This window comes from Siphateles boraxobius, unplaced genomic scaffold (assembly GCF_051911475.1).
Source record: "Siphateles boraxobius isolate OS27281-9 unplaced genomic scaffold, OSU_SipBor_1 25, whole genome shotgun sequence".
Taxonomy (NCBI): domain Eukaryota; kingdom Metazoa; phylum Chordata; class Actinopteri; order Cypriniformes; family Leuciscidae; genus Siphateles; species Siphateles boraxobius.
Genome location: NW_027508866.1, coordinates 1,947,884 through 2,092,062, shown reverse-complemented (window position 1 = coordinate 2,092,062; position 144,179 = coordinate 1,947,884). Strand labels below are relative to the sequence as shown.

The 144,179-nt window shown below is 40.0% G+C and overlaps 1 protein-coding gene across 5 annotated transcripts; it reads left to right on the top strand.

Moving 5' to 3' along the window:
- Positions 1–30,358: 30,358 nt before the first annotated feature.
- Positions 30,359–136,566, top strand: LOC143749634 (zinc finger protein 521). Of its 5 annotated transcripts, none has more exons than XM_077242052.1 (8): positions 30,449–30,567; positions 30,946–31,075; positions 47,685–47,831; positions 86,941–90,389; positions 90,617–90,698; positions 121,561–121,692; positions 128,848–128,963; positions 135,530–136,566. In XM_077242052.1, exons 2-8 carry the CDS (start codon positions 31,036–31,038, stop codon positions 135,557–135,559), a joined length of 3,996 nt encoding a protein of 1,331 aa, XP_077098167.1. In that variant the 5' UTR covers positions 30,449–30,567; positions 30,946–31,035; the 3' UTR covers positions 135,560–136,566. The 5 variants fall into 5 exon arrangements, with proteins under 5 accessions (XP_077098170.1, XP_077098169.1, XP_077098167.1 ...); XM_077242051.1 differs by having other exon boundaries at positions 90,614–90,698; XM_077242055.1 differs by lacking the exon at positions 30,946–31,075 and having other exon boundaries at positions 30,359–30,567; positions 90,614–90,698.
- Positions 136,567–144,179: the final 7,613 nt, after the last annotated feature.

Below are 144,179 nucleotides of genomic sequence, written 5' to 3'. Positions count from 1 at the left end.
TTCCAACCTCTATCATCTATGAGTTCTGCTCAGGGCTTGCACCGTATAATGTGGCCTTAATCTTCTTTTTGGTAACAAAAAACAAAGCTGGATTTAGTACAGTGTTTTTGATGCCAAAAAGAAGATGAATGCTGGAACTATTATTGGTAGTCACATTTGTACACTCAAGATTGTAAATATGGTTTGTTAGCAGATTAGCACCAAGCACATGTTGATTATCTATTTGTTTGTGTGCAAAGTTTTTCATGTGTGTAAGGAAACATCACAACTATAAGCAGTACCAAGACCAAAAGGATTAATTATCTTCATTCGTCGATCCTTTCATCTATTATTCATCTCCTAAGCTACCATTGTCACCATTACCAATCACCGCATTGTGGATTGTTCATGGACCAATACAGGTTAATTATTACCGTACTAAAGTACTGTTTTGGCTTGCTGGTGGATCGCATTCAAACCTCTATCATCTATGAGTTCTGCTCAGGGCTCGCACCGTATAATGTGGCCTTGTCCAGGAAGCTTATGACAATAAAATCCAGAGGAAAGAGTCGCATCGCACGTGTAACACCTGTTTAGGACTACAGCATGCACATGTGGCCTTACAGGACCCAGTCTTGTGCCCGGACTCCTTTTGCTTTGACCTGCAAATTCCCCAGAAGTGGTGTGAGTTATTTTAGGTGAACTTGGAACTGAGTTGCCCTGGTTCAGACCCACTCTTTAGTCATGTGGGAAAAAGATGAGACTCAAGCAGCTGAATGAAATGCAAAGATGACACTGTCAACACTTGCGCTGCCCTGATCCGAACAGGGTGAGCCTTCTGAGGAAGATCTCAATGAGTCAGAGAAGGGTGGGGAAACCACTCTTCCGAGCACACCGCCAGAAGCCACCCCAGTGGCATTCGGCACAGCAGGAGGTTTGTTTATTGCCGTCTGTCGTCGGGCTACTGCTCGTCTTGGCATTCAATGGCTGGTAGACAGACCGTGTCAAACATCTATCCAACTGGATGGTAATTTTTTTGCCCAAACATCCTCTTTGCCAAAGGTGGTGATTCCAGCATTTCAGGATTGCAACGTGACAAAGACCTGGCATTGGTAAACCTGGCAAGGTTGAACAATCTTTGGCTGCATTCCTGGCTCCAAAGATGAATCTGAGGTTAAACTCTGAAACACAACTGTCGCACAAACAGCCAAGAGTATCACCACAGATCTTGTACATGGCCTATAAACCCCAGGCACAAGGGGCCAGAGCACAGAATTCAGTTTTGCTTCTGTTGGCTTACGTGGCAATGCTGGACTTTGTAATGAGAACTACAAAGAGCACTAACTAAGTTGGGGGCCACAATATGAGGCTGAGGGTAGCAGCGCAAAGACATTGTCTAGAAACATGGGTAAGGATTTCTTTTTTTTCTTGACACACCTATGTCCCCAGACTGACTTTTCGGATCAGCGGTTGAAGCCATACAACCCCCCTTGACTCTAAGAAAAAGGAGGACAAGGCTTTTAATTGACCCCAACCAAGAGGCTGCTAGGCGGATCATCCTCATTACACTACAGGGCAGAACACAGCATGGGCCAGGGCACGTCTCACCATCATCGCTTCCCAGAGCCACAGAGAAGAAGCAAGGGTAGCGATAGGCTCGCCTGACAATGTTTTTAGAGAAGTGGGGCCGGTGATAGCTTGCCCTGCCCCCGCTCCTTCAAAATTCACCTCACATCAAGCAAGGGATTTGTTCCACAAAGGACAAAAAAACTGCCTACAATGTGTTATTACAATCCAGGGCATGTTAGCAAAGTCAATGGCATCTTAAAGGGCATCTATTATGCAAAATTCACTTTTATATGGTGTTTGAACATAAATGTGTGATGACAGTGTGTGTACACAACCACCCTATAATGATAAAACAAAACTCAGTGCTGTTTTTAAAATCCCCATAAATCATAAGCACTGCCTCAGAACAAGCTGTTTTCAGATTCGGGCAATGTGATGTACTTATGCACAAGCCCCGCCTACGGCTGTTGACTGACATTGCAGTTTTAGTGTAGACCTGCCCTGAGTGAGCTATACACAGTCCGCCATTGTTTCGACAATGGAGCAGCTATAGAACAAGAATGTTTCCTAAGCGATTGAGGTGTTTTGTTGTTGGATGTAAGAATGAACATAGCAGATTTCATTTACTCTTGTTGTTACTCAAGGATGGATTTATACTGTTCGTGATCCAGCGTACTGTCTCCGGAGATAGGCCTAACGTTACTGGTCAATGATGAAAATGAAAGGGAGAGTGCGCTCTTTATGACAGCTCATCGAGTCGTTTTGCGGATATAAAGTTGATAGTGAAAGGGAGAGAGAGAGTTTATAGATAAGACTTTAATGCGCACTTTTTATACAATGTTTATTCAGCTCTTACAGTGATTTTCTGGAGTAAAACTAATACTTTTGTGTGATGTACAATAAACTTCATTGAACTCATCAGTGGCCATCATTCGGATGGGGTCCGCAACAACAGGCTTGTACTAATAGTGGATAAAAGCAGATAACAAATACGTTATAACAGTAATTAAACTAAACTATACCTGTTCTATTTCCATACAGCATATATTCTCTTACTCAGTAGGCATTATTGTCTGACTCCAGGTCGAAATGAACACCGCTACTGAGAGTTTCCATTCTGATATTATCATTACGTGAGATAGATTGTCCTGATTGAGCGCAAGCTCGTGAGGCTCCGCCCTCTGGGCCGGCAGCAGCTCATTTGCATTTAAAGATACACACTAAAACGGTGCATTTTTCTGAGCCCAAAAAGTGACAATTTAAACATGCTGTAAAAAATTATCTATTGGGTATTTTGAGCTAAAACTTGGCATACACACTCTGCGGACATCAGACATACTTATTTTACATCTTGTGAAAAGGTGCATAATAGTTGCCCTTTAAATATAAATGCTGTAGAGTGTGTTAGTGTGGGCATGCATCGTCTACACTGGGCGTACTTGGGCCTGGTCGTAGGTTTAGTTGGTGCAATAGATGTAAATATTTATATGAAGGCTTGGATGTAGCTAAGCCCAGCGTAGAGCTGACTCAACTTTTTTACGTCCAGCTGGTGCATCCGGCCCCTGAATGTCTGGTCAAGGGAGTGGCGATGGATAAGATCTCGAGCCTCAAGTTGGTGACCACAGACATGTCTCTATCAGGATGGGGTGGCATACTGTAGGCACGAGCATAATGGGACGACTCTCAAGAGCCACCAGCATATAAATTTACTAGACCTTTTAGTGGTGTTCCAAGCCCTAAAGCAGTTTCCTACATCAATTTAAAATAAGCACATTTTATTGAGATCGGACAACACTGAAGTGGTATCCTATATAAACAGTTAGGTAGAGACTGCGCTCTCTGTGTTTTTGACTAGCCTACATGATCTTAATGTGGGCAGGCACACATTGCATTCACTAAGGGCAACGCATGTCCCAGGATATTTAAAAGAGGGGATAGATCTGCTGTGTCGAACTGCAATCTCCAATCAAGAGTGGAGAGTGCATTCTCAGGTAATTCAGTTGATCTGGGCACGGTTTGGCAGGGCTGTCACAGATCTATTTGCATCGCAAGAAAACATGCACTGCAGGCAGTTTTTCTCGATCCGGAACTGAGATGCGCCCAGTGGCCAAGCAGTCTTCTCAACACCTTCCCTCCTATCCACGGCACCCTGTATGTCCTGCTAAGAGTAAGGGAGGAAGTTTTGACAATGATTTTAGTGGCTAGACCTTTACTCCACAAAAAAAGATATCATGGAGCATCCAGGTCCCAACACCAGAACCGATACTGAACAAGACAGAAGCTTTAGGACAGACCCATGCTCAAAACACAAAAGGGACAGAAGAGCACACAGCCAAGGGAATAACCCTAAAGTGCTCACTCAGGCCTCAGATTGGGTGACAGGATGGCAGTCAAGGTAGCAGGGATCTCACATGCTGTATCAAAGAAGCCATATGCATGCAGAATAAACGAGCATTTCGGTAACAATGATCCACAGGTGATGTGGAGAAGTATTCAATGTGTCACAGACTACAGGCCAGGCAGAAAAAAAACACCTCATCTGTACAAATGACACCTGTGGCGAACAGGACAGCCGAGGGACGTGAGAGAACGGCGCGAGGCCGGTGGTGCGATTGATAATGAGCAACACCTGTGAAGCACACCGGTCTCGCATCTCTCACGGAGGAGCGGAAGCATAAAGGAGGAGCGAAGACGTTGATGATCGAGAGAGGAACAGGCCTGTATTTTAGTTGAGTTTTTTTTTGTTTTTTTGTTTTTTTTTAAATAAAACCAAACAAACTAAAATACCGCCAGCAGCCCCTCGCGGACGACTGCTGGCTTACCCAAAATAAACATAACGGCCAGCAGCCCCTCGCGGACGACTGCTGGCTAAAATAAAACACAAATACAAAAAACAAAACTCAACTAAAATACAGGCCTGTTCCTCTCCGTGAGAGATGCGAGACCGGTGTGCTTCACAGGTGTTGCTCAATAGCAATCGCACCACCGGCCTCGTGCCGTTCTCTCACGTCCCTCGGCTGTCCTGTTCGCCACAACACCCCTCTACCAGACACACTGAATGGCCCTCATTTATCATTCTTGCGTAGAAACGGGTGTATATGTTGGCGTAAGATTATGCTTACACTCCTCTCACCCCCTGATTTATGAAGCTGTGCGTACCTTTGAAATCCAGGTGTACGCAATACCTGCCCTTGATAAATGCCGCGGCTGAAAACGATCGTCATTAGAATAACACGCCCCTATATATTCAAGTATCCGCCTCCCCCACACCCTCATTTTACGCCATGGACACACGGAAGACGGCAAAGAGGAGACACTTCTCTGGAGATCGAGACCATCACCATCATGAAAAATTATTATTAAATCAAACAACAATATTGTTGATGATAAATTCAAAGTTAATTGTATTCTTTTTTCAAAACGCTATAAATCCATCCATTTTTTGTCTAAAAAAACAACAACAAAAACAACAAGAAGAGAACATGCAACATATAATCAGGGACTCATACTATAAATTAATATAAATTAAATAAGTGCAACTGCATGAAATAAATAAAAGCCAAACAAAATAAATAGTAAAATAAATTAAATAGTAAAAATAAAATAAATATTTCCAATGTCACGTTCCAATATTGTCCACCACATAAAACAAATAATTTAAAAATAACACACAAATACAGTCCTTAAATACAACAATGTTAAAAATACATTCAAATCATTTAGTAACACATTTAGGCTAATAGTAATTCGTGCCGAACTTGAAAAAAGTAATGATAACAATATTCAGGCCTTCTATTAGGCGTGTTGTAGCCATTAAGTAAGTGCATTTAGTTTCATATTTGTTAAAAAATAATAATGTTATTTTTTGCCCATCTATGTTGATTATGAAAAGTGAACATAGGCTAAGATAGGATTCGCAATATATCGGGAGACATGCTCAGACATGATTTTGGCCACTTAATTAAGTTTTGTTTTGTAGAAAGCCTTTCTTTAAAGTGAATTTTGTTTTGTATAAATTGTATCTTAATTTTAATATTTTTTTCATCAACCAATTGCCTGGATTTAATAAATAAGAAGCAAATAGCAGACAATATAATCATGAGTCATGACATGGAGGTGCGGGCGCGGTCCCTTGCATTGCACGTGAACTGGGGCGCATCTCATCACAAATTAACCGAAACTCAGTATATGCCTCACAGACATGAGAAATATATTTATAAAGAAAGCTTGAAATGTCTTTAAACGAAACAATTATAAACGAAAAGAAATAAGCTACTCTCTCTATAGGCGCGTTCACTACGGAGATGGTGATCATCAATTTCATCTTTGCAGACACAACACTAGTTTATTAATAGAAATAAAATACAAATTTATTTTTAAAAATGGTGTTTATCGCGTTTTGGAAAAGAGCTCCTCATATCTTTTAGTTTGTCAGTGCGTTTTGTGGTGTTAGGAATTGTTTTTCTGCGCATTTCTGCACTAACTCAAAACGTGCGTACATGTACACCACCTCCTGACCTGGCGTAGGATTTGAGCGTGCCGTACGCCAACGTCCATATTGATAAATATCAAAGTCACCGTGGTTTTGGGTGTACGCCAGGTGTATGCTGGAAATTTGGTGTATGCACTTTTGATAAATGAGGGCCAATGAGTTCTATGCAGAATCTGAAGCAACTAACCTCAGAAAGGTGATCAATGCCTATATGTTAGAATGCCGTTTATTGACTTCAGCTCAGGATTCCACACAATCAGACACAGACGCTAGTAAGATGTAAACTTTCTAAGCAACAGACCACAGGTTGTCAGAATCAACACACTGACCTCTTAACCCATCACACTGAGCAATGGTGCACCACAAGGCTGTATATTGAGTCCACTGTAATACACCCTGCTGACACATGTCTGCATTGCAAAACACCAAAGTAGAAGCATCATATTTTCTTTTTTAGAGTGTTTTTTTTTTTTAGAATGTTCCAGTCTACTTTTAAACACTGCACACCATAACAGACACTGCGAACCATAATATCTATATTTCTCGTTTGTAGTATATGGCAGTTAAACACAGGTCAGGAGACTTAACTTTAATTTATTACTTACTGAATCCTATTTTCTCACACAAGCGATGCCCCAGGTCATCTTCCTCCCTCACAGTTCAAGTTAAGCATGGATGTAGCCCTGGGCTATTGAGACCCCCAAACCACCCTAAAAGTCTATATTTTATCTTTTTCATCTATTTTTTATTCACACATTTTTGTGATTCACACACAACACTATCCAGAGCTTAGTACAATTCAGAGGATCAAAATAATTTAGTTAACAAAATATTATCATACTAACATACTGTACAATTTTTCCACATAACATTTATCTGTTCCTGAGTCTGACTTATTACTACCGGGTGTCCTTTTTTCTTTATGCTCGTTATGCTATAACATAATAATCAGTGTTGGGAAGGATACTTTCAAAACTTATTCCGTTACAGAATACAGAATACATGCCCAAAAATGTAATTTGTAACGTATTCTGTTACGTTACTCAATCTGAGTAACGTATTCTGAATACTTGGATTACTTCCACATTGAATTGCATTTTAAAAGTGTAGGAATGCGGCCATCAAATCCTGCTTACTAAACAGGCCTATTCTGGTGTGTTTTTTCTGTTCCAACTGGCTGAATGTGTTAGGCCCATGTCTTCCTGAAAGTGCAATATATTATAATTTGCTATAGAAGAACAAAGACTATAAGTGTATGTTGCGGTCACCGGTGCGGTGATGAGGTGGTGACGCGTTCATGTAACATGTAAAGGTGGCGCTGCCAATAAAGCACCTAAAAAGTGTCACAAAGAACCGGCAAAAGTAATGACTGAATTATGTTAGTGTCGGTGTTACATGTGTGTCCTTGGTTTCCCCCTGCTTGGTGTTTTGGTTTAGTCCTATTCAGTTTTCCCGCTCCTCGTTTGTCCTCAGTTTAGTCACCTGTGTCTAGTTAATTTGCCCCAGCTGTGTCTTGTTCCCCTATCTGTTCTCTGTGTATGTAAACTCAGTGTTCTCCCTCACTCCTGGTCGGTTATTGCGTTTATATGGTTGTAAGTGTTGCAGTTCCTGAGTTTTTGTATATTAAATTCCTGTTAGCAGTTATTCCTCGTCTCCTAGTGCTTCCGGCCTACACACACCGTGACAGTCGGATGCAAAGATGAAGTTGACGATGCTGACTCGCGATCTTCGCAGCACCCTAGTGAACCCGCCGGAGAGAAATGCACATTTCATACAGGGAACAGTCTGTTTTCTTTCGTTTTGAATTGTTCTGTTTAAAAGTAGACATGTCTGTGAGGCAAGTAGGCTAGCCTACCTTACACGCTAAGTTTTGGTTCATTTATGAGATGAGCCCCAGTTCACGTACCAGCGCCTCCATGCCGTGATATCTATTGTCTGCTATATTTACTACTTATTTATTAATTCCAGGCAATTTGGTTGATGAAACATTGATTAAAATTAAGATACAATTAATACAAATCGAAATTCACTTTAAAGAAAGGCTTTGTGCATCTGTTTGATGTCTCTGTGAAAGTTTTAAAGCAGTCTTTTAGTGCCGCTTTCAGAGTGGTCCCGTCCGTAACATTGTTTTTTCCTCATAAATGCGAACAAGAAAAATAAAAAAAAATGAATATTTTATGTTCTGTGGAGAGCCAACCCTTCTTCATCCGGTGGGTATTACTTTTGGTTTGCGCCGTGTAGCCTAATTCACAGAAGTACTAAAAAATATTTGGCCTAAAAGTTAAATATTTTTTGTGTCAAGCATGTTTATTTCCCTCATATTAAATATAAAACGCATGTGTAGACAGATATTTTTCTAATGTCTGGACTCCTTTATTAAGGGAGTATGGATATACAAACAGACGTTTCGATATATTGGTATTAAATTACATTTGCAGTCAAAACTTGAAATATACATTCTCAGAAAATGCATGTCCATAACGCAATTGCTAAATTTTAAATAATTATTCCGCAACTAGTTTTGTGGTGTATGTCTACGTATTTTATAATCTTAACTTCAAATAATACTAATAGTAATTTAAAGATGTGGTAGCATTGGATCTGGACGGGAAGGATAACTGGGAGTTGGAAGGGGTGTGTCGCGATTTTGCCTTCACGCATGCGATACAGGTTCGTGGATCTGAGTGTTGCGATTTCGGTTTCATATCGCATATTGTTACAGCCCTGTAGCTAGTAGCCTACCTGATGCAACTATTAAATAGCAAGGTGACCAGTAAAACTACAGCAGACGACTACCCCTGGCTAATAAAAAAAGAAAAAAAAAATTTAAGATGCTTCTTCAGGGGACTTCCGGATGGCGCGGACGTGATCAGCAGCATAAGTTAGAGGCTCCCAGACGGTCTTACTCCCCTGAAATAAATACTGGTTATCCAGTTAGGAAAAGTTTTCATTTATAGTATGAGAGGGGGGAACAGGAGAAAGACAAAAGGAAAATCGCAACAAAACCCGAAGATAGATGATAAATCTCCGATTGAAAGTGGAGATACTGACGACGGTGCTAGCAAGCAAGCTAACCACGAGACCATGGAAGCCATCCAAGCTAACATTATTGCCGAGATAAAGGCGGTTCGTTTGGAATTGAAAAAAGAATTTACCGAAACAATGGGTCCACTAAAGAAGGAGCTGGTAGACTTTAGGGAAGACGTTAGCAAGAAGCAAAATGCGATTGTTACCGATTTTAAAGAAATAACCAACAGAGTCGAGGAGACGGAGCAGAGAGTGGCTGACATGGAGGAGCGGGGTGCAGAAAACAGTGAGTTGCTTTCCCACACTTTGGAGCTCCAAGACAAATTACAAGCCCAGCTGACGGACTTGGAGTCGCGCTCACGCAGAAACAACATACGCATCCACGGCATCCCAGAGAAGCCGAGGGAGACAACGTACAGGAGTTCTTAGAGACATTTATTAAAGCGGAGTTGTCCCTCCCTGATGTCAACTTTGCTATACAACGCTGTCACCGGTCCCTTGGAGCCAAACCACCGCAAGGCGCTAACCCGAGGTCTATAGTTGTATATTTCCTGGAGTATAAAACCAAAGAACTGGTGCTCCGCACCGCCTGGAAAAAGAGTAACATCCAGTACGACGGGAGAAAAGTGTTTTTCGAGCAAGACTACCCAACCGAAATAGTTATGAAAAGAAAGGCTTACTCCACCATCAGAAAGGCACTTAAAGAACAGGGGCTCCGTTTTCAGACTCTTCACCCAGCGAGACTTAGAGTCTTTCTCGACACAGGTGCAGTTATATACAACAGCGCATCAGAGGCGATGGATGACCTGAAGAAAAGGGGACTGATGCCAAACGGCGGAATCGGGACCCCGGCGGGAAAACGTGCCACAGAGACAACGAGACGGAGACAACCTGCCTGGGAAACGACAGGTGCTACATCGCGTCGTCACCGAGATGCACGCATGAAACACATCCAGGAGAAACTAAAGGGATTTCGACGCAACGAAGGTGCTATGAGTGACTGAGTAACTTTTGAAAAGGCCGGTAAGAGTATAGCCTCCACATTTCTACGTCGAACGGTATTTCCATAAGACCAGGCGAATTTTTCTATTCATGTAAGCTTGAGAAATTTAAACTGACCACATCTGGGAATGTATGTCTGTTTTTCTATGTGGACTGTTCTGATTTCATGTAGTCAGAGAATTTGGTCCATGCTTAGAGGGGCCCCTTCCAGATGTAGGGTTTCCCCTCTTGTTTTTGAAGTAGAATTCATACTTCAGAGATGGAAGTCACTAATGTTAAATGTTTGTATTCATGTGTTAAGTTTTATTTCAAATCACAGACAGAAGTTCATTTGTTCAGTCCTTTTAGGGATACTTAAACGTCTTGGTAAACATTTTTTTCTTCTCTATTGACTAAAATGCCTCATCAAAAATATAGAATAATCACCCTTAACGTAAACGGATTACATAACCCTATAAAAAGAAGTAAAGTTATTGCCAAAATGAAAAGAGAAAAACAAGACATTATTTTCTGGCAAGAAACACATCTTTCAAATATTGAACATGAAAAGTTGCGGAAAATGGGTTTCACTCCTCCTTCGAAAGAGGAAGTGCGAGGGGTGTAGCTATCCTAATTGCAAATAATGTAAATTTCCAGTTCTCCTCACAAATTACTGACAAAGAAGGGCGGTACTTACTGGTCAAAGGTCTTATAGACCATAAAGAAGTTACATTAATGAATGTATACAGACCACCAGGACATGATAAACAGCTGATCAAGAAAGTTTTTAATATGATCCCTACGGAAACGTCCGGGGTGTTGATATGTGGGGGGGACTTGAACATCCAGCTACAGCCATCCTTGGACTCCTCAAATAGAATAAAAAACATGAGACCTGAAGCGTTATATGCTAAAAAACTGCTTAAAGAAATAGGAATGATAGACATATGGAGGGAACTCCACCCATATGATAAACATTTTACTTTTTTTTCCCACCCTCACTCCGCATACTCAAGAATTGACTATTTTTTTATGACATAGGATTATAAATTGCGATATAGGGGTAAGAGACATTTCTGACCATGCAGGGGTGTACTTGACATTGCATTTAGACAACAAGCCCAAAGAGACTTTGTGGAGATTTAACACTAGCCTTCTGAATGACCCTCAATGTCAAAAGTATATAAAGACAGAATTTAAAGATTATATGACCTATAATGATAATGGAGCAGTGTCCTCTAGTACATTATGGGATGCGGCAAAAGCTGTTATTAGAGGTAAACTTATGATGTGGTCGACTCAGAAGAAAAAGGAAAAAGAGAGACAAATTAAGGACTTGACTGAAAATTTAAAATCACTGGAGAGTAAACATATGGAGTATAGTGACCCTAATATTCTAAATGACATAACGAAGACTAAACAAACCTTAAATGACCTATATGAAAACCAAGTAGAGAAGAGAGCTAAATTAATTAAACAAAATTTCTATGAAAATGGCCCAAAATCTAAGAAACTACTTGCATGGAGAATACGAAAACAACGGGCCGAGAGATCTATACATAAAGTGAAGGACCCCAGAACCAATGAGATGTACCATAAGTTGGAAGACATAAAAAATGCTTTTGAAACGTACTACATAAAATTATATGCTCAACCTCGGACAACAGAGTCAGCTGTCATGTCATCCTTTCTAACATCTTTGGATTTACCATCTTTAGGGACAGAGCAAAATAAAATATTAACCCAGGAGATAACAGACGATGAAATAAACAAGGCAATATCAAGATTGAAAGCGAATAAAATGCCAGGTGCTGATGGGTACCCATCTGAATGGTATAAAATCCTCAGGGAAACAATAACACCAATGCTCAAGGATTGCTTTAACTATGTTCTCGGAGGTGGCGAGACCCCGCTGTCCTGGAGACAAGCCGTAATCTCAGTGATCCCTAAAATGGGTAAAAACAAAACGGATTGCAGCTCTTATAGACCTATATCAGTTTTAAATATAGATTATAGATTATATGCGTCAATACTAGCAAAACGATTGGAAAACATAATCCCGGATCTGATAGACACAGACCAGACAGCCTTTGTAAAAAACAGGCAAACCCAGGACAATGTAAGACGGGCTCTCCACCTCATTGACCATATGAGAAACAGTGACATGGAATCAGTGGTTATAAGTCTTGATGCTGAAAAGGCTTTTGACTCTGTCCGATGGGAATATTTATATTTGGTCCTTAAGCGCTTTGGTTTCGATGACCAGGTAATTAGATGTTTGAACTCCCTATACTCCTCTCCTACGGCTAGAATTAAAATAAATGGGGACTTATCCAAAACAATATTTCTTGAAAGGGGATGTCGACAGGGATGCCCTCTCAGTCCCACTCTATTTGCCCTCTTTATAGAGCCTTTGGCGCAGGCAATCAGAGATGATAAGGATATAACGGGGGTATTGATAGGAGACACACAATATAAGATATGTGCATATGCGGACGACATACTCGTGACACTAACCAATCCTAATGCAAGTTTGCCCAAATTATTATCTCTTCTTAAAGAATTTGGTTCATATTCCGGCTATAAATTAAATCTGCATAAAACTCAAACGCTTACTTTCAACTACGAACCACAAAAAAACATTTATAATATCTGTCAATTTAAATGGAAAGGTAATACTATTAAATATTTAGGGGTACACATACCTAAAGAGGTCTCTGCCATTTATAACCACAATTACATTCCTATAACAGCTGACATTAAAGCAGACTTAAACCGTTGGTCATTACTACCAATGAACATGCATAACCGAATAGATGCTATAAAGATGAATATACTACCCAGGCTGCTTTTTCTTTTTCAATCATTGCCTGTAGAAGTGCCTCTCAAACAATTCAGTGAATGGAATAGAATTATCTCATCTTTTATTTGGGGAAAACAAAAACCAAGGATTAGATTTCAAACATTACAACTCCCCAAGGACAAAGGTGGTATGGCTCTACCGTGCTTGGAAGATTATTATAGAGCAGCACAGTTACGTTCTCTGGTTTGTTGATGTGACCCTGAGTGTGATGCCAAATGGAAGGACTTAGAGCAAAGTCAAATAAGCATACCTCTTCAGTCTATACTGGGTGAAAAAACTCTCCTGAAGAAACATCTGGACAAACTAACTAATTGGATGACAGCCCCTTTTAATGTCTGGCACAAACTACTTAAAAATAAGGAATTTGAAAGAAATACAAGAATATTACGCTGGGTGGAACATGATACAGAATTTGCACCAGCTAGTCTGGACAGTAGATTTAAGCAATGGACTAATTCAGGTATCACTTTATACTGTATGATATCCTCTACTGACGGTTTGGATACCTTGAAAAAACTCATAGATACATACTATTTAGGGAAGGAAGATTTCTTCAGATACCTTCAATTGAGACACCACTTTGATAAACATATTAAAACTACTGGAGAGAAGGGAAGAGACCTGATTAGAATATTCATCGACACATATAAGGGTAATACTAGCAGAAAACTGATTTCCAAGTTATATTCATATTTACAGTTGGACAGGGGACTCTCAACAATGTATGTAAAAATGAGGTGGGAAAAAGAAGCTAGCATAAAGATAAGTGGGTATGACTGGTTGAATATATGCAGAACACAATCTACCACCTCTATTTCAGGTCTGTGGAGGGAATTCACTTGGAAAAACACTTTAAGATTCTTTATAACCCCCAATATAAAAAAGTCACTGAGCAATAATCCTGAACATGGTCAGTGTTGGAGAGTGTGTGGTAATATGTCGGCTGGTCATTATCATATCTTTTGGGAGTGTCCTATTATTTCTTTGTATTGGGTAGAGGTGGTGACGGCAATTAGGTCAATAATCGGCTCAGAGCTTGAGTTTAATTTCAGCGTTATGTATTTAGGAAATCTACCAACAGGACTGAGAAAGGCAGATAGATATTTGTTACAAATACTCTTAGCAGGTAGCAAGAAAACAATAACTAGGAAATGGCTAAGTAAAGAATCCCCGACAATTGCTGAATGGATAGAAATAGTTCGGGAAATTTATGTTATGGAACATTTGACTTTCTCTCTGAGACATGCCAGGAGTAAATGTGAAGCATATTGGGAAAAATGGACCTAACCCTAACCCTAACCCTAACCCAATCTTATCTGAATACAAATTGAGATTTTTTTCTCTCCCTGTTTTACATGATGTTGAGCATTTCTGTTAATCTGACGTATTTGCCTGCTATTCCTTGTTCTGTCTGTCTGTTTTTCTTTCCTTTTTTTTGTCAAAAAAAAAAAAAAGTCAAAAAAAAAAAAAAAAGATGCTTCTTCAGGTTGGAGGTGGAGTCTTTGGACGCTGAAAGGAGGATGGTTGCTTGCAAGCAGAGGTTGCACTGCACAGTTATATTTGTTCTCCCTTCTCTTTCTTTAATGTGAAATGCTGTTTGAATTTCCAAGATAGAAACGCATTCTTGCCCTGGCTCTGTTGTTCCGGCTCCATCTCTGCATCTAGCTCCCGCTGCTCCTCTTCCGACTCCATTGTGACTGATCACGCAAACCGCGCATTTTTTTTTTCATATTGGGGCTTCTAAGAAATGCATGGAGTTGCCTTAATTTATTTAGAGAGTGAATAAACTCACGAAACAGAAAAGTATCTTCATGTAATCCATTGATTTCAACAATGTAACTGTATTCTAAATACCAACTATTTAAATTGTAACTGTAACGGAATACAGTTACTCATAATTTGTATTCTGAATACGTAATGCCGGTACATGTATTCCGTTACTCCCCAACACTGATAATAATGTAGCTGACAATGATCTGTATGTTGGAACAAGTAAACATGGATTCAAATAATCTTCCTTGAAAATCCAACAATTGCACCTTGAGCACTGATACCAAAAAATCATACAAGTTTTTGCATGAAATTGGGACCAGGATTTAGATACATCCAACATCGTAAGTGATTTCTGTTTGCAATGTGTCAAATTATGCTTTGACATTTACATTTACATTTACATTTAGTCATTTAGCAGACGCTTTTATCCAAAGCGACTTACATTTGAGGATTAAACCAAGCGAGTCATCGTGGAGAGGCAAAAACAACGCAAGAAGTGCTCAGAATACAAAGTTCAAACATTGCTCAGAGTAGCATAAACCAGACAAGCGAAGATTTCAAGAAAAAGGTTATTTTTTTTTATTTTATTTTTTTATGTTAAGTGCTCATGGAAGAGATGACTGACAGCAAACAAAAGTTGCATACAATCTAAAATGTTGTATTTTAATATCCATGTGTTTTGTCTTTCTATATGTATCTGCTTTACTTTGCATTTTGTTTTTTCCTTCTTCTCATACTTTTATTTTACAGTCACTCCGTATTAGCCCATTTATTTCTGATGGTGAGTTCTACCCACATCTATTTGGTGTAGAGCAGGGTTCCTCAAATCTTGCCCTGGAGGGCCAATGGCCTGTAGAGTTTAGCTCCAACCCTGATCAAACACACCTGAGCAAGCTAATCAAGGTCTTCAGGTTCACAAGAAAATCACAGGTAGATGAGTTTGATCGGGTTTTGAGCTTAACTCCGCAGGACAGTGGCCCTCCGGGACCGGATTTGAGGAACCCTGGTGTAGAGGGTTTACAGTGTTAGCTAGGCTTTGCTTTGTTGATTTATTTCCACCAGCACAGATTAAAAATACCTCTTGTATATATGTGGCTGTTCCTCTCTGAGAATCTAAGAGACCGAAAGGGAGAGCTAAAGGAAGAAGGACGAGGGCTGTATGAATGTCATTTAGTGAGAGGAGTTCCATTTTGGAAAAGGCAACTATGCGGATGTAACTTTGCTATCCGCTGGAGCCGTTGGTCCCTGGGTCTCTCATGTCAGACATACTGACAGCAGAGATGAGACCAGTGCAGAGATCATCCCTCACCAGTAAGGAATATTCCAGTGAGACTATTTGACAGCACTGCTGAACTAGTTTCTAGAAGCAGGTCAAGGGATCTGGGACCGTCTCCATCTCCAGCTGCTTTAAACATGAGTCCTCAAGATAACCAGCACTCCTTTACAGATGTAGTAACAGGGTCCTAAGTATTATAACTGTCACAAAACTCTAAGTTTTTCTTTTTCACTTTGCTTTTGAGAGCTCAGTCTGTACATTATCATACAGCATAAAGTACAAACCTCACCTTTCCAAGCCATCATTATATTCTCTATGGCCTCCTTCAAGGACAGCAAGCCAAGTTAGTTTACTATTAACCTTTAAGGCTGAATGGGCAGGCGAACGACCCACAAACTACCCACAGCACTACACATTATGTCTTCCTTTTTAAAAACACCAGATTGTTATCATCAGCTCTTTACCGGAGAGCTCCATGAACTGAACCGAGTGCGTCATAAAAGAATGACATTATCCATTTATCAATTAGTTTGTACTTGTGTTATTTTGGACTTGTGAAATGCCATCAGTTACTGCACAAGTACGGTTCCAATTCAAAGTTTACGTCTAGCCAAATACAGTTCAAATCCCTGGATGTGTTCTTGCCCTGCCCCTTGTATCGAGGATGCATCAGGAAGTGACTAATGACTAAAGTGACAAATTAGGTCAGCCAGAACCGGGAACACTTCCTATAACACCTGATATCTACGCTAATTTTAGTCTTTCTGTTTATTCCGAGGTTTACTGTAATCATCTGGATCCAGGCCATATCCAGGTCAGATAGTGGACCTGCGCCTAGACACGACCACAACGCATGATGTAATCAGCCGGATCCGGACCGTATCCAGATTAGATGGTGGACCTGCGCCTAGACACGGCCATAACGCATCCCTGAAGTGTCAGCAGAGCTTGTGTCAACTAGACTCTCGCCTGTGAAGGCCTCATTGACACGACAGCCATCGGCACTGATCCTCAACAAACTCGTCCCCATAAGCACATGATGACTCCGATCTTCAACCAGATCAACTGCATAATATAATATAATATAATATAACCTGTAATGCTGCCTGAATCATAATCATACACTGTTCGTTCCTTGGCAAGAGGAGAACTGTCTCCCTGACTGAGCCTGGTTTCTCCCAAGGTTTTTTTCTCCATTCTGTCACCTGATGGAATTTTGGTTCCTTGCTACTGTCGCCTTTTTCACCTTTCTTCGCCTTTGTCGCCATTGGCTTTTGGCTTGCTTAGTTGGGGACATTTAATTTACTTTTTAACAATATTATTACAACATTATTTTCCTGTTATCTCTGTAAAGCTGCTTTGAAACAATCTGCATTGTAAAAAGTGCTATATAAGTAAAGGTGACTTGACTTGACTAATGCCTGCAACAGAAGATTTCGGCAACCCTATAAGAACATGGATCTAATAAACTTGGGTATGACATGTATGTAGACTGTATGATGATGACACCTATTGAATCGTAGGCTACAACACAAGTTCGTATAGAAGGATAAAACATCATCAGCATGTGCTAGTGGTTAACAAATAGAGCAAGATGAAACGCACTTTGGAAACTGTGTTTTTTATAAGCGCTGAAAAAAAGAAGAGGAAGCAAAAGAGGAGAATATGGACGCGGTCATGGTTAGGGAAAAGAGGACAACTTGGCATGCCAATCTTGCAAAAGGAGCTTGAGGTAAGTTGTTTTAAATTTTAGTGCCATGTTTCATCAATCAATACTCCATTTCATGTTACATTTTTATTGGCTAGTCAGTAGATGTAGGTCGTAGCAGCAAACACACTGTGAGATAATCATGCTAAATTTATGACACTGTCAGTGGCAAGACCTGTGACAATACCCGTCTTTGAACCTCTCTCACTGTACGATGTAGGACCACCGTTTAGGAGCCCTGACCACAGAAATCACCACGATTGGCCATCTTTCGTCGGGGACGGATCAAAATTTTACAATATTTATCAGGCATTGAGTATCCCAAAATGCGTTTCAAGAGGAAATAACATACATAATTTTCAAAACACTTAAATGCAGCTTTAGGTCATAATGTTGTTTAAACTTCAACTGTGCAGTCGATTTATAAAGATTATGCCTATTTTAAAATTTGCTTCGTTTTTGGAGACGTAAGGTCCAGGTGATTACCAAGCTTTATCTCACAGGTCCTTCTGACGTTTGCTGCTGGTTCTGATATCACAAGATCACATGAGATATAATTTTCAGTAAACGGAAAATCTTTGACCTTGTTAATCTATTATTTTATATCTATTATTCTATATCATATTTAATATTATTATAAATGTACATATGGTGAAGATGAAATATGCACATGTTGCCTGAACCACATATTAATGTTAAATATATTTTTTTTACATTTTATTTCTTGTTGACTATGAATCCTGCACGATTTCAACTGACTGGGAGCTTGCATTTTCTTAAATAACGGGAATGTTCAACCACCCACAGCGAGCCAACCCCCCACTGGAGTGTGATTTCAATAAAGGAGGGCCCACAGAAACAACCTGCACTGGGGCCCCGGATACCCTAGCTATTGGCCTGACTGTACTACTTATTTAGCATTCTTCAGGGGTGTCCAATCCTGCTCCTGGAGGGCCACTGTCCTGCAGAGTTCAGCTCCAACCCCAATTAAACACACGTGAACCAGCTAATCAACGTCTTACTACTGTAGGTATACTGGAAACTTCCAGACAGGTGTGTTGAGGCAAGCTGGAGCTAAACTCTGCAGGACCCCAGTAATAGTGATCCTATTAAAATAGTCTCAAATGAGCTGACAATAGATAATTTAATAATCACACCATTTAAAAATTAACAAACTAACAGCAATCACAAAAACATGACTATGTCCTTTTACTCACTGGAAATCCAAAACTTCCACAGAAACATTGCTGAGGTGGATGGCTGAACATGTGCTGTGATGAAACAGGATATGAATGAGATGCTGCCAGACGCTGCAGTTATGCTCTGCCAAAAACCCTGATCAAGGGCACAATGTCCCACCACCACCCTCCATCCACAGACCCGATCTGATCTGTGCTGATGAGCCGGTGTCGGCCTCGCTCCGCGGGACGCCCCAGCCTGCACTAATCCAAATTGGAAGGTTACAAATATTAGCGGTCAGTCTTAACCAACACACTGGCAAAATGGTGAAGGTGACAAATCATGTGTATTTCAAAAGAATGCATTCCAATGAATAAATTAATGGCCTGTTTTTGTGAAGCACCAAAGCATGCTAAACAGTGCTGTAGTATGAGAGTAATAGCATGAGGAGTTTGGCAGTGTTGAGCTGTTTCATGGCACAAACCCAATTCGGCGCTGCTGTGGGTGATGGCATCACATGTATAATAAATATATAAAATATGTGCAACCCCTTTATGCCCTTTTACGAAGTCTTTATTTTGTTGGATGTGCTAGAATTTGCTTTCATGCTAGATTGTTAAAAAAAAACACATTATTTTCATTATTTACATTATTACAGCTCCTCTCTCCCCAGTCTGGTTTAACACGTCGTTAGTTCCCCTCCTCCGAAATAGGAAATGTGCTGTGATTGGTTAGCTGGCCCACTGTGTTGTGATTGGCACGCGTGTTTGGGAAATTTCAAGTCTCTTACCAAAACCACAAGTTTCATCTGCTCAGGTGTAAATATTAAGGATGGCGTCAATTACAAACCAATTCAAGCCTGATTCAGACTTAAGAATGTAAACAAACAAGAGGATCGTGCAGAACGGATTTCATATACGGACTTTGCAAGCACGGATTTCACAGGACGTTTCAGAGTGGTATGTTTTTTTTTTTTTTTTTTTTTTTAAGATATATTTGTTCTGAAGGAAGTGAGCCAGTAGAGGGTGATACTAGCTGTTCCTTTTTGAGCACATGGACATGGTGGAAGTGATGGCCTTGACTGGGTTTTGATACGTGGACTGCGTGCGTGCATCAAGTGTAAGTTTGTATTTTCATATATATTGTTGTTTGTGTAGAATGATTATCTGAACAGATTGTTTGGTGGGTACCTTTTATCTTTATACCATGGATAATATTGATTGTTGTATGTATATGAATATTGATGTCATATATTGCTTGCAATTGGTCACTTGAGAATTTAGATCTGTTTAACTCTTTTAAACCTGGTGAAACCTGCTTGTTATATGCATCAATGTGTTAATGTTTGTCATACTTGTAACTGATGGCAGTGTCATCTGGGGGGGGGGGGGGGGGGGGGGGGGGCAAATGAATCAATAATCAGGTAACAAGATGGGAAGGACAATAGGAGAGCACATGGCACAAGGAAACATAGGCTGCGTTTACACTTGGGATTAACATGCGACGGATGTTGTCCACATACACATTGAAAAGACAAGTGTAAACGCGTGGGAATGTTATCCGATCCGCGTGTCCTGGTCCAGAGGTAGTCGAGGACGCATTGTGATCGGATCTCAGTGTAATGTAAACGCAATCCAGCCATCGTATCTACATTCAGAGGGTGACGTCATATAAATCCCTGTCCAGTCTCCCAGCGTGACTGTCAGAAAATAATGTCCAGACGCAGTTTAGACTAGAAATTAAACTTATTTGAACCTTACAATAAACGTCAATCTTTAAAACAGTTTATTTAGACTCACATGATACTGTGTGTGTCAGTTTTCATTTTAATTGTGCAACATTATCTGAACGAGGCGATCGCCTGTCATGAGATCTTAATGAAGATCTGCACGCTTGTCAGAGAAATAATTAGAATACACTTTTTATTTTTTAAATGTTGAATGTTTTTATTGTTACAGCATGTTTATTAATCTCACATTTCTGTCAATGTAGTCATTGCACGCTATAACCTTAAATCCCGATGATCGATGATGTGACTTGTTTAACATGATCAACCCAGTTATTTTTGTATGATGAACTCTGGAAGTGGGCCTATTCTTTCGTACAAAAAACTAAATTTGATCTAAGACTGGAGATTGCATAGTAAAGTAAAGTGAGTGAGTGAGTGAAAGCAATTGGTACATTGTTTAATTTGTATCATCTTTACTCTTAATCTGGTGTCGTGCCACAGACCTAATTTAAATATTATGCAGGAAACAGTTATCCGATCGGTTATTCTTATCCAGAGACAGAGGCTTCTTAATGTGAAACAAATGTAAACGCGCCATGGTCTGATTGGCTAATGATCGGATCACGGGGATCGCATGTTAATGCCAAGTGTAACCGCAGCCATACATGACAAGCCATGTGCTCACACCAAACGAGACATGAACACCCAGCTAATGAGAACTCATAAGCCACGTGTTCACACAAAACATGACAACATGAAAGCACACAGCCTGTGTAAAACTCAAGCTGTGCGCTACACAGACCACAACAATGGTCTCGGACAGAAGAGCGTACGCCCCGAGCGAACTCGAAACCACACGCTCACACGACAAAACACGCAGAGCGTCAAAACATGTCAGAATCCCGACACTGTACGGAAGTGCCGGGATCCAAACACCACGCACCGCACATGTAACAAGGTACACAGACAAGAGAGCGCATGACTCGAGCACACTCGAAACCACACGCTCTGACGAAGACAAGACACAAACAGGAGTCTCAGAGCTCTGTCACACAACCAAGAAATGAACTAGACAGAAGTGACAGAACACACACACACACACACACACAGACACTAATGTTGGCTAGCAGGCGAGCTCATTAACAACAACTATAATTGGAACTGTTAATAGAAAACACAACTATGAATAATAAGACATGCTCACAAGTTGTGATCCATTAACAACAGATTGTCCCAACAAAGTAGAAACTCTTTCAGGAGAATCTTTTGTGTGTAGCCTGCATTGTACTCTCTTAGGTTCTGGAAACTGTTCTACATGAAATGTACAGCGCCCTTTATTATGGTAACACTTTACAAAATTAGTACTTAAATTAGTTAACATGAACCAATTTTTTTTAACTAACATTAACAAAGATAAATAAATGCTGGAAAATATATTGCTTGTCTAAAGTTCATTCATTAAATAATGTTAACAAAAGAGACCTTATTATAAAATGTTACATATCTGAATATATGAACATCCGTGACGAGACGTGCCAGTTTCAGGCCATTAAAGTAACTTTTCCCATTTCACATAATAAACATGACAATGAAAAGTTTCTATGCTGCTAACTACACCAAACTATGTGAAAGAATACAAGTGTTGTTCCTAATGAAAGTTGGAGAAGCCTGTGAGGGTTTGGAGCACTGTTTGTTTGTGTTTGTGAGAAACGGCTGGGGGCTGCAGGTATAAAAGAGTCTCAGATTCGGGGAGAGAGTTTGACAGCGTGTTGGGATCATGCACACAGCTCACATTCAATTGAAAGACAACAGAGACCTCTTGACAGAACGAAACCACATACAAAAAATGTTTACATCCTGCAAACACTATGATTGCAACAAAAAAGCAAATCATATCAATCTTGCGTCTTTTGATCACACTTTGCTTGTGCTTTTGTCAGATGGTAAGTGGGGAATTTACTTGGGGGTGATTCCAAATATTTAGAGAGAATTCTCAACGTGTAAAGGCTTTATAAATATAGTGAACATGATAAATAATACAAAGTATGGAGGTCCCAACATAAGCTGTGCTCATCGGCTAACCCTTCAGCCCCTGTGTCCCAATGCACTAGAACACAATATCTAGTCTAGTTCCAATAAATACCCTAAAGGATAAACCAGTTTGGGTGCTGTGTTCTGTGCTGAAGAGTTGTTGGGCACGATTTAAGCATTGTTTAGTTCATGAACTGATAGTCTTGGGGACCCAAACCATTGCATTTTTTATGTCGATATTCCAGTACTTTAAATTAATTTAAATGCATTTTAATTAAAAATATAACCGCAAGCAGTAATTAACAGGGTTCAAGCACTTTAAGGCCTTTAAACACAAGCTTAAAAAGCTATTATGTTTTATTTAGCAAACCTGTAGCCACCTAGATCATAGATGGAAAAGAACATTTACAGCCAAAACTGGCAATTTACTAAGGAAATATATGATTTAAAGTTTTTTAACAGTTATTGAGGTTGAGCCAAAAACCTTGGACTAGTTTGCAAAAGTATAGGTTTTTGAAATAATCTCCAATATTAAATGAACGGTTCGATTGACAGTGTTTGTTCTAGAGGCAAAACTACTCAGAATGAGGAGTTCTACCATGCGGTATGAATGTCGTGGGCATGTGTGAAAAATTGCGTGATGCACAATTGTTTAAGCACACGGAAAATGCGAAGGAGCTCCCCTTAGGAGGACGATTTCTTTCTAATTTCTCACAGGCCTCTAGGGCCGTGCGTCAGGCCCAGGGAGTTTCATTCCGATCGGCCTCCGGTAACCTTGTCTGACAGCCACTCGAACTTCATTGGCCAACGACGGCCGTGTTTTTCGAAATGTTCAATTGTCCTTGAAGACAATCATGGCACCTTGGAAAAAAGACACTGCGTGGCAGTTTTCAAGTCAATTTGGAGTGCGTTTCCCGAAACCATCGTTAGCCAACTATGGTCGCAAGTTCCATCGTTATCAGCATTTGAACGAGTCGGTGTTTCCCGAAACATCGTTCCAACGAACATTCGCAAACAGCATCGCAAAGTTGTGTGGTTGAAACGACAGCTCTCGAGCTGTGGTTAGAAGCAGAGTTTCTAGATTGCATGACATGTGGACTTAATAAATCTGTGTCTTGGGCAAAATAAGCAAGCTGACATTCAGTACAACCTGTGTATTCTATTTAGAAATGTCATTTACAACTTTGAGTTTGTCAAGATATTTAAAGCACCGTTTTTGAAGACTGCGCATGTGCGAACGTGCTCTATTATGTAAGAACGAGCCTATGATTAAATCTGGAAAAAAAGCGAAATAACTGAGAAAAATTAGAAATAGTCCTCAGATGCCATGTCTGTATTTTATATCAAAACATCTAGCATTAATTCGGTCTCAAACAGTTTCATTAAAAGAAGTTATTACTCCACCACTGACAATACGGTTTCGGGAAACAGTCGAGACTAGCTAGTTGATTTCTTCAACGATGCATCGTACTATGGTAGAGAAGCATCGAGTTACGTTGTTGTACGGTAAACGCACCCCAGCGCCACCAAGTGGCCGGTCGCTGCGTCATTTTTCACGCGACCACAGACCAAGCCCGAACATACTTACGGAGGGCTAGCTGAAACCCACTTGTTTTAAATACTTCCACACATGCCAGCATGACAAAACTTAGGGTATTTACTAGTTATCATATCAACACTACATAGAGAAATTGCACCAAAAATCTGAAATCTTTGGAAGATATTATTGAACATTTAACTATAGCAAAAGTAAATTTAAGTAAATTTTTCATCTCTGTTTTTTGTGTTTATTTAAAATATTATATTTTAATCTTATATCTGTTATTTAACAGTTGAGATAGTTCTTTAATGCTTCGCTAAATAGTAGAAGACACTAACCAAATGTGGCCTTTAGGAACTACTATCAGGCTCTTTACAGCTCTGAACATTTAGAGAGGGCCGCAGAGAGACGAAACATTTTCCTGGATGCTCTGGACTTTGGGTCAATGGATTTGGGCTTTATGGTATCCCTCGAAGATAACCTAAAGTCTGAGTAGCTGTATGAGGCCATTATCAGTATGAAAGGAGGGAAGACCCCAGGGCCAGATGGTTTACCAATAGAGTTATATAAATTTTCCATCATAAATTAATTTATCCTCTCTTGGATATGTACCAGGAATCACTTGAACATGGGGCTTTGCCTCCCTCTTTGAATACTGTGGTGATAACTCTGTTGTTAAAACCTGGCAAGTCGCCAACTGATTGTGGTTCATACAGACCAATTTCTCTCCTGAATAATGACTTAAAGATTCTTTGCAAAGCGCTAGAAAAGAGACTAGAAATATATTTGCCCAAGCTTGTTCATATTGATCAAAACGGCTGTTTGGGGGAGGCATGGTTTACATAATATTTGTAGAGTACTTAATATATGACATGACAAATGTAATACTCACGATAATGCACTTCTGTCATCAGACGCTGAAAAAGCGTTTGATAGAACTGAGTGGAAGTACCTGTTCAGAACAATGGAAAGGATGGGGTTTGGGGATACGTTAATGAAATGGGTCCGGATCCTGTATGCTAACTCTTTAGCTGAGGTATTAACAAATGCAATAACATCTGCCCCTTTCAGACTCTACCGGGGTACACGCCAGGGCTGCCTGCGCTCTCCCTTGCTTTTCATCCTAGCAATTAAACCACTGGCTATGGCGATTCGTAATCATGCACATATTTCAGGTATTACAATTAGACACCTAAGAACATCGTATTTCATTATATACAGATGATATAATTATATTATCTTCAAATCTCATTTAAGCCCCTGTCAGATTCGACAATTGACCCGTTGAACAGATGGACAAAACTTCCTATTTCATCTATTGGCCGTGTTAATATATAAAAAAATGTCAATCTTACCCAAATTGTTATATCTTTTCTAATCCACCCCCTCCCTCCACATTCTTCTTTTTTTTGTCCTAATGAAAAATACTTTGGAACAAGAAGCGCCCTCGTCTCAGGCTCTCCTTGCTTTACTTGCCTTATGATAGAGGGGGATTTAAAGCTGCTGTAGGGAGTTTTGAGAAAATGTTGTCTTAGCCTGAAAATTTGAAGAAGCACAACTTACAGGTCCAACCCCCTTGCTCTGTGCTGCACTACAGCCCTCCCTCCACAGCTCCTCCCCCACAGCTCCTCCCTCCACAGCTCCTCCCCCACAGCTCCTCCCTCCACAGCTCCTCCCCCACAGCTCCTCCCTCCACAGCTCCTCCCCCACAGCTCCTCCCTCCACAGCTCCTCCCCCACAGCTCCTCCCTCCACAGCTCCTCCCCCACAGCTCCTCCCTCCACAGCTCCTCCCCCACAGCTCCTCCCTCCACAGCTCCTCCCCCACAGCTCCTCCCTCCACAGCTCCTCCCTCCACAGCTCCTCCCCCACAGCTCCTCCCTCCACAGCTCCTCCCCCACAGCTCCTCCCCCACAGCTCCTCCCTCCACAGCTCCTCCCCCACAGCTCCTCCCCCACAGCTCCTCCCTCCACAGCTCCTCCCTCCACAGCTCCTCCCCCAAAGCTCCTCCCCCACAGCTCCTCCCCCACAGCTCCTCCCTCCACAGCTCCTCCCCCACAGCTCCTCCCCCACAGCTCCTCCCCCACAGCTCCTCCCTCCACAGCTCCTCCCTCCACAGCTCCTCCCCCACAGCTCCTCCCCCACAGCTCCTCCCTCCACACCTCCTCCCCCACAGCTCCTCCCCCACAGCTCCTCCCTCCACAGCTCCTCCCCCACAGCTCCTCCCCCACAGCGGAGCCTGCTGTGAACGCGCAGGCTAGTAAGCAGGACCACCGATGACGGCGGATTATAAACAGTTATGGAACATTCACTAATAGGGACGAAACATCAAAAAATATGCTTTACATTGACTATGGCCTGCCCATACTTTGACTACAAACTTGGTCCTCAAATCATTATGTATTTTGCAATACATGTAACTTTATAAGGTTGCACTCTTTCTATAAGTTATACATAGTTACTAAGATAACATTAAAGGATTAGTTCACTTTTTAAAAAAACTTTTGCTGATAATTTACTCACCCCCATGTCATCCAAGATGTCCATGTCTTTCTTTCTTCAGTCGAAAAGAAATTAAGGTTTTTGATGAAAACATTCCAGGCTTTTTCTCCATATAATGGACTTCAATAGGACACAAACGTTTCAAGGACCAAATGACAGTTTCAGTGCAGCTTCAAAGGGCTTTAAACGACACCAGACGATGAATAAGGGTCTTATCTAGCGAAATGATCGGTCCTTTCAAAAATGAATAAAAAACGTTAAGTTTTATAAGCACAAATGCTGCCTTGCTCTGTTCTGTGATGCACGTTCGTGATCCTGTTCGAACTCGTTCATCAAAATGAACAAATCTTATTTCGAGTCATTTCGTTCGTTGAATGAACGAAATGACTCGAAAAAAGATTTGTTCATTTGGATGTACGAGTTCGAACAGCAGAGTCACGAACGACGGTATGCGCTCGCGCTGTGCAAGAGGGGGGTGATCAGCGCGTACACGAGCGTGATTGACACTGCTAAGACATTCCTCCTGGCTCTGATTGGTTGTTTCTGACCGGGAGCGGTGTATTTCTGCAAATGGCAGTAGGACCACAGGGAGGAGCCAGAGGAGCTTGATTTTTTTCACAGATTATCTGTCTCATATTCTACTTTCAGGACATAATGACAGTTTTAACAAATATTTATTTACAAAAGCTACCTACTGGAGCTTTAAACCTAGCAAAACCTAAAATGGTACAACCTGGCAGCTCAAATTAGAGCAGCAATGTCTTATTTTGAGAAGGATTATCCTCCGACTTGGGTATCTATAGAGGCTCACTCTATCCCAATTTCTTTGAATTTACATTTGTATTCAACAGATGCTAAAAAGTTAAGTAATTGTATTAAAAACCTGTATAGTAGAAATACTATAGCGGTTTGGTTTGAGGCTCTTACTGACCCAGGGAAATACCACATCTTTTCACCAGTTTTTGGTAATGAAAATTTTGTCCTGGTAGATCTAATCCAGGCTTTAAAATCTGGTCAATTCAAGGTATTAGTAAGGTGTCTGATCTTTAGAACGAGAGAAAATGTATGTCCTTTGAACAAATTAGGGTACGATTTGGAAATTCGCAAAAGCACTTTTTAAAATATTTACAATTATCATTCTATTTTAATTCTTTCTATCGGGACAAGGCCAAAGTCTGGTTGAGACTACTCTTTCTACTTGGGAGAATATCACACTTAACTGTTTGAAAGGTAGAGGTCAGATTTCTGTGCTATATAAACAGTTTGTAGCCAAATCTAAAGAATAATTTAATGATAGACTTCAAGCATGGCGGTCTGACCTGCTGGCTGATATAACCGAGGACTAGTGGCAAATGGCATGCTTGAAAGACCAAACTCAGACAATGATTCTCCAGTTAAGTTACATCACTTGAACCCCAATATTCCTGATATATGTTACAAACGTAAACAAGAAAAGGGAACTTTATTCCACTGTATGTGGGAATGGACTAAAGTTATTTGCTTTGGGTTAAAATACTGAATATTATAAGCCAAATCATTAGTAAAGTAATTCCTCTTGATCCAAAGCTGTGTATATTACATGTTTGTCCTCTGAATTCTAAAATCACCAAACATGAAAGATTATTGTTAATTCTCTTTTTGCTAGAGGCTAAGCGTGCAATAGTAGTACTTGGAAAAAAAGAGAAAGTCCTGGCATGTCTCAATGGATAAATGGGATGACCTCACACCTTGCCTTAGAAAAGATTACCTACTTTTTGAAAAACACACTACATACCTTTTGGTCCATCTGGAAATTGTTTTATTTTCGGAGACTCTAGATGGTGACTCCTTTGTGGAATTAATGGACATTGAGAGTATATAGACAAGTATGTTATTGCTGTATGTTTTTTTTTATTTATTTTATTTTTTTTTTATATGATGCGAAATTTAAAATGCTGTTTAAAATTGTGTGATCATTTTTGATAAATAAAATTGTTGTTCAAAAAAGAAAGAAAAAAAAAGACACTAACCAGGTTTAAATCCCAGTTGTCCAGATTGGGAACATTCTTACACTGCGATAAAACATGCTATTCCATACAGTTACAAAGTCAATTGGCATAATTTTTGCCAATTGACTTTGCCGTAAATTATTTACTTTAGCCGTAAATAATGAAAGAAGTATACACTATTAATGAAACAAGACAACATATTTGTACAAGACGTGTGAAATTAATTAAAAAAAAAAAAAACACACACAAAAAAAAACCCTGAACCCTAAGTAGATTTACACAAATTGAGAAAGTCAAAAAGCGTTAGTTTGCGCCCCACTCCCCTCTAGAGAGTTTGGTGAAATTATCTCATTAAGTTCAAGAGTTATATCTGTTTTTGAAAAAATAGCCACGTTTTGGCATCCTGTCGCGGACGTGAATTGAATCAAAATTTTGACCTTTTTTAATAATTATTGACAATCAGATTCCAGATAATCTTTCTGCACTGGTTTAAAAAACCTAAGACTAGTTCGCAAAAGTGGATTTTTCGAAAAATCCCCCCCAAAAAAACAAAAACTCGCCAAAAATAACAATTGAATCTGAGACGTGCGTTTTGTTTGTCTTGTGATAAGGATTCCCATAACATAAGACACTTGAGCCTGTGACGAACAGTATAGCCGTTACGAGCCATTAGGTACTCTTCCCAGCTGTAGCGCCCCTGTCAGGCCGATTGAGGCGAGCCTTGGTGACGTTGTAGGCGGTGTGAGTACTACTAGCCAGGGGTGCCGCCAGCAATTTTGGGCTCTATGAAAGAATATGAGGTTGGGGCCCCTACCGCACCCATTCCATTATTAAAATCGATCTCTGGGGCCCCCAAAAGTGCTTGAGCCCTTAGAATTGTCCTAACTTTCACCCCCTTAGTGGTCCCCCTGCTACCAGCCCTCAAAGTTTCAAGTCTCTACGACTTACGGTTTGGTGAAAAATTTAACAATTACAAAAGGGTTTCACCACTTTGCGCTTGTACCCCTAAAAAAAAAAAAACGGAAAAATAAAACATTATTATAAAACAGCAAACAAGTTGGAAAGATTATTGAACAAAATACAAAAAGCATATGCTAAGTATAAATCAACAGCATAACATAAAATGTGTTTATACTGTTAATTAACTGGGAACCTTGGAAAGCACAAGAAAACAAATTCTAGGAATTTGTATAAAACCAGCCAATCAGATTAGATCTTATAATAAATAGAGAAAGTGCTTTCAAGTTTTGTGTAAAATACGCATCAGATGTTAGTAGGCAGTCAGTGGGCATTACACCGTTTCAGTTTAATGTCTTTGCATGCTGAGAATTCCTAACACAAATTTGTTCCATAAAACTGTTTGGTAACCCAATGGAGTATTAATAGTGGTAGTAGTATTAGTAGCAGTAGTAGTAGTACTTTATTGATGCCCGTTGGGAAATTATCTGGAATCAATAAACTACTACTATTACTAGTACTAGCTAGGCTACAGCTACTACTCCACTGGGAGGAGGCACAACCCTTTAATATTCGATTTGAAATGTAATATTCAGCTGAAATATGTAAAATGGTTATGTATTTGAATGGCTATAATGTACTTTTCTCACAGAGCCACGTCTATTGAGCCTTGCCTACCAGAAGGGGGACCAATCCACCTTCATAAGACGTGACAGAAGTCCAGGGCTCCGGATCCAGCGACTCCGGGATCCAGACGCCAGATCTTGCCGACTTCCCGCGGATTTTAATCATGCCTCTCTGTCAGTGTTTGAGAGCAGCAGGCTGACAATGATTTCCTCCGTGATTACGCACAGGGCGCGTCCCCGCGGGGATGGGGCCCCCTCTGGAGCCGTCCTCATGGCTTTGGGGGCCTCGCTTCCATTTTCCATTATTATGTGGACTACCGGAGCGACAGCGCAGAGCGAGACCTCGCAGGTTGGTGATGAGGAGGGAGCTCGCATGTTCCTCTCTGACTCTCTCTCTCTCTCTCTTTATTTAAACAAAAAACAAAAAACAGACTCAGTTCTGATTCTCAGATGAAATGAGAAATTTGACAGCCTCAATTAGTCTTTAGTTCGTGCCATTGTGAGGAAATAATTATTTATTTTACTCGTTTTTCGCTTTATTAGTTTTTTTCCCCGATCATTTACAGCGCGTTTGAGGTCTGTCGTGCGCACTTATAACAGATAAAATAAAGCATGTGTATGATATTAGTAGCTGGATATGACATTTTAACTCTTCAGCTGTTTAAACAGAAAGGCTAGAACAGGAATTGACCAACAGCACTGTGATTTTTTTTTTTTTTTACCTCAGTGTGCAGTAATCAGGTGTTAGACTGATTGAGCTTTATGATCATATGGAGGTATAGATCTAGATGTGTGATCTTCAGCGGGTTTCTGTAGGATGTCGCGTCGCAAACAAGCCAAACCAAGAGCTCTGAAAGGTAAGTGATCCTCCTCCTGTATAACGGGCTTTCAAGAAAGGAAAATAGGATGTCAAACGTGTTATTATGTGTTATACAACGCCGTTATTTCCACAGGCAGCGCGCGTGAACGCAAACGATTCAATGCGCGAGATTCATGAACAACTATAAAAGCCAAAGGTTTGCGTTATGAACTGCTTAATGCATCTGAGTGACTATTTACAAAGGTCAGAATGAATGGGCAACGGAAAGTAGAATGCCATTCTGCTCTGTGTTTTATGTCAGTGGGTTTCATTGCATATTTGGTGTTAAGTAAGTGATGTTATACGATATGGATGTTAAATTGGCATGCAAGTTTGGAGTGACGCATCACGTGACTGGAGCATGAAAGTGGGCGATTACCAGTAGGATAAATATTATGATACATCGTTTTGACCATTCCCGACCATGGACTTTTTTTACTAAGCCAGATACTTTACCAATGATGATATTATTTTTTATGTCGCAATGAATTTAATAACTTATGCTTGCAAAAAAAAAAAAAAAAAAAAAAAAAATTCACACAATGGAGTGAATCAGATTTTTAAATTACTTAATTTACTATTTTAATTAATGAATTTTTTTTTGAATTTTTTTTTTTTAAGAATAGTTATGCCATATATTTCTCTTATTTCAGACAGGCATTCTGTTTTATTAAATTATTTGTACATTTTTAATGAGCACTATAAAGTAATGCTGTCTATGTTATAATTCCACAAAGGAGTCAAACACAAACTTGCTGGTACATTATGCTTGGAACCACTTTATATCAAGTGTCTTTAACTACTAGGGTAAGATGAGGTAACATGATACGATAGTCTCTGGGAAATGGTGATCTAAGTTGAATATCAAAGTTTAGTGTCTTTTTGTTAATGAGGGATTTGTGGAGTATTTTTTTTATCATTATTATTGGCAAAACTATACAGAAGGCCCAGAGTTACTTATTGGTATTAGTGTTATTATATTTAATTGTGAACTTATTGTAATTCATGGGGTTTTTATTGAATAATTCCATGATTTAGATGCACATTTTCATCTTCGCTATTTATTCAAATCTATAGGCTCATCGAGTGAAATCAATCAATTTGAATTAACAGTGATGCTATTATGACATACCTCTGTAATTCACATATGGGCAATTATAAATGTACCTTTTAAGATGAATCTCTTTGACCTGGATTCTGCTTTGTCTGTCATCGGTTAGGTTCAGTTTTTCAACTGAATTGCCAAAACAATTTAAATGTAATTTAAATAGTCGATTTAAAAGTAAATGCACATTGTTCTTAAAGGGGGGATTCTTCCCTCATCTTACCCCGCTAACAGTTAATGATAATTGGTTACACTTTATTTTAAAGTGTCAGTAATTAAATGTATAAATACACTGTAATACTATTTAACTACATGTACTTAGGGTTAGGATTAGGGTTTGGTTTAGGGTAAATTGCATTATTTTGTATAATTTGTAGTTATTACTACAGTAACTACATGTAACGTACATCAATGACACTGTAAAATAAAGTGTTACCCAATCATTTTATACAAAACTTGTTTAGGCCTATGTTTTTTATGCTGTAAATGCATCTACTTCTGTAACTAACTACTGCTGTAATTAATTTCTGTAATAACATCTATGATTACAGTCAATACTGCTACCCCTTAACTCTACCCATACCATTAAACCTGTCCTAACCTGACACGTATCCTCCTCAATAACACCACAAGTGTTTTCAACACAAGAAGTTCACTGTACTCTATATTTCTATGTAACTATAGTTACATAAAAATATAGAGTACAGTGAACTTACTATATAGTTAAAGACACCTAATATTAAATGGGGCCTTATATATTGGATTGTTTTAACAGTTAGTATGTCTGTGTAAAGTACGTATTGTTGATAAACATGAATTAGATACTGTTTATAGACACTGAACTGAATAAAAATCAATTGGTCAGCAGTTGGTTAGGTGTCTTTAACTAATACATACAACAAATTAAAATAACAACCGTTAGGTACAATGTACTTAGTGTGTTGACGTATTGTGAAACACTTGTGCTGCTATTGCTGAGGATACGGCGCAGGTTAGGACAGGTTTAGTGGGATGGGTGGGTAAGGGGTACAACAACAGTGTAATTATAGATGTATTTACATGCTGTTTTTTTAATAGTACAATGTAAAAACATGTATGTACACAATAAGTGCATTGTATCAAAAGATTAATTTAAATGTTAGTATATACTAGTGGTTAAAGACACATAATATAAAGTGATGAATTCTGATGAATATTAGCTACTTGAATTTGTTATTTTATTTTCCTTTTTGCAACTATACACACACATTTAGCATTTTTATTCAAAACAACTTTGTTGATTTATCCAAATCTTCATTTTATCAACACATTAATTCCTTGGTAATTTCATGCAGAGTGTTGGTGTTGCTAGTGCCATGCTCTGCTGTTTGAGCTGAAACACTTATACAGTCTTCGTATTTACACTGTTCACATTGTAAACGCTCTGGCACTGGATGTGTGTGTGTGTGTGTGTGTATGTGTGTGTGTGTGTGTGTGAGAGAGATGGAGGAGAATATGTAGTGTGAAATCTTTTGTCATGGAGACTGAAGGTGGATTCAATACGTATGAGTTGTGTGTTTGATCTTGGGGAAGAGAATTCATAGATTTTTTTTTTGTTGCAAAAGGCCATTTTAATATATAATGTGCTGAACAAGGGTGACGGCGTTATTGCTTAAGGGAATGCATGTCCACAGGCCAAAGACATACATCATCCGCTCGTATGCAAACACTTTCTCCTCTCATGCTGACATTTACTCAGAGCTGCCCATCTGCATTACACACACACACACACACACACACACACACACACACCGCGTGTATCAGTCTTCCGCTGTGTTGTGCAGTATTCTCTGTGCTACTGGAGATTTTCTGTGTCTGTGAGACCGGTCTCCCGATGGCCATAAATGAGAGTGCCTTTATTTCTGTACATTAGTTGGATGCTGCTTGTTGAGGAGCATTTTATAAAAAATACCAGCTCTACAATTTTTCACATATCATGCAAATATTTTGACTGTATTAGATTACTGATCAATAGCTTTCTGGCTGATAAATGGACATAATTTGTAATCTTGTTCGGCTGTTGTTCATGGCCATGTCTTACTAATAAATGATTTTATGCATGCATTGTATACACAAGGAATAATCCACGGCTAGGTGTGAATTACACAGTTTTTGCAAGAACCACCTGGCGCAAAGTGCATTAAAGTCGTGTAATGCGCAGCTAGCCGTGGATTATCCTGGTTATACCATGATTACTGGCCAACACTGACATATTAAAGCTGACATTGATGTTTGCCGTGCAAAATGTGACTTTTATATTGACAATTATTATTTTATATCAGCTTTGACTCATGAGATCTAACATTCTGTACCCTTTAAATCTGGCACAGAGACAAGTATAGTGCGCTAAGATTACTTTTATTTGAGTTATAAAGTTTATTTAAATCATTTATCGAGAGAGAGCGAGGTGCATGTGTGAATTACCTGCATCTGTGCAGCGTCTCTTGTTTGTGTGATATGCAATAAACAACCAAGGGCTGAGTCAATGTGCGTCTTTATTTTCCATACTCCATCATGAACTGCCCGCGAACTGGGACCAACAACGTCACAACAGGATACACACACCACTTCTACTAACATTGAAGCTGAGAGTTGAATTACTTCACAAACAGCCGTTACCACCTCGTTGCGCTTCAATAAAAGCAACACATTAATATAGAACAGTGATTAAACTGACTAGAACTACCTATGCATTACATGGTTTTAACGTACCCCTTCCAGCCAATCAGAATCAAGTATTCAGACAGAACATAGTATAATTATATTAAAACTGTGCATATTTTTTGGTTTTGTCTTAGTGATATAAAATCAGGTTATAGATTAAGCAGAATGGCAATGTCTAACTTAAATTCTTCAATTTTGTATTGTGTGTACATTTCTTTGCCATTGGATAATACAACAGCCAATGGTATTGAAGGCATTCCAGTTGACAAACATAGCGAATGTTCATAGATGTAGTTTTACTGTTAGTGGTCCGTGATGAAGTGCTCATTAACTTTTGATGTTACATTAAAATATGATGATTATCATTATCATTAGGAAGTCATTAAACAGTGGTATCACTGTCCTTGTTGTGCCTTAAGAGTAATGACTTTCTGCTTAACTTCAATGGTTTTTTGCAGTCTAAAATAATATGGAAAATATGATCACATTTTACTTCTTAACTTTAAACGATGACGGTCTCGCTTTATAGTTGTGTTGTGCTGTTGTGACCCTCACACATCTATAAACCTAAAAAATATACACTATGAGATTATTTTTCCAGTATTTTTTTCTCCCTTCAATGAAAATAAATCACACACATTTATGGATCATATATATTTTATGAACAGTACTGTGTCAAGAAGACTCTTAATTTCATGCAAATGCTCATTTTATTTCCTTTATCAAAAGAATTCACCCCACAGTCTTATAGAAGTATGTTTTAAGTATAAAGTAAGTACAAAGTTTTTATAGAAGCAGATGGGTCAGTATTGTTTTGGTACAGTATCTCCTAATATATTTAGGTGTGTCTCCTAATATATAATTTATGATTTTAGGGCAGATATTTTTGATTTGTGGTGTAATCATTATTATTATTTCTTAGATAAAACATTTTAACACGACTGCTTCACTGCTTGTTGATTTTTGAAAAAAGTTTTGTTCACAAAGTCAGTCTCTGAAAAATGTATAGAATTCTTAAAATACTTTCCCTAATGCATTTGTGGTACAACATATAAATGCCAAACTACTGTAGAATAATTATTGCACAATATCTTAAAGGCTAACTGGAGTACATCAAAAAGTGCAGTACAAACAATGACCACGTTTACACAGCAGCAAAATACGGTTGTCTTGTATGCGAGTCCTTAATACAGTGACGTTCACACACAGTATATTTACAGGAGTGAACCACATTCTATAACCGAACACACACTTGTACATTTTCAGGAGGTTTCGGATTAAGTCGCTGCTCGATTTTACTCTTGTCGTGTCAAAAGTGATACGATTTAGGTTTTATAGACGTCATCATCTCTGATATGACTATCGCTGTCGCTATGGTTACTAGTAAGAGAACACCGGTTCATACAGACAGTATTCGAGATGCTACTGTAATTTGCTGTTTGAACAGGACATTTCGAGACTCACACCTGGTAGCAAATGTTGTAAATCCCAAAAACTGGCTGTAGCCAATATGTCTATAAGTAGATCATTATTTTAAAAATGTATTCTAGTACAAATGAACAATTACTTATGGTTTTACACTGTATTTTCGTGCAATATCCCAAATTTTACTTGGGGAAATATGTAGATTTAAAGCTGGCAGGTGTTAGTCATGTGAAGAGTCAGTGTCAGAAAATAAATGCCTCATTACACCTCTAGAAGTAATGATAAACGGCTGGATTTTCCCTGTCGTTTTCTAATACAGTTTGTGCTGCTGGGTTTACATGGGTCAGGTCAAGAAGGTTTTGTCACAGTCTAGGCAGAAAGGAGTAATTCATCACTTTCTTACATGGATAAAATAGTGTTCACATTTAGGTGAAATTAACATTTTAAAGGTACACTATGTAACTGACAGAGGTCAGTTGTCAGAATGAGTGAGAAAAGTTGACATGGAGCCGCTAAATCTCCAACCTCCGGAGAATCACCCGTTTAAAACAAACGCAGAACAGAGGAAAGTCTGCTGGAGAAAAGAGAATGAGCAGAGCCTGAAATAAAACCAGAATCAACATTAGCTTGGCTTTTCAGAGATTGAGATAATTGAAATGTTGTAAAAGCGATGCGGAGATCGTGTTTTTATTACTCAACAGGCGAGTAAGGTGTTTTATTGAACAGATAAATTGCCATATGTATCTCTCTAACAGAGTTGTTTGTAAAGCATTATCTGTTGTAAGAGTTATTTCATTGGTTAATGTTACGCTGTGCTGGAATTTATTTTCAAGGAAGTACCGTGTCCAGGGTTTGAAATTAACACCCGCCAACCCGCCATATGCGGGTAAAAATCAACTGTGGCGGGTAATGCTGTCAAATCACTCGCCAGTTTGGTGTGTTATTATGTTCACTCACTTTGCTAGGGAAGTTCGTGTAAGCCAAATCTGCGCAAATTTAGCGAAAATACTGAACTCGTGAGTCATCGTGATCTATTAAATACAGCGTAGTGCGCAGAATCTGCGCATATCTAGCACACTTGAAAACAAAAAACGGCGCGCTTGCTAATTTGCATTGAAGCAATAGCAGTGATTGAAAACCTTTTTTTTTTAACAGGAAAGGCTGTTATTTTCCAACATCCTACATTTTTTTGGTGTTCTTTGTACTGTATTGCTCTGTCCACCTAAGGATGAAAGAGGAAGTTGGGGATGGCTGGATGACAGGATTTTGTTAAAATAAGAAATTAATGTATGAAATCCATAACTTTATGAAGTGAAATCTCTCTCTCTCTCTCTCTCTCTCTCTCTCTCTCTCTCTCTCTCTCTCTCTCTCTCTATATATATATATATATATATATATATATATATATATAAATATATATGCAAGCTGTGACATAGTTAATTTCTTTCTTTTTTTTATTAAATTTTTTTAAAGTTCTAAATGGCAGGTAACTTAAAAATATAGTAGCCAAATTGGCCGGTGAGTGAAAAAGTTAATTGTAAACCCTGACCGTGTCTATTAATGGGTGAGTGCTGTCTTCAGCTTGTCAGCTTGAGATCCTTTCCATCTAAGCTGGTAATATCTCCTAAGCCTAGTAGTCAATGTTTTATGAGCAGTAGAACCATATTCATCCTCAGTCACGCAGAGCCAAAGCACAACCAATTTGTGTTTTTGCTGCTAGAGGGCCAAAAGTTATCTTTTAGTCGCCGTTAAATGTGACACTGCTTTCTTTAAAGCTAGATTAAGGAAGACACTTACAAGTAGGGTATGCAATTTTCGGAGAGGCTAGCAATACAGCTTAAAGAGCAGTGACCTGTACCACCTGACTGCTGCAGACATAGAAATGTATAAATCCAAGTCACAAACCGCTCTGAGTATAATGTCACGGGTTTCCATCTCTTCCTGATTACAGTAGTTATGTCGTGAAAGCAGCATAAGCTGGTTGTTTTGGGTGAGGAGGAACTGTAAAAGGCGGCTTCTGTTTCGTTTGCGGTACTCTGTGACTGACGTCTGTCTAATTCATAGTATGAAACGTGCTCATGACGTGTGATGCCTGCGCGAGCAGGTGCGCGGAGGTATGGAAATACATATCGACTGACAGGTAGGCATCGTATCATTGCATTCGTATGCAATTACTTGATGAACATTTTATGGTCCTACGCCTTCCACAGACAATATATACACTTAAAGCCCCGTTCACACGTTCACATGATCCTATTCATTTCAATGGAGCGCTGGCGACTTCCGGTGACACGAGCGACATTGACCGTTGGCGACAGAATGTGGGCGTGTCAAGCGACAAGAGACAAGCGACAAAAGTTGAGAAATTTCAACTTTATGCAAATGAGAAGCGATTTTCGTGAGCGACAACCAATAGGAAAGAAGCCTTTCAGTGGAGGTTACGTCACCGTCTCGAGTGCAGGGAAGACAGAAGAGTTCGAGGACGATTTCACTGTTTTATATGATTTGACTGTAACCACATATATGGATATAATAAAATGATGCATGGAAAAGAAACTGTCGACATCTCAGTGAGTTTATTCCATACATTCATAGTTCGAGTGGTGTAATTTTATGATGCAAGTTTAGTAGCCTAGCCTACTGCTGCAGTTCATTTTACAGTTTCACCTGCATTATGTTGACTATTAGGGACAAGAAAATTGATTATTTGTCAAATTCGAATGACATTTAAGAAATTTATGACAGTATGAGTGAGTTTAATTTGTTGATTGATCGATCGTTAATCAGTAAATTAATTTAATCAACTGAACACTGTTGTGGTAATATAAAAACACTCTCCCAACAGCATATACTGTTTCTTTTGAGCCCAATTCCTAGTCAAATTAAAATTATATAGTTGTATATATCACTTGTGATGGTATTTTGTATAGTTATGGCCAGACGTGCAGTCTACCAATAACATTAGAGCGACAGCACTACGAACGCCCACAAGCGACTTCACAGTACAGAGCCGAGCGACATACAGCGACAACGTCGCTGGCGGTGTGAACGGGGCTTAACTTAGTGATTCTCTCAGAGTGTGAAGAGACTTTGAACCAGCATAACAAAAAAATGTCTCGAACAAATCGCATACCCTGCCTTTAATACTTAAAGCTCTGGGATGCAAAGGTAGTTTGAAATAAGACTGAGCCAAAGAGCATGAATATAATGCCTTCAGCTCTCCAATCTGTCAGTCTGAAATACACTGCCAGACTCTTCAGTATAACTCCACAGGAAGACTGACTGGTGTTGCTTTTCATCGAAATCTGCTAAATGGCAAGCAACTCAGTTAACTTATATTTTTGCATTTAGATGATCTTGGTTTTGGATCATTTGGCTGATGTTCGATGCATCCTTTTGCTTGACCAGAAAGCCTTCATTTTGCTTTCTATTGTGTGTAATGGAGGACTTTTTGTTCTGCACTGTCAGTCAGTGCCAGCGAGCAGCGGGGAGGTCCCGTCAGGCGTCCCGTTCCTCTGTGCCAGGGAATGAAAGTGCAGATAGTGGAGGTATAATGGAGACCGCAGGGGTAGAGCTGAAGTCTCCTCGCAGAAAGCTTCATTTCTCATGAAGCAGGTGGGAGTCTTTGTTCTCCTCGTCCTCATAAAATCCATTTAGTTCTGTACACCTGGCATACAGGAGGAACATTTTCTGTTTAATGGGTAGAGAATGAGGCTGTAATGAAGTGGCAGACACATTTTGCAGCACAAACTCTGTGGATGGAAGACATTGGTACCTGTAAATTGGCATTTAAAGAAGTTGTTTTACGTCTTTCAGTGTAGGCTACATATTCATTGGAAAGTTGCCATTTGTACAAAAAAATACAAGGATTTGTTTTTAGAAATCATATTAACCCAAAATACTGGAACCATCATAGACATTGCGGAAGCACCAGAGGGGGTTGCGTCTTCATCAATATTAATGGTCAACAAATATGGATTTTTCTGCTTTCTGCTATGGGCTTTAAAGGACATCAGCTAATAGTCAAATTCTCGTTCTCTGTGACGGAAGAGCAACCGAGCCACAGGCAGTCTGCTATTTTAAATGGTATTGCTTTATTCTGTTCTTTCAACATTAAAAACTCTGTGTATTTGTAACATCTATGTGGTGAGTGATTTACATACAGATGGAGGTTTGATATAAAGTAGAAAAGTAGAATAAGAGTGAAGTTTAAAAAAATCTAAATCAGCTGATGTAAAGGTAAGCGGCGTGTTTAGTCGTCGGAGAACACTTCAAAGCAATATAAGGAAACTACATGGTTCCATTTAAAGCCAAATAGTCAGTAACCCAATTGCTGGTTAAAATAAAAAAATCAATGTGTAAGAATTGTGCTGTTTTAAATGCTAATAATGCAGATAATACACACTCCATTGTTGCTGTTTGGTTGTTTAAGGTCAAGAAACGTGACATTTGCCATTATGGCAAAGCATTTTTATAACATTTCTCTCACAAAGCTGTCATATTCTAGGTCATGGGTGTCCAAACTCGGTCCTGTAGGGCCGCTGTCCTGCAGAGTCTGCTCGAGAATTATGGCATCTTTTTACCCAAATGCTAAAGAAACATAGCAATAAATAAAAGTTCCAATGTCGCTTTATGGTTTTCCCCCTTTTTAGGCTTAAACAAACTCCAAACAGAGGAGAGTCTGCTGGTGAAAAGAGAAATGTGACAGAGCTCGTAATAAAACAAGAATCAACATTGGCTTGGCTTTTTTAAAGATGGCGAGAACAGAGATTTGAAATGTTGTATGAGTGGTTATATCTCTTAAGAGCTACACATGAACATTCACTACTAGGCTTGAGTGTGGAGTAAATTAATTTATTTCTCAAAGATCTCTCTTTATCCCAGTTTGCATATTATTTATCTTAAACAGAAGGCAAGATTAGAGTGAATGTGTTCCATGTGTCGCTACCAAATTTCAGTAGTCTGTACCAATTACAGTGAAATTTCATAATACCTATTCCGATACCACAGCAAAAATGTATTTGCTGTTAAACACACTCCATTTAACTTTTTAACTATCGTTAATTATAAAGAGCCTTTTAACATGTTTCAATTAAATACACTTTGCTTCAAAAAAGACAAGTAAGCCGTAAATAAAGAAAACAAAAAAACAAATTTGAAGCAATAGACAAAAAAGCACTGTAATGTTCCAAGTACATTCACTTTAGATTAAATTAAATAGATTAAAGCTACAAGAACAGTGAGTGTTTTTTCCTTTCTTATTAGTTCTGTTTGATTATTTGTAACAACTTAACTGACATTTACACTTCAAGAGTTTTTGAAGTGTGTATCCGCGTGTTTTTTTTCAGCTAATTGACCTTTTCAGTTGAAAATGCGAGAATGAAGCTAGCAGCAGCAGTTAGGGCTGGACCAGAATATTCGTTCGGTGGGTTGGTATTCGATTTGAAAATTTGACATTCGAATATTGGTTTTTTTTTTGGTTTTTTTGCACACCTGGGATCCCCCGCGAAACGGTTCTCACTCGCGCTTGAATAAGGCCGGCGACACACTGGCTGCATGGCGTGAGCGTCTCAGCTGTGTGGCATGTACGTTTTTATTTCAGCTCCCATGTTAACAGGTTGGAGTTTGCACACTGCCTGTGTGAAACACGCGTCTCAGGCGCGGCTCGAGCCACGCGGAAAATGCGTGCATGCTAGAAATAGAACCGACGCCTAACTGCAACGGGAGTGTTCTCTGGCTAGAGCGCAGAACAGCGGAGTTTGTATGGACCGAAGTGCATGCCTGAGCTTGTGTTTTGGGTTAAGCTGCGTTGCTTTGACATTGTGGAAAATAGAATAAAAGAAACAAAATGTATAAGCCTTTTACCCATTATTATCAATCTAAATTAATCTCGTTTTTAATTTAACTTAATTTCGTTTTTCTTTATTTGAATTTCGTTTTTTCTTTATTTAAGTTTCATTTTTCTTTATTTAAATTTCGTTTTTCTTTATTTAAGTTTCTTTTTTCTTTATTTAAGTTTCGTTTTTCTTTATTTAAGTTTCGTTTTTCTTTATTTAAATTTATTTTTTTCTTTATTTAAATTTCGTTTTTCCTTATTTAAATTAATTTTTTTCTTTATTTAAATTTCGTTTTTCTTTATTTAAATCTACCCTTTACTGTGTCAGTAATTTGTTAGTCAGAAAAATATTAGACTACCTTAAAAGTATTGCTTAATTTAACAGACCTGTGTGTGTGCGTTTTATATCATAGTGGAGTGTCCGTTCTCGGAGCATATAAACCCTGCCCGCGTGAGGTGCGCTGCTTCCCGCTCGCGCTGTTCTGTAGCTGACTAAAAGTTTATTAATTCTGAATGTGTCGCGTCTCGCGTGTCCATCTATTTTGCACCAAATGCAACACTGCACTCCCTTGTGAAGTCGGTTGGATGAACGGTTCTCGAAATAATCAAAATGCAAAAAGACAGACCAACACAGAGATTCCTGCCTTTATTAGTGAAAAGAATATGTTCAGCCCCCTCTCGCCGAAGCTTCGAATATTCGATGTTCATTACTACCGAAGCTTCGAAGCTCAAAAAATGGTATTCGGACCAGCCCTAGCAGCAGTTGGTAAATGTATCAGCATTTTACTGAATTTTAATGCAATGAATTTAACTAGCTCATAAAGTTTAGATATAAGATGCCAGCATTTTTATAAATGTCTCCCAGAGATCACCATCACTTTTCAAATACCCATTATGAGGACACGTTATGGCTTAATATGTCCCTGCTCTTATTTTTTCTTTGTATATGTGTGCTATGAAAGCCGACCCAGATGGATAATGTATTTGTGAATCTGATTTGCACATGGCAGTGCAGCAGAGCTCTTTGTGCTGGCATATGGATGTGAGGTGTGGTGCTTGAGTAGATGAATGCCTCCTGCCATGTGTGTGGCGTTCAGCGGCGCTGAGCAGTATTCAGGTCATGACTGAGTCCAGCGGATCTGCTGCTTCATTTGTCTCATGTAAAGGTCAGCTCTCATGTGTGTTTATTTTAAAGCTCATATGGATGATGGTACCTGGAGCCTGTCAACCGTTAGCGAGCCATGTAGTGCTGGTGTAAAGACATAAATACAGTACTACGGAAGATGAAGGCGTCTGCTATTTCAGGCCAAAAATGGCCAAACTGATATTTCATGTTTGAGAGTAGTTTCTTTCAAATGTTCACTCTCATCGGAGAGATTTTAGAAAACAGATCTGACCTTACGTTTACATGCCCCTAGCAGAAAATGCATGCTAATAATTTTAATGAAATAAGAAGGATCATAAAAACGTCATGTTATTTTGTTTAGTACTGTCCTCAATAAGCTGTTTCACAGATGTTTACATGCTGTGTTATCCACAAGACAGAATAATAACTGAATTTACACAAATCAACAAATGTTGCAAAAGTTTACACCCCCTTGCTCTTAATGCCATTATGATCCCAGTCATTTTGTTAGGATTATTAAGGCAAGGTACATCTATAGCAGAACTGTAAGTGTCAACAAAAAAGGAGAAATTGACAGAAATAAATAACATTGGGCTAAGGCTATTAGAATTGTAGATTAATTATATTTTTGGTTTATGAAACCCAATGCAGTTTCAGAAAAGAATTCTGAACATTTAGGGACATTTAAACGCTTTTTAGGGCGTTTTCACACCTGAAAGTCCGCACCAAGGTCCGAACCAAAGTTCACATTTTGATACATTTTGTACTTTCAGAAAGTTTTGGTTTGGTTTCACACTGCAATTATGCGAGCGCACTAAAGAACTTTACGTGACATACTTGCGTCCTGTCGTCATCATCTATGTGGGCTGCATCTCGACATTGTTTGGTTTGTAAATGGACGTGCGTCTGACGTCAGCGTGTTGTCAATGCGGCGGGTAACTTTGACAACATGAATGAACAGACGCATATTGTTGCAACTGTATTGTTATTTTTATGGCACAATTACCTGCAGCACCAACTATACACAAGGCTAGTTCAAATTCGCCAAATGAACGTCCTCGTCGTTTGAACATTTTATCGTTGCCGGCAGGAAAGGAGAAGACTGCAAGCAATCATGTGAGCTCTTTTTTTGTGCATGTTTTCCAGTTGACTTCTAATTATGTCATCAGACCATACTTCAATTAAAAACCTCGTCTCCTCCTCTCCCCATGTGCGTACGGCTCATTTTTCCTGCCATCTTCTGTTTTTTCGGCTATGCGGGAACCACCGGAACTTCCTGTAAAAGGTCTGAAAATCCGAACCATACAGAAATGCTTTCACACTAGAAACGAACCAAACCTTTGTTCAGTTTGATCCGGACCGAGACTACCTCTTTTCGTCGGACCAAATTTAATCTGTTTGGTCCGGACCGTGGTCCGAGGAGGTTTCACACCTGTAATTTTGATTCGGACCAAACTGAAAAGTCCGAAAGTCCGGACCAAACAAGGTAGGTATGAAAGGGCCCTTAATGTGTCGTCCTAAATCAACAAAACGGATAAATTATGGATAGAAAAGTAAAGTATGCCATTCTTCTCACAAAAAGTATTTATTGATGTTCAGTTGGTGTGCAATATCGTAATCCATGACCTCATCCTGCTCCATCAGGTCACATGCTTTATTTTATACGTGACAGTCAAGCAATGGATGTTGTTCATGTCATCTGTGGAAACTTATATTTATATATATATAGTGTGAAAAGTAATTTCCTCTAGTCATCCTAGCATTGGGAGAACAAGTCCTCTGTTGCTACACCAGATGCCATTGTGCTGACTGTGGAAAAATGCAAAGTGTACATGGAGTTTGGTGATGATGTGCAATAAGCCACAGTAAATGAGTGAATTGTCTCTAAAGTAACGCTGCTGTATGTTGTGTTGCTGGGATCAGTGTCTACAGCCGTCTCATTACAAACATTTCTCTTGCTGTCTCTCTGTCTTACTCTTTTAAAAGTGTATTTTTTACTGCTCTGGCCCTTGCTATTCTTTGGATGAGAATATGAGTCGAGGAGTGCATTAGACTGAGTGTGTGTGTGTGTGTGTGTGTGTGTGTGTGTGTGTGTGTTAGAGAGCTACGACAGTTCAGAGAAAGAAGATCGATATACAGAATGGACTTGTGCTGCTGGAGGAACTAGAGAAAGGAGGGAAAAGAGAAATCATGTCTCTCATTCATGACATTTGCTGTATTGATAAAGCTGCATGCGCTTTTCCCGATCTGTCTGTTCACACAGGCAATCTTAGGAATATATATTTGCATTTTATGTTTTCTTGGAAAGATGTCATGTGATGCTCTGCTTTGGGGTCCCTTGTTTATTAGACTGTCACTGGTAATGCCATTTATTCTAGTGTCATACAGTCAACAGTTTCTCCTAGCGTCAGGACAGTGTCAGGTGAGACAGTGTTGTGAAACCTTCATAGTTGTTTCTAAAGCAAAGAGACTTTATGGCATGCTATACAAGGAAAAACCAAGGAGATTGTCTAAATACTTTATGATGTTTTCCTGAGTTGTTCAGTAATGCAGTGCTTTGTGTGGCGGCTCGTGTGTATTCCAGGAGAGCGGTCAAATCCTCAAATGCTGGGTTATTGATCGGTCTCACTGCAGTGCACATCCATGGCAGCATCTCTGGAGAATTCACTTGCACAAGGATTGTTAATGTTCAATCTTAAAATAACAGCTATAGGTGCAGCTCATCTCTCAGTGAGTTCATTCCCGGATCGCTTGTGCTTGAAATGCACTGTTATGTACAGTGGTATAAACTTCCTTAGTCAGTTGATGCAACGTGATCACATGAGTATTTGTATGTATTTTACATTTAATATGGTTCCACCACATGCACATTTACTTGCATATACTTGCACACTAAAACATACAATATTGATGTATGAGACCATCTAAAATGTAAATCATTTACCTATGAACAACTTTACAAATGCAGAAATGTTTACAAATCTATGAATAATTCATTCATGGGACTAATCGGTTGACTTCTGGTGCCAAGTTGTTTAGTGCGTACATATAGCCTACAAGGGAAAAGTAACAATAAAGATGTTGAATTAAACATAAACACAGCTTTTCCGCATATATCCTGCCGATTATAATCCTAGCGTATACTTGCCTCTTTTCACTCAATTTCTGCAAATCAGTTTTTGTGAATGAATGACTGTCTCTAACTGTTGGTCTGGTCCTCATCAACACGCGCTTGCACCCCCTGCTGGTGAGGCCCACTGCAATGTTGAATTTCTGTCCAACCCCTGAATTTTTTGGAAGTGAATTTGCTAAGCGACATAAAATTGACCAACATTTTTTAATTACAATAGACTGAATGTTTTGGAAGTGAAGTCTGGAAGGCGAATATGGATTATTGATTTTTTTATAATGAAAGTGTGTGTGAAATGTTTTGAATTTAAATATTCATAGCTTGAATATTCAACCACTTTGAATTTCAGCCCCTAAAAATGCAAGTACTGATAATACTGATTTTTTTGTTGTTGATTTTTTTATAATTCAATTTAAAAAGCTTTTTTTGTTTGTTTCAAATACATAATTTTCCTTCCATATCAAAACTAGTAAGTTCGACCTGCTGTGAGTGACCAGGCAAATCTGTTTGGCAGCCATTTACTGGCTGATGCTAGACTGAGCAATTTGTGTTCCTAAGATTCCCACATGCCAGGCAATTTTTCTAAAATGAGCAGTTCTCTGAGGACAAAATGGAGCCCATAAGTTCATCTGAAAACAGTCAGTAGTTTCTCCATTATTGACAAAGCTTGGAGGTACTTGAAATAGGTACATACATTGAAGTTCCTTGAGTACAATAAGTAATCAGAGAATAACGTCGAGGAGCGGGGTATTCGCATCAGGGTCCTGATCACCTCCTCTTGTTTATTTTGCAGCTGCTTGTACATTATGTCTATGTCTAAAGTAATCTATATGGTCTATTCAATAGGGGACCACGTCCTGCAGTTTATTTCCAACCATGCTCTTAGAGCTTAAATCTAACCTTAGAGCCAATCAAACACCAGCTTTGTGAACACCTCTTCCTCAATACATTACGTCAATTACTTTAACAAGAATGCATTGTTGTTGTCGAAGGCCAATCCATGACAATTTGTCTGCCACAGTGGTTCTGGTAGATAAAATTACCTTCAATTGCCTGGTTGCAAATGTTAATTTCCCACCCTGGTCCTGCTGAAAAAGAAATCAATGGTTTTTTTTTTCTTTGCTAATAAAAAGTAATGCAAGTTATCAATACAATTACTGCTTGAGCAAAAACATCTCTATTATCTCTGAGAATCTCTGCTCGTCTTCTGGAATAATGTGAGAACAGATCTTAAGCTAGCGGCCACCCTTGATGACCATCTCTGGTGTGCTTGATCTCTCAGATCCAGACGCTGTTGCTGAGATTGAGTCGAAGGATGAAGGAGATGGCCATCTGAGGAGCCAGATCTGTCCCGAGGAGGAGGAAGAGGAGGACGAAGAGCCCCTGAGCACTCTCACGCCACACAAGACTCTTCAGTGCCACCTCACAGGTAAATGAGGACCACAGTACATCTTTAAATTAGACACGCACCATCACTTTAGGCTCTTTAGAATTGCTAATAATAGCAAATAATGATGATAAGAGTAAGGGATAACAGACAAAACATTTTGGAACTGCACAAAAGTACTAATTGATTGCACAAGCTCCTTCAGAATGTGTATTATAAGTGAACTGCATTGTGAACCACTACCGATCACCTCTAGTTTGCTTTAAGATGGTCAGAATTTCTTTGAAACATTGACTTTGCTAGCTAATAGTGTTGTGTGCAGCTAAACATACAAATATCTTTCTGTTTTACAATTTGAATGCTGATTCTTTGAGAAATACCTTGACATTTGTGCATTGAGCCCATGTGAAGGCATTAGTTGTAGATCCATTCAAAAAAGAAACCTGGAAGTGTACATGATTGAGTTAAACACTGTTGTAGATGACACTCAGGTCTGACTCATGTCTTCCATGTTCAGATGCAGCCGATGTTGCTTCATTATTATTGCTTTTTCTCTAGGTTGGAGATTAGGTTTCTATAAGTCAGTACTCCTACATAATTGATTTGGCTGTATTTGATCAGCGACTTCAGAGCAGCCCCTCATTAAAAATCCCTGTGTCTCTGACAAATACATCTTAATTGTTCAGTACTTGAGATGGTGGTTTAAATGAGTTCCCTGTGGAGGCCAAAAAGAAGAATGTAGTAGTCATTTGTGAACGTTGCGTATCTGCAGAAGAGCATAGAAGTGTGCCGGTGAAAACCGGTTTAGAAGTAACTCAGTGTGAACGATTACATATGTTTTTACTTCAGATGGGTCTGATATTACAGCCCTGCCACAATGAGGAGCTTGCATTCACTATTTTTATAACATTTTCACAGATTAAATTCAGCAGAAAAGGCTTGAACACCGTCATTAAGCTTCATTAGCCTGATTTACTGTAAGCCATGCAAACCTTGAAGTGTAACTTCGCCGATTTTCAACCCACTTTGTGTTACAGTGTCGGCAGTATACAGTGCGTGCAGAATTATTAGGCACGTTGATTTTCTGATCATATGTTTTTCTAGGCCATTTTACCAATTCCAAACCACATTAATCTTAATAACAACTATTAATTTTGTATTTAATCATTTATAAGTGATATATACTTGTTTATGGAGGCTGGAAATGAAAAATGCCTTATATTCAGGTGTGGAGAATTATTAGGCATGTTTTCTTTTACAGATAAAATAAGCCAAAAAAGAGATTTAACTAAGACTGAAAAGTCAAAAATTCTTAAATGCCCATGAGAAGGATGCAATACTAATGCAATACTAGAAATTGCAGTTAAGGCATGACCATTGGACAGTGAAATGCTCATTGGGTCAGCAGGGTCAGGCAAATACAGGTGGAGAAGAAAATACACATTTATAAAATTTATTAACAATTACAGAACAAAAATATAATAGAAAATGCAATTAAGACTTAAATTAACTTTAGTCAGACAGAGCTTGCTACATGCAAACTTCCTATATATGGGGCTCATATGTCAGAACTGGCACAGTTTAATTGAATTAATTATGTGTTAAACAACAAATATTTTTCTCTGCAAGAGTTTTTATCAAGAGGTCACGGTTTAGCTGGTTAGCTAACTTTTTACAAGTGGGTGCAGGACACTATAGGTAATTTAAGTAAGGGTTAGCAAAATAAAGTAAACTGTGACATATTATACCCAAAAATTCTTCATACAGTGACTACCAGTAAAATGTATAAAAATTAGGACCAAACATTATTCATGCATTTAGATTAAATTTACAATTAGTCATTTAGCAGACGCTTTTATCCAAAGCGACTTACAACTGAGGACTAAAGCAAGCGAGTCATCGTGAAGAGGGAATAACGACGCAAGAAGTGCTCAAAATACAAAGTTCAGGCATTGCTCAGAGTAGCAAAAACCAGACAAGGGAAGATTTAAAAGGGAAGGAAAGATTTAAAAGAGAAGAATGTTTTTAAAAAAAATTAAAAAAAATTTTTTATGTTAAGTACTCACGGAAGAGATGAGTTTTCAGTTGTCTTTTGAATGCTGTCAGGGATTCTGCATTGCGGATGAGAGTGGGGAGATCATTCCACCAGCATGGAGCCGTGAATGAGAATGTTCTGGAGAGTGATTTAGTGCCTCGCTGTGATGGCACCACGAGCCGTCGCTCCTTGGCCGATCGTAGGCTTCTGGTAGGGACGTAGACTTGTAGTAGGGAGTGAAAGTAGGACGGAGCTGAGTCTGTGGTATATCTGTAAGCAAGCGTCAAAGCTTTGAATTTGATGCGAGCAGCGAGTGGTAGCCAATGCAGTGAGATGAACAGAGGAGTGACGTGAGCCCTTTTGGGCTCGTTGAAGACAAGGCGGGCTGCAGCATTCTGGATCATTTGTAGAGGTTTAGTAACACATGATGGAAGTCCAGCTAGAAGAGCATTGCAGTAATCAAGCCTAGAAATAACCAGGGCCTGGACGAGAAGTTGTGTTGCATGCTCAGTTAGGAAAGGCCTGATCTTCCTGATGTTATACATTGCAAACCTGCATGATCGAGCTGTCTTTGTAATGTGGTCAGTGAAGGTCAGCTGGTCATCAAATATTACTCCAAGATTTCTGACCAAGCTTGATGGGGTGATTGAGGATGACTCTAGCTGGATAGTGAAGTCGTGCTGTAGAGACGGATTGGCAGGGAGAACAAGAAGCTCAGTCTTTGCCAGGTTGAGCTGCAGGTGATGTTCCTTCATCCATGCCGAGATGTCCGCCAGACAGCTTGAGATACATGCAGCTACTGTGGGATCATCTGGTTGAAATGAGAGGTGGAGCTGTGTGTCATCAGCATAGCAATGGTAAGAGAAACCATGTGCCTGTATGATGGGTCCCAATGATGTGGTGTAGATGGAGAAGAGGAGCGGTCCAAGAACTGAACCCTGAGGAACCCCTGTGTTCAGTTGATGTGCTTTGGATACCTTGCCTCTCCATGTAACTCTGAAGGACCTACCTGTGAGATAGGACTCAAACCAGTGGAGGGAAGTTCCTTTGATGCCCAGTGATGAGAGGGTGGACAGAAGGATCTGATGATTCACAGTGTCGAAGGCAGCAGAAAAGATCCAGCAGAATGAGAACTAAAGATTTGGAAGCAGCTTTTGCGATCTGCAGGGCTTCTGTGACCGACAGTAATGCGGTCTCTGTTGAATGGCCTTTCTTAAAGCCAGATTGGTTGACATCTAGCTGGTTGGTCAGAGACCGGAAAGATGACACTTGGTTGAAAGCAACTCGTTCAAGTGTTTTCGCAATGAATGGTAGGAGAGAGACAGGTCTGTAATTCTCTAAAAGTGATGTGTCTAATGTTGTTTTTTTAAGCAGTGGAGTTACCCGAGCCTGCTTGAATGCTGTAGGGAAAATGCCAGTGTGGAGGGATGAGTTGATGATGTGTGTGAGTGCTGGTAGAAGTGTGGGAGAGATGGCTTGTAGAAGGTGTGAGGGGATGGGGTCTAGATGGCAGGTAGTAGGATGTCTGGAGAGGAGAAGTTTAGATACATCTTCCTCGGTTAGCGGAGAGAAGGTAAAGAGAAGGTTTCTGGTAGTGGGAGAGGATTGTTCATGCACTTTGACCTGACCATGTTTTCTTAAGTGTTTTTTCTTTTGCTAATGTGACCTTTTTACTCCACAGACTGAACAAAATCAAGCACTGCTTGGTAATTGGTTGAACTAAATAGGTATTATCTAATTGTGTATTTATATTTAACAGCTGACAGATATTCAACATAATTCATGTGTGAGACAGTCTAACAGAAGGACGGACAAAACCAGTGAAATATCAACTGATTTGATAACTCTGAGTTCTTGTCATCATTACCATTTTCTAAACTATAGCGAATAAACCGTGTTAATGTGAGAATAAATAGTCTGAATAAATGTTGGTTTGACTGTACAGGTCCTTATCAAAAAATTAGCATATTGTGATAGTTCATTATTTTCCATAATGTAATGATAAAAATTAAACTTTCATATATTTTAGATTCACTGCACACCAACTGAAATATTTCAGATCTTTTATTGTTTTAATACTGATGATTTTGGCATACAGCTCATGAAAACCCAAAATTCCTATCTCAAAAAATTAGCATATCATGAAAAGGGTCTCTAAACAAGCTATTAACCTAATCATCTAAATCAACTAATTAACTCTAAACACCTGCAAAAGATTCCTGAGGCTTTTAAAAACTCCCAGCCTGTTTAATTACTCAAAACCGCAATCATGGGTAAGACTGCCGACCTGACTGCTGTCCAGAAGGCCATCATTGACACCCTCAAGCAAGAGGGTAAGACACAGAAAGAAATTTCTGAAAAAAATAGGCTGTTCCCAGAGTGCTGTATCAAGGCACCTCAGTGGGAAGTCTGTGAGAAGGAAAAAGTGTGCCAAAAAACGCTGCACAACGAGAAGAGGTGACCAGACCCTGAGGAAGATTGTGGAGAAGGACCGATTTCAGACCTTGGGGGACCTGCGGAAGCAGTGGACTGAGTCTGGAGTAGAAACATCCAGAGCCACCGTGCACAGGCGTGTGCAGGAAATGGGCTACAGGTGCCGCATTCCCCAGGTCAAGCCACTTTTGAACCAGAAACAGCGGCAGAAGCGCCTGACCTGGGCTACAGAGAAGCAGCACTGGACTGTTGCTCAGTGGTCCAAAGTACTTTTTTCGGATGGAAGCAAATTTTGCATGTCATTCGGAAATCAAGGTGCCAGAGTCTGGAGGAAGACTGGGGAGAAGGAAATGCCAAAATGCCTGAAGTCCAGTATCAAGTACCCACAGTCAGTGATGGTCTGGGGTGCCATGTCAGCTGCTGGTGTGGGTCCACTGTGTTTTATCAAGGGCAGGGACAATGCAGCTAGCTATCAGGAGATTTTGGAGCACTTCATGCTTCCATCTGCTGAAAAGCTTTATGGAGATGAAGATTTCATTTTTCAGCACTACCTGACACCTGCTCACAGTGCCAAAACCACTGGTAAATGGATTACTGACCATGGTATTACTGTGCTCAATTGGCCTGCCAACTCTCCTGACCTGAACCCCATAGAGAATCTGTTGGATATTGTGAAGAGAAAGAGACGCAAGACCCAACACTCTGGATGAGCTTAAGGCCGCTATCGAAGCATCCTGGGCCTGCATAACACCTCAGCAGTGCCACAGGCTGATTGCCTCCATGGCACGCCGCATTGAAGCAGTCATTTCTGCAAAAGGATTCCCGACCAAGTATTGAGTGCATAACTGAACATAATTATTTGAAGGTTGACTTTTGTATTAAAAACACTTCTTTTATTGGTCGGATGAAATATGCTAATTTTTTGAGAAAGGAATTTTGGGTTTTCATGAGCTGTATGCCAAAATCATCAGTATTAAAACAATAAAAGACCTGAAATATTTCAGTTGGTGTGCAATGAATCTAAAATATATGAAAGTTTAATTTTTATCATTACATTATGGAAAATAATGAATCACAATATGCTAATTTTTTGAGAAGGACCTGTATTTGATATACAGTGGTGCAGTGAAAACACACTAAGGGTGTGTGACACGATTTTCCAACATAAAACCGAGTAACACACAAAGAGAAAGAGTCTCCAAGAGATGTCACGTGTCAACGATCAATGGCTGCCGTCGTCTCGGCCCGGTCCAGAGCAGCTTTAACACCTCTCTGTGCACTTAAGCTATGACCACTGCAGTGCGTTATGGGAATGGGCCGATGGATCCACCCGTGTCCCTGATGTGATTGGACTATTGATCGTGCTAATGCAGAACTGCAGAGAGAGAGGGAGAGAGAGAGAGAGACAGCTATAGGAATGTCTCCCACAGGACCTGCTGTCTTCCACAGGAACTGGAAAGGAAGAATATCCACACCCACCCAGCGTTCCTCATACTAACCCCCAACCCAAGCGCTGCGTCCTCTGGGAGTGTGTCTTCCTGCCGGGGTAGAATGGTATAACGCTCCCCAGAGGGGGATGGGGAGCAGTGTTTACCTCTCAAAGCTCTCGGCGTCGGTGGGGTTCTGGCTCCGGCCCGGCTGAGGATTGAGTTTCTGCGAATGGTTTCTGTATCCTGACGGTCCTCAGGGACGTTGGAAATGCAACAGCTGTCCATCTCCTCATAAACGCTCAGTGATACAGCTCCTCAAGGTCAACATCATAGGCATTTGACAGATAGACACGTATTCAGTTAAACAAAGAATGTTTTTATTAATTTATATGTACAGTATATATAACTGGATTGATCATATGATCATATGTCCGACAAGCCGTGCAGCTCATGTTCTCACGCAGTGAAAAAGTCTCAACTTTCAAATTTGGCCATTTTTGAAAGATATCTAAACAATAAATACCATTTTGTGGGTGTTTAATGTGTCTGACTGATCGCTGTAGAGTCTCATTTAAAGCTGCACGTGAACCGATCATCTCTTCCTTCTAGTTAATTTATAGCATCAAATAAATATGAATGAAAATCAGAAGGAATGTTGTTTCAACCGTGGAAAGACGGCAGTACACACCGTTTTTCAAGTTCAAGTCCACCGGCGTTAGAACTGCTTTGTCGGACAAAAATGGCAGATTCAGTGGATGGCGGATTATGATTTGTCAGATCTCCTGTCAATCAAACTCCCTACGAATGGCCAAAATCCCAAAAGACGGGGCATTATAGACTGACAGCCAAAAACTTGATCACCTAAAATCACCCGATTTGCAGCTTATCGGTTGCTCAAAATGAGTTTTTATGATAATTGCATCTAAATGAATTGTTACTGTTACAGTATGTGTAATGTTATTGTTTTTTTCAGGCAGGATAATAAAAAAATAAAAAATAATCATTAAGATACGTGTCTACTTCACATTTTACATTTCGACTACATATATGACCCACTTTCAATAAAGATAAATGTTGAAATGGGTAAAGTGTCCCTTTAATGTCTAATGTTAAAGTTTGTTTTTACGTTTATGCTCATTGGAAGCAGCCGATATATTGGAAGTGAAATCAAATGACGCGTCTCGCTGGGGTTCGGGTTGATCGATGTACCCCAAGTTCACAGGCTGAATATCCGACTTTAAGTGGCACTCCACGTTATTTCCAAGAACAAGGTGGGAAAAATCCAATTTCCAAGCTGTTTGGAACGCAGCATTAAGCCTTGTAACGTAATCATCATAATCAGGAGGGTCTGTGGATGTGCATGCAACCCAATTTTTCCACAATGCGCATGTGCGACTGACTTTGCGTGAAAACAAAGTCCACTAGTCCACTCTTTCGACGCTCAAAGGATACTTAAAGTATACTTCGTCTCGCGCAGAAAGACACATTCACGGCCGGAGCGGAACGTGGACCTTAACACAAAACCAGACTTCATTCGCTCTGATGGAAAGCATATTTACACTGAATCATTCATCTGAATCATTCCCTCTCCCCTATATGGTGTATTATAATATACATTATTGTGTAGGGGGCGGAGCTTCAGATTCTAGAGAGCATTTGATTGGACAGAAAATCTGATCAGAAGCTGAAGTGCAGAGTGATGTTATCAAAATCGTTTTTACATATTTGCGGAAGTGGGAGACTGTAAGTTTTGAATACTTATTTCTTCAAAATGCGAATTTTGTCATTGTTTTGGAGCACACCAGCTTGTAGATAATTGATTTCACGGGGACTTTAAGCCTGTCCATGTGACGTAATTTGCGTCATCAGGAGGGTTGAGGGATGGTGCAAGTTCAACAGCAGTGATAAAAGATGAATGTTGAGACAAAAGAGTCCACTATGTGCGATACACAGTTGTCAGAAAAGAGTGGTAAATGGTGGCATATGAAGTACTCAAATATTGTACTTGAATTAAAGTGCAAACACTCCAACATTACTCCAGTAAAAGTGCGAGTACAGGTCTACTTACTTTTAGATGTAGTAAAGCTACTGATCTTTAAGGACTATACTTTGTTTCAATCAATTGATATGCCCCTTCATATTGCTTAATGAAGAGAAGAGTCTAATGTCACAGACAGACAGACAGACAGACAGAGAGTTTAATAGATGAGAGCTCAGTCCGACATTGAGTCGTCAGTTAGCCAGCAGAAAGGAAGATCAGTGGATGATGCGCACATTAAATATGCATGATTGCAATGGCAAATATTTTGTTATTAAAATATGAAATATTTTCCTATCAAATCCATTAAAGTTTACATGCATGTTGATGACAACAAACTGTATAAAAAGTGTTAAAATGTGTAAGACTAAGAATAAATTAAAATTATTTCACTTTAAAACTGCCACGGCAGCAAAGAAGATGCACTCATTTGTTTGCTTATTAGTGATTTATTTATGATATATTTACAGTTGTGCACCTTAAAGGGATAGTTCACCCAAAATTTAAGTTGTTAAAAAATATATATAAAAAAATCTACTAATATTACTTAAATCATTTGCGTTTAAATATGTCATTTTGGTGATCAAAGATGAGTTTTGAGGGATAAAATGATTGACTACAGGGGGACTTGTTAACTGCTGAAATCCAAATACAGAAACAAATTTCTGTATTTTTCCTTCGCATAAGGGTGTAAGGTTTAATTTGTTTTCTTGATGCATCTATTACAGATCCTGCCAATGCATATGCATCGATATTGAAACTTGGGTTTTTGAATCATGAACCATTTGTTAAAAATCAAATGAATTGCGAAATTATTAGAAACAGGACTGGAGCCCTCACAACTCTCTTCTCTCTCACAGACACGCACTCTTTTACGGGATTGCTTTTGCTCTCCATTCGGTCCGTAACTCTCATTGACACATTTTCTGTGCAGCTCATGTTTGTTTCCTCAAAACTCACAGGAGCAGATGACATCTCCCTGACAATAGCCCTATAGTCTCGGGTCAAACCGCTCAAAATGATAAAGCTACTCGTTTGATTGCGTTTTTAGAAACGCGATTTCATGCATCATTGTCTTCCGAAAAACCACAGTCCGTAATAATTTCAGAAACAGCATTTCTGTCATGACAGGTCGAGGAATGCCACTAATCACTAATTATTAATACATTCATCAGTTCAATATTTCCAAAGTACTGAAGTTATCTTGTGCTTGGCAGTGTTAGTTATGGTATCTGTAGCGTGTGCCACAGTCTCAGTATTCAGTGCAGCCCATGTTAAAGCCAAAGTGTCATTAGATATTCAAAGCAGCTCCAGTCTCTTGAGACATATCTATTCCTCTTCCCCTCTCTCTCCTGAGCTTCACACGGCACATCCCATCCTGCTCCATATAAACTATTCATTGAGCTTTGTCTGCCATCCATAGCTCTTCTCTGGTAAAGAATAAAGAATAGAATAAAGAGAAACAGGTGAGCCATCTTACAATCGGTCTTTCTGCACTTCCGGTCTTTATCTGTCTTTCTGAACGAGTTCCTACTCTGCTTTCCATTGGCTGCAACATAGATGTTTTGAACATTTTTTTGTCAGCTGGGATAATATTAAATTCATGGGGAAAAGCAGATCCCAAGCCAGTGTCAGTTATTTTTTTACACTGCGAGAGGAGAATTAAAACAAAAACACAAACAATGAGAGATCTTGCCAAAGAGGTTCTTGTGAAATAAATGGAACATTAAAACCACATAACCGAATGTTAAATTAAAACATAATTTTTATTTATGTTCCAGAGAACCGATCCTGAGCTTTAGGTACTTTTGAGACTTAACTCAACTCACAGACTGATTGTTCACATTATAATCATCTGGATTGAATCACTTTCAAAGTATTTGATGAAGAACGCATGCCTTAAGCATTACTAAAGTATGTTCTGTAAGTATGCAAATGTGTAGTACTATGAATACTACTATACTTATTTGTTTTTTTACCAAAATAAAAACACTGACTGAATGCTCATCAGATCATTGTTTACTGTTTAATAGTTTATATATAGCAGATCTTAATAATTTAATTAGTGACACGAATTACCAAGCAAGGTCATGTATTGGGAAGACAAAGTAATAAGAAAAAAAGAAAGAAAGAAATCATCCTGGCCTTACATTTAGGTCTTAAGACTGGATATCCTGCCTTATGCAACCCATTCTTTTTAGTAGGCATTTATTGCCTCAGAACACAAATCTCCAGCTAAAGCAACCCGTTCTTGATCCAGAAACCTTCACGCATGTCTGCAAACGCACAGCCTATACTCAACATCGTTGTGGAATAATTTCCTCATCCCAGATTTTTGTGCTCTCTCTGTGTTTGCTTGCACGGTTGGAAGCCGTATTAAGTATTAAATGTTTATAAGTCTTTGTCTAGTCAAGAGGAGGCTGGTTTGCTCTCTCTCCCCGTTTGGCACGCGACTGCAGATGTAGAAAACAACTGAATAACAGTCTGTATGTAGAAAAATCCAGGCTAATGTAAAGGAATGATGCCATAGAAAAGGGGGGTGAACATTCACTTTCCCGGGTTTCTCCAGAAGCGGAAGTCATCATAGTTGAGTAAACTTCTACTGTAGTGAATGAGAGACGACAAGCAAATATACAATATGTATTTATAAAGCACATTTAAAAACAACCAAGGCTGACCAAAGTGCTGTACAAAACAGAACCCCCCCCCCAAAAAAAAAAAACAATAAAGAAATGCAAAACAATAGATAAACAATAATCAAACCTAAATCAAGGAGTATTAAGGCGAGATACTACAGGTGAATAGGGTTTTTTTTTTTAACTAGCAGATATCACCATGAAACTTTGCCAGTTGATTACCTACATTAAGATGAGAAAAAAATGTATTACAAGTTTTCTTTAAAGTAACACCAGGTAACTTTTCAACCTTCATAATATATTGCCAAGTCTATGGTGATGGTACATCGACTTACAATAGGTTGAATGACACGTCTGCCATAGCCTGACGGGGTCTGTAGCGTTTTTAATCGTACTTTTAAACTTCGGGTTTCGGGTAGTAACCGGCGTACAAAGAGAACTACAAAACTCGACTGCTTTACGGCATATACGTCACTTCCACCACCACCCCCGCTTCCTTAAAATCGCAGGGCTGTCAAGTGTCACGCATTGAGCGTGACAGTCACTCATTTCGGTCTTTTGTCACGCTCTCCCGCCACACATTGTATTTCTCACGCTGAAAAACTATTTGTAATATATTTAATATGCCGCAGCGCCCAAAGCTCTGGCCGCGCCGCTCTCACTGTGGAACAGGCATGAATTCAAGCGCGTCTCCTCTGGTGTTGTTCGTCTGGTGTTGTTAGCCAATCAGAAAATAGCACTATTGTATCTGGGTAACATTTAACGCAACAACCAATGACACCCCGTAGTCTGGGGTGTTTTTTTGTCTGCCTGACTATGTTACGGAAGCTGTCTTATCCTCCGTTTATCTTCATGAATCAGGTAATGATTATTTCTTGCCTCAAGCTATAATGCAAATTGATTTGTAAAATTTGCAGATTTATTTATGGTAGCTTGATATTATAATATTGACGATATATGGTTATTATCTACCACTCAAACATTGCATTGAAGTATCATATAGATTTAGTAAAACGGTAACCAATAGACTAGGCTACTATAATGACATTGGCTTGTAAACGTGATCATCGCGATCATTTGTCGTTAGAAAAAAAATAAAACCCATGAAATTATATTCATATGACAGGCTGAAATATATGCCACTGTACCTGGGATGAAGACATTTCACACGCGACGCAAGCAGAACACCTGCATGTGACCTCCTACAGTGTTCAGGGCTATCATGGTTGTCAACAAATGCACGATGACAGAGTTTACGGCAGTAGTAGAGGACAATACTGTTTCCCAACTGTAGGGGGACCCCGAGAGCAAATGTTACCTGGTGTTACTTTAATTTAATGTTTAAATATGCAAATGAGGCATTGTCTAATTAAATATGCACTATTTTGCCTGTATTTTAAAAAACGAAATCTGAGTATTGGACAAAGCCAGGTTCAAGATTATTTTTTCATTGTGTTCACATATTAGATGGGGAAAAAATTACAGAGGGACTTATGGATATCTACTTTTGTTATCCTGTAAATCAGAATATACTGTCATTAGCCTTAAAAAATGATTTTCGCCATGTTTTTTGGAATAAAATGTTATATAAATCAGGCTAGGAATAATATATTTACAAATCCCTCTGTTAATGTCTTCATAATATAACTTGGTACAAGACTGGAAAGTTTGGTGTATATAGGTGCTACTGAAGTGGAGATTTCAGACTTCGTATGTCTGGAGTATGAGAGAACAGTCATTTTGAGAAAACGGGCTTTAAAGATTTAGCATCAGCCAATGAGATTGCGCATTTAGAGTAAAATTCCCCCTTTTACTTTCACGATTGGTTGGTGATAAAAAGGAAATGACCATATTTGGATCCGACAGCATTGTTCAAGAGAGACAGAGCTTTCTAACGGTGTGTGTGATGACAGGGTGCAGATCGCGATCGCGGAGCAGAGGGATGATTTATAATGACAACTTTTGATGAATTTATGAGAAATCTACAGACGCAAACAGACAAAGTGTAGTAAAATAAAGACCAAAATGTGTATTTCTGAATTTTTTTCACCACAAGTCTGAAAGACGACATGTTATTGAAGACAAATATCCCAAAATCTCAAAATTGACCAGTGAAAAAAAAAAAGATGTTTTTACCTGCCGTGTCTCGCCTTAAAAGCCAAAGAAAATAAATAAGTCTTTAAAGAAGATTTGAAGGTGGATACAGAGGGAGCTGATCTAATGTAGAGAGGTAGACTGTTCCAACGTTTTGGGCCTGCAGTCGCAATAACACGATTGACTTGTTTTTAAGTATAGATCGAGGCAAAATGAGTAGACCAGGGCTATTCAATTAGCTTCATTCGAGGGCCGGATTATAAAATCGAAAAGTTGAGGTGGGCCGATGGGTTTAGCTTATTTATTGAAACATAACAGTATCAATAAGTAAGCTAAAGTAAACATAAAATTATTGTATTTACTTGGAAATGTGGTACCCAACAGTATGCAGATTTATCAGACCATAATAAATAACTTATTTACAGCTATGTACAAATATATGAATTATACAAGATCATAGCTATTGGTAAGAATTATTTTATTAATAATTATTATAGGCTTAAATTAAAATATTCTGCCAGTGAGACTTTGTAACCATATGTAAAACCATGCATGGCTACTCACTCACTCCCACTGTATGAAAAAATGCCTGAACAGGTAAAAAATATACACACAATTAATGATATATTTCTCTAGCCCCCTAATAAATCTAATGCAATATAAATGACTATAACATAGTATTCAATATAAATATCCCACATTTCTGCCCAAACCATGGTAAATTACTACAGTATATTCACGGTAAATGTTTGTAAGGCTGGTGATTTGGGATTTAGTCTTCTAACTTCGTTCATGGCACAATGTTTCTGCTATTTACCTCATCAGTCGTGTTGGGAATGTTAAGGCTGTTTCATCCGATTTAAAACTAGTTAAAATCATTGAGTGATTTGTGGTTTGTAACAGAGAGATGTATCAGGTTGAAACGCTTCTCACTGGATGTTGCAACGCTGTTTAATAATAGTGCCCGGGACCGGGAGTAAACGCAACTCCTTTAAGCTTGCGTTCAGTTATCCACTGGGCCGTGCTGCGTAGTTCAAAGTAAACTAGTGAAACAACTGAAAACAGCGCTATTTGTTCTCTATTTGTTGTTACTGACCGAGAAACCGCTTCAGATGATTCAGTGACAGAACGGTCCGAACGAATCCGAATCGTTTCAGGCCGTTATGCAAGCGCGTTTGGCCAATTCATGGAAATGAAATAATTGAACCAAAGAATTAAATCAGGAATGATTTAATCAGGAAAGATTGATATCGCTGGTTCAGTCGACAGAAATACGGGACACACACATAATAACTGCTGAAATATTCGGACTGAAAACGTTTCTCAGGTCAGTCGGAGCACTCATGGTACACACACAGTGCGTATAGCCGTACAGCTGCAGGCGCCTCTGCGGTCACGCGCATATCTAACCAAATTTAGCCACACCGCCAGGAAAAGAAGAGGAGGGAGGTTGGGGTGCCCTCGGGCCATATGGAGATGAATGGCGGGCCGGACCTGGCCCGCGGGCCGCCAATTGAATAGCCCGGGAGTAGACCATGATCACTAGATCTCAGACTTCTAGAAGGAGTGTACGGGCAGAGTAGATTGGTCAGGTACTCAGGGGCCAATTTGTTGAGGGCTTTATAAACAAATAATACAGTTTTAAAATCAATTCTAAATTTGACAGGTAGCCAGTGCAGTGTGGATAAAATAGGGGGTGATCGACTCATATTTGCGGCTCCCAGTGAGGAGTCTAGCAGCTGCATTTTGCACTAGCTGTAGAGACGGGAGCGGGAAGACTGAGAGAACCAATATACAGTGAATTACAATAGTCTAGACGAGTTGTTGATTGAATCATGAATTACTGTTTGAAAGTTACCCTGGGTTAAAAAAGGTTTAACTTTAGAGAGTTGGCGAAGATGAAAAAAGCATGATTTTACAACAGTACTGATCTGTTTATCAAATTTTCGGGTTGTGATCAAACAGAAAGCCCAGATTTCTAGCGCATTGGGTTTCATATGGGGCAAGAGAACCACGGTCAACATCAAAGACAGTTTTCCTTGAGCCCAAATAGAATTATTTCATTTTCGTTTAAATTCAGAAAATTACTTGAAAGCCAAAGCTTAAGTTAATTTAAACAGGCGAACAGGAGTTGTAAACCATTTTTATTGTTATGTTTTAAAGGAAAATAGATCTGAGTATCCTCAGCGTAAAGATGAAAGGATACTCCGTATTTATTAAAAATGGAAGCCAGAGGTAGCATGTACAGGGTAAACAATACCGGCCCGAGGATTGATCCCTGTGGGACTCCACAGTTTAGAGGTACACTAGAGGAGGACTGATGACCAATACTATGCTATATAATTGTTGTATTCCCATTTACTCCAATAGCAAAATAAAAAAAACTGCTTTTTTTCACGACTTTCCAAAAGAGGTTGAAGAGTGCAACTATTTATGGCACTCAGTAATGTTCAATTGTGTTGATAGAAAAAAAAAAAGATACATTTCTAGTTTCAATATTATTTGTTCTTCAGAAAATGTGGGGATTAACATCCCAATATTCGGCCTTGAAAATTAAGAAACCAAAAGAAAAGTTAGTTAAGAATTAGAATCTAAAAGGATATTATGATATCTTTAATATAAGTTGCAGCTATGCAAACTTTGGGCAAAAAAAACAAAAGTAGTGCTTTTTCCCATTTTTGATATGTCACCGGCATATAATTAAACAAAGATGGCTAAAGTCAACCGATTTAACTGATAGACCTAACAGTCTCTGTTTAAAAGTAAAATAATGATGCTGTTCTAAAGTCATTTTAACCCCCCTGTAATCTGACTCCAAATCCCAGGTGAAAATTGTCTTTTTGACCCATTTTACAAAACAGTAAATTACTCCGTAAATATATAATCCATCACATGTAATATTTGGATTTCTTCTTCATTTATGTTTGTCTTTCTTCAGAATTTTTTTTTTTTTTAACAAAACTAAAAATTTGAGCCGGTAACGTTTCTGAAATTTGGTTGATTTTGACATGAAATGACCCAAATGTGTTTGTCTGAGAACCTTTTATACATCTTTTGTACAACTGCAGATGCTGAAATGACATGCACTATGTGGAACAGTAGCCTACAAATATTCTGAGTGTCCCTTATTCTGTCCCTATAAAGAACCACGATTGTCGCTTATTTTCTTTTCCAGAAGTTGTCAACCCTAAATACATGTATATTAAATTAAAAAAAAAAAAATTTTGTGATGTTGATAACTGTGGAAAGGCATCATTGCAGTCTGTGAAAAGGGTCCATAGAGAATCATCTACACCAGATTGTAGACTGTAAAATGTAATATTGATTCAGCTGAGATATCTAGGTAAGGTAAGTATTTAGCTAGCAGGAGTTATTTGGCTGCATAAGAAAAACAGCATAACATTAGGAACAACAAGATCCTGCAGGATTTTTGCAGACAATTGACGCTTCCTTAATTCCTCTGTTCAGTTTTGTTTTAGACTTTTAAAACTTTCACTTTCTCATTTAAAAAAATGTAACATCAATTAGCGCAGCCTACTACCCCTCACAATCGCGCACGCGCAGGTTGTACTTGTCAATGAGGGTCGAGCACTATAATCTGCGAAGGTTTCTGCGGAAGTCTGCGGGCGCGTATTCCATGCGGCCATGCGATGCACTTTAGCCGTGACTATATTTTAAATGTAGCATGACTTCTCATGTACTTCTCAATGACATTACTTCTTAAACTGTCCAAAATGTATCCTGGCCTCTTTGACTAAAAGGCAAAAGTACAAACTGATGGCCAACTTTTCAAATCTCAGTTGTCATCATATACTTTCTTAGGAGCTTGTTCAAAAACATTGCTGATAAAATTAGGAGGGAAAGCAAGAACTGATAAGAATGTAAATGTATACCTTGAAATGCAATGTAAGTCGCTTTGGATAAAAGCGTCTGCCAAATGCATAAATGTAATTGTAAAATATAGCTGATTGCTTCAGTGATCCCATAGTTTGAACCATTGTAATCTTCATTTCTTTTGTGTGTGAGTGCATAAAAATAATTCATGACAGTCATTGTGGATATGTCAAATTTCATAATGATGAGTTTTTCATTTATTAAGTTAGGGTTACACTTTATTTCGATGGTCCATTTTAGACATTCAACTTATTCTACTAACCTTAATCTAACAGTCTAATAAAGGCTGGAATACACTACACGACTTTTGCCCCGATTTGCGATCTGGCTGAGTCTGCTGTAGTTGCCGAATGTCTGCACCGGTCTTCAGATTTTGTGAGTTCGGAGTTGACAGAATTCACAGAAAATCACGTAGTGTATGATGCGCACAGACTCCAATTTTTTGCGAGATTGGGTAAAGACCCAGATCACGGGTTAATCCGTGATCTGGATGGTACTTTTTTCACTTCTGCCATTGAGCTTTGCACTTGATAAGTGATTGTGTTGACTTACTAGGATATAGCTACTAGATGGAGCCCTGAGCATGCATGAAAAAAAATGTGTCAGAAAACGCAGAATCTGACGTTTGTTTAGTAATTGTTTGCAGCAGTTTCAGTATTCACACAGTGGGGTTAACGCACCTCACTTCCCTCCCAGGTCGAAAAATACGGAAATCCTTATAAATATGGAAAAATCACTGAAGAATGTGTCACGTGTTTCTGTTGGGTGTAGTGTATGATCCTCAGTCATGTAATGTATGATGCCTAACTTTTCTCTCAAACCATTTACAAAGTTGGCAAGTTTATGATGGCTGCTGTTTGAAATCTGTTCAGATTATAAAAGTTGTGTAGTGTATTCCAGCCTTAAGATAAACCCTGGAAAAAAGGAGAAGAACAATTGAAAACGTTTGCAAAGCCATACACAGAGGGAAACATCTGACCAAACTGCTTGTTTCTTGACATTTAGTCTCTGTAATGATGGATAAAGTAACCTGAAAGAAGCATGGCACTGCAGTCATTTTGTACCAGAAAACCCAAGTAAACCCTTCGCCTCAGGATGGCCAGAGGTCAACTCCACACGAGAGCTCACTGCCACACCTTTACCTCTCCCGATATACTGTCTGTTTAAATTCAGCATATATCTCTCACTGGACGCTGGAGAAATGACTGATAGTGCAGATCTCCAGAGAGTATTGACCTGAGAGTGATTGTGCGGGACACATTGGTTTAGATTGGCTACTCATGACTGTTTTAGGCCAGGTGTGTTTGATTCATAATTACATAGTAAACAATTAAAAAGAGCAGTGAAATGCAAAAACATTTCTTTTGACTCACACACCATTGGATGAATTTGTATGCCTGTTTCCATTATCTGAGTATTTCTGCTGCTGTTTCCCCATTTGTTAACACACATCTGTCACAGTTTCGGCCTCTCTCTACACTGGCCTGTTCAGTATTCCAGTCTCGTCCTCCGTTGAGTGATTTTGCTCAGACACGTCGAGCTCTAGGTAAAGGGTCCCTAGAGAGCGCGCTCTCAACCCCTGGGTCGCCGCATCATGAATACATTATGATCCCCCCCTTTCCATTCGGTTGCCACGACAGCACTTTCTGAGCCAGCGGCCTATGCAGATGGCGTCACTGCCGCCGCCTCACTTCTGATCATTTTAACCAGTGTTTACATGTCGTCTTCTGGTCAGTAAAGGAAACGCTGTGCTGATTTTCCCATTTGCCATCTTCGTTTCTTACTTCAAATTACTTGCTTATTTTTACAATCTGTTCTTCATTGTCCTTTCTTTCAGCATATGTATAAAACATGGCGCCTCAGGTAGAGGAGGTTGTCCTGTAAATGGCCAGCGTGTGCACGCTCCGAACACTTCACTGAGCAATCTGTCAGCATGTCAGCAACACATGTTTTGTAAAAAGCTTCCAGTGGGAGCCAGGGGAAAAGATCGTTCCTGCCAGACCAGAGAGGAAATGCTCCCCCCGCCTCCCTCCCTCCCTCATTGTGGTGGGTTTTCTAATGCTCGTATGTTCAGCCCAGAGCCGTCTCTCTCCTCCTCCCCTGAACTTCAGAAATTTGAACTGCCAGACCCTTGGGGGACTTCCAGCTCTTTCCTTTTTCTCCTTTTTCTGCTACTTCTTCCTCTCTCGCTCAGATGAAATGGTGGAGCTATATTGTAGCCGGTCCCCAAGCGGTCTTCTCTAATACCTGAGTTTCTATAGAAACTGGAAATTACCGGCAGGATCCTTCAGGGACTGTTTTATCCGCAGCAGGATGAGGGAGGCCAGACCGGCGGGGAGGTGAACACACGGCTGAAATGAAGGAACGTCTGAATGACGGGGGCCGCGGGGCTTCGTCTCGTCTGTGGGTGGGTGGGGAGTCTTCACGTGAAGGGCTCTTGTTTAATAAACTTTCAGCACGGCATCATGGGGGTAGACAGCTCCACAAATACCCGTGTGTGTTTCCTTTTGTCTGAGCGGTAGCTTTATGTGTGTTTCTGCAAATTTGATTTCTCAGACTGCCTTTTTTCCACTGCGACTGCCTTCTCCACCCCCTCTCCCATGTCCTCTGCCTCTTAGTATGCTGTTGTTTTTTTCAATCTGTTTACTTACCTGTTCTTTTCCTCTCTCACCTCAGCAATGTTGTTGTGCAGTGCATGTCTGGATCACCACTCCCACTGCTGTATTTAACAAAAGTTGTATTATTAGGCTGTTCTGGTTCATGCACTGAGGCATTACACTTTTGTCAGAACATTACGTTTATTTTTCGTATCATAGCTGTGGGATACACATATCAAATCATGAAAAACAGAAATAAAACAAAGACCTACAGTGGACCAGGGATGGGGAACTTCGGTCATGGAGGGCCAGTGTCCTGCAGAGTTTAGTTCCATCCCAAATCTAACACACCTGCCTGTAATTTTCAAGCAATTGTGAAGACATAGGTTAGATTTTTCAGGAGTGATTAATTCGGGATGGAGCTGAACACTGCAGGACAGTTGCCCTCCAGGAACCGAAGCTGGCCATCCCTGACCTAGACCAATTTCTAATAAGGGATTCCTCAAATCAAGCCCTGGAAGGCCAGTAGTCTACAGTTCAACCCCTGATCAAACCCACCTACCTGTAATTTCTGAGTTACTCTAGACATTGATTAGCATGTTCAGGTGTAATTTGCTAGGATTGAAGCTAAACTGTGCAGGACACACATGTTTTTATTGCCACACATGTACATCTTTCAGGCTACCGTTAATGACTCAATGATCAAAATGCATGTCCTTCATTACTTTAAAAATATGTTAAAAGCTGTAAAAGAATTTTGTAGTTGTTGTATGGCATAAACAGGTGTGGCACAGAACTAGATATGGAATTGGGATCAGAATGGGAAACAGTAATTAAACCCTGAAGAATAGATGGAGTTCGAGTCACTTTATACCATGGGTATGTGTAGATGCCATTTCCTGCATATTAATGAAGCACTGCAGAAATCACAGTAGTATGCACACTAAACTGTATATGTGCTTTCGAATAGTGGTCATGGATATAAATGAGGTTAAAGTCATTATGCACAATAGGCTTTGTTTTCATTGTTCTATCTCTGTCTGTACTTGTGTCTCTCTTCTGTAGTGAGGAATAAGAGAGGGTGAGATGAATCTGACTGTGGAGAAACAGAGATGTTTATTCATCTGGAGTGGATTAGAGTATGTGCAGTTAAAAAGACCAAAGCAGAACGTCAGTGTCTGGTTTGCTCCACATTGTTGGGACTGAATGTCCTCGCAAGGATAATAAAACCTGAAATCAGCTCCGTTATTGGGAACAGCCAACAGTTCCCTTGAGCCAAACGGCTTAATAAACATACTAAATAATGTTTTGATGAAAATGTAAGAATACAGCAAGGTTTTTGAAGGCTTAGGTTTTGTGTGTAGAGGTAAGGTTAGAGGACAGAGAATCATTATCTTACTATCAAAACAAGTCAATGGACAAGTCAAGTGAAATGACACGTAAAGTGTGACTTTGCCAGTTTTCAACCTGCTTTGTTTTGTTAAAATGTTGGTACTGTAGTATGTGTAAATTAACAATAATTACTTATTTTCCATGTTATCTGGACCGTGAAATTCAGGTTTATTTGTCAGCATAGTCCGCCGGATGGAGCAATATTTCTACAGCATATCTTTGTTTTAAATTACCTGAAAATATTATCATGTTAGAAAGGCAAAATACTGTTATTTTATTTAAACTAGCTGGATTTGATTTAAAAAGTGGAGCTTGTGAAGCATTTTTATCTCTCATACTATTTCTTAATCTTTTTCTGGACAAAACAGTCATGAATGAGGTGTCGAAACCTTCAAACTACTACTAACTTTCTAATCAGTCTTTCTCAGGCCAGCATTGAATACTCATGTATGTACTTTTAGGATTTCAAGTATACAATCAACACACATACAAAAACTTTCAACAGCCGACAAATAAACTGATAAAATAATAGTTTCTGCTTTTTAACATTTTTACATTTCTTGACAATTATTTCAAAACAACTACAATAATACTACATACAATAAATACAGTAGCAATATTTTGTGTATGTTTTATTTACCTGGTACTCAACTATTATTCAACTACTTTATTATTTTTAATAATCACAGATCATTAGTCATCAAATGCTCACTAAACGCTGCGTGTGTCATTATGGTCAGCTTTAGTTTACCGAACTCTGGCACTGCCTCCCTTGTTAGCTTGGACGAGGAGTTGTGCCCACCTTTTTCCAAATCTAATCATTAATGAATGCAGTGTGTGTGTGTGTGTGTGTGTGTGTGTGTGTGTGTGTCCGTGTGTGTGTGTGTGTCCGTGTGTGTGTGTGTGTCCGTGTGTGTGTTTGTGTGTGTGTGTTCAGGCTTGGCAGTATGTCAGTGCATCTTCACACTGATGGGGAATTCATCCTGACATTTCAGACAGGAGTGCATGAAAAACACACTTTTCACTTGACACTTGTTTTTTTTTCTCTTCCTCGCTTCCTCATGTTTTTTTTTTCTTGCGTTCAGAAACATGTGACGTGTGAAACTGGAACAAGTAAAGTATTAATCTGATTATTCAGGTCCAGGATAAAGGGTCAGCCTACTGTGCTGAATTCTGTTTGTTTTATTGTTTGTTTTGTTTTTTAAACTAGTTTTTCCCAGATTGGCCATGATGACACATGCCTCCTGATACTATTTGTCTTTCCATTTTTGCAGTTCTGTGCATTATGCACTTCGGTAACACTTTATTTTACAGTATCCAGTGTCCTGTTACATGTAGTTACTATAGTAATTACTATAAAATGTGCATAATTACAAGCAACTAACTCTAAACCAAACCCATTTCCTGTAGTAAGTACATGGAGTTAATTATTATTACTCAGTACTTAAATCTATATTTACACTGTAACAAGGACACCTTGAAATAAAGTGTAAACCTCTTTTCTTTCGCATCAGAACACACTTACACAAGGAGCGTTTGCCTGTGGTTTAAAAATACCATAGAAAAACAACTAGCCTAACTAATATAAATTTCAAGCATTATCAAACACAAGTAAACACTCAGTAATTAAAAACAAATAAATTAGCATTCGCAACAAATAAATACAACTGAACAAATATTCGATTGAAATAAAGTGTTTTAAGATTTTCAGATATTCAGGTTCAGAAACTAATCAAATTTAAGAAAAAAAACCCTGCACATTATTAAAAATAAATAACATTACAAATATAGTTACAAAGTTATTCAGTCAAGAATGAGTGAATTTTCTTTGTCTTTTGTTGTGTGATTAGTGTTATTATAGAGACGCAGCAGGAATAATAGGCTGCTGTCACTTTAAGAGCGGCACGGATCCATTCGAGATGTGTAACAGTATAGGTTTAAAATCACATTATAAACACTTTTTCTGTGCGCATGTTTTGGATGTTTTAGAAAATGAATGGTTTAAACCACAATAAAATGCTTAATAAGAATAAATGTAGGGCGGGGCTTGATTTTGTCTGTGGTAATTGATTGGATGGTGGTGGTTTGCTATTGGCTGATCTCATGTGAGTGACAGGTTGCTCCGCCCTCGACATCAGAGAAGAGCTGCAAGAGGGAGGGGAAGTTATTCTGATTCAAGATTACCAGGAAAATGAATTTGAAAAAAATGATGTGCACGGATAAATAATTTATTTTATATACTGTAATATTCCATACCATATCCCTTTAAGATCTTACTTTATATCCAAGGCCCTTTTTTCAAAACAAGCATGCAAATTGTTGAATATTAGGTAGACCGTAAGTGTTTGTCTTTATAAAAAAAAAAAAATAGATCAAACGTACGGACACTGGGACATCGAACCCCTTTAGAGCTACTCCTGATACCAATAAACGTTGTCACAAACTGTTTGCCATTTTGAAGTTGTGGAAACAAGACATGCTGGGTAATGTGTTTGGTGTGAAACAGACATATGAACTGCTATGAGCAGTTGGAGTTTGTTTGGCTCATCCATCTGCTTTTTCTTGGCCGCCTGTATTGGTTGTAGCCGAGCACACACTGGTGTGTATGGCACTCACTGTCTCAGGGTGGGGAACCAGTGAAGCAGGCCGGGCTGGGCTGGGCTCTGCTGGGGGACAGATTGCCCTCCCCCGGTGGGCCGCAGGGGACAGAGACCCAGCCAAGGCCCCGGGCAGAGCCTTCCTGTTTGCTCACTCATACCTGACCTGCTCAGCAGCACTTCACTCCCCGAGCGCTTCACGCTGAGATGAGTCCGAGGACCAGCTGAATAATGGAGCGGAGAGCTGATACAAAAACCCTGATCAACCTTACTAAAGCCAGTATTAAGCTGAAACCATCTGCTTTTCCATCATGATTGTCCTATGATCGATCATCATTGAAAATCTCTGCAATCAGCTTTTTAAAAAAAATATGTCTCCTTTATTGAAGGAATCCAGACGCGTTCTGATCAATATCGGGTCTCGGCAGTCTGCGGTTCTTAGTCTCGATCGATGTTTTCTCGTGCAGTAAATCTGGAGAACAGAAGGAGAGGCTGTCCTAGTTTTCATGTCCCAATCTTTCATTTGTCTTCGTCTTTCTGGGTGTCCGACTGTGCTGTGTGATTTTTTTGGGACATTGACCAAGTGTTGTGTGGGTAAATGTGGACGAAGCCGTTGACGCGCTGCTGCTCTCCTGTGGTGGACAGAAGCTGTGTGTGTCAGACGCGTGCTCGGATCTCACAGGGCACTCGTGAACAAGACGAGCGCTCAACTGTATTGATCGTGCACTTGCATAAAGTGTACTTCAAGCCTTAAATGTATATATATATATATTTTTTTTTTTTAAATGTACTTACAGATAATATTATAATAATGACACAAAAGGCCACATAAAGGGATAGTTCACCCAAAAATGAAAATTCTGTCAGTAATTACTCTCCCTCATGTTGTTCAACCCCGTAAGACCTTCGTTCATCTTCAGAACACAAATTAAGTTATTAAAGACATCGTTAAAATAGTCCGAGTGACTACAGTGGCTCAATCTTAAGTTTATCAAGCGACGAGAATACTTTTTGCTGCCAAAAAACAACAAAAGTAACGACGTTATTCAACTATTCATTTTCTTCTGTGTGGGCCTCTGAGTGAGTTCACGAGAGCCACGACGCATGCGCGAGAACTGGGAAGATGACGCTCACGATCATTTGATGGGAAAGTGTGAAAGGTAAACCGTTAATTTTGCGGCATTGATAAGGCACTTATACGTTTTCTCGTTGGTTTCTCACGATTCACACATTCGCGATTCGCGCACGCGTCGTGTTGTTCTCGTGAACTCACTCAGAGGCCCACACAGAAGAAAATGTGGGGTATGTGATTTGGAAAACGACTGGCAGATTTTGAAAATACACAATTGAAATGGTCCTACCTTCTTTCCTCCAACGCTGACTCCACCCATTCGAAGAACATGGACGCACAGTCATGCACGAGCGAAAACTCAGATGCGCGAGAGATTGTAATGACGATTTACTACTAATCATGGAACCGGCTTTACTGACGAGATGCGCATGCAGGAGGGGGGTGTGTTGAACACCTGAACACAATGAACCAATAAGAATGTAACACGAGAGACTAGGGAAGCACATGACATGATCACATGACGGGAAGGGAATCACATGACAAAACCAGGAACCTAGACAACGCCAAATTAGAAAATAAAAGACATGAAACATTAGAGTGAAAACCAAAACCAAACGTGACAAATTTCAAATTAAAGTTTTGCTTTAAAGTACATTTTATATCATTGTTTTAATGATCTTTTGTTGTGTTTTAAAGAAGAAACCTTATTTTGACATTGTAAAGTATGTGATTTTTGAACTGTAGTGTTATTTGATAATACAAGATAATATATGTTAAATGTTCTATAAATTTGTACTAAACTTCATCATTAAGTCCTCTTCACTCCAAGAATGATAACTATAACGATATAACTGTATTTCATCCACACCAGCGGACGATATCGTCCTGTTTATTATAATCGCACATTCAGTTTTTCCGTTAGTAGCTTTAAATGCTCGAGCTCTGAAAGCAGGAAGGATTCTGATTGGCTGTCAATGTTTTTATCATTCATCAGCTGGAAAAAAATCGTTCTGTAAGTGATTCCAATGATATTGTTTCTCTGTGCCGTTATCATTATACTGAAGTTGTGGTGTGGGATCTGCTATTCTTTAGAATTTTTTTTAGAGCTGTATCTTAAATCATTATAGTCATTGTCCTTGGTGTGAATGGGCCTTTACAGCTGTATAATAAGAAATATATTGAAATACATGACATACAAGTTTCAATATAAATGGGATTAAAGTATATTTTAGTTTACCATAAATGCTGGTCAGTACATTCAGCAGTGCACTTTAAGCATATCTCAAAGACAATACAAGTAACCATGACATTGCATATAAGTGCATCTTTATATGTAATATAAGTAAGATTAGTATCTTCTTAAAAGGAATGACCAAGCTAGAAACAGAGCTTAGAAACACATGACTGAAGTTAAACGAGGGCCATATTAGTACAAATGTATTTGAATGCAAGCCTATATAGGACTTTTGATTCTACGATTAAATTGATTGTGACGTAATTCTTGCAGTGACATATGAGACATACTGGATCTTCTCATATGCAGATATCAATACTGGATGAGTGTAATCTTATAAAAAAAAAAAGTTATTGCGTATTGTCATGCCAATTCGTATCTGTGTGTGCATATAATATGAACTATGGCTACAGTGCTTACAATGACCCAAAAGCCTCCAACACTTCATCCCTGCTATCATATTCAGGTCTCGTAACAACGGTAGAAAATATATGCAAAACTACTTTTCTAGTGATATTTGGCTAGATTATGTTTTTCTCAGCGGTCCGGGAATTTAGGTCAGCATGATGCAATCACAGCTGAAGAGTCAGTAACTGGCCTCCTGAACGAGATTAAACATCTTAGCCATCGCCTGTTTGAAATTATGATGGATGAAGACTCTACAAGTGAAATTCAGCAATGCATTCCTATATTACGCAAGGAAAGGAGCCTTCAAATGTTGAAACATCACTCAGTGAAAAGCACACACTCATTCAAATGAGGCATAACCAAACTTTATTGGTATTAGTATTATAACAATAACAATAATAAGAATTTTTTGGAAGTTCCTATAGTTGTTTCTCACTTAACTTTACTTTAAAAGATTAACTTTAAATGTTAATATCACAAGATGCATGTGAGAGACTGCTAATAGTGTGCACTATCAGGATGTGTTCACACTTGGCATGTTTGGTTGGATTAAAGCGAACTATGGTGCGATTTCTCTGTTAGTGCGGTTCATTTGAATAAGTGTGAACGCAGCCATCTGAACCCTGGTGCCACCAAACAAGCGGCCCGAGACGCCGAAAAGATGGGTCTCGGTCCACTTCCAAACATACTCTGGTGCGGTTCGACTGAAATATAGACACAACACGGACCAAAGACATGTAAACAAACCAAAAACGGGACATGATGTCACAAGATGTGACCCTAAAAAGGACAGAAGGCTCAAGCATACCTGTTTTATCTCGTCATAGTCACGATGTTGCCCATTACAGTTCAGTTCAGTCTCCTCACAGCAGATCTTCGTTTGTGTGTGTGACGGAGGGATTCCTGCTGCTGTTTTGACTCCTTTGGTCCGTGATGCGTTCAAATTTGAGGCGAACCGCACCAGAGTATGTTTGGAAGTGGACCGAGACCCATCTTTTCAGCGTCTCGGTCCGCTTGTTTGGTGGCACCAGGGTTCGGATGGCAGCGTTCACACTTGTTCACAACCAAACATGCCAAGTGTGAACTCACACTAAATTGTTTTTTTGTTTTTTTGGTCCTGACCAAATGAACCAAGCGAACTGAACTACAAGTGTGAATACACCCGTAACTCTTTCCCCTCCAAACACAGAATTTTTCCAGGCGTCCGTGTTTTCAGTGTTATATGGTAGGGGGCGCTATGACGCATCTGCTGAAAGTGTCTAGAATATCCTGATCAAAACGTATGCGAAGATGACGCAAGAAACAAACAATCTCATATGTAATCAGATGCATATGTAAAACAACACAATCATCAACATTAAACAGCATATAAATCAAAACTGCCTAATGTTACTGAATGAAATGTCGACCCAGGACGAGCTTTAGGACTGTGAAGTTTCGGGGGTGTTTATGGACTCGATCAACTCCATCTGTGTTTTGATCATCGTTCTGAATCCGATCGAGACGGTCTTTGACAAAAACGTGATTTTTCTCAGCTTTTTGCTCAAAATGTTGCTTTTTTATGAAATCTACATTCAAGTGTTGATAAAAAAAGAATTCATTAAGTAAGAATTATTATTACTATTTTTTATTTTTTAAAGCAGAGGCTCTTTTCTTTCTTTTGAAATATTGCATGAACATACATGATGAACATATAACAAAATATTCTGGGGGCCATGACATTTTTGTGAAAATTACCAAATCAGTGCAACCCCAGGCAGCCCATCTGGATACTTCCCATTTTGAAAGTATTGCCTGAACACCTACTGTACACATTATACATTCTAGCCTGAGACTGATGATGCCTACCAATTTGAGTTCATTTAATTCTACATCTCTTGTGCATTATGCCTGCTAGGATACAGAGAAGAAAGTTTTTTTTTTTTTTTTTTTGCCTAGAGAATTAGAAAAATTTAAGAAAGCTCAAATAATGCACAGTTTAATAGGGGTGGGAATCTCGAGGCACCTCACGATTCGATTCGATTACGATTCAGAGGCCTGCGATTCGATTCTAAAGCGATTATCGATTATCTGAATCTTTTTGTGTGTGTGTGTGTGTGTGTGTGTGTGTGTGTGTGTGTGTGTGTGTGTGTGTGTGTGTGTGTGTGTGTGTGTGTGTGTAAATACTTTGCTTTAAAAGTACAAAGTAATGACCCATAAAGAATTAACGTACAATATATTTTATTAAAATTGCAAAGAACCAACAGGAAAATAAATGTGTGCTTGAACTAGCAGCATGAGCATACTTGTAGTAAATTAATAATATAACAACAACAGGTGTTCTGACGATTCATGCTACCCATCGAGATGTGCTACTTACTGGTTATGCGCATGTGCAGACTCATTTTTCTTCTGCTTACCACGCACATAAATCTATGCATCCTTGCTGTGGAGACTTGTAGGAAACTTTGACAGGTCAAAGATGAATATTTTATGATAATTTTTACTTTTCACACCCGATTTAAAAATAAAAACAGTACATTATACTGTACTCTTAACTTCGAATTTTATTATAATTTTATTTCATATAATAATATCATTTTTACTTGTTATATCAAATGTGATAATTGCTAGTTCATTTAAAATATCAAAATATGCTCCCCATACACTTACCCTGATTAAAATGAAATAACGATGTTATAATATTGTGAGATTTACACTATTATGGAAACAATAGAGAATGAATCAACATTATCTGTGATCGATTCGCGTTTGGGTAGCATTTTTCGACAAGGCAGCAGAAATCGTCTGAACACCGGTACAGCCCAGAGCCATAGAGAGAAACTGCTCTGGTACAGCCGAGTGTTTTTCCTCCTCTGGGTGGAAACGTGTCATATGGCTTCTCATATTTGTCGTGTTGCCGAAATATTTTAGTTTTATTCTACAAAGCTTACAACTAGTGTGGCTCTTGTCCAGCTCCTTTCCCCCTTCAACTTTATAGAAGCCAAAATATTTCCACACTTTAGCTTTTAACGAGGAGGGTGTTTGGATTTCGCGCTCAGCCATCGCGTCTCTGTTATGTGCACACGCCACAGACAGACGGTCTTGGCACTGCACACTTCCGCGCTTCAGAGTTCCGTCTTTTGCGTTCCGTCAATATTACGTCATTATAAATAGGCTACATATCTAAAAAAAAAAAAATTTTTTTGAAAATCGATTTTTGACATTTGTGAATCGATTCAGAATCGTCCACGTCCGCATCGCGATGCATCTAAGAATCGATTTTTTCCCCCACCCCTAAAGTTTAACCATGAATTATTTGTGTAAACGCTTTAATGAAAATTTGAGTTTCTCATTCCTGAGAAGTACAAGCATTTTTCCATTGTTTCCCCAAACTGTTCATTGTCACCCTTACAGCTCATAACATCTTCCTCTGTACTAAGAGATTTTCCTTTAAACATGTTTTCATGTAATTTCTTCCTGTCTGCTCCCCACACCAGTGGGCTGTTAGTTAGCAACGTATGTTGCTTTCAGGACGTATTCACTCAGCTTAACCTTCAAATGTCAACAGAAGGAACGATACTCGGTTACTAACGTAACCTCGGTTCTCTCTAGAGAGGGAACGAGTATTGCGTAAGTTTAGCTTACGCTACGGGAAAGATTCATCTTCTCGAGATACTGAAGCCAAAAAATTATCCTTAATTTTGTATACCTTGTCAACGCAGTGCAGCAGCTAGCAGACCTAGAGCAGGCCATCTCGCGTGCTCATTGGCTGCCCTGCGGGCAACTGCTGCAGCCTACCAGTGAGCCCGGCGTGACGTCACACCCAATGAAGGGCGCCCGCGCCTTTATAGCGTCACAGCCCGCCAGATAGGCGTGGCTTAGCGTATAAAATAGGGGCTGTAGGCTGAATTCTCTGGTTTTTCGACGACTGAAGCGAAGTCGCTCGTGGCGCGAGCATGGCCGGTTACGCAATACTCGTTCCCTCTCTAGAGAGAACCGAGGTTACGTTAGTAACCGAGTATCGTTCTCTTACGAGAGGTTCTCTCGTATTGCGTAAGTTTAGCTTACGCTACGGGAACACTTTGTCAACGCCGTGCGCGCCAAGCATCCACATGAGACCCCGAGCTTGAGGGGAACCCCATAAGTGGAAAAAATAAGGTGGCCAGCCACGCGTGCCATCACTTGTACATAAGCACACATAGGGAACACAGAGCAGCGCCCCGGTCTGTATAGTCATATGGCACATACCCTACTTAGTGCAGCTCAACCAGGAGAGCTGAGTAATGAAAGTGATCTGAGCAGGAGATCTGGGCAGAATACACCTCTTTTTCAGACTGACAACAGCTTAGCCTGCAAGGCAGGAACTTCTAGGTTATAAAACCTGACAAAGGTAGACGGGGAGCTCCAGCCCGCCGCTACACATATGTCATGGATAGAAATTCCACTGGACCATGCCCACAACGAGGCAACGCCTCTCGTGGAATGATCCCTGATGCCCAGAGGGCATTGCAGACCTTTTGCGTGTGTAAGCTGCCGCTATACACACGCAAGGCCTGTTTTCGGGGAGGCGAGCCCCTTGGCGCGCCCACCAAACGAAACGAAAAGCTGTTCTGAACGCCTGAAGGAGGCGGAGCGCGTAATGTAAAATCTCAGCGCTCTGACAGGGCAGAGGAGATTCACATCACTTTCGCTGTCAGATGCTGGGAGAGCTGACAGCGAAATAACTTGCGCTCTGAATGGAGTGCCCATCACTTTAGGGACATAACCATGTCTAGGTCTGAGGATGACTTTAGAGTCATTTGGTCCGAATCAAGACACGACGCGCTGACAGACAGTGCGTGCAGATCCCCTACACGTTTTACTGACGACAGTGCAGTCAGAAAAACGTTTTTTAGTGATAGATATTTCAACCCCACGGAGTCTAGTGGTTCAAATGGAAAAGCTTTCAGGGCCTCGAGGACCAATGAAAGATCCCACATGGGAACCGACGGGGGGTGCGGCGGATTCATCCTTCTAGCTCCTCTAAGGAAGCGGATGACCAACTCATGTCTTCCCAGTGACTGGCCGTGCGTTGATTTCGCGAAACGCTGCCACGGCCGTCACGTATACTTTGAGCGTGGATGGGGACCTTCCCTTAACCAACAGCTCTTGTAGGAAGGTGAGCAGCTGCGCCACCCCGCATGTCCGCGGGTCCAGACCTCTGTGGGTGCACCATCCAGAGAACACCGACCATTTAGACGCGTAGAGCCTTCTCGTGGAAGGGGCTCTAGACTGCGTGATCGTGTTCATCACTCCTTCTGGCAGGGCAACGAGTACCCGTTTATCAACCATGCATGCAGAGACCAGCGCTCTGGATGGGGATGCCAGATCGTGCCGCGAGCCTGAGAGAGGAGATCTGCCCTCACCGGAATCGGCCACGGAGCTGTATGTGACAGCCGTGCCAGTTCCGGGAACCAAGTCTGATTCTCCCAACGCGGGGCTATGAGGAGCACCGAGTGGCGCATTTCCCTGATCCTCTTGATCACCTGTGGCAACAGAGAGACCGGAGGGAAAGCATATAGCGGGAGGCTGGGCCAAACCTGGGCCAGCACGTCCTCGTCCTTCGAGAAGAACGTCGGGCATTGAGCGTTGTCTTTTGATGCAAACAGGTCGACTTCCGCTCTGCCGAATAGGCGCCACAGTTTCTGGACCGTTTGGGGGTGCAGGGACCATTCCCCTGGGGGAACATTGTCCCTGGACAGTTTGTCTGGGCCGTCGTTCAAATGGCCAGGCACATGCGCCGCCCTCAGCGAGCGCAGGTTCATCTGTGACCAAATGAGGAGGCGTTCCGTCAGATTGCAGAGATTTCTGGATCTGACACCGCCCTGACGGTTTACATAGGATACCACAGATGTGTTGTCCGAGCGGACAAGAACATGCTGGTCCTGTATGAACGGGAGGAAGCACTTCAGCGCGTTCTCGACCGCTATCATTTCCAGACAGTTTATGTGAAAACCCTTCTCCTGATCTGACCACTGGCCAAAGGCCGGTCTGCCCTTGAACAGCGCGCCCCAACCCGAGTTGGACGCGTCTGTCGAGATGACCTTCCGATAAGAGATGGTTCCCATCATTACTCCCTGCTGGTACCAGTCGGCCACTAACCAGGGCTGCAGAGCTGTTATGCAGGTCTGAGTCACTCTGATTTTCTGGCCGCCAGACACCCAGGCTCGGCGAGGCGCGCGAGCGTTCAACCAGCGTTGGAGCGGGCACATGCGCAGTAGGCCCAGCTGGAGCACCGCTGCAGCTGATGCCATACAGCCCAACATCCTTTGAAATGTTTTCAAAGGGAGAAAGCTGCCCTTCTGGAAAGATGCCGCTAGGTGGCGAACATGGCGCGCGCGCTGTGTCGATAAACGAGCCGTCATGGTAACCGAGTCCAGTTCTATTCCTAAAAAGGAAATTGACTGGCTGGGCAGTAATGAGCTCTTGGTCCAGTTGACCGTGAGACCCAAGCTTTCCAGATGACTGAGAAGCACTGTTCTGTGAGATAGTAGTTCTGTCTCTGACTGTGCCAATATCAGCCAATCGTCCAGATAGTTCATTATGCGCAGCCCCTGACTTCTCAGGGGGGCGAGCGCCGCGTCCATGCACTTTGTAAATGTTCTGGGTGCCAGGGACAGGCCGAACGGCAGGACGGTGTATTGATATGCCTGACCGTCGAAGGCGAATCTCAAAAATTGCCTGTGACGGGGTACTATCTGAATCTGAAAATAGGCATCCTTCAGATCTAGAGAAATAAACCAGTCCCTCGGGCGAACGTGCGCGAGGATTTTCCTGGTCGTAAGCATTTTGAACGGTCTTTTTGCAAGCACTTTGTTCAAATATCTCAGATCTAGGATAGGTCTGAAGGCTCCGTCCTTCTTGGGTACGAGAAAATATCGGCTGTAAAAGCCTGACTCGCTCAGAGAAGGCGATACCTTTTCTATAGCCCCTTTGCACAGCAGCTTTGCTATTTCTGCGTGAAGTAGGTGTGCTACTTCCGCATTCACTATCGTCGCGGTCCGGGCTTGAAAGCGCGGGGGACGGCGAATGAATTGAAGTGTATAGCCCTGCTTTATTGTGCTCAACACCCATTCTGAAATCCCTGGGATAGTTTCCCACGCAGCTATGTGAGCCGCTAGGGGGCGAATGGCCTCCGGGTTCAGACCGCCGCCATTTGCGGGCTTGTGAAACTGAACCGGAGGCCGCGCTCTCGGTTCTGGGCAATGCTCGCTGACAGCCGAAACCGGCTGACTTATGTGAGATGTCCCGATCATAAGGGATGGGGAACATACTTTTACCACACTTTGACGCGCGAGCAGCGCTCTGGGTGGAAGAGCTCTCTGTAAGCGTGAGCGCGCGCACGCGGGCACGAGACTTACAACTGTATCTGACGCCTCGATCATAATAGATGGGGAGCGCTTTATTAACGGCCTGTGTTTTGTGATAACACTTAAACGCGCAGGCGGGGCCCGGGGGGAGGTTTGTGTTAGCAAGCGTGAGCGCTCTCTGGCGGGCACGAGACTTACGTTCATTACCTGCTTCTTTGATCGTGTAACAGAGCGGGCAGATAGTGGGCACAGACCTGTGGACACATTTCTTACATTCAACACTCGAGCGGCTTTTCTGCGCTTTATGAGAGTGTGCTCTGTGAGTGACACGGGATTTGGAGTGCTTATGTGTAGGGGTGAACACTGGGGCGTGGGCACATTGACTACACTTAAAACACTGACGGCGTGAGCCGGACCAGACATTATACTCTTTTTGAGATTTCTCTGGGTCGCCGTGAAATCGGCGTTTGTGTGCTGGCGAGAGGGTGAATAAACCGGCTCGTTGGCTGCTAGTTGAACCACTGCAGTAGCCTGTTCGAAGGGGACTGACAGGGAAATGAACTTTGACGGCGGTCCGGCCGCAGCGGGACACGCGCGTCTCTTCTCTCTCGCTGTTAGGAGGGCTTCGCGTGCTCGGCGGTCTGTGACGGCTGTCTGAGCGCGATCTAGGGCGGCCGCCCTGATGTCGCTGCGAAGGCTGAGGCTGAGGCTGTGCTGGACGCTGGGTGCTGGTTCGCACAGGAGGCTGGCTTTGTCTCTCGCGAGAGCGGCCTGTGGCGGAACTCGAGCGTCGCGGCAGGAAGAGGTTCATGGCCTGCGTGGTCTTTTGCACCACAGAGAAGCGGTCAACAATCCCGTTCACCGCTGGGCCGAAGAGACCAGTGGGGGAAAGCGGCGCGTTCAGAAAGGTGGCTCGCTCAGTTTCCCTCATATCCGCAAGCGTTAACCAGAGGTGCCTCTCTGTCACGGTTAACGCGGCCATGGCTCGTCCGATGGCTTGGGCTGCGGCTTTGGTGGCGCGGAGAGAGAGATCCGTTGCGCTTCTCAAATCCGTAACCGCAGCTGGGTCCCGGCCCTTCTCATCCCATTCACGGAGGAGGTCGGCTTGCAGGATCTGAAGCACAGCCATCGAGTGTAGAGCAGACGCGGCCTGGCCGGAGGCGGCATAAGCGCGGCCGACCGGGCCTAGTTTCTGAAACTGCGCGGCGGCGACTTGAAGGAAGCAGCCGTTGGTTCCTTCGGCAGCGACCACTCGACCCCGAGACGGTCAACAGCTTGCGTCAGCTCCAGCGCGGGTACGGGTGGATTCCTGGATTGACGAGGAGGCGGAGTGATGCGACCATTCCTCGCTGTCTGATGCCAGGATAGAGCAGCAGTCTCTTGTGACGTGTCCCTCGGACTCATCCTCCGAAGCGACGGCAGTGAGGCTCGCAAGCGGCAGCTGCGCGTCGGTGAGGAGAGGTGGGGAAGGCGAGAGCGAGGCTCGAGGGAGGTTCTCCGGCGAGCTTGTCGCTGTGGCCACAGGTTCCGGCTGTCTCAGGGAACGGCGCTTCTTTCTGCGTGGTCCCACAGGGGGCGGAGTGACTGCTGTGGTGTTGAAAACTTCGAGTCGAGCCCGCAGGGTCGACAGCGGAAGCTCCTCACAGAGCTCACAGCCCCCGGACGCGAGAGCGAGTTCTGCGTGTTCCAGGCCCAGGCAGAGAGCGCAGATCAGGTGGCGGTCTCCGGTGCTGAGCGGGGCTTTACACGAGCCACAGGAAGTGCGAGGCATCTTTAAAAAGACGCTCGCTGCTCTTTTAGAATAATATGCAAAAAGGATACGTCGTCGGATAGCGTAGCTCGCACGGATGGCTGAAGGTGGCGAAGACGGCCGGCTTCCTCAGCGCTGTCCTAGGCTGGCTGTTTGCTGTTCGACGGCGGCGGTGGCTTCTCTCAAATCCAGCGATGCGAAGAGCTCGCTGAAGAGTCGAAAAATCTGAGAATTCAGCCTACAGCCCCTTATTTATACGCTAAGCCACGCCTATCTGGCGGGCTGTGACGCTATAAAGGCGCGGGCGCCCTTCATTGGGCGTGACGTCATGCCGGGCTCACTGGTAGGCTGCAGCAGTTGCCCGCAGGGCAGCCAATGAGCACCCGAGATGGCCTGCTCTAGGTCTGCTAGCTGCTGCACTGCGTTGACAAGGTATACAAAATTAAGGATAATTTTTTGGCTTCAGTATCTCGAGAAGATGAATCTTTCCCGTAGCGTAAGCTAAACTTACGCAATACGAGAGAACCTCTCGTAGGAGAACTCTTATTTTCCCCCTAAGGAACACAATAGATCTGAAGTATTCAGGTGATTCAGCACCTTTTTATGTAGTTGTTTTCCAGCAATTAATAATGACCAAACTTCAGTTATAATGTTTCTTTACAGATCTACATCTTTATAGAAGGCATTAAAACTAGTTTGTACTGTATACACACAATTTTTTTTTTATAAAAATACTCTAATTTGTTACATTCAAATATGGGGTTTTCTCAACTTATATTAATGGTTTAGTTCCTTAAATGTAACCTTAAACTAACCTTAATTAAAACACACACACACACACACACACACACACACACACACACACACACACACACACACACACACACACACACACACACACATATATATATATATATACATATATATAGTAAAAAGATTATTATTATTATTTTATAAACTTAATTTAACCATAAACAAAACCTAAATTAACCATAATATGAAAGTAAAATTTTTACTTAAGATTAATCCAAAAAAAAATTTTGTCGATGTTTAATTTAGTTTACTTACTATAAATAAAGACAGTAATAAGAAAGACCTTAATGTTTCAGTGTATTAGGGACCTTTAATGGAGCAACAGTAGTTATACTTAACTATTTAAATGCATTATTCCTATTTCCAAGCACTCATAAAACTGGTGTAAAAAGTGTTTCCAGCAGTGCAAAGCAGAAAAATGGGTTACTTTAAGAGCTACATACACTGTCTGCTTAAAAACAAAATCAAATCCTGCACCAACGTCAGCCCATAAGATGGAGGTCTTCCTCTCTAGAGTGGCAGGATGTTGGACGAGTGATGCTCAGGAAGGCTTTGGCAGGCCAACAAAGACAGACCTCAGCTGTAGGGTGTAGGTTTTCAGGACCAGCATCCCCTTTGGCAGGCGCACAGAGGCCGCTGCCATGAGCCGGGGATGAGGACCCATGAGACCCTGGCTTTTATTTACTCAGGCGGCTAGCGTCCTGCACATTTCTCGTCTGAGTGAAGTACGGGTAAAAACTAGACAAGAAAGAGAGACAAAAACATGCTTTCATTTGCCCTGACTCTGATCCCATCAGTCAGTGTTCACACACTTGCTCATGGACACTAGACAATCCAGACATTGGCATCTTAAAGTGTGTTAAATCACAGTTGGCTTGCCGATCGGCAGTACATTTTATTGCATTATGGGTAACCATTTGTGTTAGCATTGTGACTGAGCATCAGTGATACTTTTTTAGTTCTAAACTGTGCAATTGAAAAGGGAGAATTATTCAGATTGTGTATCTTGGGCTGAGCTTTGTAAAGCTTTGTGTTTATAGGAACAGCAGGTCAACCTCTATTGTTATCTGTTTCCTGAAGATAGGCTGTCATGGCTTGAGTGCTCATAAACGCACGTTACCCTGGAAGAACCTGAGGTAAAAACAATGGAAGAGACATGAATATGTGAGTAGGTTGCTTGAAGATGTCTCATAAATCCTAGCCATTTCCCCTTGTTTTTAATTAGGGATATGGAAAACTTTACCAGCTTATGGTTTATATGAAGATCTAGTTAGTTCCCTTTAAGTCGTTCACTCCCGATGTCACGTCAGGTCAGTGAACCGACGAATTGATATCCCAATTCGTCGGTTCACTGACCTTATGTGACGTCTCCATTCCCTCCTTCAGGGAGCGAGGTTTACATGCGTAACGGAGGCATTTTAAGTAAGGCCTGTATAATTAGGTTGCATATGTCCACCAGCTCCTGATCAGCCATATTTATTTGAGATATACAGACACTAAGCAAAGCCCTTAAAATAGTGTAATTAATAGGTAATACACTATGTCAGAACTTTTGTACTTGGGTGATTCTCTCTCTGCGTGCAAAAGTTCATTACTGTTAGGTTAGAAATATGGTGATTGCACAACATCCAACAGTTTGAGGCTTTTTTTGTACTGCAACTATTTTAAAGTGGTAATTTTTCTGTTCTGACAGACACCTGGGAGTGTGGGTACCACACTATAAAAAATCAGCACCGGAACAAATCAAGTCTAAAAAAAAAAGAAGCAGCAATGATTTTCATTGGGTGTACTTACTTTTTCAGAGCAATGTAATAATGTGAGCACTACTCACACCAGACAATTTCAAGGGTGAGAGTGATTGTCTGGAAGTTTATTGTTGAATGCAAAGTATCTGCACAAAAGTGGTGCTTTGTTGGCTATGATTGATGCTTTAAATTGGATGAATTTGGGAGACAAAGCCTTTCGGTTTTAGTAATTTCCAACGCTGACTATTAGCATAAGTAAATTACAACATGCTATCAGCGTGCCAAAATGCTCGCAAAGAGGTGACTCTTACTTATTTGAAAATTTCATCTCATTTTAAATTCATATCATATACAACTAATTCAACTCAGTATGTCATTCAACAACAGACCGGTCGATTAGTCGACCAACTTTGACTTTCCTTATATTGGAGGAAATTTTTTCTTAAATGTTGTGGCTGGTCATCTTTTGAACGATTGCAAACTCTGTTGGGTATATACTTCAAGTACATAACCACAACACATTACAGCCACTCGCACACAGAACTAATTATATAAAACTAAAAACATGACTGAACTTTGTGTTAATGTCAAATTTATTTCCATAATGCACATCATGATGCATAGTTTCAAAGCAGATGTAGATAAAATATTGCATACAAAAAAGAACAGCTTAAGCGGTGCATATATATTTTTTGACACCCTTATTAACATATTTCTGTCAGGACCACTATCGTCAAATACGATTGACAATTAGCATAGGATTGGCGGTATGGTTCCGTTCTGGGCAAGAACTCCCTGCACATCCATGCAGCCTAGCATAGATAAGAGCAGGAGAGCAGCAATAACCCCCCTTAGGGTAAACAGAACAGAACCAACAATGAATGTATGCAGATATCATTAATTCAAGATTTTTAAAGTACAAAATAATTTGAGAATTTATTCTGATTCAAGGGGAATCAGAATGCCAAATCCTGACTGACGAGAGGAGGAGCTGGGGATGGAGGAGGGTAATTTAGCTCCTGAGAAACACGATAGCTGTAATACTGAAGGAGCTTATATATATACAGTGATAGGCGCCGTATTCCTATAGGTAGACTCAGATCAGCTGAGAGTCAGCTGATGCGAGCTTGACTAACGTGACCTGCCAGAACTGATGCTACGCTTGATGTTTGTGTGTTATCAAGGGACACTTAAATCATGGTAGCATATCATCAGGAAACAGATAGAATTGCCTCTAGACACCTGGAGTGATGAAGGCAGGGGTCTGTGAATTATCAGCGAATCTAAAAGTTATTTTCTATAACATACTATTGTAACTTTCCTAAAACAAGTCCTTGACTAATGTATAATGACTCCTACCCAACCCCCCATAATATTTTTTTTATTATTCAAACATGAAAAACAAATATATTGCCTGTATCATAGTTTGAAAGACTAGCATACTTGCAAATATTATTGGAATACGTGGCGCAATGGACCTTGCTTTTCATCTAACTTGACCATAAAAAAATCAACAAATATAATTTTGAAATGATACACAATACACTCACAAATGCCATTTTGTTAGAAGACAGACCTCTTGTTGCATCTGTATACCACAAAACAGTAAAAAGTAATCATAATCTGTCTTGTCTTCTGGATGTTTTTGACAGATGGAACAGATATAGAAGATGACCCATCCTGCTCTTGGTCTGCATCCTCGCCATCTAGTAAAGACCACACATCTCCAGGCCATATTGATGACTATGAGTATGGTGAGGATGAAGGAGGGGGCAACCTACCCTACCCATGCCAGTTTTGTGCAAAATCCTTCAGTCGCCTGAGTTTCCTTAAGTGCCACGAACAAAGTCACAGAGATAAACTTCCCTTCAGCTGCACATACTGCAGTCGCTTGTTCAAGCACAAGCGCAGCCGTGACCGACACATCAAGCTTCACACTGGTGACAAAAAGTACCACTGCGGAGACTGTAACTCTGCTTTCTCACGCAGTGATCATCTAAAGATCCATATGAAAACACACACTGCCAACAAGCCCCATAAATGCCCAGTGTGCCGCCGTGGGTTCTTGTCCACCAACTCGCTTCATGGACACATGCAGGTGCATGAACGTGGGAAGGATGGAGCGAAAAGATTGTCTCCTCAAGAATGGAGGTTAAAAGAGACACGCAAATGCAGCCGCTGTGAGGAGGGTTTCGACATGCCTGAAGAACTGCAGAAGCACATTGCAGAAAGCCACCCAGAGTGCTCTTCTCCTGTAGGAGGGAGTCTAGAACCTGGTCTGCAGTGCATTTATTGCCATGAGCCGTTCAGTGATGAGGTAACGCTTCTTAGCCACATCGATCAGGTGCATGGGAGAGACCAGAAGAGCAACACATGCACTGTTTGCTTTGAGAACTTCCCCACTGTAGAGGAGCTGTACACTCACATGGATATTCACCAAATACCAGAGTCCAGCAATAGCCCCTCCGTGTTGCCCGTTGGCTATACTTCTGTTTCAAGCACTACCCCAGACTCTAACCTTTCTGTTGACAGTTTGTCCATGATGGAAACCGTTTCCACAGTCCCCAAGACACGTGGGAGAAGAAAGAGGGCCACTCATAATGATGTGTATAGGCGATCTGCCAAACAGCCAAAAATTGAATACAGCTGCATTTACTGCAACAAACAAGTTTTCTCAAGCCTCGCTGTGCTGCAGATTCATCTTAAAACAAAGCATGTTGACAAGCCAGAGCAGGCGCATACCTGCCAATTTTGCTTGGAGATCCTTCCATCCCTTTGCAATTTGAACGAACACCTGAAACAGATCCACAATGCCGAGGATCCCTCAGGTGTACTTGCTAACCTGTCTGATGGCCTGCTACAGTGCAATTTCTGCCCAGAAGTGCTTGGAGATCTAAATGCTCTGCAAGAGCACATACGGCACTCACATGGCTTTCCTAGTCCAGTAGCCAAAGAAAGCAATGCATTCTTTTGCCCTAAGTGCTTTATGGGATTTTTAACTGAGGCCACTCTAGAGGAACATGTCAGACAGACCCATTGTGACTCTGGAAGCTTGCATTTTGACTCTCCTCTAGCCGTCACTCCAAAAGATCCTGTTGTGGAGATCTATTCTTGCTCTTACTGTACCAACTCCCCCATTTTTAACAGTGTTCTGAAGCTTAACAAACACATAAAGGAGAACCACAAGAACATCCCTCTTGCACTGAATTATATCAACAATGGGAGAAGATCTCTGCGAGTCCTCAGCCCCTCATCTCCAGTGTCTGTAGAACATGCCTCACTATTCAAACAGAACAGCACTTCCTTATGTTCAAGCGAGTTCATTTGTAACCAGTGTGGGGCTAAGTACACCAGCTTAGACCTTTTCCAGACACACCTAAAGACCCACCTTGATGGTGTCCTGCCACAGCTTACCTGTCCACAGTGCAACAAGGACTTTCCTAACCAGGAGTCTCTGCTTAAACACGTGACTGTTCATTTCACCATCATGTCTACATACTACATCTGTGAGAGCTGTGACAAGCAATTCACATCCGTTGATGACTTGCAGAAACATCTCCTTGATATGCACACCTTCATGTTTTTTCGCTGTACTCTCTGCCAGGAGGTATTTGACTCTAAAGTGTCAACTCAACTCCATCTTGCAGTGAAGCACAGTAATGAGAAGAAGGTATACCGATGTACTTCTTGCAACTGGGATTTCAGGCATGAGGCTGACCTTCAATTGCATGTCAAACAAAGTCACCTTGAAAATCAGGGCTGCTCACACCGTTGCATTTTTTGTGGTGAGTCCTTTGGCACAGAAGTAGAGCTGCAGTGTCATATTACCACCCATAGCAAGAAATACAATTGTCACTTTTGCTGCAAAGCCTTCCATGCTGTTTATCTGCTAGAACGTCACCTTCGTGAAAAGCATTGTGTGTTTGAGGGAAAGACCCAGAACTGCAGCACCAATGGATCCATGTCAGGTAGCGGGGATTCAGTTGCCAAAGATGATGGCGAATTCCAGGGCTTTCTGACCAACAGCCATGGAGGAACTGGTGCAGGGGAGTCTCGCAACAGTCATGATGGGAGCGAAGAAGACTTTGATACCTCAGAGGTCATGTATAGCTGTGACATCTGTGGTGCATCCTATACCATGGAGTCCCTCCTAACCAATCACCAATTTCGTGACCATAACATTCGCCCAGGAGAGAGTGCTATGCACAAGAGAAAGGCAGAAATGATCAAGGGAAACCACAAATGCAACGTCTGCTCTAGAACCTTCTTCTCGGAAGGAGGACTTCGGGAGCACATGCAAACACACATAGGGCCTGTAAAACACTACATGTGTCCCATTTGTGGAGAGCGCTTCCCTTCACTACTTACTCTGACAGAACACAAGGTCACTCACAGCAAAAGCCTGGACACTGGAAGCTGCCGGATTTGCAAATTACCTCTGCAGAGTGAGGATGACTTCCTAGAGCATTGTCAGATGCATCCAGATTTGCGTAACTCTTTGACTGGTTTCCGCTGTGTTGTCTGCATGCAGACTGTCACCTCAACCCTAGAACTCAAAATCCACGGCACCTTTCACATGCAGAAGACTGGACCAGCATCTACAAATCACCAAACTGCATGTTCAGCTGCCACACAACTTCAACATAGTCAAAGCCAGAAAGTCTTCAAGTGTGCTGCCTGTCTCAAAGAGTTCTACTCTAAGCAGGACTTGGTGAAACTTGACATTAATGGTTTGACATATGGCCTGTGCACGTTATGTGTCAATGCTGCTGGTAGCAAGAGCTCAACTGTAAATGGAGGGAAACAGTTGCATCATGGGTCTCAAACGTCAACGGGTCCCGCTACTGGATGGACCCAAGGGGAAAGCCTTAGCCCTGGCCCTGTGAAGAGAAAGACTGTCTCTTCTTCTTCCTCGTCTTCATCAGTATCACCCTCTATTTCCAAGACCCGTTGTTCCAGCTGCAATGTTAAATTCGAGTCAGAGGCGGAGCTTCAGGCACACCTGCAGACAGTACACAGAGACCAAACACCAGAGGGTGCTCACTTCAGGACTCCCGAGGGCTCCCCCATGTCACGAGTTAGCCCCACCCAAAGTGATGAGGTAAGGTGTGCCTCACAGTAAACCTACATACTCAGTATATTTGCCATAAATACAATAGTGATAATTATTGTTTTTAAAGATTAATTGTATAGTACTATTTACTTAATTAAAGAGGAGTGGGAAAAACAACAACAAACTATTTTTATGCGTACAAAATACATGTATTTTCTTGTTTAAGCATTGTCCAACACCATTCATCTTTATTCTTTTTTTTCACTGTTCAGAAGAAGACTTACCAGTGCATCAAGTGTCAGATGGTCTTTTACAGTAAATGGGACATTCAGGTCCATGTTGCCAATCATATGCTAGGTAAGACTTAATCTTATTTGGATCTGCATCAACTGGCTAAACATATTTTAATGTCAATTTTGGGTATGTGACCCCAACATGACCCCCTTTTGCTTTATTTCTATTTGGTTCAGATTATTTTTTATTTATTTATTACACCTTAATGATATTACTGGAAAACCAATTGAAATATATCTATTGTCAAAGAATGTCAAAGAGAACAAAGTTTCAGTGTGAAATTTATTTCAGGCTTATTTTATCAAATTTATTTTTATTTTATCTTTGTGCCTATCTGTCCCTGTTCATGATTTGAGTGGTTTTGTGGAAAATTAATGTTTTAACTGGATTGCCTCTCTGCTTGAAATAAGCATGTTCCATTTTTTTCAATAGATATAGAAGCTTTTCATTTTCAGTTGGTTCTGCTGAAGCGCATTGTGTTGCAGTCTCACATCAAGTGTGTGTAAATCTGGACTGTAATTCCCTCTCAACCAGCATGTGCCAAAACTGCAAAGGGAAAAACAAAAGCCTAATTTGAGAAGCTTTAAATACCTTTTCCCTTGAAAAAAGAGCATAATTCCTCCTGTTAATGGCCATCTGTAAAGATGAGGTGAAACGGGGGCCGTGGGGTCATCTGCGCTCAGCTGTCAGTGCTATTAGCGTATGTAATGGAGCAGGCACTGCTCTTCAGGGTGTTGTTTCTAAGCATATGTCCCTGTTTTATTGCCATCGATAACTCAATATGTAAAGAATTGGAGGCTGTTAAACATGAGCACAAAATCCTTGTAGGTCCTTGTAACCTGGCCTTGTGGTTTGTAAATATAGAAAAGTGTGCTTTCTTTTGTCCATATTTGATTTACAGTCATTATTATTGCTGATTTCCACAGAGACATCTTTCAGAAAGCAATCAGATCTCACACGGATAAGGCAAGGAGGTGGAAGTAGGTGTGAACTGGACGGTAGGGACTGGTCTTGGCCACAGGAGCCCTGAGGTGCCTGCAGATAGGAACTCACAGCTTGAATGGCTCAAATCCATATTTGCTGTTCAGTTGGTTTGTCTGTTGTTGAAGATGTAGAAAGGCTTCAGCGCCACAGAGAACTTGACTTTCATTCAGAGACCACTTGCAATGTCAACCCCCTCTAACCAAGAACATTTGATTTTTCACCATAATTGTCACCAGCATATTTCTGAAGATGTGAGATGAGGCAAAAGGAAAGATGGCAAATTTCCATCATCCTCTAAAGCTTTTTTTTTATCAAGTTGGTTGACCACCTTCTCAAGGACAGACACACATGGGTGTCCTGCATGTGGCATGAGGTGGGGGTAGCTGATTACAGTGGCTGCAAACACGTCCAGCCTTGTGTCGTTCCGTTGCACGGTGGGGAGTGAGTGACCAGGCAGCCCAGCCAGGGTAGGGTGGATGAAGTGGATGGCAGAGGCAGTTGGTGGAGGCTTGGAGCAATGCATTATGCACATTTGTTGTCCAGCAGGCCACTCTGTGTGAGGCAGCACTGTGGGCTGATGTCATGCTGAAAGGAGAAAGGAGAAAATCTTGTGAAAAAAGAGGAATGAAGTGGATAAACAGAACAGGGGAGGAATATTATTGCAGTGCAGCATTTTTTATTAGATGAGTTATTTTTTAAATAGATGTTTAAATGGATCATGTAGATTGATACATGCTTTATAAATATCAGTCAGGTTAACCCTTTGGGGTCTGAGGTGTTTTTGGCGTCCTTGAGATGTTTTGACATTCCCTGACATTTGTGCTTTTTTCAGTTGCTTATTCAGTTGCTTATTTTTTCAGGGCGTGATTCACACCTGAGAAGTCAATGACCACACAATGAGCCACATAATGATCTGCATAATGAGCCTTTCAAACAGGTGTGTCACTGGGTACCAAAGAATGCGAGGACAAAAAATACACATTTTTTCAAGATATCTAATATAGAATATATATATTCTACAGATTTGTCAAAGTTAGAGTTGGAAACATCTTGAAACAAATGTATTTTCCCACAAATTTTGTATGCATGCAAATTGTATAATATCCAAGGTAAACATTTCTAGTAATTGTGCAGTTAATTCTCATACTGTATTTTTTTTTTGAATGTTTTGGAACATGTATCCTCTCCCCAAATTTGTCACTAATAAAACACAACAAAAAAAGATTACAATTACAACAACAATTTTAACAATATTTTAAGTGTAATCTTTCTTTGTAAAAAGTATGCATTTTATCATATGTATTTCAAAGGTGAGGATTCATTAGTTTGAATATTGGAACAAACACTATAATAACATCTTCGTTGATAATTCAATATATCTACTTTATTTTTGACAAAACATCCCATACTGTGTATTTAACATATGAGCAGAAATTAGTGAACAAAAGCTTATTTAATGTGGCAGTAGTCTTTTTTTTTACAGTAAAAACTTTATAATCTATCCGGAACTAATCAATGAAATCTTGTCTAAACATTCATATTTAGTCTGTAACATCGTGTTTATGCGAGTGCGAGATGCGCTCTGTTCAGCTGTAGTAAACAACAGTGTGTGTGCGCTCATGCGCTGTCAATTCATATTTAAACAGTCTTTTTGCGGTTTACAGACACTATTAGATATCGCGATTAGAACAAAGCGCTTAAGAATAAAGAACTTACTACATCAGCTGGATCTGTTGCTCCTTGAAATTAAACCACCAGCACTTCTGAGGTAAATGTTTCAGGATTATTACGATAGTATTATTCCTCACAGCGTAGCAAGACGAGGTAAAGTACATGATTCCTATTAAACTTGATGTTTTATCCAGCTGATGTGGGCGTTGGCATGTTTGCATGACTTGCCTCAGATCATTTGCATTTGAACAGCGCGCGCTCTCCGTGGGCGTGTCACATTAACACTTAAGTAAGGAATAATTGACGACAGGCCGTTGAACTATTAGAAAAATAATGCACACCCGAGGTGGTAATGCGGTCACGACGCGAAGCTACAAAACTATGTAGTTTTTCAACCTTCATAATATATTTCTAAGACCCTTGTGATGGTACATCGACTTACAATAGGTTAAACGACACGTCTGCCATAGCCTGACGTGGTCTGTATCGCTTTTACTGGCACTATGTAACTTCAGGTTTCGGGTAGTAACCGGAGCACAAAAAGAACTACAAAATTTGACTGCTTTACGGCATACATAGTTTTTCTTCGTTTGTGATGTCTTTCATAAAATCATGCATCATACTCTACCTTGTCTTGTGGCCATTGTTGATTCCAAAGCCGGTGCTGGATAAACAGCGAGCGTGCGCGTGCGACAGTAGGCTGCGGTAGGCTAAATTATTTAAGACAGCAGTAATGGACAATTCCGCTTCCAACCTGTAGGGCGACCGCAGAGGAAAAGTTTCTTGGTGTTGCTTTAAAACGCTCTTGTATGTAGGACTAATGTCTTACGCATCTAATCCCATGCCTCCGTTGCTAATTCCAAAACGTCATTTTAGAGTTAGTAACGGAGGTTTGAGCCACTGATATCAGACTAATGATGGGGACACACTTACGACTTGCTGAAACATTCGAAGACTGACTGTGTCCATTGACTGTAGCAGGTCTTAAACACCGACTGTGAACACAGACTGAACGCGCTGAACACGCGTTTGGGCATGATCTGTCATATTGTCATAAGTACCAAATTACATTCATAACTGGCCTTAGAGTAAGTGTGTCCCCAGCTTTATGCAGTTATTAGAGAGAGAGAGAGAGAGAGAGATGTTGCAATAATGAGACAGAAAAGCATATGCGTCAATATTATTATTTATTTATTCAATTCGTTTTAATTCATTTGTTCTTGTTTTCTATTATTGACAGTATATTAGATAACCTAGTAAATGAAACACACAAAGCCCTTTTAACAAGTAGGCCTGTCAATAATTATTATTTTTTTTATTTGTTATTACCTGGAATAATTACGAAAACCCGTGCAGCAGGACTATCAATTTATTTTATATATTCAGTTTAATTTTCTATTTATTATAGATAGGACAATATATTTTATTTATTTATTAAAATTAAACTGCATATGTCCATTGATTGTGAAGTTATACATCGAAAATTGCAGATCAAGTGCATGGGGCTGCATGTTTTTTCATGAATTGTATTCTATGTTCCGTTATTACTACGTGCAGTGATATGGAACTGTAATGCGGTCAAACCTTCCTGAAACTACTTTAGCCGTGCAGAATGGACTTCATGTTTATTTTTCTTTATTTGACAAAAAGTACAACACTTTATTTTTATTGTGAGTATACACAAAAAAATAGACACTTAACAAGATCAAATGATGTATAACACTTATCAGTGCAAAAGAGACTCAAAATACGAAAAAGCGAAGAAAAAAAGCGAGACTATTGCACCGGCGCGATAGCCAACCCCAGGGGGTTAAAGAAGAAGGTGCATTTCTTGACAATATTTCTTATTTTGTTGGCCTTTCCATGGTGACAGTTTCAGCATGGCAATGCCCAACAAAAAATTTAACGGATGTGGATAAATGGGACAAATGGTTTGCATTCTAGGATGATTCAAGCAACTTGAAATTACAGATTAACTGAATATCAATATCAAACTATTTTACTTTGAAGAAGGGGAAAGTGAAATGTGCAAGAATAGAAATGTACAAGACTCTCTGCTGCATTGACTTGTAATAGATCATCATGGCCATAATCAATGTACAGCAGATTTGTTTAATTTGTTTGTTTATTTAAGAGTTTAGGTAACATTTTCAAATGTTAATTTTCAAAAGACAGATGTAGACCATAAGGATTAAATTGTATTTTTTTTTTAATTTTTTTTTTTTTTTACATTTTACAATTTTACAAAGTGAAGTCAAGAACCCAAAGGTGAGGTTAGTATGTAAAGAGTACGTCCTATGGACTTGCCTGATTGGAAGTGCTACATAGGGCCACAGCGAGTAGTGACAGAGCGAGGCTCCGTCCAGGGAAAGACACAGGGTTCACTAACAGGGAACCCAGACAGTAGAAGAATACATACTGTAAATGGGATCACCATTAGGGAATCAGCACATATGTAACACTTACCCCACTTACAAGGGCTCACCTGAAAAGAGACATACCACAAGTAATGGGCCTGGTAGCAAATTTCTTCACTATACTCAACCACCGATGAGTGCTTGGAGGTAGGATAAGGTGTCCTGGGTTCACCAGACATGGGGAACTCACAAGGACAAAAAAGTGCACATTATCACATCAGAGAGGGGAAAAGCGCTAAACTCAAGCAATACACCCAACAAGTTGTCTGAGTTTTTATCTGGCAGTACCCAAGACTCGCGATGAAACTGGATCTACACAGAGATTATAGAATCTTATGAAGGTGTTGGGTGTAGCCCAGCCCGAAACTCTGCAAATGTCTGCCAATGAGGCACCATTCGCTAAATCCCAAGGGACTGTGATGCCCCTGGTAGAGTGAGCTCTCACTCCCAGGGGGCATGGTCTGTCTTGGGCTTGATAAGTCAGGAGAATGGCATCCACGATCTAGTGGGCCATTCTTTTTAGGAGACAGCCGTCCCCTACTGCTGACCCCCAAAGCAGACAAAGAGCTGCTCAGATCGTCTAAAGCTCTGTGTGCGGTCCAGGTATATGTGCAAGATGCACGCCAGGCACAACAGAGATAGGGCTGGGTCTTTCTCATCAGGAGGGATCACTTGCAAATTCACCACTTGATCCCTGAAAGGAGTAGTGGGAACTTTGGGCAAGGCTGGGCGGGTCCGGGGCTCTCAGGACCACGTGAGAGTCAGCCAGATCAAACTCTAGGCAAACGGAGAGGGCTTGTAGGTCCCCAGCTCTCTTGATGGAGGTAAAAGCAGTCAGAAAAGCAGTCTTCATGCAACATCTTCAGGGCACTGAGCTAAACTGACCAAGGACCAAGGAGAGATCCCAAGAGGGGAAAAGACGCAGTCTCTTCCTCCGTGCAGGAACCTAATAATTTCCCCAGAGACCTGCCACACAGTGCTGTGGTTTGCTGCTATTGCAGTCATGTACACATTAAGGGTAGAAGAAGACAAGTACTTCTCTAGGCTTTCTTGGAGGAAGGAAAGCACTGACCCAAATTGGCCCATTAGCCAGAGAGGGTCTGTCACCATCAGCGTAAGCTCCAAGATCCAAGTCTGGTTGTGCCAGTATGGAACTTGTTCTTATTCCTCTCTGATCTTGCACAGTGTATGATAAGGCCCAGTGAGGTAAACAGATACTTGAGCAGGACCCGGGCCAGCTTTGTCCCAGTGCGTCCTTGTCGAGGGGGGCCTCAATCAGGGTATACCACAGAGGACAGTAGGAGGACTCCTGGAAAGCAAACAGGTTTGCCTGTGCTACTCCAGATCAGCTGGACCACCTGGGAACGAGGTTTCCACACTCCGCGAAGCATAACCTGCTGTGTAAGAGCAAGTCCGCTGTGCGATTGAGGTCGCCCGGGACGTGAGTGGCTTGCAGTGACTTCAGGCGAGTTGAGACATGCGGCGAGAGCAGATACCGCCCTTGCAATTTATATAGACCACCGTCCGGATCAACAAGTGTCTGCCCACCCATCGAAATGCAAGGTCTGTCCAAGGGCTGAAAGTGTGGTGACAGATCGAGTTGTGATGTGTGCCAAGGTGCCATGCCCAACTTGGGAGTCGAGCATGAAGCCAGTGCTGAAACGGTCTCATATGCATTTAACCGAGTGGCATAACCAAAGCTGAGGATACCATATGCCCCAGGAGCCTCTGAAAATATTTGAAAGGAACCGCTGTCTTGTGCTTGAATTCGACACAACGTGGAAGTGACTGACTGACAGGGAACAATATTATAACGGTAGATAATAATATAATTATTAAATTGTCAAAACAAGAAACATTTACAACATTAAAAACATACGTTCAGAGACAATGTGCAGGCATCTGTGTCTAACACAACTCTGTATTTTCAGCAAAGCAGAATTATTAATATTTCTTTGTCATCGGCTTGTGTATGAGAGGCCAGGACCATAATTTACTCCAGTAATTATGCACCAAAATAGTTACACAAAATCATAGTCAAAATCAAGCCCCGCCCTACATTTGTTCTTGTTCCAGGAGCCGTTTCACTTGTAGGTCACAATAGAGTATCTCAACTTTAATATCACACAGACTTTAATGACTATGTTTCTTAGAACACTTAAAGGGACACTTCACCCATTTGCATTAAGCTTTGTATCGTTAGAAACCCAGTCATATTTTTGAATGGTCGTGCATTATTCCCTCATTTCACCCTGAGACGGGAGAAATATGGATTTCAGTGTTGCAGTTCCTGCTTATAATGATGTAAAAATCGTAATTTTGCGTCATTCTAAGCAGGAAGTCCCATATCTTCGTAAAGAGGTTGAGACTACAAACACTCATTCCTCATTTTTCCAGGTGGTGGGTCCCACTAACACTACAGACCTATTACATATTAGTGGGTGGGACTTCACTTGCAGAACCTAAAAGCAATATCCACCATCTTGTTTGGAAGCTAAGCTAACAATCGCTGTGGAGCCAGATGTGAAGTTGGCAGAAGGTACTCAATATGATATGGAAGAAGAGGATTTCTAAAATCTGTTGCTCGAATCAAATGTTCGTGGCTACCTTTACGAGCCGAAATTCTTTGCAGCAGACGGACTCTATCTCTGTGTCCGTAGGTGCACAGTGAGAGCACAGGTACCACCAGTCTGCCCCAGCTCGAGCCAGTCCGGGCTCCTCGTCCATGACAGCTCTTCTGCCTCCTGTTCCTCCATCAGCCTCAGCTGCTCTTCGCTATATTGCGGCTCGTAAAGGTAGCCACGAACATCTGATTCGAGCATCAGACTTTTGAAATCCTCCTCTTCCATATCATATTATGGTATCCATAATATTCCATATCACCTTCCGCCATTGTCGTAACTTCCCATCTGGCTCCACAGCACCTGTTAGCTTAGCTTAGAAATACAAACGAGGAGTAATTCACTAATGAGTTCACCAACTAAATAGAAATTTTGTGTGAAATGAATTTCAAGCTCTGGCGGTAGCTAACCTTGTTGACGGAAGAGTGATTTCTCTTGCAGGCGGTACCTCATAGGCGGTGTTCTGGATTAGTGGGAGTGGCTTGCACAGCTGTGCAATGTGGTGCATTGTGGGAGTTGTTGTCATCCATACAAATGCGCCCTAAAGTCACTTTCTGTCTTTCCTCGGTCAAGAAGGCACCAAATTTGAAATTTATGTTACATTTCGACTACATATAGGACCGACTTTCAATAAAGATTAATGTTTCGACGGGTGAAATGCTCCTTTAAGTACATATTTAAAGATTGCACTCTGTAATGTCAAATTAAAAGATTAATTTAAAATAATATTCGTGCTTTAAAGAAGTACCCCTTCTTTGATGTGAACTGTAGTGTGTTATTCGATATTACATTTTAAGTTAATGTAATTAGAAAATACATGACATACAAGTTTCAATAGAATAACTTTACTAATATATTTTAGTTTACCATAAATGCTTGTCAGTACATTCAGCAGTACACTTTTACCATGCCTCAAAGACAATATAATTGTGAAATAATAAATAAAAGATGAACTTTTTCCTACTTGGTCAAAATGTTAATTCACCAACTGCATATATGCATTTTAACTATAATACATTTAGTTGCAATTAACATGCAGTTAAGTGCACTAAAACATTAAATTCAGTTCACACCTAAGTATATTATTTTAAAGTGTATATTATTCCCGTAATAGGTGCTCTTTTTTAAAAGTATGCTAAAGTGCACTACTTATTCAAAAGGGCATTCAAAAGGTCACTCTTACACATGACTTGAATGGTATGAATTCTGTAAATGTTTAGGGGTCTCTGTGTTTGTGGCATTTGTGGAGCTTGGCTCAGTTTGGTTTCACTTGGTTTTCTTATTGCTTTGGCCCCCTGGGGTCTGCTGGTGAACAGGGTGCTGATTAGTGAGACTCTCATTGAAGTCCTTCATCATGCCCTCTGGCTGCAGTCATGGAACCCTGTGGAATGTTCCAGATAGTTCTAATAAGATTCAGGTGCTTTGAACCAGTGGCCCCATGCCAGATCTTTCCTAACTCCCAGCACCATCGTTTATATCTGTCCTGCCCAAAAGATCTGAATACCCTATGGAGATTTGTATTTAGAAATACTATAATGATTATTGAAGCAGTAGCCTTTAGTATTATTGTCTTATGCTAATGTTAGTGATGTACAATTAATTTTCCGTTGAGGTGAGTTGAGAACTCTAGGCTTTGCTTATATATGGAGGCAAATCTGAATGTCAGTTTGCAGTCAGTTGTGGAGGATATTTCGTCTCAGAGACTAACGTCATAAAGAGAACGGATGCCGTTTCTGGTTAAAGATTACGAGGCCATATAAATAAAATAATAATAATAACAATAATAATAATTTGCATATATAAATAATTTATAATAAGCACTGCAACACTGTAAAAATAAATAAATAAGAATTGTCTATTTTGATTTATTGATAACTTTAAGTATTTTTATTCAAAAAGATATAAAGATACATACAGTAAATATACAAGGATATATGATTTGTACCAAAAAGAGAATTCATTCTTCCATGGAACACAAAAGTAGAGATTTTGGAGAATGTTTACACTCCAAAAAGGACAAAATACAGAAATGTATGTAAATATGGTTTGTAAACGATGAGAGAATTTTCTTTTTTGTTGGAGTATCCCTTTAATTTCTGAGGGGACAAACGTTTCAGTCAAGAGCATGAGATAATAAAAAATGTAAAGTTAAAAAATGAAGGTAAATATAAATTAAACGGTCAGTAATTATTTTTTTATTTTGCATAATTTTCAAATAAATGTTGTCAAAATGAGCTAAAACTGCATGTGCAATATATAATTTAATTGTATGCCTTCATAAAATGAAGTTAATCTTAGCTAGGGTAATCAATTTTAGTTAAACATGTTTATAATGTAATTAACATCACCATCATTTCCACCATAGAATGCTATTAACATAATCAAACATCATATAAGATGTAATGGAAATTACACTGATTGGAAATAATGACAAAATTCTGCCAAACTGTGTTTTAACAAATGTGAGTTTGTTTTCTGAACATCCATAGAGCCTAAAGTGCCTATAGTTGAAGAAACAGACAGAAACAGAATATATACAGCTCCAATGACTAGCTTTGTTGCTGGTGTTCAAATGCCCTTGAAAGAGGACCATGAGCATTTCAATGCCCACATGCCCCCACCCACACACACACACACACACACACACACACACCCACACACACACCCCCCACACACACACACCCACACACACACACACACACACACACACACACACACACCTTGAGATTAAAACTTTAAACACTCTGTTTCTCTGAATCTTTTTTTATGTTTCTAATTACTAATTAACTTAAGAGATTTCTAATGTAGTCCTTCTTCAGTGAGGTGCGTGGATGGCAGCAGATCATTAGCTTCACTAATGAATGTGGACAGGGCAGATAATGGCCTGTGATGTGCCCACAGCGACAGCAGTCTTCACAAGAAAATGGCTTGAGCAATATACAGTGAGACTGACAACATTGGTTGCTCAGATGTTTTATATGTTTATGTTAAAGGCTGATCAAATGTGTTTTAAACTTTAGTTTTTTTTAGCATATTTAGACATTATTATTATTATTATCATTATTATCATAAGTCATTGTCTTAGGACCTTAAAACATGGTAAATAAATCAAATGTATTAACTGAATTGAATTGAAATGGATTACTGAGTTTAATTGTCAGTTCGCCTGAACCTGGGTTGTTCTTTAAAGAGATGTTGTCAAAGCATTATGTCAAACAACTAATTATTAATCTGCCATGATTTTATCTCATCTTTAATGATATTTATTAATTGCCATCTATTAATGAAATATTTATTGTAATATAATGATGTTACTTTGTCATGAGATCATGTTTCAGACCTTTCATTACATGCTTCACCCAAAAATGAAAATTAGCCCATGATTTACTTACCCTCAAGCCACCCTAGGTGTATATGACATTCTTCTTTCCGACAAATACAATCGGAGTTATATTAAAAAATGTCCTGGATCTTCCAAGCTTTATAATTGCAGCAGTGAATGGGAGCCCAAATTTTGAAGCCCAAAAAAGGCTTCCGGCAAACAGCCTACGCAAGTCGACTTACACCAAAAGACTAACACTTGGCGATGTTTGACATAGGATGTAGGAGTATTGTAAGCTTTGATGCGTCTCGCATATTTCTCTTTAAAAATTCTCGTTTTAGACTTCTAATTTGTGACTGGTGTTTTGTTTTGCTCTATGCTCTATCCTCTGCGCTTCCGCGTTCGTCATTACTTGTGCGTCGGGTCAAGTGTTACTGTTTCGCCGTAAATCAATGCATACGGCCGTCTATCGGAAGCTTGTTATTTTAGTTGATGAAGTTTTAAATATGGATATTTGGATACTTACAAAAACACATCACTTTGCTTCAGAAGGCCTTTAGGAGCCATGCATTTTTTTGTGCTTCAAATTTTGTTCATTTTTTCTTAGTGTGAAGAACAATTGAATAATCTAAAGAACCTTTTCCCACTATAAACTACTTTTTTGTTTGAAATGGAAAGGTTCCATGGATATTATTAAATGCCTACTCGGAATACATTTGATATATTTATGTATTAGCCCATCTGGAGTCTATGATTTTTGTCTGTTGCAGTTGGCGCAAAATGTTTTTTTTACATTTAGAATAATTTAAGTAATCATTTTAATTTGATTAATCTTTTTTGGCATTAAAACACCCACTGAAAATCCTTTTTAATATGATAGGTCACCCCTTTCCAAATGCTGCACCGTAATGAACATGAATATTTTGGTTGTGGTTTGACTTGAATTCAAGCATATGCATATTGGTAGTGGACCTAGTAATTTCCGAAGGTCTTTTTTTGCTGCTGCTGTTGTAATGTCTTTCATCTTATTCAGATCTGTTGAACCGTGTACAAAGACGAAGTTTCCCCAGAACAAAACATAACTGTGGAAAAAGTGTATGTTCATTTGGGAAATCATTTAGAACTTTAAGTCATTTTCAAGGTTCACCAGCGTGGCATGCTCAGCATTTCCCGTCATTAAGAGCATGAAGTGTTAATTGCAGTTTGATCTCATTAGTGATAAGAGTCATTTTCTGAACTTCTCTGATGAAGACTCCTCTTCTCGCTTCTTAATGGCAGCGTTTCCTGCCAGTGTCTGCTAACTCTGCCGACTTTGGGGAAAGATGCTTACGCTGTAATGATTTCTATCATTAAGAAGTATGAAGGTGCCAAGCGTTGGTGACCCAGCTGTTCATTAAAGCAGAGGTTTTTTTCGTAGCCGGAGCCTGAGAACCCACCCATGAACAGACCTCCACCTGCGCATCTCCATCTCTGTCCACACCACACCACTGACCTCTACACAAGTCCTGTTAATGTCTGTCTGTAGGTTGTTGGTTCAACTAAGTGGAATTTAATTTCATTCATGTAATAGTATCAACATCATCATTTATTCTTACTAAACATAATTTAATTGTATATGTTATTTGGATGTGAATGGAAATATTTGCCCTCGCAACTCTGCTCTAGTGTTTTACTATGAAACAGAAAGATCTGTATGTTTACTTATACATAATTATTGTCAAATTTCAAATCATTTGCTGTGAGCAAAGTTTCTGTTATTATGAATTGTAGTTAGTTGAATATCTGTCTGGACATTCTCGCATTCAGTTTGTGCTTTTCTTTTTAACATTTACATTACATTTATGAATTTGGCAGAAGCTTTTATCGAAAGTGAATTACATTGCATTCACGATATAGATTTCGGTCCAGACGTTCCCCCGCTGGGAATTGAACCCATGACCTCACCGTTGATAACACTTTGCTCTACTGTTTGAGCCATAAGAAGACCTCATTAACACAATGTTGTTAAAAATATTTGTACAAAATCAAATTGTGGTCCCTGCATTCTTTTATTCTGTGCTTCGTTTAGGTATTTTCAAATGGAAGAACACATCTTATTTGAACACCTTTTTTTAAAAAAGGGTGTAATTGAATAATCAAGTAGTCTTTTAGTCAACTGGCTATCTGAAAATGTGTCATTCTTCACGTCTATCATAAGAGGAAAATAACTCTATTGTCACTCCACAGTCTCTGCCTTTTCATACCAAAGCAAGTTTGTTGTATTCTTAAGGCCCGTTCACACCAAGAACGATAACTTTAAAGGTACTATTAAAGATATAGTTTTAAAAATTGTTCTAAATATAAAAGAGTAGCAGTTCACGCCACAAACTATAACGATAACGGCACCAAGAAATTAAATTGTTGAAATCAACAATTGACTTTCAGAAGTATTTCAGCAATAAAAAGAGTGACAGCCAATCAGAATTCATCCTGCTTTATAGAGCCCGAGCATTTAAAGTGGAAGATGACAAGGCAGTGCGTTTTTAATAAACAGAACGATATCATGCATTAGTGTGGATGTTAATATGGTTATCGTTATAGTTATCTTTACCGTGCTTTGTGTGAACAGGTCTTTATATCTAGGCATGCATTTCTTAAAACAACAACAAAATTTTAACTAAAAACTCTCAAAAAAGTATTTCTTGACTTATTGAAGTTGAATAGTGATCTATATAAAATAGTAAAAAAAGTAAATGTTCTCTGGAAGGTATTCCTTTCCACGGGTCAGACCATGTGTCGCCTTTCAGATAAAACATAAACATCCTTACACATAATTAAAACTGATTAAAGATTTGATTAAAAAAGATTAAATTATCCTTCAGCAAAAGATGATGATAAAATATGTCCATTTAAGAGGGGATCATAAGTAACACTGTAATGTTGTGCGTGTTTGTTGTATTACTTGGTTTCAATGCCTGTCTTTCTCCGCTTCAAATTGAGGTTCTAATAAACCTGTGGGGCTTATTTTGCTATAATGGCTGTCTCACTTATCCCTTACATACCTGTCATGCATATATACGGCTTGCTATTGGATTTATCTCTCCTGTGCATCTGAGACCATGGGTCCTGACGTGGCCACAGCCTTCCGGTTGTTTGCCAGCTCTTGTGTCTGTGTGGAATTGAGGTTGTATGAAAGCAGTTCGGCGGCGGCGTCCCAAGCTGCCCGTTTGCTTGCCTTCATCAGCATTCCACCGATGAGAGTAATTAAAGCTCAAATTAATTCTGCTGTAAGCAGACGAGCCGCTGAATAACTGATATTGGAGGCGCGATGATGAATGCACCACATCAAGGGTGAAGCCCCGGAGACACTGCAGAAAAAAGACATCTCCTTTGTCTGCTCTCATTTTTACCCTGGCTCAGTTCCATAACCTAGTGAGCTGACTTACTGCCTGCATGGGCACCTGCCTTTTAAGGCTGCATATTAACTGAGATGAAATCTCAGATTTGAAAAACTCTATAGGTAGCAACAACAATAATGAAAAGGACTGTAAACAGTGCCTTTATGTGGCTTGGCATTGAGTCTACTGAAGGGATGGAACAGCATTCTTCCAAAAGATATATCTAACATGTCGGTCCAAAATCTGCCATTTGGCTGAGATCTAGTGCCTGCAAAGGCCTTAGCATATGACCCAATGTACCCAACCCATGCCAACAAAATTCATCCACAGCATAACAAAGCCACCAGATCCCCAATTTTTCATTTAATTCGCCATTGTTCATACATATATATGTCCTATCTAAATATCCAATATGGCCCCCTCTACAATATCCAGTTGGAGGCACCTTACCCTCTTCTGCCGGAAAACTGCAGCCAGATGGAGGAGTTTGATTAAACTGCAGTGGAAGACCAAATGTTCTGTTGGATCCAGAGTCAGGCTGTGAGAGAGATCGTGTGGGGGGTGTTGGGTGGGAATCTGAAATGGCCTTCTGGTGTGAGCAGGCCAGCGCTCTTTCCAGAAAGAGGCAGCCGCTGGGGTGCAGTAATGTAGAAGCCCTTTTCCAACAACCAGCTGGGCCTTTTAGGAGCTGCTATCACCGCAGCAGACACCCAGCAGCCTCTGAGCAGCTTGACTTCACCATATGTGGAGGTTTTTTAACGCTCCACCTGGTTTCCCGGGAGGAAGTTGAGCCGCTGGGATGCCAGGAGCAGGTGAAATGCTCTTAATGTAGCCAACAGTTTTAGAGAACGGCTCGATGTGGATGACCTTGGAGCCTGTGCCCAGACAGCAGGAACATGGTCAGTTTTAACCGACAACTTCATATCCAGATCTGTTTGTACTTTCCAACACTTAAAACACCGGACATAAGAGTGGAAAACAGGGACAATGCCCACGCAGTATCCCTGCCCCCGTCAAAACACAATCTCCCAGGAGCTGAAGTGGGAATTCTGATTAGACCCCATTGTAGAAAAGGCTCAACAGAGGATGTTCTTTCTTCACCTTTTAAGGAAGTTCAACCTGCTGCAGGAGCTGCTTTTACGGTTTACCTCAACTTTCATTGAGTTTGTCGTGTACTCTTCAACAACTCTCTGGTTTTGGACAAAAGAAGGCTACAACAAACAGTCATGATTGCTGAGAGAATGATCAGTGACCCTCAGCCCACTCTCTAGTACGTGTGCTGTACACTACCAGAATAAGGAAACAAGCAGAGAAATAAATGTACCAATCCCACGCACTAAGGCACTCCGGCAAACGCTATAACATCTCCAGGAGTCTAAGTAGGAGGTTAGTTTGCTGCTCATTGGATTGGCAACAGACCTTCTACAGGAGAACTCAAACAACCTCATCTACTTCAGTGCCATGCATATTGTGTTTGGCTTTTAGGTTGGGCTACAATGAAATCCATTTTTCAATATGTACTGTTCCTCGATGGTAACTTGGAATAGAAATTAGTGAATAGAATTGTAATTACTTATAAGAATAGTGATTAGTTAGATGTGAACCATCTATCCATATATTTCCATGGCTGCCACAGATGTACCACACTTAAAAAAGATACCACACTTTAAATGTATTTCTGGTCTTTAGTGCGGGATTGCTAGTGCACAGCACAATAAAGTATTTCTGTCTGTTCGAATGAGTGCTGTGAGTAAGGTGTTAGAGACAAGCGCTGTTTTTATGGCACAAATAATAAAACATTGATATGGAATTGTTGTGTTTTATTGTCTGAACGTCAGTGGAATGACACCGGACACATCACAAAGGTTCAGACATATAGAGGTTATGAACCTGATGTCACAATCGGCCGGAGTGACACTGAGTGGCAAAAACAGTAAGTGGCGGGCATTTGTTTACAGCGTGAATGCCACGAAAAACACAGAATACACATCTAAAACAGGAACGAGCTTTGAGATTGACCGTACAACTAAATTTGACAAAGAAACATAATCTATACTTTTACAGACTGCTAAAAGCTACAGATCAGAGAAATAAATGGATCGCTTCAATTCATAAAAACAACTGGATCCAGGCAGAGAAACATGGATTTGCAGTTATCATTTTGTCAATATACTGAATATAGGGGTAAAATCATACCCTATATATTGTATTGTTTTATATTGTATTGACAACTCATCAATTAATTATTTACCATTGTATATTCTGCATAAATGGATGTTTTTAAATTAACACTGACAAAAAACTATACAAGTTTTAGGGCTGGATGATATGATGATATATATAACATTGATATAAGTGATCACCCGGATTTAGACCTACCGTTGTTGTATTTATATAAAGCGTTCACAGGCAAATTTGTTATATGTATTTCCCTGGCGTCGAAATTAGGTTCATATACATAAATGTCAGGAAATGTGATTCCTGGCACACACTGGATCTTTGGTAAGTTGTAAGGAACACTATATCGAGTCCAACCGTTAGTTTAAACTGATAATCGTTTTTTTCACTCGTGTTTTCGCAGTTTCCCCTATTAAATCCAGTCACACAGCAGCTCTTGTGACACCAGGTCCGGCTGAGGGGGCGTAATCCGGCGGGAAAGTGATGTCAATGCATTCCCTCTATTCCGACTCACTTGGAGCTGACAAAAATTTCTCAAAGAATTTTGATTCATTTTTAAGAAGATATAGGCTGATATATATTTGGATCTGGTCCAAAGTGGCTAAATGGCATGTATCTTGTGAGAACACAAAACTTGGTACAGATAGAGAACAGGACATTCTGAGTACACATGCCAAATTTAATGCATCTCCAATAATAGGGGCAGCAATAACTGAAGAAAAACATTTGAACTGAGTTAACATTTACCACAAATAAAATGGTATCAAAAAGTACTGTTTAAATATTTGAATGACAATTAGGGTTATTTTTCCAATATGTTGGTTATAGTCGCGTCCAAACACTTAAGGGTTTAGACAAAAAAAGCGTACAATCACATTTTACACCTCAGCAGCACAATAATTGATTAAAAATAAACAAGAAAAAAAAAATAAGAATGTCTCATTAATAACTAAGCATTAAATGGTGATGACAGAATCATACAATGGTATGACCGAATCAGCATGAAGTGTACAGTTTGCAGGACTGTGTTATTGAAATGCCTTCCACTTCCTAGACTGAAATTCTGTCTGCTGAAAGACGAAACAGTGTAGTTTGTATTTAAAGGCTGTCTTCCCCCATTGCAAGGCTGCGTGAGTTCAGCGCTTTGACCTCTGTGCGGTTTGTGTTGGTATGATTTTTTCTTTCACATGGTCTTCTTGACAGGTCTGGCAGCAGATCACAGCTGGTTTTCTACTGGCAGGAGTCAAGGGAAGCTGATTTCCTCCAAAGCAAACAGCCATCTTAGAGCTAAGGCTTTTCACTGGACAAGTAGCACAAGTGGAAAACGGGTGACTTTAAAGTGGATAATGGAGATATGAACACGATCATCTTTATGAACCGAGCAATTGCATGAGAGTCCTGTTTGTACAGCTGTTGCCCCCATTGCATTAGCTGTTTTGTGGCTTGTTCCTCTCACACTGCCTACATTACTCACCCTTAGCCAACATGACTCCCAGCAGACCCGTGCTGTGTCACATTTGGGCATACCGATCACGTGTACTCTTCACATTCCCCATTACCTGGAATATACCAGGGTAATATGGCTTGACTCCAGCTAGGGGGCCAGATAGAGCTTTTTCCCTTGAGATGAGAGCGCAGCCACAGTCACATCCAGTGGGAGTGAGTTGCTGAAGGCCTTCTTCTGTGCCTGTGTGTGTATAATTGCAAGTGTAGAGGGAGCGTGTCTCTCAGTTTTGTGATTGTGAGGTGCAGACAGCAGCCCGAGGGTTCCCTCCATCAGCGCGTCGCCTCACACATCAATACATACACACACACAACACATTCTCCCACAAGGGCGCCTACCCTCAAAATCCCCCACTAATGGAAGCCACTGCAGTTTTCAGTCAGGTTTTCATGCACAGCTCTGTGAAAATGTGATGCCAACAGACATTTCCTTCATGAAGAAAGAGAAGAATACTGAAAATAGTAAATTGTGTTCATCATAGTTGTTTTACAACATAGTGCCTTGTAGTATTTGATTCAGGCTAAAGCCCAAAGTATACTTCAGGGTTTGTATGTGCATACACTAGTATATGCATACAGTACACTCCATTTGGTAGCTTGCACAGACGGAGGCGGTCAACACATGTGCTCTAGAAAGTTTCATCTCTGTCCAGGATCTGTGCTATTTTTCTCCAGAAGTTTTCTCCAGACGTCATGGCCTTAGGCATGATGTTTTATTTAAAACTAAAGTTGTGGCTCTCTCACAACAGCCTGGGCCAGTGTCGTCACTTTGTGGAACAACTGATCAGTGCAAAACAAACAAAGTGTGTGGTTTCAAAAATCTGTCGGTGCATTTACTATTACTTAATTTACTATTACTATCACGCTTACTGTACATGAACTGCCTCGTACACGTAAAAATATATTTTAAACCCAACATATACTTATGGGATTTAGATTATTCTTTTTTGATTTGTTTTTAACTCTTTCCCAGCCATTGACAGAATTTTCTGACTTTCCGTGTTTAGACTGTTATACGGTAGGGGGCGCTGTTACACATCTTCTAAAAGAGGACTAAATCTCCTGATCAAAACACAGGTGAAGAAGAAGCAGAAAAAAACTATATTATATGTTCTTAGATGCAAATGTAAAATAACGTGATCAACAACATTAAACAGCATATAAAACTAAACTGCCTAATGTTACTGAATGAAATGTCAACCCAGGACGAGCTTTAGGACCAAAGCTTTGGGGGTGTTTATGGATTCGATCGACTCCATCTGTGTTTTGATCATCGTTCTGATCTGATCTGGATGTAGTTGTAACGCAGTTACATGTTGTGGGAAGAAACACGAGACCGCTGCGTCGCGCAGGTGTCGCTCAACATTAATCACGCTACCGGCCTTGCGCCGTTCTCTTACGGCCCTCGGCCTCGTCCTGCTCGACACAGTAGTCTTTGACAAGTAGTTATGTGTAGTAGTAGTCTTTGAGCTTAGCTCTATTAAGGAAACAGCATAAGGATGTATTTTCCTGTCATTTTTCAAATTTTTGTTCAGCGTCACGATTTGAATATGTTCGTGATTTCCGAATGAACTACATAGACAATATTGGCAAGCCATTATACACAAAAGATGCCCATTTTTAGATGTTACTCTATTCCATTTATGTTTTCCGTGTAGTAAATATGTCTTTTATACTTACAGAAATGTTAAAAGTCTTCTGCTGAACTCAAAAGAAGATATTTTAAGGAATATTGGTTGTTGGACCCCATTGACATCCATAGTATTTTTTTCCCCTATACTATGGAAGTCAATAGTCATCAACTGTTTGTTTACCAATATCGCTTTGTGTTCAACAGAAGAAAGAAACTCATACAGGTTTGGAGCAACTTGAGGAAGAGTAAATGATGACAGGATTTTAATTTTTGGGTGAACTATTCCTTTATTGCTCTGCTACTTAATTGGAGATGTTTTCTTTGAATTAGTTATGCGCATCCATGAGATGTTTTTAAAAGTGTTGGGGACATGCCCCATCTGTCCCACCCACAAATTATGCCTATGTTCACTATTAATCACATTTAATGTAAATGCTCGGGATGGAGCTGATAAGAGCTCACATTTACTGCCGATGAGACTTGCACAGCAGCTCAGAACGCGGAAAGGAACCAGCGCACTTTACAATGACATCTAAAACAGTCTGTGTAAACATACCTAATGCTAAAATACCTAAAATATACGTAATATTGATATTACTGATTTTATTGGACTGGAAACAGCCTTATAGTGCCTTATTATTGTAATTGAATTTATTGATTAAATGCAAGAATGACATGACACATGATGAAACATACTTTTAAAAAGGTTAGAAAAAACACCCCTGGAAATCAATTTAAGGGAGAGATATCACCCCTTAATGCAAAAGTTTGTTTCCGATTGTTGTTTTGCCGTGAGATGAGATGTAACTGCGTTTTCAAGAGCACCTTTTGTTTGTTTTAATCCTGAATAATTCCAGTTGATGATTTAGCATAAGAGGTGTGATCAATCAGTGTATAAGAGCCGCATCTTTGAAATGCGTTATATTTTCAAGCATTTAAAATGCCACACGTTGTGTATGCAAAATTAGGAAATGCGAATGTGAAGTGTATTTGCCGTCACGTTTCAAAGCGCTTGCGTAGACTTGAGTGAAATGTGCGCCGGTTTCTCTCCGCATTCTGATGGTGAGCAAGGCTCATCGACATTAAACACAAGCTCCATCCAGCACATTTACATTTAACAGGATTAATAGTTGATCATTTCACGTGTGCTTCTGATCATTTGTGCTTCTGTGTCAAAATGATCTGTTATTAGATCTGTTTAAGATGTGATTTCTTTTCATGTGTGCCAAGATATTTTAGAAATCCAAACTGGACGATGTTTTACGGCCATGTCCAGGAGAAATAGTATGTATGATCACCCAAAATACATGCAATACATACTCAAATTTTTTTATTTTTTTTTTTATTTTTTTTAAAGGGACAGTGCATATTATTGGACATCTTAGCTATTCAGCAATGTAAATACACCAGAATTAGCCCAAAGGCTACTTTACATCTGTAGTCCTCCGTCAGGTCATCACAGTACAAAGTAACACAGCTAAACATTGAAATTGAATATGATACAACACAATTTAAAAGACGCCACAATTTTCAACAACATATTATAAAAGACAGCACAGTTAGCAGATAGGGATTATGTAATGTAAGGTGCTGTTTATGCAGTAAAGTGCCATTCTATGAAATAATGTCTGAGGTAAAGCACGCCCACTCATTACCATATGGACAAAGACATGTAAAATAAATAAATGTGGAAATAAAACAAATGTAGAAATAAATAAACATGGAAATAAAAAAATGTAGAAATAAATAAATGTGTAAATAAATGTAGAAATAAATAAATGAAAAAAGTGAAAAAATACAATAATAAATAAGAAAATAAAAGTATAAATACTCATTTATTTTTGTTTTTAACATTTTTTTGTATATTTACATATATGTATATATTTATGTATTTTTGTTTTTACATTTCTTTACATATTTATGTATTTATTTATTATTTTGTCAGGTTTGGAATCCCATACAGAACACTGTCCTGTAATATTAAATATTTCCATTACAACATCACTTCATTTATTTACTGGATAATTTGTCTAACATATAATGTTGTTTACTATCTGTGCCTCTTTGAATAAGGTAAGCATCTGTGGCCACATCTCTGACTACATTCCACTTCATCACATATTCAACAATTGATAAATCAGTGAACTAGTATGAGTAGTATAGTAGTAGTATAAGCAGGGAGAAATTGTCTTTGGGCTATTACATTTATAAGTGGTCTTCATTTACAAATGAAGAAAAGCATCATTCGTGTAATTGTTTTGTTGAAACGTGTACAGAAAATGGTGAACAACTTCTGTTTTTACTCATTTAAATGCATACGCCATGCACAAGAAATAACCAGTCATCCAGGATGTATCACATTGTGGCATATAATAATTGTCATACATGGCTGCTTCAGATCTCTGTATCTCGCTGGTTGTTCTATAGCAGGACAGGATCCGACGCGAGCGGTTTGATATATCCGGCGTGTAATCTCACAGGACCTACTCCTCCGTGCCGTCTCATTCATTTGGCATGCTGCACAACAATCTGATTTGTTTGCTAATTGTGTCCTGTTCTTTATCTGATTGGAGCTCTTGCCTCTTTTGAATTGTGAAACTATGGCAACAGGCATCAGTGGGGCGGCTACAGGAGCGCACGAGCCGAAGCAAATCTGCTGTATGGTTCACATGTAGAAGAGATATCATTTAAATCCTTTATAGATTGGCACTGAAACATCCAGATCTCTTCAAACGCTTACGCTTTTGTCCCAAGAGTCAGAATGGCTTTTATTGACCATGTTTGATGCAGGACTGATGTCGGTTCCACAGGCATCTGTCCTTCGCTCGCTCCGTAATTATATCCAAATGTCTCGCTTCTCATTTTTTCAGCAATTTATTCTTGATCTCAATGAAAATGTAAGAATAGAGAGCGAGGAAGGGTGGTGTGGAGGAAGTGTGAATCTGCTGTGTGAGGCAAGATATCGTCCCGCGTTGATTCATCACGTCTCCCTGCTGGATTGTGAAGGGCCGTCTAATAAAGTTCAGCCCGTCAGAATGAAGGGACTAATTCTGATTTAGCTGAGCTAATGAACATCCTCTCTCCTGGTGCGAGCGGCTCACGGGGCGTCCGACACACTGACGGAGAGACGCTGCGAGACGAGGAAAGAAAGAGCGTGGAAAATGCTGTTGCTGAGAGGTATTAAAATGAAACGTGTGTGCGCTGAAATTATGCTAATGCTTGACTTCAGGTATATCTGCTTAATGTTTTAATGACAAGGATAAAGATTTGTTCAAATCAAGTCTTACATTTTGTAAGACTTACAACCCGTCACATTGGCCACAAACACACTGCTGAGTGAGAAATGCATTTTAACCCTCATCCTGCTCTCGCACTTTATAAAATATCTTTTCCTCGTGGGACCCGAAGCACACAAATTATACTTTTTTTTTTTGTCCAGAAAGCTTTTTTTATTTTAATTTGATAATATTTTTTCTATTTACCTTTAAATTACTAGATTTGATCAATAAATAATAAATACAATTTAAGCACATTCCTCACATTCTTTCAACTTAAATTCAAAATAACTCACAATTTGATTCATAACCCTTTTAATTCAGCTCAAAATATCTTTCATTGGGTGTCTTTCCCGACCTAATAATATAATATAATAATATAACATGATATTTCATGACTCTTGCCACTAGATGGCCTTATAGCTCTATCTGGAGCAAATGAGCTGTTCCTCTGGGTCCTAAAGTCAGTTTCTCTTCATTATGCACTCAGATACACATGTAGACATTATAAAATAATATTTTGGTAAGTTTTAGCATTTTAAAGCAGCACTATGTAGTTTTTCAACCTTCATAATATATTTCCAAGACATGAGAGATGGTACATCGACTTACAATAGGTTGGATGGCACGTCTGCCGTAGCCTGACAGTGTCTGTATCGATTTTACTGGCATTACGTAACTTCGGTTTTGGGTATGAACCCAAGCACTAAAAAAACTACAAAATTCGACTGCTTTACGGCATACGTCACTTCCCCCACACTTCCTCAAATTCTGACGTGAGAGCCCAACTAGCGTTTGATACCCATGTTGTTGTCATGGCCGAAGCAAAAAGCTAAAAGGAAGAAGGCAAAGCTTTTGTCAGAGGAGACTAAGAAAGAAAAAGGGAGAGTGACAAATTAAAAGGCCAAACGAGGATCAATATTGGAGGGAGAGCAAGACAGTTTGAAGACGGTGAGAGTGTGCGCGCGCGCGACCGGCTCTCTCTCTCTATGCTCGTTCTTTCAGTAACATGCACCCTGTCACAAGTGGAGCAGTCAGTCATCTATATATTTTAAATAAATCAGGGAGCTGACTACCGCGCAAAATGTAAAAGGCTGAATAACATGGCTGGACATGTTACCGAATCTATCTGGTCCTCCATTTATCTTCATGAATCAAGTAATGCTAGTAGAGTAGCGAATTATCAATCTGGTAGCTACACTATTCATGCTAGTTTACGATGGTTATAATACATAATCTTTCAGGATAACTATCCTAATGTCTGCAGGCTGGTAGTCATGTTTGTTTATTTATTTTTCTGGTGAAAGTGTCTTGCCTCAGGCTATAATGCAAATCGATTTTCAAATTTGCAGATTCATCTATGGTAGCTTGATATTATAATATTGACAATATATGGCTATTACCTACCACACAAACATTGAATTGAATTAGCATATCCGTTATGTAAAACAGTAGCCAATAGGCTACTATAATGACGCTGGCTTGTAAACGTGAGCTACGCGATCTTTTGGCGTTTGAAAAAAAAATAAAACCCATGAAATTGACCCTTCACTAAGCCACGCCCGAAAACCGCCACTGGCCAATGGTGTCTTAGCAACCGTAACTAGGCGCGGGAGGTCTGGCAAGCTTTCGAGCGAGCGAAACATGCCAAAGCGTTGTGCGTATGGATTGTGCTAATCTTATACCCGGTATCCTAAATGTTTGGACGGGGAGTGGAATTTTTTTCCTTCCTGAAAATCTAAAAGCCAATGGGAGAAATGATGTGCGTGGATCAGCAGTGTGGAGAACTACATTCACAACTACATGTCCACAGGATTAACAAAAACACATATTGCTTGGAAGTTGGAAATAATGACGGTTCTTTGTTCATATGGCATATATTTTAACGTAAAATAAGACGATTAAAGACAAGACGGAGGCTCACTGACATACTTTAAAATATATTTCAGCATTTTGTTAATCGACGGCCTAAGTTACTACCCCTGACTGAATCACTTTAATCCAATCCGATCGCGGCTCTCCCGGTGTTAGTGTTATTCCACAAAATGTATGGATAAACTGTTTGATTTATAATTATTAGATTATTTGCACATTTCACTTACTCTGCTGTGCACAAACATAGCTGTTCCTTAATTTGTGTGTTTCCCATTTGAATGGTCAGCGTATGAGACGGCTGGTGCTTGAGCTGGGACTATATAGGCTTTAGCTTAAATTTTTATGAAATTATTCGCTAATCGGTTGCATATTATGTCGTGGATATATCCCTCGAATGCACACTGCAGTCCCTTTTGTCTTGCTCTCTCAGATATTTCACATGTTCGCCAAAAATTACTAATTATCTCATTGGGAATGTCTGACACCGGTGCATACACACTGTAATAGACGTGCCAGGCGCAAAAGCTTGACAGGCGTAGCAACAGTAACTAGGGAGGCCGGGGTTTAGCGCAGGGTCAATTATATTCATATGACATGCTGAAATATATGCCAATGTACCTGGGATGAAGACATTTCACACGCAACGCTGTCAGTCTGCCCAAGACGTGAGAACTCGCGAGAACTCAAGACGGTATCGGCTTGTCAACAAATGCACACGTGTATCCCCTGGTGTAACCATGACAGATTTCACAACAGTAGTAGAAGACAATATTGTTTCCCAACTGTAGGGGGACCCCGAGAGCAAAAACCCCAAAAATGACATAATGTTGCTTTAAGTTAGACTTTTGAGCATTTTGAGGTTTTTCTATGTGTACTGAAGCATTCTTCGCATTACATTCATTCCTAAGGGGATCAAATTGAGGCGCGAGGGAAGGATTTGTTACATTTTTAAATTTCAACCACTTTTTTTTTATAACAAAACAACAAGACTTTTTTAAACAAAAGTCCTCGAATCCATAAAAACAAAAGTGTGTATTCGTGGTCAAAATGACCTGTCATGGATTGAGAAATCAATTTTTTCCATGAATGTGGCAAGAGATCATTGTGCTGTAAAATCAGTCTGTAAGTTTCAGAACTTCATAAGGATGCTAATGTTGGGAAAGTGGCTGTTTGAATGTCTCAGTATAGCATTATTTTGTTTGTTCGGTTCCTCTTTACTGTGGATTCTTTGGTAAGCCAGTCACAATTCAACGCAGGCTTTTCAAACAGAGTTTAATGAAATGCATTTACCCGATAGAGATGCGCGGTTGGCGGTTACAGCCGTGGACTCTAAATTCGTGTGAGTGGCAGTTGAACCAATCAGATGAAAAAAATACATACATCGTTAAATATTGTTACCTACATCCGAAAAGTACATCTGTATCCTTTCTGGAACAGGCAAGAGCTTTCTAGCCTCGCGGCTCGCGTCAGCAGCGCCTTGCATCGCCCATAGACCGTAAAACAATCAGCGGAAGGCGGACGGGTGCGGCTTTGAAAATTGGTCAAAAAACACTGGTGCGGATGGATGGCGGACTGATGATGAGTTTTGTGATGCGGTTGCGGAGAAATAGAAGAAATGGCCCATCCACGCATCTCTATTTACCCGACAGTAATGTGAAGACAGACATTTTTTGCCACAAAACTGTTTATTGTTGTTTATGTATCAGTAACTTAAGCCAATGACTAAACAGTCAACTTGTTCAACAGTCGACAATCCTCTGTTGTTATTACATTATATACAGAAACCAATCAAAGATACACATACATATATTATGTAAACAAACTTTTATTTTGGATGTGATTAATCACGATTAATCGTTGCCTAGCACTAATATAAATATTTTTTACCCACATATTGCCAATTTAGACAATTACAGTATAAAGTTGTAATGTCTGTATTCTTAATGAATATTAGCTCGTTATTTTAAATGATTAGACATTAATTACATATTCAGGGATTGACTTGATAGGCAGTGTAGAACCTACTGTATTGTTCATGTATACAAACACTATATTACATTTTGTAGTTTTTTTAATCGTACCCTCATTGAGGGCTCCCCCCTAATATTGAAATCCTTCATTCGCCCCTTCCTATAATAATTTGAGAATAACCTTTAATAACCTAAAATAATTTGAGAAGCATCCTTGTTTTTTTCTGAAGCCAGTCCTGATTTTAATATGGCAGTGAATCACATTAATAAATTAATAATGATCTCCTGGAAAAATGAACATGTAAATGCAACTAAAGATGTTTTTCTCCCTTTGTCTTCATTAGACACGAGCTGTCAGATTTGCACGCAGGTCACATGCAGAAACGCTACAGCGAGTATATAAACGTGTCTGTGTGTGTTTGCCAATCTGTGAATCTACAGCTCAAAACCATCATTAATCATAAACGTTTGATTTGATACATTTCCCTTATAACGTCCTCCTACATTATTTTCCGCGTTAAATGAATAAAGACATGGCAGTCCCACATGAGCTGCTGAACTCATCAGGGAAATCTTACACACACACACACACACACACAGGAGGAGGAGTCAGTGTTCAATTCCCAGGGCTTTAATCACTGTTAATTTGGCTCATTATGTATGAATAGATGCACGACTCCCCCTAGTGAGCTGTTCTCAGGTCAGTGTCTGCTGCCGTATAGTTGCAGCTTCACATGTTTCCGTTGCAGATCAGGCAATCTCACAATCCGCTGTGACAGAATTATTTATATTTCAAATAAATACGGCTCTTCAAAATTTGTTCAGCAATCTTTTTTTTCTGCTTAAAATGGAGCTTTGCCATCACAGGAAATGTTACATTTTAAAATATACCACAGTAGAAAACAGTTATTTGATTGATTAATTTTTAGTTTGCTTGCTTGATTACAGTTTTTTGAATGATTCGATATTCATGATCAAGTCATTTAGATCAAATAAATGCCGATTTTTGTGAACATAAGAATCTTCTTTTTACAACATAAGAAATCATACTCATTCCAAACATTAGGGGCTTTCGCACCGGAGGAACCTTTTCGTAGTTCCTAGAAATATTGGCGAAGTACCAGGATTTTGGCGTATTCGCACCGCAGGAACTAGGAACGATTTTAGTTTTAGGGACTCCTTTTGGAGGAACTAATTTAGCTCCTACTTCAGAGTCGGGTCTAAACCAGCACTATAGGAACTACCAGTGACGTTAGTGTACACTGATTTGCCGAACGTACGCAAAACACCAGCACCCTCCATTTTAAAAAAAGCTGTGTAAATACAGATTATCACAGTCACTTCAGAGTTCCTACTGGCGGTGCGAATGCAACCAGGAAAACCAGGGAACCATTAATTCTAAGGGAACCACCCTGGTATACACACTACTCGTGTGAAAGCCCCTATAAAGTATTGTGTTCTTCCTCCTATCTGTGGTGTAGCTAGTAAGATCCACTGGTTATCACCAGCAACCAAGAGTACGTCAAAGCATCATATTCATCTATTCAGAAGTGCATCTGATGTAAAGATCCTCCTCTTGTTCAGACTTTTCTAAGGGATCAGACTTGCATTTTTGCCTGGTGGAATATATAATGGGCAATAAAAGCAAATAGAGTTACACTGACATAGAGACCAGAATATCAAGACTTGGAGGTGGGCACAATTGACTTGGAAAGGTCAAAAGCCATGCAGACAATGTAACAATCACCTAGCAATGCCCTGACAATCACCCAGAACGCCCTAGCATTGTGAAGCTGCAAACACAGATGTAAAATGAACTGGTAGTTGTGTGTAGACTGCTGTCGTGGTGTTTGAGGATCCTGTCACAGTTGACGCTGTGCTGAATGCCATCTGTGGCCACCTGTGCTAACGACTCCTCTAGGGGTTCGGCGGGCAGCAGATGTTCCCATGAGGCACGTTCCCCGGGAGTCACATCTGCCCACACAGACCTTCAAGTTCAGGCCACCTATGATATCCTTCAGAAAAGCAACTCCACTATATACACACATGCAATACTTAATGGCACATTTAACACAGCTTAAAATGCTTTGATTTGTAGATGCTTGTTTTTTAATTGCAGTGATAAAATGTGTAGAAAACTACCAGTACCTTTTCTATTTACATATATTTCCTTCAACACTAAGGGTACATTTGCACGACAACAACTAAAAACGCGGTATTATTCATGCTAGGCCAGTAGATGGCGATGTCACTTTGTAAAGAACCGCTACGCGCCTATAGACTGAACACGTGATACACATGCGTATGACGTCACCGTTTTCACCGATTTGTGTTTTTGTTTTTTACATTGTAAGACGATAACTGTATCGTTTTCAAAAACCAACACTTTGAAACCCGTTTTCAAAGGTTTGTGTTTTCAGGCCCCCAAAACACTGTTGTCATGTAAATCAATGGCCAAAACGGTTTTCCATTTTTATTTGAAAATAATGCGTAAATGTCCCCTAAAACACAACACAATTCAATGCGCAATTTAAAACATGGGTAAAATACATGTGAAAAATAACATTTCCTTCATATTATTTCGCTGACTTTTTAGCTTATGTTCCCTTGACAAACAATACTACATACTGACTTAAAAACACGTACTTTTTATTTATACTTTTTATTTATTAAAATAAAATGTTTGCTTGTTATTGTGAGCTGATCCATATCCTATTGTTGATTTGAAATACTTGAATACTGCTTTATTAGGTCGTGATGAAACTAGTGAAGTAGTGGAATGTTTCTAAATTGACACAATTAAAGAATATATATAAATTTAAATGAAATGAAATGTATGTCTGAAAAAAAATGTATATTTTTAATCTGTTCATAATCATTTGTTTTAGTTTTAGGAGCAATATCGTATAGAAGACATAATAATGGTTTACTATAGTTTCTTGGGGTTCATCAACAAATATTAATTTAATTCAAGAGGAAAAGGTGCATTTATTTGAGCCATTTTTTATGGTGGTATATGTTGTTGTAAGGTATATGTTCAGTTTGTTTGTGTTTTAGGGTACGTTTACATAACAACAATGTTGGCTACTAAAAACTGAAAAGTTTTCCCTTTGCATGTTTTGAAAAGTACAGATGACAACGTTGTCAGAACGATCCCCTTTCACACAGATCCACAAAAATGACCAAAAACGCTGTATTTGCTGCCAGGCCAGTAGATGGCGATGTCACTTTGTAAAGAAACACGCTCCTATAGACTGAACATGTAATACGCATGCGCATGATGTCACCGTTTTCACAGATTCGTGTTTTTGTTGTTTACATGGAGACAATAACTAATGTTTTCAAAAACTTGCACTTTGAAACGCTTTGAACACGTTGTGTAAATGAACGGTCAAAACACATGAAATTTTTTCTGTTTTTAGCTGAAAAAGGTGACATGCAAACGGTTCATAAGTTTATTTTTCCGTCCGTCTGTTTCTCTTGTTAGTTTCGTTGGTTGTTACGCACCTGCTTCAGTTTCTGTTGATTACTCCCTGTGTATTTCAGCCTTCAGTTCTCACAGTTCTTCGTTCGGTGTCGTCTAAGTTTAACGTGGTTGTGTTTTATATTTCCTGAGTTTCTATCACGTGTTCCTTGTTGGATATATTATTATTATTATTAAATCTCCAGCATCATGCGTTTATTGCAACAACTCATGAGAGTTGTCTTATTTATTCATTTATTTATTATTTGAGCTATTGTATGTTAAGAAATCAATTGATAAAAAGTATTTGGTAGAACATAACATGTACCATACATTTATGTAATAAAAAAAATGTTTTCTACTTTTACTCTGCCCATGCAAGTCTTTGTTTCAAATCTTTGTAAATTAGAAATCAGATTGCCATGAACTCTTGTTAAATTAAAGATAACACACATGGATATTGAAGTAACGAGCATCTGATGGCTTCAGTGTCTCATGTTCTTGACCTTGTGTTTCTGTGCAAAAAAATAACATGATTCACTACATAAGAATCTTGTAAGAATGCTTAAAATAAATCATTTAATCTGACATTTCCAGTAACACAGGTTGTATTTGTGTTTTTCTGTCTTTTCCCAGAGGAAGGTCTCATTCATGAATGTAAACTATGCAGTCAAACCTTCGACTCTCCAGCAAAACTGCAGTGTCACCTCATCGAGCACAGCTTTGAGGGGATGGGCGGCACGTTCAAGTGTCCTGTCTGCTTTACAGGTACTTTTTTTATATTTGTGTGTGTCTATATGTCAGAGCAGATTAAAGTCAAAACCCTGAATGGGAGGTACATCAAGCATATAACTTAAAACCTTCAGCTGCATCTTATACAACCACACTTCTGCCACCACAGTAACAAGCTTCATTTGTCTTCCTCTCTCTTTCCCTGGTTCTCTCATTCTTATTGACTTGATCTACACGGTTTTTCTCTTTTTTTTTCAATTTGGCTTTATTTCGAGTTGGCGCCTGACAGACAGGTCCCAGATCTCCTTCCGCACTCATATTGATCATGCAGCAGAGAGAGAAAGAGAGAGAGAGAGTGGAAAGAAAGCAACTCGGTGAGGACAGCATCTGCACTGCAGAAATCATGTCAAACACGAGATTGAGGCCTTGTCCACCCTAATACATTTTAGTTTAGGAACAAATATTTTTCTTCTTGCAAAGATGATAGAAAATTTACTCGCATTTGCTGTCCTGCGGTAAAACATGAGAGCAGTTGTGTTTTAGACCAAACATATAATGGTGAGTGAGTGCGACCTGGACGCATCAGTGATTAGTGAGATATTTTGCTAAATAAAATGATCCAGTCAGAAGAATTGCATGGTAACTTTATTATGTCTGTTCCGTCTGTATCATCCCACTGAGCTTTCATGAGATTTTACGCATGCTCTGTAAGGTGAATTTGCCGTTTTCCGACATTTCAGTGTGGATGAAACTTTTGGAAAATGATTAAAAAAAAACTTGACAACAGTTTTTCTGAGGTTCGGTTTATGCGGACTTCAGTTTGGTTTGAAATTGGTATGAAAGCAATCCAGCCTCAAATGCGGAGGTGAACTGCAATTGATGACGTAGCTTCTTCACTCACCTCGCCACTAAAGAAGAGGCCTTCAGCAATCGGATCATATTATTCGCATCTCTTGCAACTCTCAACATTCACAGAATAATGGAGCAGATAGATGCCAGCATGGTTCTGTGTAAATATCTCCTTCTGCATGGTTATTTATCTACAGTGGTGAACAGCCGCTGCTAGCACTCTCAGTTGTCCATCACCCTTCAAATTGCCAAAATGCAAATTGAAAATATGGTTTGAAAATAAGGTTTTTACGCTCGCATAAGGTGGATTTTCAAGCAATTTGAAAAAGGGATATTTCGCAAAACAGCAATGGAAACATTTGCAGGTAACATGACGTACGAACAGTCGCTCATTCTTTAAAGATGGCGCCGTATGTTTGTACAGAAGACGAGATTTCATTATTAAACTCCTAAAAGACAAAAGTATTACAGGAATGCTGGATTCTACACAACAAAGAAATACCACAATTTATCAAGAGCTTGAAGCAGATATGAGGGAGAAACACCAGAAACACCTCATATGAGCCTCTTTCCTTGCCATTAATGCTTGAAAACACGCCCTACGTCTCCTTTCATTAAAAATAAGGGCTAGTTGCTGGTATATACGTAAACCTACCAACGTGCGTTGCCATGATTTTTGGAATGATTATCGCAAGAGGAAAAAAATTGTTTTAATCGCATAACATTGGTTAATGGAAACGCCGTTATTTCGCAATAGTTTTTTATCGACATTTAGAAAATATCAGAAATGTTTTGTGCAAATCTTTAATGGAAACGCAGCTACTGTTGACACAATCAAATCTAGTGTGAAAACAGTCTCAGACTCCAGATAAAACATTTATACTCACCAATTTCACTGGTACTGTCTGGCCTCTACAGGGACAAATAATAATCACGTAATAGGATTTCAATTCACCAGTGGAAAATCTGGAATTATATACATTTTTATTTCATTATTTCAACATGACTAGTTTTAATAGAACTGGTTTGTTTCGGGACTGTCGACGGAGAGAGTGGAAGCAGAAATGAAGGAATGCGGATGGGGAAGGACAGGCGCTGCGTGATAATGCAAAGCGAGGGAGGATGAGAGAGGAGAGAGGGGGAAGGAGGTAAAAGAGGAGTTGAGGAGCCATCCAGAGGCAGCGGAGAGATGTCAGAAGTGTCGCTCTCACGGGACGGTTTGACAGCTATGTGAAGTCAGGCAGCCCGCAGCTGAAAGTAGCTCCATTTACCCTGGAGGAAGCTGAGCGCAGAACAAACACTCGGCGTGCCACTTATGAGCTTTTGTCTCACTTTACACAACAAAACATTCCAGTTTTACATTCAATTGTGTACACAATGATGCTGCTTGGCTTCGTAAATGTAGGCCCATTAATACAAATAAATAAATCACTTTTAGTTATAGTTAATTGTCTTGTACATTGTTTTTCCAGAGGAATGTGGCTGAAAACACGTTTAATACAAATGATACAAAATAACAACATTTTAAAAGTAAAATATGCTCAAATTAGACCAATTTATTATTATTATTATTGAACCTTACTTTTTACCAAATAATTTATCAGTTTCTTAATACCGAGTCAATTCATATGAAAGTCTCATGATACTGTTTCCTACGCAATTAAATTAGACAATCATAACAGTGACCGTTTACTGACAAACCTTAAAAACGGATTGTTTCAGACAGAGGGTCAGAATGAGGGTCGAAAATAGTCATTTTTGTGGAATACTTGATATTCCCCCGATAACAACCGCTAAAAACAGAAACACAGACTCATCCCTCTTACTGAAGTCAACAAACGCTATGCTCTTTCTAGGAAAGTTTTTTCTTCATGGAAGTTTTACTTTTGATGAGCTAATAAAGTATTAAAACTCAGTCAAAGCAATATTTTGTATACAGTTATTTTATTATGCCATCCCATGTCGTGGACTCACTCTCTCTTGTTTCATTCAAACACAGATGCTGCCATTTTGCAACACTTTTGATTTTGTAAACTGTTGGATTATATGATAACAAACATCTCAAATCAATATCTCTTATCTTCATAATTATTTATGTGGCAAAATGCTGTGTAATAAGTAGTATGACTGTATACTGTATACCGTATCTCTTGAATGTCCATCTAGTTTGAACTGCAACTGCTCTCTCTGCGGAAGCTTTGCGTTTAAAGACCTATTAAAATATTTCAACTCAAGTCAATATTTCGTGTCTAATTATTTACTTATGTGGCAAGTAGCCATGTAATAAGCGGGATAATGTACATCCAGCCGGTTGTTCTCTCTAAATAAACCCCCTTTAGTGTGAGATAACAACCGGCTGGATGTACATTATCCCTACCTTACAAATAAAATCTTATTGTAAAGTGCCACCGATAATGGAAATTGTACTCTACTGTTTTGCCAGTAACCTTTCTCCACATGGTTAGAAACATATCACATCCATCTTTTTCCTCTATAAATAGTTCTTGATGATCACTCATTTGTGCTAGTGTTTGGGATGTTTTACCCACAGATGCACGTCCAGATCATGTTCCCTGAGTAAGTTGAATTAGAAAGCACAGGTTCTCATTGACCCTAATAAAGCAAATTTGGGTCTAAATCCAAAATCCAGTGCAGTGGCATGAAGGAAAAAGTTGTTTATCCCTTGTAAGAAATTCAAATGAAGACCAGAACTCACTCTTTACCTCAGAGACACGACTAGCCACCCTTAAACATATGGGTCTCTAAAAACAAACAGCATGTTTGAAGTAGTCCTGTGAGAATAACTGCATACTCGCACACTCAAACACACTCTCATTCAGCAGCTCTATGGCTTAATTAAAGGCACTATGTGTTTTAAGTGCCATTTCAAAGATTGGATGTGACTGAAATCAGGCTACACATAAATAAAGAGTCTGCATGAATATTAATTTTGTCAACATAATTAGCACTGTTGACTAATAGAGACAGTGTTTTTGCACGTAGAAGGGACTGCCGTTCCTGCGCTTGTTTATTTTGCAGCGTGTCCCTAAAGTGGCTCTAAATAAAGCACAACATTATTCCTCACTGTTCACTATGATTCAAAGCACCGGATTGACCATTACCCAGAGCCAGCCAAATCACGGACGGGAAACCAAAGCCGCGCTATATTTGCAGAGTGTTTTGACGCAGGTGGAATCGGTTCTCCCTTGATGCGAAGGACTGGAAACATTTGGGTTTCCTAACATCTTGATTCACTTAGTTGTGACAATACTTCTTTCATATGCTGCCAAACCGTAAGATTTGTGCTAGGAAAACAGCACATGTGTCTTTCCTCATTTGAACCAAGTCATTTTATGGGGGGGAAAAAGAGAGAAAAACAGGAGAAAATTAATTCCAGGTCTGATTCACTTAAATAGACATTAAGGCATTTTACACCTGGTGTTTCAATCCGTCTCTTTTGTCCACTTTCAACCACTTCTATCCTGATTTCTTTGAGGTGTAATGTATGGAATTTTTCAAATCTTTTGATCTTATGGACCAAATAATTTACATATGTAACTAAGCAAATCACATATGAATGGCCCGGAGACGACAGAAAAACACACGGAGAGCTGTCGCTTCAGTTTCTGCTCTGACAGACACAAGACCAGCCGAACGCTGTGAGTGTGTGTTAGAAATCAGGAATGGAGAGAGAACATTGTGCCTGTTACGTTTTTCATCTTCAAACCAAACTTGGGTCTCCAGCCGACAAAGTTTAAATCCCGTTTGGCTAGAGCTCTTCTCATAATATTACGCATTCGGTCAGTAGACGGAGAGAAGACGCTCTTTAGTGGCTGTTTGAACACATCGATCACATGAGCGTTTACACTACGAAAGCAATCCGGTCGAATGCGTTTTCAACTTCCTCTAGAAGTGGTCGACAGTGGACAAAACAATTTAGACTCCGTTTACACCTGTATTTAGTGTCGTCCACTTGTGATCCGATCGACCAAAACACATCTTAATACCAGCTGTAAACAGGGCCTAAGTGTCTACATTCCTACCAACTTTATAATATTCAAAAATATTCGCTTTGGCTACTGAAAAGGTAGTTTTATTGTTTTGTACAGGTCTAGTCGAAATAAACCCCTACTCATTCTTTATTTTAACTATTTCCACATTTTTGAATGATTGTAAAGAAATAACACAAATGGAAGTAACAGAATTATGCAGCAATCACAAATGTTTATTAACATTTTTAATAAACAAATTAACGAATTTGTGATTCTTCAAAGTTGAAACCCTTCGTCTAGTTTCCATCGGTTCTCGCTCTGTTCATTCTCTCAACCAACTTCATGAGGTGCATCATGGGATGTTTTATAAACAGTACTGACATTGTTTAAATATGCTGGACAGTTTTCTACACTATCTGCTCCAAGTCAACTCTAAAAGGAATAAATCATTGACACTTTTAGTTTTGTTCTTGCATATACAGTACTATTCAGAAGTTTGGGGTCAATACTTTTTCTGAAAAGTTTTATTAAAATCAAGGACAGTGACAGTGAAGACTTATACACTGTTACAAAAATTCTGTTTCACTTAAATGCTGTTCTTTTAAACTTTACATTTATCAAAGAATCCTAAAAACAACCAAAAAAAATAGCATAGTTTCCACAAAAATGTAATTGCCAATAGCCTGCTTTGTTGGCAGAGGTGATTTACACTAACTCCGCCCACCACTGCCTGATTGAGCCAGACAAAAGTATAAAAGAAAACCCGTGGAGAGTAAGACAGGCGGCGTTGGGTTTTGACCTGACGTGTTTAAATCTGCACTTTTCTCGACACATATCAGCTTCAAAATTTATTTATTTAGAGAAAAAAATATTATTTGAAACATGAAATGACCGTGTCGGTCCCACTTTATTTTAAGTGCCTTTAAGTATGATTTACTTAAATTGAAAAATATGTACAATGTACTTATTGTGTTCACGTTGTTTTGTAAAAAACTTGTGCTGCTATTGAGGTGTGATACGGGTAAGGTTAGGGTCAGGTGTGTGTGATACGAGTAAGGTTAGGGTCAGGTGTGTGTGATACGAGTAAGGTTAGGGTCAGGTGTGTGTGATACGGGTAAGATCAGGGTCAGGTGTGTGTGATACGGGTAAGGTTAGGGTCAGGTGTGTGTGATACGGGTAAGGTTAGGGTCAGGTGTGTGTGATACGGGTAAGGTTAGGGTCAGGTGTGTGTGATATGGGTAAGGTTAGGGTCAGGTGTGTGTGATATGGGTAAGCTTAGGGTCAGGTGTGTGTGATATGGGTAAGGTTAGGGTCAGGTGTGTGTGATACGGGTAAGGTTAGGGTCAGGTGTGTGTGATAGGGGTAAGGTTAGGGTCAAGTGTGTGTGATACGGGTACGGTTAGGGTCAGGTGTGTGTGATACGGGTAAGGTTAGGGTCAGGTGTGTGTGATACGAGTAAGGTTAGGGTCAGGTGTGTGTGATACGGGTAAGGTTAGGGTCAGGTGTGTGTGATACGGGTAAGGTTAGGGTCAGGTGTGTGTGATACGAGTAAAGTTAGGGTCAGGTGTGTGTGATACGGGTAAGGTTAGGGTCAGGTGTGTGTGATACGGGTATGGTTAGGGTCAGTTGTGTGTGATACGGGTATGGTTAGGGTCAGGTGTGTGTGATACGAGTAAAGTTAGGGTCAGGTGTGTGTGATACGGGTAAGGTTAGGGTCAGGTGTGTTATACGGGTAAGGTTAGGGTCAGGTGTGTGTGATACGGGTAAGGTAAGGGTCAGGTGTGTGTGATACGAGTAAGGTTAGGGTCATTTGTGTGTGATACGGGTAAGGTTAGGGTCAGGTGTGTGTGATACGGGTAAGGTTAGGGTCAGGTGTGTGTGATATGGGTAAGGTTAGGGTCAGGTGTGTGTGATACGGGTAAGGTTAGGGTCAGGTGTGTGTGATACGAGTAAGGTTAGGGTCAGGTGTGTGTGATACGGGTAAGGTTAGGGTCAGGTGTGTGTGGTATGGGTCGGTTTAAGGGTAGGTTAATGTGTAAGGGAAGGGTAAACAGTGTAATTACAAATGTAATTACATACATTTATTACAGCTGTAATAACATGCAGGTATTTTTAAAATATAAGTACAATGTAAAAACATGTATGTACACAGTAAATAAATGCATCTTTGGTGAGCAGAAGATACTTTTAAAAATCTTACCGACCCCAAGCTTTTATATAGGCACAATATGTATTTTTCTAATTTTAAGAAATTAAGCATAAGCCTTTACAGCAAAGGGTTTTAAAATGCATAACTGACAGTGTTTCTGGAAAGATTTGCAGTTAACACACGTGTTGTGTCCCGTTGCAGTGTTCGTGCAGGCATGTAAACTGCAGCAGCACATCTTCACCGCACACGGGCAGGAGGACAAGATCTACGACTGCTCACAGTGCCCGCTGAAGTTCTTCTTCCAAACCGAGCTTCAGGTGAGATGATCTGGAGAGCAAAGCTCACAGGCACCGATGACGCTCACATGACCATCCTCTACCACACCCCCTTTTCTGCGTAGTATAAATAAATCATGAGAAAGAAATATGGTTGTAAACAGGATGCTAATGCAATGGCATCATTAACCAATAAACTTTGCATGATCCATGTCAGTAGATGTCAGTATAACGCCCAATACCCAAGTCATATCAGCCAGTGAAACGTGAGCAGAAACAAAAAAACCAAAGCAACACCGTCATGGCATCATTTTTACCGTAATATAGCATTTTCAGCTCAGATGATTGGCTCAAAAAACTGACGGCAGAATTGAGCTCACTATAAGCAAGTGCCATTGAGCAACTGTATGATCCAGACATTATAGACCTCCGCTTATTTTCTCTGCTTGTGACTTTGACTTGAATTACTTTATTAGCTAATGAACTAATGCTTGTGTTTGTAATGTACACACTTCTAAAAAATCGCATGTATAGTTTCATTATCTATATAAGATGGAAAACTGGTTTTGTGGCCTCCTTTGCCTTCCACAGTTAGTTAAAACAAGAGAATGTACACCATGTTAGTTGTTGGTTTAGACTCTGAGGTTCGTGGGACCCCATGGCAATAAAACGCCTCTCTGAGAGTTCGGTCTGAGCTGTGGATCTCTCATGAGAGGATTCATAACTTTATTGTTGTGATGAATAAAAAACAGCTCTAGTGAAATCTCTTGGTTGACAATAAGACATTTCATTGATAAATAAACGGGACAAGTTATCCAGACATAAGGAGGGAAGCTAGCCTTTCCTGGGACGGTGCCTTTTTTAGTGGCTGGAGCTCTCCTGGGAAATATACTAGATATTGCTTGTTATTAATATAAAACATTTTATATGATCTCATACATGTGCAATTTCAATGTTGTCTATACGCGTTGGGCATTGTGTGCATTGATGTAACAAGCAACTAACACTAAACCAGACCAAACCTAAACTAATATTAAACACACATTAACTAATATTACTATATACTTGTGTAATTACACTGTAAGAAGGTGTAATCTTACTGTGAACAATTCATCCATGCATGTTTAATTTATTTTTTGACCTCATAATTTTTATATCTTCCTGTGAAAACGACAGACTTAAAAAATAATGTATCATACCATCACATTTACAAGCCTAAATTGCTTCCATCTTCGGAAATTTCACTAATATATTAAGCATGGTTTTCATCTCAGTAATCTGGTCATCTTAAGATAGACTGCTACCCTGTAACAGGTTTCTGATGTGTCAAGAGATTATGGAGAACTTACATAAACAGAAGTATGAGTTCAAACAAAAGGTTTTATTTGTCGGTTTACTGCTGTCAGAATTGTACCTATTTTTCTGTCCTTCTGAATGTGAAGTTTGTTTTATGTGGGCTCTAGTTTTCTGAGTTCTTGACACAACAGTCGTCTCAGCTCAGTCGGAGAGGTCAGAGGTCATCAGGATGGATGGATACAGTGATGTTTTATTTATTTGTGTATAGCTGAAGTTGAAGGGCCGTGTCAGACATTCTTTCCACTACCAAGCTCCTTAGGCTCAGCGAGGAATCCTACATCACCACTAACCTGCCAGGAGCACAATGGGAAAAACACAATCTATTCAGCTCTTAAAGCAGCAAACACCTCACCTTTACACTCTTATTCACACAATAACACACACACACACACACACACACACACACACACACACACACACACACACACACACACACACACACACACACACACACACACACACACACACCTAAATACAAATATGAATGTAACTTATTTGTCAGATTTAATGCATGTGTTTATAATTTTCCAACAGTTTGGCCTAAAGTCCTGAGCCTCTTTCGATTCCATGGTTGCATGTTTCAAGGTCAACTATAGCAATTTGAATGGTTTTGCTGGTCAGTAGGATTAAGTTTATATCTGCTGATATGGAAATATTTGCTTACAAAATTAGGTATGTCTCATGATTGGACCCTTTACTTGCACATACTCTACAATTTCATCAGCATTTTATGAGTTATAGTTGCCATGATTGAAAAGGAAATGTTAAATATGTTAAATTATGGTCTGCTTCCTGGTGGCACATCCAAAGAAATTACATTTATTTTTATTCTGTTTAGGCTATCAGCCCCTATGCAGGAGAGGTAATATAACAGCATTAATTGCGAAGGCATTGATTGATTGATTGATTGATTGATTGATTGATTGATTGATTGATTGATTGATTGATTGATTGATTGATTGATAGTGCAAAATCTATTAGTTTACATAGAAAGGCATTGTGTTTGCACTGAGAAGATGTAAATATGACAATGTATTTTAGTCCAATCAGTGATTGGTTAAACTGGATAGCAAGTGGTTAATGAGTAATTTACAGGTATTTGCACTGAAATACTAAGGAGCAATTGTTTACTGAATTCCCAAACCAATTAATGGAGCCGATCCTCCGACTAATTCATGACAGAAACAAAATTAAAAACCTGTTTCCCTGAATATGTTTTTTATCATCAACATGCACAGTTGACTAAACAACTAACCTAGTTTTCTAACCATAGTTTCCTATCACACAGACTTTTGACATCAACTCTGAATTTCTATCTTACAGTTCACAGTGAAGCACAACAAGGAAAAAAAAAAGCTTTAGAGTTCAGTTTTAAGATTGCTCGGATGTTTCTAAATTATTTGTGCACAAAAGTGTAATGAAAGCTCCGATATTACCCATGAGTGACACACATGGATGCAGGTTGATCAGATACAGACAGCAACGAACTCCGGCGTCCTGTGAGAGTTTGCGGTGTGTTTGTTCCCGCCTCTGGCTGGGTCTGATGTGTGTATGCAAACACATCGTCTTGAGACGGTGACAAACCCTCAATGCAGCCCATCAGCGAGCTCATTCTCTGCTCATCACCACTGGGACACGCTCAATCCAAACAAACACTTTTGATCTCTGACACACTTCTGCTTCCTGTAAACTTCCTGTGAACTTTTTACAAGCAATTTTACTAATGCGAATTAAAAGATACTTTGCTTCAGCATTGTCAAGATGCACGCTGTTGTGAAAATGTTTCATTTCAAGCTGTTTATAAGAATCATTGTCCTGATGGCATTATTGAGGAGAATGATTCTTGCTCAAACTGTAATATCTCTTGCAGTGGGACTTAGTAAAGCGCATCTAAACCAGCATTGAATTGTACCAGCACAAATTGTAGCCCATTTATAGTTATTGTATATGCAGCTTTCATCAGCTAGTATTAATTAAGATTGGGAACATTTATAACAAATTGTGTCACCTCACCGGTCAAAAAGGCAATGATGAAGTAGTATTCATGCGCTGATGTATTCATCTTTATTGTGGGATAGAGGAATTAGAAAACTAGTTGAAAAGAAAGGGGAGAAAAAGTTATTATTTCCAGGAAACATACACTGCACTGCTGTTCATTATTTAACATTTTATGACATAAACGTTATGAAACAACTCACAATCTACTGTAATGTGTCACAGAAAAGCATAATTTACATTACTTTCAAACAGATCTTGGGTAAGTGATACCAGTGTCCCTTATGTAACAAATTTATCCCAGCTCCCATCCATCTGACCTGTTTAGGGAGGCAATAAAAGGGGCACTGAGAGGGCATCAACTGCCAAGCGGGGTACTATGTTGTCTCCCCAGGGCATCAAATGGTGATTTCAATTTCAGGTGCTCATGTCACAGACGTGTCGCAACATGGTGTCGGACCAGATCCGGCCCACATCTGGTGCATGTGGAATCCTTGTGTACAAGTGTGGGCTGGATCTGGGCCGACACTATGTTGCTGTCTGGGGTGTAAGAGAGAACCTAAGTGTGTTCGTCACAACATTGTGAAGCGTTCACAAGCTACAGACAGAAACTGTCGGCTCACCAACTCCAAGCCTAATCACCTCCCAGAGAGGTTTTCATCTACTCCTGTGAGCTCCTTTCCTCTCCTCACACAGAATATATCAAAGTTGACATCTTTAGCCTTTCCCAGTGTGTCATCAAGTTTGCCAGACCTGAATGTCCCTACTGTGGCACAGTCATTATAGCTGACCAGAAAATTGCTAAAATAACAAATTGCACGTAACAAATTGAATTTGTGTGCCCTAAATGTTCTGTTAGTCGCTTTGGACATTTGCTTCTAAATTACTTTATATGTAGTAGTTCTTCGTAGCCTGTACAAAATGATTGTAATAGTGCCTAACGATTGCTAGGTGGCCTAATGAAATTGTGACAAAATTAGCACAAGTTATCAAGGTTACAGTGTTATCGGATCAGACTGTACGGTATTTCACCATGATAAATCTGCACCATTAGTCGCTGCGGCAGGAAAGAGTGCCAGAAGATGAAAGGATAAATGGATAGGTAAGAGGGAGTAATTTTTACTAACCAAATCTGACCCATTGTGGAACATCTAAGAGATACCATCTGCATTACTGTTAGCTTGGTGTTTCACTTTATAATGGTAGTCTTGGTGTTAAAAAAAACTGAATTCCCCTCGCATTCATATCCTGGTTTGTTCTTAGGGCTGGCTTCTCACAGCACGTCAATGTTCGAGAGCACTTTTAGTTAGTCATTAAAGACCCAGGCGGAGGTGTTGAATTTTGAGAACATGATGATGAAGCTGAACAAAGGCCTCCGGGACCCTTCGATGGCCTCTAGTTGCATTATTCTGCTCATTTCCTCAGTAGTCTGTCCGAAAACCCAACTGAGCCGCTGTCTTATAACCGCCCTCATCAGCTTACATACAGAGTCTGACTGGGGATCTCGAAGAACACTTTTCTGAATTTGCTGACCAGATGGCTTAGATTCCTTTTTACTTTCTAATTGGAATCCCTACTCTGGTAAAGAAAAGAAACGCCTCTCTGGTGATATTTTGTAAATTGGGTTTGCAGACAGGAACTGCCTCAGGGTATCTGGTGGGGTTAGCAGTGGATGCAATGGAAAATTAGGGCACTTCTTGGCATTCAGGAAGGGAATGAGTCTGGACTGGTGCTCTGTGCTCATGATGCTCTGTCAATTTTGTTGGCTTTCCAGTGACAGAGTGTTTGGGGATTTGATGGGGTGTACGATGGCCATCCAGGCATGGGTATTATGGAAGTAGAGCAGTATAGCGTCCTTGTGCCCAGACAGCCACATAGTGTCGGCCCAGATTCGGCCCACATCTGGTGGTACACGTGGATTCCACACAGCCCAGATGTGGGCCGGATCTGGGCAGACACTATATTGCTGTCTGGGCACAAGGACGCTATGCTGCTTAACTTCCCTAATACCCATGCCTAATGCTCTGATGGGCTGTTGCCTCTCTGACATTAGCTGAATCCGAAATCGCCATCTAAAACCAAATACACTACTTTAGTCCACTAATACTGTTCACTTGAAGAGGTGAATGAAAACGAGTGAGTGAATTCGGACAGCCGTTGAGCATACACCGGTTGTACACTCGTTATTGCGGTGCAATGTGGGATTGAATAAGTGTACTCAATAACGTCCACTATAGTTTCGGACAACACTAGAAATAGTTGTCCCCTCAAATAATGCCCTAGTTGAGGGTATAGGGGGCGATTTCGGATTCAGACATTTTCTTATTTGGGAAGATTTGGATCCTCTTCACAGCATCTTTAGTGTGCATTGTCTCTGCCAGCTCCACTGCTTCAAACAGCCAGCCCGAGTTTGAGGAATTTTTCATCCCTATTGCTTTCTGCTGGGCCCAGAGCAGTAATGTGACGGAGTTTGTTAATGACCACCTTCTCGCCGACCTGGACCTGTTGGGTTGACCAAAGAAACAACCAGCATTGTTTTAAGTGGGCTGTCTGAATATGGATGGAATCACTCAAAAACGCTGGATCACACCAACCAGCGAAAGTCCCATCTGGGTCACCCAGACAGCAACATAGTGTCGGCCCAGATCCGACCCACATTTGGTATGCGTGGAATCCACATATGTTGCTGTCTGGGTCAGTATTTACCATCATAGTTGTCTGTAACACTGGGAGGGAGAGAAGAGTGTCCACATAATGCTGCTTTGTGAGAGTCAGAAAATGAATTCCAGTGATGTCCTGCTAATCTCCTGAGGCTTTTGCTGTTACATAAGCTCCCTTCCTTGATGAAGGATATTGCCTTCAGGTGTTCCCGACTCATTGTCTCTGTTCTGCTGCTAGAGGTCAGAGAAATATACTCTGGTCAAGGTCAGGCACTTTGATTAAACCACTGTAGATTTGTCACATTTTAATAATGTTCGAACACATGTAAAAACAAAAGCAATACAACAGTTGTATTTCTTGGTTCTGCCTTCTGTCAATTTCAGAATCACTTTTGGAGATATTTTCATTTTGTCAAAAAAGAGCAATCTAAAGCAATCTTGTATTTTTCAAAATCAAAACATAATTGTGCAGAATCAATGTGTTGAAATATGTTCATACAAACCCAGTGTGGAAACATTCTCATCTGTGCAGAATGCTTTAGGATGCTTTGAGAATCGATTACAATGTTTATTAACTCATTATGTTTTCTTTTTCAGAACCACAGTCTGAGTCTGCACAGCAGCTAACAACAGAACTGCCTGATGGAGAATCAAGACCCCACCGTGACCAATAAATATATGGATATTTCTTTTTGCGTTGCACTCAACTTTTTGTCAGTCAAACAAAACAATTATTAAGAAAATGAAGACTGAGGGTAGGTGTTTGATTTTCAGTGTGTAATATCCAACCAACCCTATTTGTAAGTAAACTTTCATGTTTTGCCTTTTCTTGTAAAGAGTCTTGATTTTTATTGTTAAAAAAATTGCGTCTTTGAACACTACAAAGGAAACAAATCGTCAACCAGATTCCGCTAATATGAGGAGAAACCAAGACAGGAAAAAACTGAGCCTTCATCACTAGCCCAGCCTACCTATGTCTGATGCCACACGCCTCATGTGATGAGAACACCATACTTAAATGTCACATTTTTAAATGACATAAAATATAAAGAATAATATGTTAAATATATGCAAAATCAGAACAAGACACAAGCAGCAGTATTCCATTCCTAATGATCTTCTCTTGATCCCGAGGACATCACTCAGAGTTAGAGAAACTGCTGTCCATCCATGTTGACTTATGACTTGTATATTTATGTTATTAATGTTTACTGCTTGCTAAAGTCTGGATGTATCTGGAAATTGTTCTTTCTATAAGAAAGGAACTTATTCTCTGTTGTCTCTGTGTCTCATTGGCATGGGCTACACAAATGCTGTCAGGAGCATGTCAACGGCTGACTGATGTGTATTGCCCTGCTCTTACTGTATCAATGCTGTGTCTAATATGTACAGTATATACCAGTTTTACATCAAATGAAATTGACATGCACTTTTGCAACACTCCATACTTTAATGGATGTTCTTGTTTTGAGCTGACTACACACTTGATAAGTGGCAGCTGGACATTTTATTATGTGTCATGACATGTCAATTAAAAAAAGATATAAAAAATATTAACTGGGGTCCGATTTTGTTGGACCTTTTTGTGTTCTCATGTGATGAAAACATTAAAATTGTATGAAGATATGGATGTACCGTGCTTTTCAGAAGATGTTTTATTATTGTGTTCTATGTGCTTGTTTGTATATATTCTTTTTCCAAACATAATCATATGGAATGAAAGAAATATAATCCTGTGATATAAATACAACCCTGTTGCCAACATTAGGGAGACTAGGGCTGGGAAAAATAATGCCTGAATTTCTGTGATTGGCTTTTAATGCATTTTTTAAAACGGTTAGTTGGTGGCATGACAGAAGATGAGTGTTTTGAGGAACAATGTGGAGAGACTTCTGAAAGAATGAACCATTATGCTTCAGTGCTGGAATATAATATTGATACATTCGAGAAAAATGAAAAAAACACCGTGCAGTAACCCCACGGTGACTGGTGTGATGAAAAGGGTTGCAGCATAGATTTTGAACAAATCACCAAGACGGAACTCGACGCACTTCAGCAGTAATGTTGCGTTACGTGCAGGGTCTGAACAGATATCTGAATGATCCACCTTTGAGTTTGTCCTGGTGTTTAATGTTTTTAGTGGACTCGTAAAGACAATGAGAAGAGAGGGCCGTGATAAAATGGGGAATCACACACCGATTTCTGCTAAAGATTTCAGCACCATTAAACTGTCTGATGCACTTAATCACAACACACCTGAAGGACTTGTAAACAAAGTCTGGTTTGACGTGCAGTTACATTTCAGAAGTAGATGAAGCGGGTGAACCGAGAACTTGTGCAAGACTGATTCTGCATTTCAACTAGCGGTAATGGTCTCAAGTATGTCATAACCCAGACAGCAATATATAGTGCCACATCTCGGCCGTGTGGAAACCACGTGTGCCCGATGTGGGTCGGATCTGGGCCGACACTATGTTGCTGTCTGTGAATGAGCTTTAATGAAGAAACAAAAAAACACAAGAGATAAATTAGGAGAGCAGACGTGCCTTCATGTTCCAACAAACCGGGAACCCACTTTGTCCTGTTGCTTCTTTAGAAAAGTACTTGTCTCTTCTGCCAAAACCCCCCTGCTTCTTACCTGCACCCCAAAAGGCAAAACCTCTCTAAATGGGTTTGGTACGTAGATCACGCAGTGACACATAAATCATGTTAGCTAAATATAATTTACATGATTATATCAGCTGTGTTTAAACTTAGTGATTTTGTTCTCGTTTTTTGACTGTTGCAGGTACACTAGAGAGCCTGTAGGTGTGAATTACCCTGCAACAATGTTGCAGAGAATTTGTAAAGCAGCAGGCATCTCCAAGATTTACACAAATCACTGCCTTCGCAACACCATGGTGCAGAGATTGTCCAATCCAGGTCTCAAATTTAGGGAAATTATGCCTGTGAGTGGACATTAATGTAAATGTTCACTAGAGACCTACTGGAGGCCAAACTTAAATCAAAGAAAGCGCTGGAATGACATTCTTACTGAAACAGAAAACCATGCTGAGGCTCAACTAAAGACAATCGCATCGAATATAACCACAGTGGACTTGTTTGAAATGAGACAAATATTTAAAGCATGAACAATAAATGGAAATGTTCAAATAAATGTAAATAAACAACAAGAATAATAAAAAGTATATCTTGCTAGGCAGCATTCTAGCAGCTAAATTAATAATAATTAATTTAATATGTTAATTAAAATGATTAATAAGACCCATCAAAAAATGTGCCCTTGTGTTTTTATTTTGTTGTATCCATTTTGGAAATAAACCATTCAAAAAACATAAACCACATTACAATATATTTTATTTGTTTAAGTGCAGAAGGAATATAACAGAATAAATGGACAACCAATGTTTTCTCATGCAGAGAGATAAGCAGCTTTATTTGTGTAATATAATATGTCAAATCTAACTTGGACTCCACATAATTTGTCTGTTTTCATTATCAAGCTTAAGGAAATCCAGTTTTGGAGACCAACACAGGTATACTATATGGACAAAAAGTATTGGGACACGCCTCTTAATTCTTGAACTGGTATTACCAACTTGCTACAATTACTAACCAACAGTAAGTTAGGGGTAATTAGACTTACTTTTCGGAATCAAATTAGACCAATTTACGTTTTTGTAACTGAAGAAAGAAAAAAAAAACTTTTAAGACTAGCCTTAGCAGTTTATGCAACCGGTACCAGGTGTTTCATTCTGACCAAATGCCACAACTATATAAAATAAAGCCATGCAGTTTACAAAAGTGTATGCCTCATCTGTGGAGGTATCATAGCAGTAGCAAAGAAACACAATGCGAAAAGACATCCATGTGGTACACCGTGGTCAATCAGGCGAATCTTTTGTCATCTTAACTGGACTGGGATGGACGCTACACAGAGCAGTAGCTGACAGTTCCACAACTATCTTAGCCAATTTCATACAAGCCGACAACTGTCTACAGCAAGCTGTAGATTTTGTAAACTTAATGATCCAGTTCACATAAATGATGCAATGTTGATATTTGATAACCAAGTCATGGATCTCTGGAATAAACAAGCAGTTAAAATGTATGGCCACTACACAATGCCTATCCCTTAAGGAACACCCACCTCTATTAATAGGCAACTATTTAATGGGCAAACATCCTCTGGATTTACTAGGAAAGCAGCTTCAGAAGGACCAGTTACTGCAGCAGTGGTACTTGAAGGTATCAGTGACTCCCTGCAAAGGCATTATGCAGAGAAAGTTCTTGACGTCAACAGAAATTATGGATATGTATCGTACCTGCCTCATCACAAATTGCTGCATTCACATGAGCCAGACAAAATATTGATTGTTTTTGACTGTGCTGCTTGGTACAAGGTTATTTCACAAAATTTTCTATTCATCAAGACCCAGACCTAACTAACAAACTACTGTCAGTTCTTCTCAAGTTCAGAGAAGAACCCATCACCCTAAATGCCAATAATGATCATGACAAACTACCTAAACACCACCACATAACAGTCCAACCCCTTTGGAGAAGTTTGGAGACTCATTGCAAAGCAAAGTTCACAGCACTGAATTTCCAAAGAATTACCAATTAAAGATGCAGCAATTACACTTGCTTCTGAACTCAGCGAGTTTCTCATCAGGGGGGCTGGAATCTGACAAAGTGGCTAAAAATTCTAAAGAATTAAAGTCAATACCTGTTGAATACTGTGCCAATTCATTGCATGAGGTAAAACTAGATCAAAAAGATTTGCCATACGAATGAAACCTTGAAGTCCTGTGGGATTCTAAGCCAAGACGATTAACTGACATGCAACAAAGAGCCGAGTGCTGAGCACAACCAGTTCAGTTTAAAATCCCCTGGGGTTTGTGAGTGTTACAGATTGTATTACTAGAACACACACGAACATGAAGATTGAGGTAAATAGCCAATTAATAAATCCACAGGTAAATCCACATAAAGAGAGTGGCGTAACAGATCCAAACATTTATGAGACCCGACAACAATGAGCAGAAGCAAGGGAACTGAGATACACAGGCAAACAAGTATGATTAGACACACTTACTTGAACTGAACAACAAAAATCAAGGCAGGGGAAATGGTGAGAAACGAAATCAAAGTCCAAACTTAGAGAAAGTGTGACATTATTCCCCCTTCCGGAAAGGCACAACCTTGTGCCGGTAGATGAATGAAGGAGGAGACTCAGGTGGAGGACGAGAGTCCAGGAGAGGGATCGAATGAAAATTCTAGGGTGGTGCAGGTGTTGTGATCCAGGGAATGATCTTGAACAGGGACAGGCAGGTGATTACCTAGGCCACAGTCAGGACTGCGCTCCACAGTGGCTGAGCTGGAGGGAGGAGCCATGGAGAATGGAGTCCAGACGGCACCATGGAGATGAACGCAACAGCGATAGTAGGTGGAGCCCACCACGCAGCCAAAGAGCCGATGTAGCGTAGAGACACCGAAGACCTTGGCAGCCGCGACAGAGTTGCAGCAATGACATCTAGAGAGGAAGCAGGGATCCATAGGGCAGAGATGGAGCTGGAGCAACAGAGGGGGAGGCGGACCTAGCCGGAGCCGTAGGGGTGGAGAGTCAGCAAGCATCGGATGGCCTGAGGGAGCCCGGGCAGGCCGAATGCCCGATGGTCCTTGCTGGAGTCTAGGGAGGAAGGAGCACAAGTGCAGGAGCCTAGGCGACGGGTCGAGGTGGACTGGGCTCTTGGGCTGCGGTGAGCTTGTGCTGTTCCTCCTCGCAGTGGGTTGGTCTCTGGCTGGGCACTGGGTTGGGAGTGGGGCTGGTGTCAAGGTTAGCTGGTCCAACAGTCAGAGATGATCCACAGGATAACAGCACCCACTCTACGTAATAAGTGAAGTTCCCTCAAGGTTCCTCCCTGGACAACTGCTCTTTGCTGGCATGATACATGGACACATAACAGTTCAGTTGAAAAGATGGCTGGCTGATTTAATTTTGCTGTCCACTCCAACCACTTTAAAGATGCTTCAGAGTTGGCCTATGGTGCCATTTTTTAAAACTGTATTAACTGAAGGCTGGTAATGTCAAAGGTCATATTTGCACCCATCAAGCCAACTAGTATTCCATGGCTGGAACTACTGGAACTACTTTCTTCAGAACTGGATCAGCATGTCAAAAGTCATTTGGAAATTCCTATCTCTAAGACTTTCTTTTGGATGGACAGTACAGTATTATACTTCAGTACAACAACAATGAACATTAATGGTTTCAGGATTTTTGTATGTGGGAATGACCAATTTTTCACCATTTGCTCTGTACCCCTGTATACTGTCCTGTTACCACAATCTCCAGGTGAGAGGATTTGGTAATACTATTTTGCTGTGTGGAACCTATTGTTAAAAATCTGCTGTTGCTTTGTTCAGGTCCAGCTTTGCCTCCAGGAGCCTATACAAAAACAAGATTTTGGGTAACACTTTATTCTGATGGTCCATTTTTAACATTCTTTTGACTATAAGTAAGTTAACTCTCTTTAGATTAGACTGTCTGCTTAATATCCGCTAACTCTTTATTGTGATGTCCAACATACATTCTACTGACTATAAGTAACTTTGCAACTACAGGTCAACTTATTCTAACCCTCACCTTGTTGTCTCTGTGTCACCTTGTCACAACCTACACAACCCAGCATAAATGCTCCTGATAGATTATTTGTTATAAAACATCAACATTCACAAACCACTGTTAATTTAACATAAAAGCAAGCATAGGCTACTGAGTGCCTGGTTTGGCATGACAGAATGCGCGCAAAGTGCGCTCCCTTAATAATTCCTAAAAAGCTGACAAGTTCATCACGATTTCACAAAGTTCCATCGTAGTCAATGAAGCTGACTACACACTGAATTTTTTGTTTTTTTGTTATAATCATAGGATTCCCCAGCATCCAGAACTCAGCACTGAACAAAAACTCCAACGTTTTGAGCGGTGAATGGATTCTAACTTAAATGCATCTGATTGGCCATTTCTGTGATTGGCTACATTGCACAACACTTTTTTATTTTTAGTTATTCATTTTTTTTGGTAGTTCTGAAAATTGTTTTATTCTCCTGCAATTCAAAAAAACACACGAGTACCTTACCGTCCGCACCCATACTGAACCATCAAATCTTGTACTGCACCGCACTGTTGAGTTGGGTGCCACAGGTTGCCTCCCACCCTTGTGCCCAGCCTCCTTCCTACTCCGCTGGGCCCGCCCGGCCTCTGAACTCCATCATCTCTGCTGGCTCCACCTAGCCTCCTAGCTCCATGTTCTCCACTGGTTCTGGCCATCCTTCTAGCTCCGTCATCTCCACTGGTTCTGCCCAGCATCCTAGCTCCATCGTCTCTATAAGCTATGGCCTTCATTCCTCTGGCTCCACTGTGGTCCCTCGTCCTACTGTCTCCACTTTGGGTTGCCATCCCCCTGTTTTCGTTGCGGACTTTGTGGCCTGCGGTTGACCTGGTCCCTCGACTCCTTCAGCACCACCATCCCTTCGGCTCCATCGTTGATCTCACTCCCTCTGGCTCCACCACGGTCTTCCCAGCCCCTAGCTCTAGCTTGGTCCTTAGATCGCCTGGCTCCACCTCGGCCCTCTAGCCCAGCAGTGTCACCCTGGTTCTCCAGCCTTGTATATATATAGCCTTGTATATATATAACATACAGATGTATGTGGTTTAGCGTATTTTCAAGAGATTTCCACGACGCATGCGCGAGAACTGAGAAGAGGACGTTCTTCTTCTAATACTTCTTGTTCAGTTCTCGCGCATGCGTCGTGGAAATCTCTTGAACTCTCGTCTCAGGCCCACAAGGAAGAAAAGGAATAGTCGAATAAAGTCGTTATTTATGTTTTTGTTTTTTCGGAAAAAAAGTAGTCTCGTCGCTTGATAAACTTATAGTTGAGCCACTGTAGGCACATGGAATATTTAAACATTTTCTTTAATGACTTTCTGGGCCGTCAAGTTTCATTCCCTCAGACAGCCTATGTAGCAGTGATCCACCTCTCAGATTTAATCAAAAATATCTTCATTTGTGTTCCGAAGATGAACGAAGGTCTTACGGTGTTGGTACAGCATGGGGGTGAGTAATTAATGACTTAATTTTCATTTTTGGGTGAACTAACCCTTTAAAGTGACTACAAACGTGTACACACCAATACGCTAAACCACAACAACAATTATGAGTGCATTGTGAGTTCCAAAATGGATAAAAAATAAACTAAAAATCAAAATCCATATCAATGTATTTTGACATTTAATTAGTAACATGGGTATTCAATAGTCATGGTGTGTACATTGCTTGCACATTTGTTATGAGTTACTCTAATGTCCACTTTGGTTTCAAACACTACTACAAATGTTTGTGCTCTAAAATGGTGCACTGTAGGGATGATTTTGTACAAACAAATTTTCTTTGTTTGAACACAGAGAAGAAAATGCCAAAGAACATAATTTTAAAATAAAAGACATATAAAAGGATATCAGAGCTCTCTGAAAATGTTTAGCATGGTAATGGATAATGGACAATGTTCATGTATTTGTTCTTGGCAGAATAGATCTGCTACGCTGCTTCTGCTAATATTGCTGCTTCTGTTGATTATTGTTGTTGTAATAGATTATTGCTGCTGCAAAGCAAGTATAGAAACTTGCAACGGCCAATACGTACACTGCTGTGAGCATGCAAGGCATTCTGCTGCTGCACAAATTACTTATAAATATTGCGTTACTAATTTCCTAATTAATGAACGTACACTATCACTAAACTGACTGAATCAACACCAAACTGACCCAGCTCAACAATGACACTCAATCCTATTTTTTTGAGCATCTTTATAGATGAATTAAACTAATTTTATAATGAACTTTACATTATCACTGAAAAAAAAACATAATAACACCGAACTGACAAATTTAACAGATGAAATTAATCTGTTCCTATAGTGAACACTAACTAGAAATTTAAAAGTTGAGCAGCAGATGCGACAGGAACCAATCAGATTGTGCCATGTAGTTAATGATATAAAAGTCATCAGGTTGCATTAAAGACCAATCAACTTGCGCCATCTAAAGTTTCATGACAGAACTTGGTTTATATCCCAAAATGTTTGCTTGACTTGTATGGTTGGGTTCAAGGCATTTTATTCTATTGTTTTACAGAGCCATTTTTTTTTTCGTCTACAAGCAGCTCGTCTAGATCCCCAAACGCTC

Excerpts from the sequence above, each read along its gene's own strand:
- LOC143749634 (XM_077242051.1), top strand. The coding sequence starts at position 31,036 with ATGTCGCGTCGCAAACAAGCCAAACCAAGAGCTCTGAAAG. Across the intron at positions 90,390-90,613 it reads GCCCCACCCAAAGTGATGAG|AAGAAGACTTACCAGTGCAT; the intron begins GTAAGGTGTGCC and ends TTCACTGTTCAG. Across the intron at positions 90,699-121,560 it reads TGTTGCCAATCATATGCTAG|AGGAAGGTCTCATTCATGAA; the intron begins GTAAGACTTAAT and ends GTCTTTTCCCAG.